Source organism: Carya illinoinensis, chromosome 15, assembly GCF_018687715.1.
Source record: "Carya illinoinensis cultivar Pawnee chromosome 15, C.illinoinensisPawnee_v1, whole genome shotgun sequence".
Taxonomy (NCBI): Eukaryota; Viridiplantae; Streptophyta; class Magnoliopsida; order Fagales; family Juglandaceae; genus Carya; species Carya illinoinensis.
In genome coordinates, this window is record NC_056766.1 from 39223686 (window position 1) to 39340964 (window position 117279).

General features: G+C 35.0%; 5 protein-coding genes, 1 long non-coding RNA gene and 1 pseudogene across 14 annotated transcripts; 3 read left to right on the forward strand and 4 right to left on the reverse strand.

The window, feature by feature from the left end:
- The first annotated feature begins 10146 nt into the window (after nucleotides 1-10146).
- Nucleotides 10147-14403, forward strand: LOC122296108 (N-acetylglucosaminyl-phosphatidylinositol de-N-acetylase). The gene is made up of 10 exons (XM_043105541.1): nucleotides 10147-10387; nucleotides 10504-10564; nucleotides 10753-10823; nucleotides 12180-12244; nucleotides 12682-12726; nucleotides 12826-12906; nucleotides 13084-13151; nucleotides 13469-13517; nucleotides 13651-13811; nucleotides 14056-14403. The coding sequence occupies exons 1-10, from the start codon at nucleotides 10279-10281 to the stop codon at nucleotides 14126-14128; spliced, it is 783 nt and encodes a 260-aa protein (XP_042961475.1). The 5' UTR covers nucleotides 10147-10278; the 3' UTR covers nucleotides 14129-14403.
- Nucleotides 14404-15149: 746 nt separating this feature from the next.
- Nucleotides 15150-22566, reverse strand: LOC122296106 (N-alpha-acetyltransferase 40). 8 transcript variants are annotated; one of them, XR_006238399.1, is made up of 10 exons: nucleotides 22203-22563; nucleotides 20048-20315; nucleotides 18612-18699; nucleotides 18416-18518; nucleotides 17851-17930; nucleotides 17380-17697; nucleotides 17094-17170; nucleotides 16183-16238; nucleotides 16017-16085; nucleotides 15150-15568 (listed from the first exon to the last, which is right to left on the reverse strand). XR_006238399.1 is itself a non-coding variant. In XM_043105538.1 (10 exons), exons 3-10 carry the CDS (start codon nucleotides 18678-18680, stop codon nucleotides 15545-15547), a joined length of 786 nt encoding a protein of 261 aa, XP_042961472.1. In that variant the 5' UTR covers nucleotides 18681-18699; nucleotides 22203-22318; nucleotides 22426-22566; the 3' UTR covers nucleotides 15150-15544. The 8 variants fall into 8 exon arrangements, 7 of the variants coding, with proteins under 7 accessions (XP_042961472.1, XP_042961471.1, XP_042961473.1 ...); XM_043105538.1 differs by lacking the exon at nucleotides 20048-20315 and having other exon boundaries at nucleotides 16183-16228; nucleotides 22203-22318; nucleotides 22426-22566; XM_043105537.1 differs by lacking the exon at nucleotides 20048-20315 and adding an exon at nucleotides 18900-19110 and having other exon boundaries at nucleotides 16183-16228; nucleotides 22203-22562.
- Nucleotides 22567-39368: 16802 nt separating this feature from the next.
- Nucleotides 39369-49972, forward strand: LOC122296005. The gene is made up of 8 exons (XM_043105361.1): nucleotides 39369-39527; nucleotides 40196-41444; nucleotides 42698-44084; nucleotides 45521-45800; nucleotides 47555-47662; nucleotides 47762-48040; nucleotides 48411-48554; nucleotides 49388-49972. The coding sequence occupies exons 2-8, from the start codon at nucleotides 40247-40249 to the stop codon at nucleotides 49574-49576; spliced, it is 3585 nt and encodes a 1194-aa protein (XP_042961295.1). The 5' UTR covers nucleotides 39369-39527; nucleotides 40196-40246; the 3' UTR covers nucleotides 49577-49972.
- A 1462-nt stretch (nucleotides 49973-51434) lies between these two features.
- LOC122296230 (nuclear exosome regulator NRDE2) lies at nucleotides 51435-66367 on the forward strand. Its single transcript, XM_043105772.1, has 10 exons — nucleotides 51435-52043; nucleotides 52406-53156; nucleotides 56431-57052; nucleotides 57217-57382; nucleotides 60380-60737; nucleotides 62076-62186; nucleotides 63159-63498; nucleotides 64242-64467; nucleotides 65183-65404; nucleotides 66002-66367. Exons 1-10 carry the CDS (start codon nucleotides 51523-51525, stop codon nucleotides 66153-66155), a joined length of 3471 nt encoding a protein of 1156 aa, XP_042961706.1. The 5' UTR covers nucleotides 51435-51522; the 3' UTR covers nucleotides 66156-66367.
- A 69-nt stretch (nucleotides 66368-66436) lies between these two features.
- Nucleotides 66437-76590, reverse strand: LOC122296231 (annotated as a pseudogene).
- Nucleotides 73816-76157, reverse strand: LOC122296232. The gene is made up of 3 exons (XR_006238430.1): nucleotides 75631-76157; nucleotides 75187-75304; nucleotides 73816-74224 (listed from the first exon to the last, which is right to left on the reverse strand). It is a non-coding gene; the product is annotated as an uncharacterized LOC122296232 (long non-coding RNA).
- An 8169-nt stretch (nucleotides 76591-84759) lies between the features above and the next one.
- On the reverse strand, nucleotides 84760-101667 carry LOC122295775 (transcription factor MYB54). 2 transcript variants are annotated; one of them, XM_043105011.1, is made up of 4 exons: nucleotides 101042-101667; nucleotides 100382-100825; nucleotides 99996-100192; nucleotides 84760-84865 (listed from the first exon to the last, which is right to left on the reverse strand). In XM_043105011.1, the coding sequence occupies exons 1-3, from the start codon at nucleotides 101154-101156 to the stop codon at nucleotides 99996-99998; spliced, it is 756 nt and encodes a 251-aa protein (XP_042960945.1). In that variant the 5' UTR covers nucleotides 101157-101667; the 3' UTR covers nucleotides 84760-84865. The 2 variants fall into 2 exon arrangements, with proteins under 2 accessions (XP_042960945.1, XP_042960944.1); XM_043105010.1 differs by lacking the exon at nucleotides 84760-84865 and adding an exon at nucleotides 99525-99835.
- Nucleotides 101668-117279: the final 15612 nt, after the last annotated feature.

The window sequence follows — 117279 nt, forward strand, 5'->3', positions numbered from 1 at the left end:
AACTCCCTAATGACTGGTCCGATCGGTCTACCCTATATCTTTTTTATTTATTTATTCATGGGCATTTTATTTAATACTTATATAATTATATTGTGATATATTTAATATATATAATATATTATTATATATATTAGTAATACACTAATACTATTAGTTTATTAGTATATAGTAAATTAGTAATAATTATTAACTTATTTACTATAACTAATAATACACCATTACTAATACTATAACTAATAACTATATGTAATAATAGTAATACTATATATAATATACTATTATTACTCTATCTAATCAGAGTGGATTAGGTAAATAGTTGAAAAAAATGATTCTTCTGCTAATTTGAATTGATGGACTATTCCACTGATTCAGCCAAACACTATTTACCAAACAAATTGGTTTAAGTCTAAATTTAGTTTTGAATTCGAAGTTAAAACTGTTGAACAAACTTATACTATTTCAAATTTCCAAGAAAAATGTTATCCTTTTAACAGAAAATCCATACAAGATTTCTTGTCAAAAGGATATAAGTTTTTACATATTGGATCTGTTCAAGTTGCTGTCAAACTTTTAATAAGGAAATGCATCAATGCTTCGATTTTACTATGTTTAAGAGATGCTAGGCACAACTAGTTTGAGACTAGCATTCTTGGAATGATTCAATTTTCTTTGTTCAATGGTCCTGTTTACTTTGATTATGTTCCTAATTATCTCTTACTTTAAGTGATCCTAATATTTTAAAAGTTTTAACTTTAAATATTGTTACATCTGGTTATGATATAATTAAAGGAAGCAAACACCTTGCTGTTATTTAGCGTATTTACTACAAGGTTTTAAAAACGACTTTAAATCCAAAAGCTATTTTAAAATCTATAGGAGATAAAACTTTGTTGATTCAGAGTTCAACTCCTAATGCGAACATTCAGGTTCCAAAAATAATTTTCTAGAAAGATATTACCCTTCCTAGATAATGAATTTTAGAACGTGAAGTTTCTCCTACTCCTGTTTTAACCGATGAACTTGATCTCGATTATATTAAACAATATTTAGATGGTACTGTTAAAATTAGTTTTGATCAAACTCCGACACCAAGTTTCAGAAGAAATTCTTTTGCTGGATCTAGATCTTCTTTTGTTTCTGATTTAGAAAATCCAGAAAAAATAGATCAAAATCTCAAAATCTTTTTGGTAGATTCTGCAAAAGTAGCTCAACCTGTTTTAAACAATCCTGATTTAAAACTGAAAGGACTTTCTACATCTTCTCAGATTACTTCTGCTTTTTATTCAGCCAAAAATATTAAAACATCCAAAGGCAAATCCGTAAAGGAAGAAGCCAAGGATGATGAAAATACTTCATCTTTGTCTCCTACAGTTTCATATATGGTTGCACCTATTACTCCTACTTTACCGAATCAACTTTGTGTTATTTCCAAAGATTGTTTTGAAATTGATTTAATTTCTTTATTTAAAGAATATAGTTCCAAAGAAAACCGTGATAAGAGAAAAACTTATCATGCGACTTTTTCTGATTCTGAAAAATTACGTGTTAAACACAAATAGAAAGAAAAGATGTATGAACTCCAAAACAGTTGTTGTAAGAGGCTACTAAAGATGCTTCTGAATCTGAATCTGAGTTATCTTCTTTCATCGATTGTTGAAGTAAATAAATCAAATCCTTTTTTGTAAGTCCTTTCAGAACATTCTTCTTTTTATACTTGGAGGATTTAGCAGATTTATCAAAAGAGGAAGTGGTTGCTTTCTCTTTTGTTGAAGCAGTTGGTGCCTAGATTTGGGGATATTCAGGCGTTAATGATCGGTCAATAGTAGGGAAATCCTCAGGTTCTTTAGGTCTGGAGCAGCCTGTGCGAACTCTTTAGAAATAGCATTAATAATATTCTTCATATGAGGGAATCTATCCCACGACTTGACGAAAGCATATCTCATTAATAAATCACTATTTTTCTCATAGGACCATTTTAAGATCCATGGAGGTTTGAACCATTTATTGAAATGAAGGAAATATGGGAATTTTGCCTCATATCTATTCAATTTTAGAGGAATTGCAGCTTGTAAACATTTGGAGGTCCGTTGAAGCTCTTTCGGGAAAATTTCATGAATGAATCCAAATTGATGCCACCATTTGTTGAACTAAAGTGGAATTTTGCCTTTAAAATTTTTGTCAAAGTTAAAAAACCACAAATGAGACATATCAGGTGTTTGAAATAGCATGAATTTGAACCAGGTGTCAACATAGTCATAATAATTGTAGATTATGTCTTAACAGAGAGTAATACTATATATAATATACTAGTATTACTATATCTTTTCAAACCACACACATTTATTAATACCATATGACACTATGTAATACGATATTAAATAATAGTAATACTCTTATTACTAATACTATATGTTGTTATACTAATACTCTATATATTTATAGTGATTTAATACTAACATATTAAGTTAACTATACTAATACTATTATAGATTTATATTTATATTATAATTTATACTATAACTCTTATAATATGTTAATATATTAATAAATTAATATATACTAATACTATATATTATAGTTATACATTAAAGAATATAATAATTATGTAATATTGTGATATATATAATTAATTTATACAATTATTTATACAAATAATATATATAAACTTTTTTTAAAACAATTTTCATTCGGTCCGATCCGAAATGAAAAATCCCTGGACTGCAGACTCGACCGAATGAATTCGGTTAAAAAATGGTTGGTTTGGTCGGTTTATCCGGTCCGAACCGGCCAATGCTCTCCCCTACATATGGTGCTCGGATGCTCATATATGAAATAAATAAAAAAGTAGAGACAAATATTTACACGATTCGGCATAAAAGGCTATGTCCTTTAGTTGTTTTAGGTGAAATCTATTATGTTTGATGATTTTACAATCTTTCATGGCATTGGCCTCCCATACTCTCAAAAAAATAGAGAAAATATGGTTGATAAGAGGTTGAAAAAATGCCATCCCTGTAGAAATTTGGAGAGAGAGAGAGAGAGAGAGAGAGAGAGAGAGAGAGAGAGAATCTCAAAAGAGTCTAGAGAAGTGCCTAGATTTGTAGAGACCCCCCTTTTATAGAGGTGTCTTTCATTTTTTTGAGTAGATAAATCCTACTTACGTTATGTCATTTTCACATTTCTGTATGTCGGTCAACCTTTCTTGGCTATATTTATTCATTATCTTATCCTTTTATTTTATTTATGGCAATAGGCTTCCAATGAGTTGGACTCTGATACATTTTATATCCAACATGAAATTTTGAAGATCAACTTGTCCAACAAGAAAATCTTGAAAATCTTTAGTATAAAAATCAACCATGATAGAAAAATTCTATGAGAACAATAGAAAAATAAATTATGAGGACTTGCCCTTGATCTTTTGTTGTTGTGCAATGCAACTTAGATCTCCAATTGTGGACCTCAAGGTGAATCGAATTCCTTGTAAGGGCCTCTGAAAATCGGCACCTAGGAAGTTTGTTTGTGTGAGTATATATCTGATAGCCAAGTATATGTCTAATAGTCAAGGTGTATGACTGATGATTGTGTGTGATTGTTTATTAATAGCGAAGAGAGCGTATTTCATATTTGGTGATCGTTTATGTTTTTGTTGGGTCAAGTAGATTTCTTGACCTCTGAGGTGATTTTAAGGTTGTGTTATTGTTTTGGCGTTAATGTTAGAGTTTATTTGTTATGACTTGCACTAAGTGGTTAGGGAGTCTTCCGACCCTTTAGGCCCATATCAAGTAATTGCTAAGCTCGTTGACTCATTTTCTATCACAACCTGCATAAAGCGGTTATGGAGCTTAGAGGCCCATTCCTAGAGGTGATTATGGCAAGAGAGTTAGCCATGGTCACATATGCGTGCACTAACATTTCTCGGTAAGGCAAAGGGAGGATTGCTCGGCTACTTTGTCGAGGTAGCAGAAGGAATGCTTAACCACTTTACTGAAGTACAAGTGTTAACTGCGATCTGTTAACCTTAGTCAACTGTTTTGTAGAGGGCTTGAGGTGAGCTCAATGCTAAACCTTGTACGTTGTGTGCATGGACATGCAATGCTTGTGTGTGCGGTGCATGTCATATTGCTTGTCACTTGAAATTTTAAATTATAAAATATACAAAAAATGATAAGGGACTTATCTTCATAAATGTATTAGCATGGTTTTGTTGGACGAATCCCTTTTGATTTAGAACTCTATTTATTTGCTCCTAATGTAATCCTCTATTGAGTGCATTGCCTCTTTTGTGAGTAACTAGCATTTGTTAGATCATGCAACCTTTTATTTGGAGAGTGAAAAGTTGACACCACATATGACACCAATTGTTGATGCAAATTTTCAGAGTGGCCGAAGTCCAAAAATATGGTCGAATGACTCAAATGGCCCACGATGATGACTTGGGCATTGATACAATTCTCAGATGCTCATCCATGAAAGAAATAATAAATAAAGCATATAAAATATATACAGAGAAAAATAGAAATTTACGCAGTTCAGCATAAAAGACTATCTCCACGGGTAGTTGAGTGTGAAATCTACTATATTTGATGATTTTACAATTTTTTATGAATTTCTATATCTCCCAATACAATGGAAAAAGTAGAATTAAGAAGATATTAAAGAATATGTCGTCCTCTTAGAAATGTGGATAGAGAATCTCAAAAAAGTGTCGTCCTCTTAGAATATGTCGCCCTCTTTGTAGAGATCCTCTCCTTTTATAGAGGTTTCTTTCCTACTTTAGAGTAGCTGAGTCTTACTTACTTTATGTCACTTTCACTTTTTTTATATGTCAGTCAACCTCTTTTAACTTTATCTCTTACTTGTCTTATCTTTTCCTTTTACTTTTGGCAGACTGGCAATGAGTTTTCAATAAGTTGAACTCTAGTTGATTTTATTATATATTTTTCTCATGGTTATATTTAATTTCGGAGTGGATATTTAAGTTAAATTACAAGAATTTATCAAAATTCATTCTATACATTTAAAAATAACACTAACCACTAGATTTAAAATATGTATTAATTGAGCAAAAACTCTCAATTCTCTCTAAAACTCTCCCAAACAGAAATTGGCCCTTGGGGGGCGGGAAGGGATGGAGCTTTGGCTCCTCCCTCCCTCCCTCCCTCCCTCCTTCCATTTGGTTAGACTAGATGGGTGTGGCTTTTTTTTTTTTTTTTTTTTCCCATTTTTTCCATTCAAAGGGTGACGAATAGTCGATCTGTTACTTTTTGAAGCCTCAAAACCAACATAAGCCCCACCGTAGGATGCCCAAGCTGCTGATCGTTCAAACGAATAAAGAATTTTGCTGAAAGGAGTGGCATTTGTGCCTCACGAGCTGGTCAAATTTGAGCGTATGATCCACGCGCCACCTTAAGGGGGGCCTCCTGCAGCACCATGCATGGCAGACCTGGATTCAGGGCATTCGGTTCCCTCAGACTAACCTGTCCATTGCTCTGATATGGTGGCACATGTCCCTCACTCGCCCCCACAGTGTTTTTTCATTTAGTTTTGTTGTTGTTTTATTGTAGTTTGTTATTTTTGTTTTCCTCCAAGGAAAGGTGCGGATCTTTAGCTTTATATGCTGTAAATCGTTTATTTTTCCATCTTTATGTATGATTTTGTGTTGTTTTTGTTTAGGTAGTGATTAAACACTCTCCTCCTTTGGAGGGTGGGGGATGGAAACCCTCTCCTCCTTTAGAGGATAGGAGTGGAAAACCTTCTCATCCTCTAGATAGGGGATGAAAGCCCTCTCTTCCTCTAGAGAGAGGGGAATGAAAGCTATTTTTGTTTTTGATAGAGTGTTTGTCTCTACAAGTTGTTTGTAAAGAGTTATAGAAGTTAAGATAATATCAGTCTCAAAAGAATTTGAGTGCTAGTAGGAGCCCCAACAAAAACTAGTTGGCTTGTATGATGTATCAAATCATAGTTGTAATTTCGCTTTCATTAGTGAAGGTATTCTATTTATAAAAAAAAAAAAAAATGTTACAATTGATTTTGCTTAAACTTTATTTGGTAAAAAAGATCTTATAATGGAAACGCTATTCATTTTCGTACTAATCAAATATTGGAATTTCTTTTTTTATTTTTATAGGAAATTGACTTTATTTATTCGTAAAAAGAAAAGTTACATAAAATGATATGATATATATAGGAAAATTTCCAAATCACAAGCTAACTACTACATTTGAAGTTTTACCAGTATACAAATTTCTTTATGACCGGTATGATCTTAACTAATGTTGTAACTCTCTACAAACAAACCGTCTAAGAGATAGCACTCTGCCTAAAATAGAAACTCATACCCCACCTTCCATAAGAGGAGAGGACTTAACCTCTACGAACAAAATGTTCAAGAGACGATCTTTTTTTCTTTTTCTTTTTTAAAACTAAACAAAAGGAAACAAAAACGAAAGCATAAAGATAGATGTGAAAATGACGAATTACAGTTTAAATCTACTCTGATAGACATCGAAATCAGTAATAAAAGTCAGATCTGAACAATTTGATCTGATGTTCCACCACTATCTTCCTAACGATCGGCCTAAGAAGTATCTTGTGTTGCTCGTACCTCATAAGAGGTGTCAGAGAAATATAGATCTGTTTTTTCAGCTTTGAAGGAAATAAAATAAATTAAGAAAGTGAGAGAAATGAGGAAAGGAGGGGGGGAAGATGAGGGGATGAGGGATAGAAAGATGAGGGAATGAGAGGGGGAAGGAGAAAGAAGAAGGAGAAGGAAGCCCCTCCAACGATTTGGAGGATTTCTGTGAGAGAGTTTGAGAGTGGGAGTGTCGGCATTAGGATTTATGAGTTAGGAAAAAACTTTTACTCTTATTTTAATGAAATATTGGAATTGACAATGAGATAATCTGTATGATTCCCTTAAATTACAGATTTTATTCAATCAACATAATAATTCATAATTAATTTTATGATGTTTAGGATCTAATTTGATAATCATCTAGGGTCGGGCTACTATGCCGCCCAGGCCTTTTTTTTCATTTTCTTTTCACATTTTTTTAATATATTTAAATATTTTTAAAAAATAAAAAAAATATACCAATACACTTAAAATCACTTTAGCTTTTTCCAATCATCTACCATTTTTGAAGCAAATGTGTCATTGATGCATCCTAGACTAGAATTAAATGAGAAAGAAAAACATAAAGATTTGTTGATTGGTTGATGAAGTTCATCGAAGGAAAAACAATGGAAAGTATTTATGATTTGTATAAATTTAAGGTATGCAAACCATGCCCATATCATTTGAAAAAATGGGACTCAATTGAAAATATCTGCTTTTACATGATGTGTCTCACTTTTATTCATAGGGCATACATGAGGTCTACATATCCTATGTCTATATCTAACATTATTATTAATACTAAAACCTACATTCACAACTAACTTGACAATGGAGATCACCATATCGCATCTACACAGTGGGTTTGTCAACTCAAATGCACCTTGAAAAATTGACTTGGATCAAATCTCTTGCAAGAAATCATTGGGAAACCCTTGCAGAGAAAATCTCCTGTTTTGTCTCTCTTTATCTTTCTACTAAACAATACACTACCTCTTAGCTTGTATACCCCACAAAGTGAAACACATCTCTAATGAACCACTCTAATGGTCTATATCTTTCAGTGACACATTCTCGAAAACATCCATTCATAAAGAAAAAGATATCCAATCCAAGAGTAGAGAAGTAATAAACATGTGAATTTATATGACATATTTCCCTCATTCGTCTTGAAAGAATAAATTCAGAACATTCTCCTCTTTTAGCATCTATTATTTTCACATTCAAAATAAAATGGCTGGTATGAAGGCTACATTTGAGTACTGAGATGATCTTAGACGATTTGAATTAATCTGTGAATAGTAGTGTTTTGCAGATCTTATTGTGATGTATTTGAATGTATGAAATAAATTAAGATACGTGTTTGAATGTATGAAGTAGGTCGAGATATGTTTAACTTTTTATGAAAAGTTGAAAAAGTAGTGGATTGGGGATAAATTTCAATTGGTTTGCAAATTTGTATTTATCTTATTTTTCTAAAACTTTTGGAACTGGCTTTGCATTCTCATGCAAGACTTTCAAGTTTGAAGAATGACTTGCATTTATTCTAAATTTTGGGCACTTTAGACTCGGAGGTGGAATCAGACTCTATGTTGGGGATGAATTAGTTTTTGCATTGTTCTCAACCTTCTTGGAGGTATGATAACATATGGAATAAAAATATTGCTTTTGCAGAGCTTCTAAATTTCGATTATCTTATGTATTTTGTGAAGAATATTATTTGGTTGATTGTTTAGCTACCTTGGATACTACTGGTTGTTTTGAGCTTTTCTTATACATCTTCCTCCTTGGTGACAAATCTACCTCAGACTGCATTTTAAATAGGAAAAATGCTACAAGAAGGTCGAGCATTGGTAATGGCTTATGTATCTTTATATTCATCTTCATATTTACATAATTTCTCTTTAAATTGCTCTACATTAGATTATGCATATTCAAAATTTTGCATAGCTATGACTGTATTTCTTCCAGTTTGAAGAAGCACCATTTACTCTCCAAATATTATTTTAATGTTTTTTCTCTCTCCTAGCCATTAAAATCAACTTTGTAAAATTTGTACTAAAATGATTTTGATATATGAAATTTATATTAAGTTGATGATACAAAGTATTTTTTAGTATGTATTAATATTTATTGATAAAATTGATCATTTCGATATATGAAATTGGTAATATTTAGATATATGGAATTGGTATTTTTGAGCACATTGTGATAATTGTAATATATATAAACATAATAATTTTAATAAAAAGATAAAAAATAATAATATTTCAAGTAAAATAATTGGCAGTAATAATTTTATTATTATTTGGTTTAAATATGCATAATCCAATGTGGGAGTTTTCTTTATATGTAAAATCAATCTATAAAAGATGTAATTTTGAAGATGCATATAAAGAAACTAATGCTAGTGTATACCATATATCTCTACTTAATCAATATGTGATTTGTTATTTTTATCCTTCTATTTAAACACACATATTTAATATATAAGATAGAATGACAAAAATGGCAAATCATATTGATGCTGCTTGAGTCTTGTTTGATGACACGAGGCGGAGGAATGAGATGAGGAGAGCAGGGTGGGTGCTTGATGGTGCGACCTAGATTGTTGCTTTTTAGGCTTGCAGCCATACTGGAATGGTTGAGAAGGGTATCTAATACTTCAATGACATGAGAGGTTGTTCCTGGAGTGGAACATTATGCTTGCATGGTTGAGCTCTTGGGTGGTGCCGATCGCTTGGATGAGGCCTTGAGACTCTGTGGGCGGCATTGCTTAGTGCTTGCAGGACTCGTTCAAATGTTGAACTTGGGGAACATGCTGCAAAGCGATTGTCAGAATTGGAATATGATCATATGAATTATTAATCCAAAAGCATTAAGATTAAGGTTGTTGGATGATAATTTGAATAAACATTTAACCTTAATGATCATAACATTTCTTCACACTTTCGAATCCGATGGGCACGGTTGTCTACTCTATCTATACTGATCCGATAGTATCTCTTTTCTTTTTTATCATTTCACTCGTCTGTTAATCTTCAATAACTTAATATTATGTCTGTATAAAATATCAAGATATTTTAATCCAATATATAGGTCGTCTCTTCCGTGATTTGAATCCGTAACGTAATTTTTATTTTGATACTAATTATTAAAGATCTAATTATTGATCCCAAATTCCTAAAACGGTTGGATTCTAATTTAGTTAAACTTTAAGCTTCATTATCGTAACACATATGACATACATGCATCGATCATGATGGCTATGCGTATATACATATATGTATCGACTCCATCCGACGAGCAAGTTGCGCGCCCGCCTGGAATCAATTACATTCCATCGATTTTGGTACGCTCCTTCATCATCAAGATGTATCCTATTCAGTATTCAGTATTAACCACATAATGGCGATTTTCATTTTGTTTTTGATTTTCCGAGTAGTAATGAAGGAAAACTCGTTTCCTAGTGGCATGAATGAACCGACGTCGTTTCGAAACAAGATGGTCTCTCAAAAGTCAAAACGGCATGGTTGTCATTCAGAATTTTTGTCGCTAAAATGCCGATGCGAGTTATGGATCGTCGTGAACTGCAAATTATTGTTGGTTAACTGCTGTTGTTTGGTTGCAGCAGTTGTGAATTCCATCTATTATGCTAGATGGCATGGATGTTGATTGTTGGTTCGCTGGTTCTGGCCTGGATAGCATCTCTGTGCAAAATTTTCCATGGATCAAGTTCCTCTTTCAGGAACTCCTTCTTGAATACAGGTGGGGCATTTATAGAAGCGTTAATTCTTTCTTGTTGGAATCTTTGGACGAGTTCAATTCGATAGTATTAGTAAGTCTTATGCGTTGAAGAATGCTTTTCTGTAATTGAAATTTAGGTGGAACTCTTCGCAAGAGAAATGTCTTGCTGATTGTCGCCCACCCAGATGATGAGTCTATGTAAGCTTTAATGAAGTTTTAATTATTTGATAATTTTTTTATGATTATATATAACTAGTTTCAGCTTTGAAGTACCCTTTTTGCCTTGCTATGTTGCTGTATGAAGGTGTGATTTCAAGTAAGAAGCCATCAATTGAACTGATGGTTCGAATTGGTTATGTGATTTTATCTTTCGTTGAACTATGCAGGTTCTTTTCTCCGACAATAACCTTTCTGACTTCAAGAGGGCATAATCTGCACGTATTGTGCTTGTCAATGGGTAACACACATTAACCTACAAGTGACTCTTTCATGTCATTCTTTCACATTGAGACACGTGTACTTGTGTATCAACTATGTGGTTTTAGAATTCACCTGCCATATCTGTAGAAAAGAAAGCGATCAACGTTCTAGCTATTTAAAAATTGTCTTGAAATTATATTGCTCCATCCATCCCATAATCATGTACGTACAGATTTTTAGACTGTCCTAAAATTGATGATAGTTTCCAAAAATGAAAGTCTCATCCATTTTACTACCTATATCACTGTCAAATCTGAAACTACCTTATTTCAAAATTAAAATCACCCTTGTTTCAAACTCACGTCCGACTTTTCTTCACCCATCCAAGGGAATTTTAGGAAGATTATTTGTTTCATCAAAATGTTTACTGTTGTTACTTTCATCTTTTACGGAGAGAGAGATTAAGAAATCGCCCCTTGATATAGTTGTCATACCACATCCAACTAGTTTGTCAATAAGTTTGGCATTTACATGCTGGAAGTAGGGAAAGGTCGAGCTCTCACAAAATGTATGGGTCTCTTATACTTCATATGATTCTTTATTGTTCATTAGATTAGTTTGATCAGTTGCAAATAGTAGTGAACTTGGTTTTAGTTGCTATTAAAGTATCCTTCTTTGTAACTGATGACTCTCCTTTCTTGTTTCACCGTCTTCTGTTTTAATGTACAAGAGGTTCTTCATAAAAGGGGACTGTTTTGGGGCTTGGTGACTGTCTCCTAATTACAAGAAGTTTTTGGGGTAGCCCATGGATCTTAATTGCAAATTCTGCTCAGAATGTTGTTTGAATTCCAATTTATAGATGGTTGTGGCCCATGAACTCTGCCTCAATTAACACTTCTCTCCCCAGAAACCTAGGGTAGAGATGGTTATGGATTCATGGGCCATCACCTGTGTTTGTAACTTGTTAATATGTCCTACGCCTACCTGAACTTTCCGATCAATCAATTTCCTATTTCAGGGGCATCTCTTTGTTAGGTAGGACCAGGGATCACTAATCAGTCGAATGATTCCATCCCTAAATAAATTAAGTTAAAGCATCTATGTTCCAAGCTGCTTTCTCATGATATCTAAATTAATGTAGGATAATCTATTCCTTGATGGATAAGAATCCATCTATGGCATTTTCCTTTTTCTAGTTCTTTTTTTGTTCGTCTTGTTTACTTGTGGAAATTTTAATTGTGAATGTTTGTACTACACAGTGTGTGTGTGTATTGTTTTGTAAATTATCTGTAGACTTTTAGTGTGGGGAGCATGGGATCTTGTCCAATGATAATTATCCTTTAACATACTTTCCTGGTTATATCTCTTTTGCTTAGTTTAATTTATTTTGTAGGTGATGCTGATGGCAAGGGCAATATCAGAAAGGACGAGCTCTATCAGGCTTGTGCAATTCTCAAGGTGATGTGCTGTGTATCACAAAAGCGATGCTATTTTCAAATTCACTTAGAATTTAATATAAAATTCCAGTTGCAGACCAGACTGGAGTGTTAATATAAGGTTTAGAGCTAAACCCCAATCTCCCATCACATGCATGTCAAGCCAATATTTAATTTACTTTGATGGTGCCAACTTTTTTTGATAAATACTTTGATGGTGCCAACTTACTGTGGTATTCCTATAAGTCAGTCATATCAAGGATTATTAAGCAGAAAAAGTGAGGATTATTTTCTTCTATATCTAGCAAAAATATTCTCTCATTTCCTCTTCAATAACCTTTTATCTAGAGGATGGCAAAAAAAGCAACTAATCATCAAAACAAAAGAGAATGTTGCTAGTCAAAGAATTTCATCTGGGCATTGGTTTCGATTGCATATCCTCTAAAACTTCATATGCAGGTTCCACTTCAACAAGTGAAGATTATGGACCATCCAGATTTGCAGGTTATATTTCAATAACATTTTGGAAGAACCTATAAGTCTCTGTCATGTTTGAAATATTGTTTGAGGCACAGCTATAATCTGACATGGTGTCATTTTTAGGATGGTTTTGGCAGGGTTTGGAACCATACTTTACTGGCTAAGATTATTGAAGGGGAAATTATGAGTTATGGCATTGACTTGGTGAGATTGTTATCCCTATTACTGGTTAACTTTCTCCTTTCTTCATTTCTTATTCATTTATGGATGAGTTCCTTTCTTCATTTAATTTGTGATCTCAAAGATTTTTTTTTTAAATTTTTGTCACAAATTATTGTTTATGTACACTAAGATCCCATTTTTCATGTGGGCTTTTCTCAGATTATTACTTTCGATAACTATGGTGTGTCAGGTCATTGTAATCATCGTGATGTGCATTATGGGGTATGGTAAGTTGAATTCTGATTGCCATATTTACATTATATCAACTTTTCCATAACCGCAAGAAATTTCCAAATTGTAGCCTTTATATCTTAGAAAAAATTATCATAGTTTACTCGTGAGTCCTATTAGGTACCAGTTCCTAAATACATTTTCTGTATGTCCGTTTGTCTACCTATTTTAATGAGTCATTGTGTGCCCACCCTAGATTTATTCAGCTAGTTACTGAGTATCAAAGTACCATTCACAGTAGTGTTGATGCTTATGTTACTGTCGCGTTTATACAAATATGTTTTGAGATTTCTTTTTTTCTTCATCATGTCAGCAAGTTCTTGCATAATGGTCCAGGAAATAATATCGAGGCCTGGGAACTTGTAAGTTTTCTGCCTTCAGTAGCTTTATTCTCAGATATAATGTTTCATATCATTTTAAAAAACAACTTACTTTTTTCAGGCATCTTGTACAGAACATCACAATTCTTGTGGTTTTTTAATTCATTGTCCTCAGGTCAGTACCAATATTTTGCGCAAGTATAGTGGACCACTTGATATCTGGTTGTCGATTATACATGCCATGCAACACTCGGGTGAAGTGATGCATTGCTTGCTAAATGAACAACCCCAGAAGAGCTTCCTCGCAATGGCACAACACTCAAGCCAATGGGTTTGGTATTTATTCCCTCCCTTTTCTTCCTTTGAAAGTAAGAGAAGACCTTTCTTGTTAGGAGATGCACTTGTGTGCCATTTCAAATATACTGCCTTGCCTTTGATGTGAAACCGATGCCATTTTTATCAATCATGAGAAAATCCATATCTTGAATTTCTGTCTACTTTAACGGAACATATTTTAAGTGAAATTTGCCAATGACCATTTTTTCTCTCTCTCAAAAGATTATCTTCTTCTACTCTGCAGGTTTCGCAAGCTTTTTGTAGCGTTTTCCAGTTACACTTATGTGAACACACTCAGAAAGATCAAATATATGTGACGTAATTGCTCCCACCGGAAAGAGTTTGATACCAGGTTACAAACAATTCACCTTCAAGATACAATAAAGTCACTAACTGCAGACAACAATTCTAAAGATTTCCCTTCAAAGTTTATCTACAAAATTTTGTATGCGACTGAAAATGATGGGAGAATAGAATGTTTAAATTCATGGATTACATCCTCTATTTCTAGAAAATTAAGGGACACATTGTAAAAAGTCACAACCATGCCTTGTGACTTTTCATTTAAAGACTAAGGGATATGCTTGATCAAGTGGATATGTGCCTATTTTCCCCAAGGGAGGTCACCGGTCCAACGGCCCTTTCAGTTGAATTAATTTTTGAAACATTGCACCTAATCAAGTGACTCTTCGGACGGGTCGTGTAGGCTGATCTTGGGCCTAAGCCCACTGGCAGGATCTGTTCATGCTCTCAAAGTCAACATACCTCAATCATTGAGCCATCCATATGACTAGGCATAATAGAGCCACAAGAATGTATAATAATCACAATCTAGCATAATCAATATAACAATTTATGGAAGGTGTGGTATGTTGGATGAGGCGTGCCAGAAAGGGATAGATGTTGTGGTTTTGTGGAATTTGATTGTGGCTGCTTATGATCAAGGCGACAAAGCCAAAGAATGCACTAAAAATGTAAAATTGAATGATTGCAGATACTAGAATCTGTCCGGATGCAGTTAGCATTGTAAATACTCTTCCAGCGTGTGCTTCGGTGGGTGCGTGGTCTCGGGGTAAGGCAGTTCAGAGTGGTTTCAGTGGAGGATGCTTTGATTATGTTTGAGAAGATGCGGGAGGGGAAGAGCAAGTTGAATGTCGTAACATGGAGTGCGGTGATTGCCGGGTATGCTCAGAGGTATATGACCATATTGCTGAGACGAGCTATGCTCTTCATGATGTTGACGATGAGGAGAAGGGTGACCTTTTTTAACACAGCGAGAAGCTGGTGCTTGCCTATGAGGCTATGATAGGCATACTAAAATTTCGAGCACCTATTTGCTGGTCTCTGGTGATTGCCACACTGCCATTACACATATATGTCAATTCTCACTGACTTCTTATTACAAAAATTCTTAACTAAACTCTGACGAAGTGGAATTTAGAATGAAATAGCACGCGCTGATAATTAGCTTTTGGGTGAGGTATCTATTCAGGCTATTTAAATGCAGCAAAATGTCGTTTAATGGAAAACTGCCTCCTCTAGTGATGATGTCCAACAGCCTAAATTAATGACTAAACCAACATTGAACTGCAAAAGCCACCATCAGTGGACCATAGCTGCTGCCACCAAGATCGGTCTCTGAGTCGTTCCGTTGTCTTGGTTTCAAAATCACAATGTTGATCTGCTGATACATTGTGGTTGGCTCATTTATCAGCCACAATCTGTTGCATGCTTTACTTCTGAGCAATGTCACCGATCTGCCCATACAGAATAAAAGGAAAGCATGAAAATGTAAACAAAAGAATAATCACTCCAACAAAGAAATTAATGAATAAAAGGTTTTGGTATGCAGCAAGGAAAAGGAGAGGCAAATTCAGAAAAATATGAAATAAAGAGGAATATAAAAGAGAAAGCTTGTCAAAAAGTATAAAGCCACATGACTTATCAACCCTAATACTGCTATGGCAATGATTGTACAAAGATGCTTGAGGACCATTACAGTTGTATCAACATTAATTTCCCCACCCACAATGCCTTCTTGATTAGAGCATGTAAGGTACACGCCACAAGAACCCGTCATTTTGGTGTAAATTGATTTAAGAGAGCGTTTATTGAAGTTTTTGTTTAAAAATTACAAAGAATAACGCCCAGTTACTTCATGATATCGATCAGTTATGGCATTGGCCAAATAGAATAAAATGTCACCTCCAGGATAGCCTTGGCTTCATGATCAAATGTTTTGCAAAGAATTTCATATCTCTTCTCAACTCCTATCTGCACAAAACAGCAAATGCCTCCTCAAATTTTTTTTTTTAAAATAAACAAATAAATAAGAAAGGTAACATAATGTAATGGAATGAAAATTCCATACCAATGGATCAACTCTTGACGGTGAAACAGCTGCTATTACATATCTGCTGACCAATTCTAGCAAGAAAATGTCAAGCAGAAATAGAAAAAAAAAAAAAAAAATAGATTGTGGATATGGCATTAAGCTAAATAACGAAATCTTAGACTAAACTTGGCATCATGAGAAAAAAATGATTTCCACATTCCACAAACACAAGTTGGTTTCTAATGATTATATTCAAGGTTCTCAATCACCACATTTTGTCTTATAATATCCTATGTTAGTCCACCTCTATGGCCTCTTCTACAGGCTATTTGTCCAAAACGGCAATACATGCACCAGAAATTTGATGACATTGACAGATTGATCTACTAAATGTCTCGTTTCTTTTATTAAGTAATACAAACTTTACCAAAGAAAAAGGAGAAAGTTAAATGTCTCTCACTAGTTCAGAGGCCAGAAACCATTTCTCCAGTTCCTAACTGTGTCTGCATGTTTCTGTATGCGTGCAGATTCATAAAGCATGTACAAAGAGAACATTCAGATGCCACATCCTCACTTATAGATCAAGTGAAAAGCCTGCTCTGAAAGCACTCATGCATTTCTAAGGATAGACCTAGTGATTTGACTCAAACAGCATTAGTTACTCTTTGTCCAAGTCCCAAACATTTACACCACAGATTTTTTTTTTCTTTCCCTCATGGGTAAACTACATCAGAATCCAAAATAAGCAGGTAAGCCTTAGAAAAAGAAGGCCATCAAGTTTCTTCTGTGTTTGTTTCTTGTGGAGTAAAGCATGGAGTGGTGCTAAGTGTCTATCATGTGAAGAAAGAAGTGAGTGGACTTTCATGAGGTACTAATCATCTTCCTTACATTAAGATTCAGCATGTCTCCTGAGAAGTGGATGCTTGTATAATGAAGCTAAGATTTACCTCAGCTTATTTAGATAGAAGTTCATAGCTAATGAGTTTGCTTTTTGAACGGTTAGCATCACAGCACCCATGCGATTCTGCAAAAGGTGAAAATGCTAATTAATGACAATAAGCAAGGCAATGATAAATTCATAAGTTCGTAGAGAGAGAGAGAGAGAGAGAGAGAAAAAAAAAATTAATTTGAGTGTCATATGACAGCTTTCCAATATTACTGCACAGGGTACTGTTTTACTCACAGGATTTTTCAAATCATCAACATAAATAGATTGTAAACATAATTCAGCACCTTGTGAGCAACAAGCTCAATTAGTTGCATTAGAAATTTCCCCAGCCCCTTCGCTTGGACACGGGGCTCAAGCTGTAATTCATATACATAAAGAACAGGTATCTCCTCCTCAAGAGTAAAGCGGTAGTGTACAAACCCAACAATGTGTCCCTTATCTTCTATGCAATTCGTATAAGTTTGTTCCCTTTCTGTCCTATAGGAACATTCATTTGGGGTCTCATGCACAAATATATAGCGTGCTTCTGGGATAACCATTTCCCTGCGCTTGACCTTCTCTTCTGTTGGCCAATCAGATCCATATGGCTCCTCCATATTGTCCTGAAGATTTTGAAAGGTTAGTCAACTGTGCTAATGCAGAAACAAATAATGTAATACTACCATTAACAGATTGATACATAAAAACATATGTATCTTCGTCATTCCACATGGTTAAGTTATATATGAAATAGACTATAGTCAACCTTCTATTACCTTAAGGAGGCTCATAATGTACTGCTTGATAGCCAAGGAGAGCTTATCCCCACACTGCGCTTTCAAGTGTACAGATAGTCCTAGAAAACAATTTAACATGGGCGTTACAAGAAACATTCAATTTCAAACTACAAGACCATAAGCATTAACTTGGACATAAAAACAAGGAAAAGACAATACAAAAATCCTCAAAGATCACAAGCTCATCGCTCTTACAGGAAAAAAAAAAAAAAATTAAGAACGTAGTCTAGATGATCAACCTTTCCAATTTTTTTTAGTCATATATAAAATGATACCAGAGTCCAGAAACATACAAAGATAAGAAAACATGCAGACTGCAAATATAATAAAAGACTGGATGTAACCATTAAAGAAATTTAATTTCCCTATTTTCACTCTTGGGATGCTAGATTATCAAAAAACGTATGGCAAAATCACGCTGGAGAAAACAGAGGAAGTAACCCAATGCCAGTGACCCACAAAAGTACGATGCTTGTATTAAAAAACTAATGAAAAACCCTTTATCATAATATGTGGAATACAAGCTGGAGAATAAGTGCGACACCATTTCTGTTGTAGCTGCGAAAGGGCGGGAAAGAAGCAAGAGGGTCTTTATCAGCGGAGGCTGATTTGATACACTCATCAATTGCCTTCTTCTTCTCGAGAATCTACAAGTATGAGACCCATATCTTAATCGTATAGAAGTGGCTCACAATTATGTAATTCATAGTTTTAACAGAAGCCTGGCAAATTAAGTTTACCTCCTTACGCTTTACTCTCTTTTCTCTGTTGTCATTGGAATGTTTGCTGGGAAGCCTCTTCGACTCCATTGCTACCGAAGAGCACGCTCTATTCATAGAAAGCCAATTGTGATGGATTCAATTCTATGAACAAATTTGACAATATAGTTAAAAAGAAAAAGGATAGATACATGGTATTTATATCCTTTTTTTGGAAAGGTAATTTCATTATTAAATAACAAAATACATGAGGAAGGCGGCAGAAACCCAAACAACCCAATACATTAGATACAATGCAAAATTAAAAACCTCGTGGAGAAATGGCATCAAATAACCAGTCCAGCATCATCGTTGGCATTGTGAAGATGGTTGTTTTTTTTTTTTTTATATCTTTGGATGTCTGGGCCAGCTTGCGCGCACCTCGACTAATCCCACGGGACTCTGAAGTTAACAGCCAGATAAACCTCCAGTGGCCCTGAGGGGACTCGAACTAGTGACCATTGGGGAGCAAACCTAAGGCCTAACCAATTGAGCTACCCCTCAGAGTTTGGTTGTTAGAAGCAATCTATTGATCGAAATACTTGAAACATCTATTGTGATAAAATCCCACAAAGAGAAAGTGTGCTCTTGACTCTAAATGTCTCAGTGGACAATTAAAAACCTCCAATCCCACATTTTGCACTATTGGACAGTGTAGGTAGACAAAAACCACTTCCCAGCAAAAAAGTGATGGGAGGACTGGAAATTCTGAAGATGATAATATCTGAGCTTCCAAACACTCACACCAAAATACAAACAAATAAACAAAAAGTAAAATATAACTACTGCTAACAGTGGATAGAGCGTTTGGGATAGGGTGTGAGGATGTAGGGTTGATTTGAAACAGCAGGTGCGCCCGCACAGGGGGGCCACGAATCAATCAAAGGGACCAGGAAACCAGTGGCTGGGGCAACAACCAGGAGGTGAATAGAGTCAATAGGCGCATGAGTTGAGTTGAGGACTGAAGGGTTGCAGTCTTTGAGAGTTGAGTCAATAGACAAGGTATGATTTCATTATCTGCCTCGATGCCAGATCCACAATTGATTTTTTCCATTTCTGCTCGATATTTTCTAACTAGCATTGGTGAGCAGATACATAATATTAGCTGTTTAACAGTTGAGAGTTGATCCATTGGTATGGAATTATCATTCCATTAAATTATGATTATGTTACCTTTATTATTTATTTGTTTATTTTAAAACATTTTTAGGTTGTTTGTGCTGTTTTGTGCAGATAGGAGTTGAGAAGAGTTATAAAATTCTTTGCAAAACATTTGATCAAGAAGCCAAAGCTATCCTGGAGGTAACATTTGATTCTATTAGTTCCAACATCATAATTGATCGACATCATGAAGCAACTGGGCGTTTCTTTGTAATTTTTAAACAAAACTTCAATAAATGTTCTCTTAATCAACTTACATCAAAATAGTGGGTTCCTGTGGTGTGTACCTTACACACACTCTAATCAAGAAAGCATTGTGGGTGGGGAAATTAATGTTGATGCAACTGTAATGGTCCTCAAGCATCTTTGACACCACTGCCGTCTCATCTTCTAGCATGTATACATTGGAGCTGGTCAGCAGTATTAGGCGTGATAAGTCACGTGGCTTTATTCTTTTTGAAGAGCTTTCTCTTCTATATTCCCTTTTATTTCATATTGTTCTGAATTTGCCTTTCCTTTCCCTTGCTGCATACCAAAACCTTATATTCATTAATTTTATTGTTGGAGTGATTATTCCTTTCTTTAAATTTTCATGCTTTCCTTTTATTCTAGTTCGCTAGGGGTAAAATTTGGGCTTAAAATTTTTAACTTGATCTTACTTATCAAAAAAAAAATTTAACTTGACCTTCTCCTCCCACATCTTCTCAAACAGAGCAAGAGCATCCTCAAATCTACCAATCTGAGAGTGACCAATTACCATAGCATTCCAAGAGACCACATTCTTAACCACCATCCACTCAAAAACCTTGTTTGCTTCATCCATCATCTAACACTTGGCATACATGTCCACAATAGCATTACCCACAAAATCATCCTCCACTAACCCACTCTGAATTGCAAAACCATGAACATCCTTACCCTAAGACCACGCACCCACTGAAGCACATGCTGGAAGAGTATTTATAACGCTAACAACATCCGGACAGATTATAGCATATGCAGTCATTCTACCAAACATTTTTACTGCATTCTTCGCGTCACCACCTTGTACATAACCAGCCACAATCGAATTCCACAAAACCACATCACCTGTTGTAATATCCCATATGATAAAGATAAGGATAGGTGGTGGTGTATGAGATCCCACATTACTTGAAAATGAGAAGTTCTTGCTCTTTAAAAGGTTCTAATGGGGCTCCAATTGTATCGTTGACTAGTCCTTTTGAAGTATAAATTATGTGGATTGGGCCTTCCATTTGGACTTTACACCTATCCCTCTCTGGCATAACCCATCAAACACCAGGCACACCTTATCCAACACACCACATCTTCCATACATTGCCACCACCACATTACAAATAATCACATTGGAGTCAAACCCATTTGTGAACACAACAACATGGACCAAAGTGATTCAACGATACAATGGAGGCTCGCCACAAGCTTTAAGAGAAAAAGGGAAAAGTGTGGTGGTCTGACCTCCACCTGAATCTCTGCATTTTTCCCTACAAAACCCGCACGTCTTCAAGAAACCCGAGACGCACGGTGACGGCATGCCTTATCAAGATGTTCCACCAAAACACGGTGGAGTATTTTGGTACAAGGCATTCGAGCACCGAAATGGCCTGCCCTGGACCTTCGCAGACTATGTAGGTGCCCATGAGGCAGTGGCAATGTCCGTGAGGCCCTGGACCAAGATTTGCTGATGGAGGAGCTTGGCTTGTATCAAGGTCTTGCATTGTTTCAAAAGCAAGGCTGTGATGAGAGGAATTGTGGGTGTTCTAATATTACTACAGAAGAACTTGGACCGCTGTCCGTGAGGCCCTGGACCAAGATTTGCTGATGGAGGAGCTTGGCTTGTATCAAGGTCTTGCATTGTTTCAAAAGCAAGGCTGTGATGAGAGGAATTGTGGGTGTTCTAATATTACTACAGAAGAACCAGATGGTGAAGGGATTGAATGGAAGAAGCAGCTTTGGTTTTACATGAAGGAAGAAAGCAAGGAGCATGCTATGCTAACGGAGCAGGGTAATGGCAGGAGATTTCAGAATGAGAGATGGTAGTTTTCCTCAATTTCTTGCAAATGAGGTTTTATTGTTAGTTTGTAAGGAATTTGGGAGAACAACACCTTCAAGAAAACAAACTACAACCGCTCATACAACACCATATACCGTTTTGAACCTATCAAACAACTACTAAAACCCCCAACGCTTGCTCAACCAAAACATAAACTCCACAATAACCCAGATGTACAAATCCATAAGTGCCACTAAGTATTCAATCATCTGAAATCCCTCCCAACAGTGCCAATTCAACATGCTCAGATTGTCGCCAACCATCAACAATCCATTAAAATCCCCAACATTTGATCAAACCAAACATCAACTCAACACTTTTAAAGTCTAGGAATTTACCTACTGTCAATGGTGACCCATCTCGAGTTTGAGGGAAGGGTTGTGCGGCGTGCGATCGGGCTCGACAGCGTGGAACTTCCGTTCGACTGCGTTACGATGGCAATACGGTGGAGTTTCTGTCATGGTGACATAATGAAAGGTGCGGCTGGTAAGTGAGAGCGACAGACAGATGTGACAGACAGAGAGAGAAACTGACAGGAGAGAGGGAAACCGAGAGAGTTACTGGAAACGGCGTCCTCGTGGTGCAAGGTTTTGGGCGGCGGCATAGAGGTTGCCGACGGATGTGAGCGAGGGACGGAGAGAAAAAGTGAGGAGTCGCCGACCGGGGGCTGGAAATTACTTCCAATTATTTGTAGGTAAGAAGAATTACAATCAATTTTATATACTTTCTACGTATTTTGTTAATATAATTAATTATATTAAATTTTTTAATATATAATTAATCATATTAATAAAATATATAAAAATATATGTAAAAAGATTATATATAAAATTTTTATAAAAGGAATTTGAAGCCCTTACACCACACGTTAACGAATAATTATCATTTTAATGAATGATATTTATGTCACAAGTTACGCATAATTATATTAAAAAATAATAAATATGAAATTTATATTAAAAAAATTAATTTTTTAATAATAAAATTTTATTTTTTTTAAAATAATTACATAATACTTAAATATTTCATGACTATATATAATATTATTCTTTCTATTTTATTATTCTTAAATTAATTGATTTCTTCTAATCATCATCCATATACCATATATTTAGTAAAAATATTTAAAAAAAATTATATATGGTGTATAGTGTGAGAATAATGAATAAAATGTTTATTTAAACACATATATATTGATGTGTAAATATATATATTTAAATAAAAAGACAAAAATAATAAATCACACGTTAATGTAGTATGAGGATGATAAGTAACGTTTCTCTTGTATGTAAACAAAAACAAATATGGTAAATCCACATAATTTAAGAAAAGTTTAGATAGTAAGTTGAGATAAAAGTTAAATAAAATATTATTATAATATTATTTTTTAATAATATTATTGTTTTAAAATTAAAAAAAATGATTATTTATTATATTTTTGTGAGAATTTAAAAAAATTATAATAATTAGTCAAATGAATTGGAATGACTTTTGTATTCAAATCGGGTCATGCAGAACACACAGAGAGAGAGAAAGGCAGGAGGGAAGTCTGTGGGAAAAATCTCAAGAAAAGGGAAGAGCGGCTATTCATACGATCTGATTTACAAAATTATAAACCCTAGCTATTCTATTGATAATTTTTTCTTTTTATAAAATCTGGGTATCGTATTTTAAATTCAAGTTTCGAATTTAAGATCCGATACCCAGTCAAGATTCATCTAGTTTATTAAATTCAGGCTAAAAATTGGAACTGAAAGTTCGGTTACGTAGGTTTCTGGCTGAGGTGATAAAATTCTGCCCAAATGAACAGTTCTAGAGTCATGTTGTTATATATTGTCTTGTCTTTAGCGGCATTCATGCTAGTTTCGGTAAAATAGTAATAATAATAATAATAATTCAAAAACATTTGACAATCCTTTTTTTGTTTTTGACAAATAAATATTTAAGAATCTTGGATATGTGTGTTTAGATTGTAGGGCAATCGAGGGCTAGGAAGTTAGTTCACGTCACCTAAAAGTTATTTCCCAACAATACATATATAAATCTCAAATAATACAAGAAGCAGCTCTATAACATGTAACAGGATGTTTGGAAATAATTTTTATCTCATTTTATTTTATTCTATTTTATATATTTTATTTAATTATATTTAAATTCTTTCTTAACCATCATTCAAATATAAATATTTTCAAACTAATCATTACAACTATTCCAAAATTTCAAACAAAAAATAATTCAATATTTTCAAATCTCAAAATAAAAATAATATTAAAAAAATATCATGATAATATTTTAACTTTATAATATTTTTATTCAATTATTTCTATCTCATTTTCCAAAACCCCATAAAGGATCATAATTTAAACAATTTAACTACTATTTACAAATCATTTTATTACTATTTACATATTTTCTATCTCATCTCATTCTCTAAACATCCCTTAAAACTCTTTTAATTAAAAGTATGTGTTACTCCACAAAAAAGCACATCAATGAACTCCTTCAACATATAGTAATGGAGAACTCCACAAATTCTCAAAAGTCATCAATATCCCAAAATATCAATCAATGAAAAAGACATTTTTTGAATAAGAAATTATCTTTGCAGTCGTAGAGTGCACTAGCACCGCCCAATCTCTTTTAAAAAAGTGAGTCAATACGAGACTCCACGTGAAAAAAATTAATTTTTTAATAATCGATACACTTTTTTTAAAAAAGATTGCGCTACACTTGTACACTATACGACTGTATTTAGCATTATTCTTTCCAAATAAGACTCTTTAATAATTTATTGTACCCTTGATGCTTATTCCACTACGCTTAACTAAATTCGCCTTACTTCCTATTCTTGATCCTCAATTAAACCATCAAAATCATCTGAAAAATATTTAAAATAATTGAGTGAGTTATCAATAACTCAATAAGTAGCTAACATATACTAGTGTATAAACATGAGTTGATTACAAAATGCAAAAATAGACAAGTCTCAAGAAAAATGACATTGGTATTATCATAAACATTTCATTATAATAATAGTATATGCAAAAAAACTTAGGCATAAGCATACTGAACACATCATAAACAAAATATAGAGGTTATATTTACCCTCGTGACAGGGTTGTGCACGTCTGCAGTTAGCAAAACAGAACATAAATGACTATTTTGTCACCAAGGTGATGTACTCAGAACAGAGGTCATGTTTACCCCACTAGTAGAGTTATGCATTTTACAGATAACCAAATTGCATTCTACAAATAACCAGATTGAACATAAATCTATCATCAACATGATTGCACTAAGAATAAAGGCTATTACTATAACCCATGGCATGGCTAGATGCCACTGATATTACCCACGACAGTAGAGGTGGAGAGTGAGAGCCCTGCCCCACATAGAAGACCCCTAGTGAGGGCGAGGGGCGAGCTGACCCCAACGGGCGCTGCTTCGCACCCCTCCCCTATCTAATATAAAAAATTATATTTTAATATCTATATAAATAATTTAAATAAATATATTGTATATAGACATATGCAAATTGTTAAAAACTTGAAATTGAATTCAAGTTAATGGATTTTGTTAAGTCCCACATTGCTTGAGTATGCCTATTATATTGCCTTAGCCTAGAAAGCCAAGGCAATCTAAAATAAACTCTAATGAGTTTATATTCTTTTTAAATGTATAAATTTTAATTTATAATTTAAATTATGTTATAATTTGAGTTTTAAAATAATTTTTAGACCCATGGATCATTGGGTTGAGCAGGAGGGTGAGGTGGGGTGCGGTTTCAACCCACCCCCCACCTAGTGGGACGGGATATCCCACCCCATGCAGTGAGGGGTGCGAGGAGGGGCGACAGGGTCGGAGGCCACTGCTATTACCTATGGCAACTTGTAAGGTCATAACCAAGGCAGAACAAAATATTATATCTCAAGGTTTTTCAGATGCAATATAATATCATAACATAGTTTGAGCAAATAAATATCATATAATCAGATTAAATAATTTATGTGACGCCCCCAAATTCCGTTTGGGATTGGACGGACATTTGAAGCGTCGAGACATGCAACACAAGGTTACCTGCCCCCGTTCATGACATATAAAATGCAATAATCCTAACATGCATCTAACATTATGCAATATTCGCAGCGGATAATTTTTTTTTTTTTTTAGCAATACTATGCACCAAACTGAAAATATCCCAAAGTACTGGAGATGCAACTCCATCGTACAAGTAGTAATTTAACTACTATATTAACATTAACGACGCACCGTCCTTCAGTCGACTGTATCTAGTTGGTCAGCTCCTGATCTTCCTTCAGGTCCTGTAACAAGATCTACCATTCGGGGGGAATGGTAGTTGGGACTACCACAGTGAGATTTGATTACAAATCTCAGCAAGTTAACAAAAAACTTCCATACAGACTAATAATGCATGTATGACAGTAAAAGCATAAATGCATAATCACATTCATAAGTAATTAAAGCATAACTTAGCGTACAACATAGCATAATTGACATAGCTTAAATTGAATCATGAACTGAACTTGACTTAGTATGAACTTGCTCTGAAACTTGAATTAACATGAAAAATACATACTCCACAGTTGTTGTGGCCCCATGTATTCTACGTGTAAATACATACTCCACAGTTGTTGTGGCCCCATGTATTCTTCACAAACTTGACTTAACATTAAAAATACATACTCCACAGTTGTTGTGGCCCCATGTATTCTACACAAACTTGACTTAATATGAAAAATACATACTCCACAGTTGTTGTGGCCCCATGTATTTTACGCATCACATTTGTAGTTAAATACATACTCCACAGTTGTTGTGGCCCCATGTATTCTACACAACTTGACTTATCATTTAAAAATACATACTCCACAATTGTTGTGGCCCCATGTATTCTATACATCACTATGCAGTTAAATACATACTCCACAATTGTTGTGGCCCCATGTATTCTACATAAACTGAATATACTCAAGATGAAACGTGACTGGAATATGAAAGGACTGAAGGCCATAGAACTTCATGGGAAGCTAGGGAAAGGTAGGGGAACATGTGGTGAAGCTGTGGTGGCGAGGTGGTGGCCATACGGTGGCTGACGGCGGCGGATCGGCCATTTGAAGCCATTTTCGGCCTTGGAGAGTGAGGGAGAGTGAGAGCTCTACATAGCTCCGTTGGCTATGAAATTTCTTGGAGAAGTTCGTGGTGATGAGAGGAACAAGGTGGTGGTGGTGAAACACCATGGGTGGCCGTGTACGGTGGTGCACGGTGGTGCAACCGAACGTGTGTGTGTGAAGACCCATCGGAGAAAAAGTGAGAGTTAGGGAAAAAGAAGGACATGGGGAGGAAGCCCTTGACATGGTGGTTCTAATGGTGGTGCTTGGTGGCCGTTTCAACCGTGTATGGTGGTCCAAAGAGGTGAAAAAAGGTTGAGGACCCATTTCTTTGAAGGGAGATAGAGAGAGACTCGGTGGCCGGAAAAACACACCACCGGTGCAGTTCTGGTCGCCGGTGAGAGGGGGTCACGCCGGTGTGGGAGGTGAGGCACGATGGCCGGAGGTGGCGCCGGCTGGAGCTTCAACCGAACGGACATGGAGGTCCATGCACAGTGAAGAGCACGGCTGGACGTGCACGAGGGAGAGAGAAGAGAGAAAAAGAAAGAAAAGAAAAAGAGAAAAGACTGAAGGGAAAGGGTAGGGGCCTGGGTAATTAATCTCAGTCTTACACTTCGGGATCCTCAAAAGGATCTAACTATGAGTTTAAAACACTGATTTGAAAACGCGTAAGTATTTTATTTAAAATAAACACTTTAATAAAACACTAAGAGAAATTAAGATAGAATATTATTTTATAAACTAAGGTTTATAAAATAATATTTTCTTCATCATTATATAAAATGATAAAGTATCATTAATTAATCAAAGTGCATAAAACACTTAAACAAAACACTGAGAGGAATTAAGATAGAATATTATTTTATAAACTTTTAGTTTATAAAATAATATTTCTTCATCATTATCTAAATTGATAATGTATCATTAATCACTCAAAGAGGATAAAACCATTTAATTTAAATAAGAGTTTTCAACGTAAGGTTAAACCTCTTAATATTTTAAAATAACTAAAATATTTAATATAAGATATTATCCACAATTATAATATTTTCAGAGCTCATTAAAATATTATAATTGTGCTACATTAAAACATACTTATCTAATAATAATGAAAATATATTCTATAGATATTTTCATAATATTTAAAATATTCGTAAGCATTAAAATATCTATTTTATTTTGAAATCTGCAAGATAGTTTTTAGAACACGCCATCGAGATACAGTACGTAGAATAAGTTTCAATACGTAGATCGAGGCTCATAAAGAAGAAGAAGAAGGGAGCGGATATTACAATAAGCTAACTTATAGAGTTTTCACAGGGTTTCCAATAAAAATTCCTTAAATTAAATTTTCTAGCGGGTTGTTACAATTTAGACTTCATATTCGCATTTATGCAGTAAAGAAATATAATACAAAAAATGCTTATGTCTACATTAGTTATGATAAAATGTCAGATTTCAAAGTTTAGAATAAATACTAGTGCATAAAATAAACGAGATTATTTTCATAACAAAATATACAAGTTTTCACAAAACCAACATCAGTCAGTTTTTAGCTGTAAACGAAAATGGAGAGAAAAGTGGGGAGAAAAATATTAATCACTTTCTTATATCCACAGTGTACACACAAGCATATATATATACCCTAAAACCAAGAGACACATATACCCCTATACAAACACATTATAGACAATATATTCTAACACTCCCCCTCAAACTGGGGCATATACATCATATAAACCCAGTTTGAAACAAATAGGTTTTAAACGACTCCAACACAAAGATTTAGTAAACACATCTGCGAGTTGATCTGCGGACTTCACAAAAGGCGTAGCAATGTCACCACTTAGTATCTTATCTCGAATGAAGTGACAATCAATCTCTATATGTTTAGTCCTCTCATGAAATACCGGGTTAGAGGCAATATGCAGTGCAGCTTGATTATCACAAAATAGCTGGAGAGGGATAGGAGCTGGAAACCCAATCTCTTGAAGAAAGTGTTGTAACCATGTCAGCTCACTAGTAGTATGTGTCATTGCCCTGTATTCCGCTTCCGCACTAGAACGAGCTACTACTGTTTGTTTCTTACTCTTCCATGTAACCAAGTTACCTCCTACAAAGGTACAATATCCAGTAGTAGATCTTCTATCTGAAGGAGATCCTGCCCAATCAGCATCTGAAAATGCTTCAACTCTAAGATGTCCATTTGGTCGATATAATATTCCAAGACCAGGTGCTCGCTTGAGATAACGAAGAATATGAACCACAGCATCCCAATGTGAGATCCTAGGCGTTTGTAAAAACTGACTCAGTACACTCACTGCATAAGAGATGTCTGGTCTAGTGATGGTAAGATAGTTCAATTTCCCAACAAGTCTTTGATACATACCTGGATCTCTAAACAGCTCTCCTTCTTCTTTCAAGAATTTACGATTGGGATCCATAGGGGTGTCAATAGGTCGTGCACCCAACATGCCGGTTTCTTCTAACAGATCGAGTACATATTTCCTCTGAGATAGGTTGATGCCTTCTTTAGATCTACTGACTTCAATTCCAAGGAAATACCTAAGTTTGCCCAAGTCTTTCGTCTGAAACTGATCATGTAAAAATTGCTTTAGTCTAATAATTCCAGCAGAGTCACTCCCAGTGATTACAATATCATCCACGTATACAACCAACAAAATGTGACCTGCATCACTATGCAAGTGAAATACCGAGTGGTCTGTTTGGCATCTGTGAAGACCAAAGTTCAATACAGCATCAGAGAACCTTCCAAACCATGCTCGAGGAGATTGTTTCAAGCCGTATAATGCCTTTTTCAACCTGCATACAGTACCTCGATACTCCCCCTGAGCAACAAACCCAGGTGGTTGCTCCATATAAACTTCCTCATGCAAGTCGCCATGGAGGAATGCATTTTTTACATCCAGCTGAAATAAGGGCCAGTCTAAATTAGCAGCAAGAGAGATTAGCACTCGGACAGAAGAGATTTTGGCAACTGGAGAGAATGTCTCTTCGTAGTCAATGCCATAGGTTTGAGTATAGCCCTTTGCAACCAGGCGGGCTTTCAGACGTTCCACAGAACCATTAGGATGAAATTTGATAGTGTATACCCATTTACAGCCAACAGGTTGTTTACTAGGTGGTAGTGGAACAAGATCCCATGTGCCATTATGATGAAGAGCATCCATTTCACTTTCCATAGCTGTCCTCCATCCCGGATCAGATAATGCATCCTGAAGTGTCTTAGGAATAGAGAGTTTTGAAACTTGAGATGTAAAACATGAGAATGAAGGAGATAAGGCATGATATGAGACAAATTGACTAATAGGATGTTGAGTAACACAAGAACGACTACCTTTGCGAAGAGCAATAGGTAGAGAGTCTGAAGTACTGGGTAACTCAAGATCTGAAGATGGAGGCATGACTGGTTGGGGCAACTCAAGATCTGAAGATGGAGGCACGATTGGTTGAGACAACTCAAGATCTGAAGATGGAGGCACGACTGGTTGAGGCATGGGAGCCGGCGGCCGCGAGCGACGTGAGTAAACCTGCGGTTGTGAGGGAGATTGTGAGGGAGATAATGTAAGGGTAGGTAATGGTAGAGGGTCACACTCAACACTTGAAGATGTATTTGAAAAAAAAGGTATGGACTCAAAGAAGGTAACATCAGCACTTGTGAAATAGAGTCTAAGAGTAGGACTATAGCAGCGATATCCTTTTTGAGTCCGAGAATAACCAACAAAGAGACACTTGGTAGAACGGGGGTCAAGTTTATCAAAGCCTGGACCAAGGTTATGAACAAAGCAAACACATCCAAAGATTTTTGGTGGAAGAGAAAAAGGTGAAGATGACGGAAACAAGACGGAGAAGGGAGATGAACCATTAAGAATAGATGAAGGCATACGATTAATAAGATGACAAGCAGTAAGAACACCATCACTCCAAAACCGTTTAGGAACATGCATATGTAGCAATAGTGCTCGGGTTACATCTAACAAATGCCGATTTTTGCGTTCTGCCACCCCATTCTGTTGGGGTGTATATGAACATGATGTTTGATGAACAATTCCTTTGTCACTTAGGTAAGTAGCAAAGGCACCAGATAGATATTCCCTACCATTATCAGAACGCAAAATCTGAACTTTTTTATTAAACTGAGTTTTAATTTGTTTCCAAAACATTTGAAATATGGAAAGAAGTTCAGATCTGGCCTTTATCAAAAACAACCATGTCACACGAGAGTAGTCATCAACAAATGTAACAAAATATTGAAACTTGTTTGATTCAATGTTGATTGGTCCCCATATATCAGAGTGAACCAATTCAAAAGGACTCGATGCACGTTTATCAATACGAGGAACAAAAGACACACGATGGTGTTTACTAAGTTGACACGCTTCACAAGAAAAGGGGGACACACTCCCCAAGTTCTTAATTTGACACTTCAAAAGAGAAAGTGAGGGATGACCCAGGCGACAGTGCCATTCAAAAGCAGATGATGAGGGGGTTGTAAGAGCTCGAGTGGGTGACTGTTGAACATCAAGATAATACAGACCACCAGCTTCATGCCCCGTACCAATCTTGTTCCCCGTCTTGAGATCCTGAAAAACACATGAAGAGGGATAAAAGGTCACTGAACATTGTAAACTTTGAGTAATCCTACTAATAGACAACAAACTAAAAGGAAAACTCGGAGCATGTAGGACAGATGACAAGGATATGGAATCAGTGAGTTTAGTGGATCCAATGCTTGTAACTTTAGCAAGAGAACCATTAGCAAGAGTGACACTTTTTACAGATGGTACAGTATTTAATTTAGACAGGACAGAAGACAAACCGGTCAAATGTTCGTTAGCTCCTGAATCAATGATCCATGGACCCTGAGTGGGTGAAACAAGACATGCAGATGCTATACCTGAGTGGGTAAGAGTAGCTGTGGAAGATGAAGCCCCTGTGTGACCCAAAAACCGCTCATACTCCTCCTTTGATATACTGATCATATCTGAAGATCTGTTGGAGCTCGTTGGCTGTGAATCATCTTGAACAGTGGCTTGATTAGCAGACCCAGATGGTCTACCATGCAGATTCCGATTAGCAGACCCAGATGGTCTACCATGTAGATCCCAACAATAATCCACTGAGTGATTAGTGCGACCACAATGGGTGCACTTACGAAATTCACGACCTCGAGTGCGATTATCTCTTCCCCCACGTGCACCCCCACGTGCACCTCTTCCACTCTGACCTCCACGTCCAGCAGGAGCAACATAGGAAGCAGTTAAAGCAGATCTCTCGTTACTCTGATCAGAAGATAATGTAGCTCGTTGAAGTCGAGAGAATACATCAGGAAATGACGGAAGCTGTGGACTTGCCAAAATCTGAGACCGCACTGACTCATATTCCGGTTTTAAGCCAACCAGGAAGCGAACAATATTAAAATCTTCTCGTTGTTTCAGCATACTTGGAACATCAGAAGTGACGGGTTGATACACTTTGAGTTCTTCACATATGCCCATCACTTGAGAATAATATTCTTCCAGGCCCAAAGCATTCTGTTCCAACACGAAGAATTGTTTACACAACTCATAAATACGAGTTATGTTTCCAGCACCTGAATACATCTGTTTAAGATGCCCCCACACCTCTTGAGCAGTGTCAAAATGTATTAAACTCGAGCAGATACTAGGTTCAATACTAGTCAACATCAGAGATAATATTTGAGCATCTTCCTGCTCCCATTGAGCAAATGTAGGACTAGTCGAAGCAGGAATAGGATCAATCAGATGAGTACGGCGAAGACCCTTGCCTTTCAAAAACATTTCAACGGATCTCGACCACAGCATGTAATTCTTTCCATTTAACTTCACTGAAGTCATAGGCATATTGATATTTGGTGCAAGTGACATCGACTCAAATTTATTTGCCATGGGAAATATACCAATATATCACAACAGTCCACTTAGAAACAAAGATTTCACATAAAAATCATGAAACGTGGACCAAAACTGGAAAAAACAATCTGGAAACGTAGAAATCCAGATTAAAAACCCAAATCCCGAGCCTGTATTGAGTGAAATAAGTCTGAACCGGTCAAAAAAGCGTTGTACCGGTTCGGAACCGGACTGTATCGGTCTGAAAGTCGCCAGAATCGGACTGTATCGGCCGAAATCGGCTCTGTTTCGGCCGGTATCGGCCTGTTTCGGCTCTGTATCGGCCGAAATCGGCCTGTTTCGGATCGGATCCGGTTCGAGGCCGGTATGCACTGTCTCGGATTGGGTCGGACTCGGATCGGGTCCGGGTTGGCCTCGGGTCGGGTCTGGCTTGTTTGGGCTGCGCCGGATAAGCCTATCCTAACCGAGGATAGGTTTAATCTATCCGTGTTACCAAACACGTTTTATTCCAACCTGGAATAAAACCCTATACAGGTTCAGGAGTATTCCTACTCCAGAACTAGAATACGAGTTTACCTGCAACCAAACGAAGCTGGATCGACGGACGGCAACCTCTTCCGGCGGCTGGAGACGACGACAACCAAGCTTGGAGACAACAGAATCGGCCGGCGAGCTCACCCCTAGTGTCCAGTACCCGAGATGATGCCGGAACCTGGCCGGAAAACACTTCAACCACCACACGGCGCCGGCAACCACAAAAACCACACGGAAAGCACACGGAAACACTCCGGCGAGCACAAACACCACACGAGCTACACTTGAAAAATATTCTCAACCCACACAGAGCTCGGATTCGTGAGAATCGGCTCTGATACCATGTAAACGAAAATGGAGAGAAAAGTGGGGAGAAAAATATTAATCACTTTCTTATATCCACAGTGTACACACAAGCATATATATATACCCTAAAACCAAGAGACACATATACCCCTATACAAACACATTATAGACAATATATTCTAACATTAGCAAAGTCAAGCATATGAATACTGCTTACTTGACTTTTGTAGAGTACTATTTGAGACTAGACAAACCGTAGTAGAATCACAACCTAATCTAGAAAGGCATCACTAACATATTAATAACTTGTACACGTGCAAAACCAACCAACTTACAAAATTGTATAGCCTGAAACTAAAACTCAAAGTGAGCCCATAAACCAATAGTCCATCATAGTTACTTGGTTTTATAACGGCTCAAGTACAACATTCACATACTAGTCCACCAGTAGATTAACCTAACCTCCCTGGATTCGCTTAAATTCACCCCAACCCACGTCACAATCTACAACCATACTCCCAACACATTAGAACACCAACTCACATTTTTACATTCATTCCCCCTTTGACTGCGAAATTATAAGTAATGAACCCTTCAAATGTCAACCAATCATGAAATCCCCCAACTACAAATCTCAACATATAACATACAAAATAGGTTCAACCCAAACTTCCAATAGGGATAATTACAAGAGCCACACATTTAATTATGTTTACGAGGCTAATGCATAAGAGTACCTTACCAAATATCAGAGTGTCAATCAACCAAATTTGAGGGCGTGGCAGCATTGTCTATTGATGTTCAGAATGCTTTGTGACATTGAAAACAACATCAAAACCGAATTGAGGAAACACACAACGAGAGCATAAAATGATGAGAGAACAAAATTGGACAAAGTGGGAAAAGGGAAGCTGAGACAAACATGAGAGAGAGAGAGAGAGAGAGAGAGAGAGAGAGAGAGAGAGAGAGAGGTGGACTAACTGGTGTGACATTGCAAATCGACGACGGCAAAGACAGAGGTGGTGGGTTCAGCTTGGTGACGACTTGCAAAATTTCGTATTGCATATTTACAAGATCGCTCAAGCGGAGGCTTCAAAAACTTGATCGGTGGAAAACTACAAGTGCATAATATCGTAGTTTTATAATAAAGTGATAAGAAGAGAATCGTTCTCAGGGATTGGTACCTTACTTTCGCCAAATACTAAAATTATACTAATCTCGATTTTATCTAGAGGAATCACTAAGATTTTTGTAGTTGTAAATTAAACTAAGATCAATTCAAAGAGTAATACGCAATTGAAATAAAACTGACGTTCGAAGATCAAATTAATGGGAAAGAAAACTTCTAGGAAATCGATTTCACCTAATTCTTCACTATGCTTTTCTCATCCAGCTAATTTAATTTAATTCTTTTTGTTCATTAGCAAATCTCTAATTCATCCAACAGCCTCTTTCGATAGTCAATTGGAAATTATTCTTTTTCATCAATTCACACAAGAATATGCAAATTAATAAAGCAAGAAAGCAATAAAACCAATGATTTAAATACTACATAGGTTCGTACAAGTCTTTCGATCTCTATATTCACCTATGCTGAAATATTCAAAATCTACCATATGATTCCCTCTTTCAATAGTAAATCACAAGATTAAATATCATCTAATCAATGTCCAGTTAATTAGAAGTAATAAACTCAGAATAAATCAGATAAACAAAGAGAGAATTGCCTTCAATTAGCATAGACAATCAAGCATAGTTCGGAACTAGGTTACATCGTTTTTCTAGAATAATTAAAATTTAGCTCATGATAGAAATAGAATTCAACATAAACGAATTCACCATAATTGTTCTGAGAATATTGGAAGAAAATAAACGCTGAAAAATACTCTTTGCAGCCGCAACTTGTCTTAAAAAACTCAAGGAAATAATTCAATGTTTTTTTCCCGTCTGTGCTCGTGTATGATTCCAACGTACATGCAATATATGGAACTCCCTCTCCAAAACAGATGAATTGAATCATTCTAGCTATGTTTTTCTGTTCCACAAAGTGTTCTCCAGTCAAAAAGTACGACCATCAAGTGAAAAATCACTTTTATATGATGTGACGGCAGAAAACCCTGGATCTGTCAAAATACGATATTCGCTCGAGCCGGGTGTCAAGCCCACATCGAGTGTTCGACTCTGCCTGATTTCGCTCGAGCAACCAATGTTTCTGCTCGAGCGATCTTTGTTTTCCCGCAACCCGCTCGAGCTCACTGTCGAGCGGCAGTCGAGCGTTTGAATCCGTTTGAATTCGTTCGAGCGGCCAAAAACTTCCGCTCGAGTGATCTTGTAAATTTACAATACGAAATTTTGCAAGTCATCACTTGGCAACATAGAGGGAGTGAGAGACGAGATGTGTGAGGGTTGTGTGGGAGGTATATGAGGGAGAAAAGGAAAAAAAATTGTAAGAATAGGACTTTAGACGACTCAAACTTGGGCTCAATATTCTCATGAGAGGTAAAATTTTGGATAAAAATATTTTTAAAATAAATATTATATTAGAGTTTGTGAAAGTGAATAGATAAAATAAAAAATTTATTTGAATATAATATTTTAAGAGTATTTTTTGTTTTAAAATTTATAAAAATTATATTAATTTTTATGTTTGACTAAGATGTGCTACTTGCATACCCAACAAATGGACAAGGTGTTGAAAGAGGTGAAAGTGGACAGGACCGAGAGTGAAAACTACCAAACTGCCCAAGCAGGGAGCAACGGGCGAGTGAGGGCACAATCTGTCCATTTAGGGTGGTAGTTGGCCTACTCATTTTGGAGTGTTGATATGATAGATTGTCTATTATTGCATTGTGAGGTGACAAGTGGTAATTGAAATGTTATCGTTAGGTTATTCACTTTGGTTGAGTTGTCATGTGACATGGTGACATCGGCATGAAGGAAGATGGAGGGAATGACACATTGTAGAAAATGATTTCAAATTATTTGTCGTGGGATTTGTGTGAAGAGAAACGAGTAGAGCTTCACATCTTATTTAAAAAGAGAAATGAATGGAGGTTTGAGAATAATGAAAACGAGATGGTAGATGGACCATATGCAAATCTTGTAAACTCACTTCATTTTCTCATTGCCAGCAACACATGCAAAAATTGCAATACATTGACCAAATTTTGATAATCCAAGCCGAGCTATTAAGGCTGTGTTTGGGTGTTAAAGTCTCTTCAACACTTCTCAACACTTCTCACTACTATTCATTACTTTATTATTACTTTTCACCTACTTTTTTTACTATTCATTACTTTTTACCTACTTTTTATTACTATTCATTACTTTATTATTACTTTTCACCTACTTTTTATTACTATTCACAACTCTCCTCAACACTTCTCAACACCCAAACCCACCCTAAGACTCCGTTTGGATGTTGAGCTGATTTGAATTTGTTATGAATAGTAATAAGTTGAGTAGGTAAAGTAAGTTATGTGGGGCCCATCTGAAATTAGTTTATATATGTTTTGATGTTAAAATGAGTTTAATACTATTTATAAAAAATTGAAAAGGTTGTGTCTCACGTATAAACATGTATTGAATTAAAAAAAATTGTAACTCTCACGTGTAAGAAAGTTTTGAGTTAAGATAAATTTAATAATTTAAGAGTTTGATATTTAGATATTAAACTCAACTTAAAATTTCATAACTGAGTCCCCAATTGAAGTAGATCTCAAGAAATCAAAATTAAATAACAATCACCATGTTCTATTAGTTTTGGGATGCAGTGCCTTATTCTAGGACACCTGAAAATATCAAAAGAAGAGAAATCGGGGGTGGCATTCTCGCATGAGTACAAAGCTGGAAAAGAATTATCCTACAATTGAAAAAATTAAAATTTATTTTAATTAAAATTATTTTATTTTCAAATCAGTGTGTAGAACACATTATTTATATTATTTAAATAATAATATTTTATTTATAAGATTTAAATTTTAAAATCTATTATTCAAATTAAATAGTAAACAATAGATGTTGAATAGATTTTAAAATAACAGTACTATTTCAAATAATCAAAATTGACATATTACAATGGTCTTGCTAGTCGAATATATAACATTTTAAATCTTTAAATTATTACATTTTATTTTATTTTCAATTACATAATTAACTTATAAAATCACCAATTTAAATATTAAATTATTTTTCATTGATAATTGATGTCCTCAATTTGATCTGATCATGAATCTCGATGAAAATAAAATTTACGAAAGAGTGTTTAAATAAAAGAACGAATATCTTATTTGGACGAAATTCTATTAATTTACTCTATAAATTTTACAAAAATTAATTTAATATCATAAAAAATAAGCACTAGTTATATATTTTTGAAGATAAATTATATTATTAAGCCAGTATGCAATATATATATGTCATAATTTAATTTGAAAAATAAATTTTAAAATTTAAAGGTCTGTTTGACACCACAACTGCTTTAAAATATTTTAAAATATTTGAAATAAAATATCATTCAATCATAAAATAATTTTTGATTTTAAATTTTTAATTTTTTTAATCTAATCATTAGCTAATAATTGCAACTTCTCAAAACTTCCAAACAAAACATAAAAAATAATACAAGATTTTTAAATTTTAAAATAAAAATAATATTATAAAAATATATTTAAACAATTTTTTTATTTTTATAATATTTTTATTCAAGTTTTTCTTTCTCATTTTCTAAAATTCAATAAAATATCTTAACTCAAACTATTTCACTATTATTCACAAATATACTAAGATATTCTAAGTATCCAAACAGGAGCCAAGTCTTATAAATCAAATATTTCCATTTAAATAATATGATAGCATACTCTACATATTATTTGAAAATATAATAACTCATTTTAGAAACAAGATAAGTTTTTAATTAAATTAGTTAAAGGCATATGCTTATCGCATATCCAATAATCACTTATCAAACTTATAAACTAGATTAAAGTTTCGTTTGTTTTCCTAAGCATTTTTATCTCATTTAATTATTATAATTTTTTAAAATTTTTATATAAAATAAAATAAAAAATTTAATTTTTTTAAATTTTAAAATAAAAATAATATTATAAAAATATATTATAATATAATTTTATTTAATTTTTATTTTAATTTATTTTATCTCATTTCATTTACAAAAAAAAACTAAGTAATAAAATTTCACCCGTGACAATTTAATATTAAGAGAAAAAGGTAAGGAATAGAAAAATTATTCATTAAAAGGGACTCAAGTATCATCTTTCATATAATTAATAATTCTGGCTATATTCTAGACCGGACCTTGTACCTAATCATCAATGATATCAATTATCACCTTCACTCTTTTAAAGATTAAAAGTGAAAAAAATTCATCGATATTTAAATCGGTACACGCATAATCTCGAGCAATGGATAGTGGAGATGCAAACCTTTAATAATATTCCTTTAATCCAAATCTCTCATTTTTTATTGAATTTTCATACCAACTCATTCTATCTGTATAATTATCTTCTCTCAACTTTATAAGTTTTATTTGTCTTTTAATATATTATGTAAATCTTGCTTAAAAAAAAAAAAAAGGAAGAGACAAAACAAAGGGAGGAAAACAAAATAGGGGGGAAAAAAAAAGGAAAGAGACAGAAGGAACTGTTGGTCCACCACCTCAATTCAGGAGCGCAGTTGCCCCCAAAGCCTACACAGGAAGTGTCGAGAGGAAAAGAAAAGGAAAAGAAAATCGAAGCAGAGGTACAGACAATAGCAGCCGGCCGGCCACTACCGTCATCAGGTGCTTCTTCCTCCTCTTTTGTTTTTCCTATATATATATATATATATATATATTTTTTTTGTGTTCTTTCCATTTCTGAACCCAAACATGCTTTTCAACCAAACCCCACGAAAGAACAAGTTACATTACAAAATATCAGATCTTTGTTTCCCTTGGTTTTTTTCGAAGGAAGTGCTTTTAGCCTTAGAAACTGTGGTGGGATTGAATTCCGCACTTTGGGAAGCCCTCAAATGTGTAATGGAATTGGGTTTAGGGTTAAAGGTGTGGGAAAAGGAAATGGGATTCGCCGGGATTTCGGATTCCCAATCTTCGGATCCGCGCTATGAATGCTCGATTATTGGTCGAAGAGCCAGGCCGGTACGGCTTTTTGGCTGATTCTGTAACTTGCGTCTTGTCGTCCTTTAGGTGAAAGAGAGAAAATGAACGTTTTTTTTGCTCTTTTGGGTATCTCGAGAAATGTAGGGTAGGTGGAAAGAAAAATATGGGATTCTGAATGCCGTCACTGGCTTAACCTTTACAAGGTAAGTTTTGCACATCATTTTCAAAATTCTTAATTTGACTATTTTTTTTTCAAGGGCTTTGGAATTTTCTCAGCAATGAATAGTGCAATAAGAAAGTAGCATTTTAATTTTTGTTTATAATCTGGTTTTATTGGTGCGGTTTCTCAGGTATGGTGGATGCTTCTTTCTGAGACCTACTTGTAGGTTTTAGTGGTTAAAATGGCAGAAACAAACTCGGTTGACGTGATTCTTGAATTTTTGCGAAAAAATCAGTTTACAAGAGCCGAGGCAGCTTTGAGGAGTGAGCTAAACAATCGTCCTGATTTGAATGGTTTCTTTCAGAAGCTTCTGATCCGAGACAAGGATAAGGGCTCGGTAAGTGCAATAGGGGAGAATGGGGACAAATTGGTGGTGGAAAATCAAGGTCCTGTGCCTCGGGATAGCCATGAAGTTTCGAAGGAATTAATTGTGAAAGAGATAGAGTGTGGGACTGCTAGGAATGGGTCTGACAGCAAATGGAAGAATGCTGCTCCTCCTGGTGAGTGGAATAAAAATAATGAATTGTTTGGGATGAGCGACAAGAGCTTCACTTTTCTGAAAGGTTCCGAGGACACCGTGCTTGATTTGTATTCGTGGGAGTTCAATCCTGGTAATTGTCCTGCTGGAACTTATGGTGGTAGCAGTACTAACTGTAACTTTCAGGAGCTTCAGATCTCAGGACAACCAAAGTATCGTACGAGTGAAATTGCTGATGCTGGTAAAGCCACTCTCAGGATTGGAGAAGAGATTACTTCATCTGGTGAAATGAGGACATCATGGCTTGGAAGTGCTAGTAAAGCTAATCTGGAACCCAAATGCGAGAGAATCCAAGCAAGTGATCCCAAAAAACTTGATCAGCAATTTAAGACTAGTAGCACATATCTCAAAGAAAACTTTGCAGATAATCCGTGGTCCAGAAGGGAGGAGCCTACAATCTCATCTTCTGATATTTGGAAAGATTGTCCCGTCAAGACTGTGTTTCCTTTTCCAAAGGGGGGTGTGTCAACCAGTTATGGTAATGCTACAGATTCTGACAAAAATGATGGAAATAGAAAATCAGAAATGATTGATATTAGGGCAGCAATAAAAGAAAAGGTGGATGATGTGGGAAGAGCCTTGTACTTTGGTAAGTCACAAGGGGGTTCTGAGCAAAAAACCATTGGCAGTTTGAGTTTTCCTTTGACTTCTGAGAATCAGAAGGAAGAATTTCCCAGGTTGCCACCTGTTAAACTTAAGTCAGAGGATAAGTCATTGAATGTTCATTGGGAAGAAAAGTTTGAGCGGGATGGACCTGGTGCAAAACTTATCAGTGTGGACAACTCTCTCCTTATAGGGTCATATCTGGATGTTCCTATTGGACAAGAAATCAACTCCACAGGTTGGCTCATATGATGGATATGATCAAATGATTTCTTTGCTTACATTATATTGCTTTTTTGTTTGCAATTGTTCTAGTTAGTTTATTATTCTAGTTTGTAACTTTTACTAACCTACATATTTTTTTTTTTGACATTTCCTTCGAATTTCCATTTCTATTTTTTTGTAGTTGTCATGTTCTTTTCTTCATCTCTCTTTGTAGGGTTGATCTATCTGTTTGGTTCCCTCGTGTTTGTGGCTTGTAATTCATGATCAATTGCAGTTCTTGATCTAGTCAAGATGTACTCAACTCATCATAGTCAGCATTATTATTATTATCGTTGAACATATTGCAACCCATTTGTGGCTACTACAAAAAGTTGAGGTGTCATGGAGGTGGTGGCCTTCATTTAATGATCTGTTTACTATGGTTTAAAAAAAGGAGGAATTTATTGATGTATTTACGATCAGAGGTAGGTGAATTGTAAATTTGTTACCATTTGATCTAGTGGTGTTAGTCTGACGTATTATCACTGTGCTCTTAAAAGTGGATGCTTGCTCTACGCCTACCAAAAAAAGGAATGCTTTGTTCTATATCTTACCATTTTCTTCCTCTTCTCTTATTTTTATATTTTCTTGTGTCAATGTATTTATGTTACATTACAGGAGTCCATCCTGTAATGTTGCCTTTGCACATGGTTTTTCATTTTATCTTTATATTTCCTGATCCTTCAACTTTTGAACCTCGTAAAAGGAATTTTTTTAAACTTTATATATATAAAAATATATTTTCTAGATATTATGACTTATCAAAGAAAACATTTCCTAGATGTTATGTCTAAAAATATGTCTTAAGTTGTTCAGACTATGGAAACTTATGTTATCAGTTTGAACGCTGTTTTGCACTTTTGAATTCGACTTATGGTTTATTTCTCTGGTCACTTAGTTGCTGGTAAAATCCTTTGAACTGATTTTTTGGCATGTTTGTTGTTGAAATTCCACAATGTGATGGACGCATTTCTTGTGCCTGGTGAAACCTTGGAATCTAATGTACTGTTTATGGCCACATTTTTTAAGCAAGCATGCTTGATTACTTAGCTCCGAGAGCTGTTGAATTTATCTGGAACGGGCCTCAATTTTTGGGTTCATCAAGTTCTTTTCAATCACTCAGTTGCTAGTTACTGATCCTTTCTATTTTTCCTTTTTTCTGTTCATTTTTCAAATATTCTTTCTGATAAATAAGGAATTTTCAATGCCTGGCTTATGATTGGACAGGTGGAAAAAGGATTCCAGGAGGTAGTTGGCTATCTGTAAGTCAGGGTATTGCAGAGGATGCATCTGATCTGGTTTCTGGTTTTGCCACCGTTGGTGATGGATTGAGTGAATCTGTTGACTATCCAAATGAGTATTGGGACTCTGATGAGTATGATGATGATGATGATGTTGGTTATATGAGACAACCAATTGAGGATGAGGCCTGGTTTCTGGCTCATGAAATTGACTACCCAAGCGATAATGAAAAGGGCACAGGGCATGGCAGTTTCCCAGATCCGCAGGAGAGAGCTCCAACTAAAGATGAGGATGATGATCAATCTTTTGCAGAGGAGGATTCTTACTTCTCTGGTGAGCGGTACTTTCAAGCAAAAAATGTAGAAACGGTTACAGCTACAGATGATCCTATAGGGCTGTCAGCAACTAACATGTATGGAAGGACTGGTGAGAATGATTTAATTGCTCAATATGATGGACAGTTGATGGATGAAGAAGAACTGAATCTGATGCGTGCAGAACCTGTCTGGCAGGGCTTTGTGACTCAAACAAATGAACTCATCATGCTAGGAGATGGGAAAATTCTGAATGAGTGTGGGAGGAGGCCTCAGCTAGATGATAATTGTATGGATGATGAACAGCATGGTTCGGTTAGATCAATTGGTGTAGGTATCAGCAGTGATGCTGCAGATATTGGCAGTGAAGTACGGGCAAGTTTGATTGGAGGCAGTAGTGAAGGGGATCTAGAATATTTCCGTGATCATGACGTTGGGGTTGGAGGGTTTAGATATCCTCATAATGACTCGGAAAAGAAATATATTGACAGATCAAACAGAGAGAAAAAGAAAACTACTAACGAAGAGGCAAACAAATATGTCATTGGGAATGACACCCTTGCAAGTATGCAGACAAAAAATATGCAGACAAAAAATTGTACTGATGGAGGATTTTCGTTTCCCCCAGCACTGAGGGATGGACAGTTGGAGCAGACAGGCTCTAGTAAATCTTTATGGTCAAACAACTGTAATGCCATCATCAGTGATGAAACTGAGGACCATTTTAATGCTTTGGTGGGGTCTGATGGCATGCTTGCTTCATTGAGGCGGAAAAGCAATGATTCTTCACCTGTCAAAAGTTCCCGGGATGAAAATAATGCTCATGCCGCGAGATCCACAGATTCTACTCCCTCAACAGTCTCTAATTATGGTTATGATGAAAGAGAACATGCAAAGCGAGAACAAGACCAAAAAGCAGGTGCTGTAAGGGAAGAAGATCCTGCAGCATCACTTGAAGATGATGAGGCAGCAGCTGTGCAAGAACAAGTAAGGCAGATAAAGGCCCAGGAGGAGGAATTTGAGACCTTTAACCTTAAGATCGTGCACAGAAAAAACAGGCATGTATTTTTCTACATTTCCATCTTTCAGCTGGTACTTTTTCTTCAGTGGGCTTGATATGCTGCCATCCGCATCTAGATGGAATTCTAGAATATTGGTTGTACATTGCAGACTGTGGTGTCAGTTGTTGTTTGTTTTGATTTTATAGATTTATAGTGATACCCCCTTTCTTCTAACTACCACTACTACAATTCCAAACCAATGATCCATTTCTGATTTATGCCAGATAGCTCGAACCTGGATTCCGTTCCTACTTTCTATATTAATTTATCCAAAAAAAGGGTATCTTCTATATCACTAGGAAAAAACTAAAAGCATATATAGCATTTTAATATTATCCATATTTGGACTAGTTATTGTCAATTAACTGAGATAGAGTAAATGGTCATTTGTGTGATATTCCCGTGGTTTTGTAAATGAGCTCTAGTTCAAATTGGCTCTTTTTCTTTATTGAGAATGGAACTGAGGGTATAATCATGGGCTCAAAGCCCCCTGGGTCCATTTTTAACTTACTGATAACAGAACATGATTCTAGGTGATCCTCTTTTCAAGTATTTATTATTATCATGATGGCATCGACTTTTTATTCTTTTCCAGTTTTTGGTAAGCCTTCAACCTGAAAGTAGTTTTGTTTGGTTAATGATATGCAGAATATATTCTTTCATGAAAGGGTTCTTAAAGTATTTCTAAGGTCATTGTTTTTTCTTGTCTCTTATGTATGGAACATATCAAGGAGTAGTTGAGACATTTTACTTGAATTTTTTTTTAAAAATTCAAGGGTGTCTTTGGCAATCTGTTGCAGATTGTGAAAACCTTTGAAAGCATGTGTTTTTTTTTTTTTTTTTTCCTTTCATCTTTCCTTATTCAAGACATGATATAGCAACCGGATCATTGTTCCTATTATCTTTGTATGAAGTAAAAGGAATGATATAAATTTTGAGGATCGTCATTGGATGATTGCAGAGTTTTTTTTTCAATACTCTGTTCCTTTTGGCAGCTTCCAATGGTTTTTAATGGGCTGAGGTTCCATTATTTTATGTCTCCTTTTCTATTTCCAGTTAGGTGTCCCTCTTGAATGCGTACTTGGACTGTGCCTTCTGCATTCTTTAGTAATAAAATTTACAATTACTCATAAAAGAAATTATCTTTGTACCTTCTAAATGATTTGTGTTATGTCCTTGGGGGAAATAATGTATAAAGTTGTTTCTGGTGGCTGTAGTCTTAGTTTGCAAATTGGAACAACGATAAGCTTTATGTTGCCTATCACATTTTCTAGCAATTTTGTCTCTTCTACTTCCCACAGCATTTGCTGAGAACTTATTTTACCACCACTTATACCGACTCATTGTTTTTGCTGCCAAAGTGAGCAGGCCTTCCAGTTTATACTCTCATCTCTTGCCTAACTGATTATCTAACTACGTCTTTTGTTGCTCAGAACTGGCTTTGAAGAGGACAAGAATTTCCATGTTGTTCTTAATTCAGTCATAGCTGGACGTTATCATGTTACTGAGTATCTTGGGTCAGCTGCATTCAGTAAAGCTATACAGGCACATGACCTGCACACCGGTATGGATGTATGTGTAAAAATTATTAAGAACAACAAGGATTTTTTTGATCAGAGCCTTGATGAGATAAAGCTTCTCAAGTATGTGAATAAGCATGATCCTGCTGACAAGTACCATGTTCTCCGATTGTATGATTATTTCTATTATCGAGTAAGTGAAAATATGATTGAACTTGCTATTGATTTTTTACATGCTGTTATGGCTGTGGTTGAATGTCCATGTACTAGGTAAATTAGTGTCAAATTAATTTCTATTTCCTTCATTATGTCTAAAAGAATATTTGCTGAATTCATGTGAGTGGCATGCACTTCTAGAGCTGGTTGTCAGATCCTATCACATCCTACTTTTTCACTAGTCATCCGGTTCCACCAGACTTGTTGCGTAGTAGGTCTTCAATCGCTTGGAGATTTTGGTGGGTTTGTTTAATTTTGTTAGGTAGTTTATAATTGTACACAGGACAGTGAGCTTTAGTCCTCTAAATTTTGCCCAAGGTTGAAGTTGGACCCCTTACTGGTCATTCTAGTTTTTTGGAAGTCTTACTTCTAGTTTTTTAACCAATTGTTAACCGTTTGTTTTGGTATTGTTTTTTATTTTTTAAGTTTTCAATCTGGGATTATCTGTAACCAAATTCTTGTCCCATTCTCTGGGAAACCCGTGCTGATGTCTTGAGGGAATCTAGATGCAAAGCCTAGATATAGAATTCTTTTTTTTTTTTTTTTTTTGATTGGTAAACAAGATTTGATTGATCATAAGAATAGGCAGAAGCCCCAAGCACATGGGACATATACAAGAGCAACGCCTATGCAGGATGTTCTAGTGATACAAGAAATTCATGAATGTTCATGCCACTAAAATCATTACAATGGCCAATGGAAAAAAGTGCTAAAAAAGAAAGTTCTAAGCTCATCCATTGACCACTCACAATCTTCAATACTTCTATCGTTCCTCTCCCCCCGAAGATGCTGCCATAGGCAAATCGGAACCATCTTCCAAATTGCTGCAATATGTGAATTGCCCTAGAGTCCTCTCCATGAAGTGATCATCCTTCTTGGCATCACCCAAGCTAAACTCAGCCTAGCAAAGAATTCATTACACAAGGTCATGGCTATCTCACAATGAATTAGTAGATGATCAACGCACTCCCCACGCAGTACTGTGAAAGCTTATTTTCAAGTGCCACCCTTATAGGAATAGAGTATACTAGGTTATAAAGCTCAGAGAAGGTGCCAACTTCCCAATCTTGGGCTGCTCTAAAAAATGTAACCTTCCATTAGGGAGTGCCATTGGATAGATCTAGGAGGCCTGCAATTGAGGCTTCCTTTATTCTCGCTAAACTATAGAATTCTGGATAAGAATTCTTTTCTTGTTCTTCTTCTCCTTCAAGCATTTTTTTATTTTTTTTTTCATATCAAATCCAGCCCAAATTTTCTTTAGATTTACCTTCAGTAATCATATACCATGCTAGAATCTAGTGTCCTAAATACCCCAGAGTTAGGAACCTGTCAAACAGTGTTAGGGAAAGCGCTAGGTGCACTTGAGTGCAAATGCCGTCTAGAGTCCAGGTGTAAAGTGAAAACACATGCTTGATTGAAGTAAAGCACACATTTAAAGAAAGGTTGGAAAAGCAAGATGGTAATATGTTTATGGAAGGGGTAGATTCAAATGACTATTGCACAGTTTTAATTGATTGAGTAAACTCTTGTCAATTTTTTTATGGAGTGGGTACATTATAATTTTTGTGTGGTTTGGGGGGTGATTGCCAAAATTGATAGTTTGGGTGATTTCAAATCAGTGGCAGTTTTAGGGGCCTTTGTGTATGTTCCCCTTTGTTTATTGATGTCCTACATATGATTTCTCTAATGATGCTATATTGATGGGTAGCTACCATTCCCATTATTTTGCAGGAGCATTTGTTGATAGTATGTGAACTTCTCAAGGCAAACTTATATGAGTTTCACAAGTTTAATAGAGAAGCGGGAGGAGAGGTTTACTTCACTATGCCAAGATTGCAGGTTTGTGGCTTTTCTCTTTTTTCTTGGGTGCTCTTTTTTTCCCTTTTGTTTTTGTTCTGCGATGCTGGCAGATATCCTTATTTTCATTGGGTTTTGCAGTCAATTACCATTCAGTGTCTCGAGGCACTTCAGTTTATGCATGGACTTGGCCTGATACATTGTGACTTGAAGCCCGAGAATATATTAGTGAAAAGTTACAGCAGATGTGAGGTGAAGGTTATTGATCTTGGGAGCAGTTGTTTTGAGACAGATCATCTCTGCTCCTATGTACAATCTAGGTCCTATCGTGCCCCAGAAGTTATCTTGGGACTTCCATACGATAAGAAGATAGATGTATGGTCACTTGGCTGCATCTTGTCAGAACTTTGTACTGGCAATGTAAGTTATGCTCCTAAAATATACACATATACCTATGCACCTGTGTATGTATTTCTATTTCATTGCACTTTTTTTCTCCATTGTAACGAGTCTAAATGATATAGATACGTGGAAAATTGATTTTGGGCTGAAATGGTACCTCTTTATGTTATTGTTGATAATGCATCAAGTTCACTGTCACAGTTGGCTGAGAACAACAGACGCTTTCCTTTGACTTGGATTTTTCTTCCATATCACTTAATGCACTTGATGCATTGATTATTTTCACCATCAATTTAACTGAGATCTTTTTTCGTTTGATTATTTTGCCATTTCTTTCTTTTCCTAGATGCTGATGCAAATGGTTGAAATGAATTTTACCCTGATGCAGGTCCTCTTCCAAAATGATTCACCAGCAACATTATTAGCTCGGGTAATTGGAATTATAGGTCCCATAAATCAAAGCATGCTTGCCAAAGGAAAGGACACGTACAAATATTTTACCAAAAATCACATGCTGTATGAACGGAATCAGGTGAAAATCTCAATTTTGGATGTCATATTTGTTTGATTAATATAAATAATATTGTCTGTTGCTTTTGAGACATGGGCTTTGGATGGGAAAACAAAAGGATCTTTAAACAGTTGGCAGTGGGTTGGCTTTCCACCAGTTAATTGAGTCAGCACAGATATGCGAGATGTGTGACATGGCTGGCTTCATTTTCGTTGTTTCTATATGGGGTGGAACTCTACTGTCCTTTAAAGAGTTATCTGTATGTCTAATTTAGATATTAAGTATTTTTATTCTTGGGTGACAGATGCTATGCTAGTAGAGCTTCCATCACATAGTTTCCGTCCTTTTTTTTTTTTAAAATAAAAAATAAATAGAAGTAAACGGTAATATTAATAAGGATAGTCGTAGCCCCAAGTACACAAGATGGTATACAAGAGATAAGACCTATCTAGGTCGCTATAGATGACGCAAAAAAGTTTCCCTGTCTTCTTTTTGACACTTCATAATATTTGTCTCGAGAATTTGGTACATTGTAGGACTGGTAGATGAGGTGTCCATACTAATTACAAAGAAGTTGAAATACATTTATATCTTATCATTTGATACAGTCAAACTTACTCCTTTATATCTTAAACCTTCAGTGATCAAATTTATCTGACTAGAAGCGCAGTTCTCTCAAGTGATAGTGTTGATTTACCTTTCAACTGTGTTTGTATAAATTTCAATTCATAGCATGTATGTGCTGAAACAAAATTAAAATTCTGGTTCCTACCCTGTTAACATTTTGTGTACAAAATCCTTTGGTCTTTTTGTTTATATGATAAGTAATAGATTGCTATTTTACCATTCCTCAGGAAACGAACAGGTTGGAATACCTGATACCCAAAAAGACATCCTTAAGGCACCGATTACCAATGGGGGACCAAGGCTTCATTGATTTTGTTGCTCATCTACTTGAGATAAACCCAAAAAAGCGCCCTTCTGCTTTCGAGGCTTTGAAGCACCCATGGCTATCATATCCATATGAACCCATATCATCTTGAAGCATTTGAAGATTCTGTTGGGGGAGATGACATGCTGCAGGTGCCCACTTGTTTGGTTTTGGGTGTCTTATTAAAGAGGGGAAGGAGCCACTTTTTGATTTCTGGCTGAAACATGTCATCTATTTAAGGTGATAGTTTTTTGACACATTGCACCTTACATCCATGCACAATGCATTGAAAGGTGTGTTTGGTTTTGTTGGTGATACCAGTCTTTCGTTCCCCCCTACCAAGTTGTACAATTAATCATTATTATCAAGGATGTAATTTTGCACGTAGGTGGTTCTTGTTTTGCTTTTTGTGTTTGAAATGGTGGAAATGGTGGAAGAAGATTTAAAATCCTGTTGTACATGATATGTGATAATTCTTTTAGGTTATTTAGTAGTATTTTTGTGAAAATAGCTTCCTATCCAATTTTGATATGGTTCATCACGCAAAGATTGCTTGCATTTTATGGTTTATGAAGCCAACGGCGTGGCCTGGAACCATTAGTACATTGTTTTTGTGCAGCACAATCTTTCTTTCTTTCTTTGTTCATTTCCCCCATCTTTCTTTTGGGTTCATTTGGAAGCACGCCATGTTTGCAAAATAATGGTGTTTTGAGGAAATTAGGGCTTGTTTTAAATAACACTAGTGTCCCTGTTATGAGGGCTGTGCTTAAAAGATGCCTTGATGCTAACTTGGATATGAGAGCTTAAAAGTCTTTCAGGATGAAACAACTCGTCCTACTCTATATATATACTTGTGCAACAAGTCTTTCAGCTCGGCTTGGATGCCCAAAGCATCTCATCTGGGTTGTACGGTCCAGAGTTTTGCCTATCCAAATGTTGGTTTTTCTATCTAAGTTTTGAAAGCATCCACTTAATACGGTATAAAACTTAAGCAAACAGTACAAAATCTCAAGGATTCAGGTATTCTATAAATACAGTGGGATTTATACATTTTTCAAATTATAAAAAATAAAAATTATCGTATCTCATTTTACTATTCAAACAACTATTTTTTTTTATAAATTATTTCATCTTAATTTAACTCAAAATTTTTATTACTATTCAAAATATCTCATATGAATTGCGTGATCAAACAAGACCGATTCACGATGCTAAATAAAGAACTATTATTGTATGGTTATCTCTTACATTCTGAACAATCACTTTTAGACTATTTTTAAGGACACTCGAGAATATTGAAGAGTAATAATATTTGCATAACTTCGTCATTGCCTGCTTAAATTTGAATGTACACTATTGTACATTCAAATTATCTAAAGTTTTTTTTTTTTTTTTTTTTTACAAGTTCAAAATCAATTGACAAGTAATATTGATCAAATCCCCATGCTTAATATAGATGAAAAGAAAAATTAGAAGTGTTATAATCACAAAAATGTTTATAAAAAGAAATCTACAAACTCCTGTCATTTCATGTAGTATATTAGATAGAGTATTGCTAGAGAGCTGCCTAGCAGTGACCGCTGAACGTGTCCTTAAGCTCAATTTCTTTAATTTTTATCATATTTTCTTTTCATATATTTTGAACATTTTTAAATATTTTTAAAAAATATGAAAATACCAATACATTAATAGTCATTTTTTTAATTAGTAAATAAAAAAAATAAATTGAAAAATATTAAATATATAAACGATTAAAATAAAAGAACAAAATAGAGAGATAAGGTATCATTATTATACGAGATACTTAATGGACCACACGAGTATCAAACCGGATACTAAAAAGAGGAAAGGATGCAAATTGTAGTCTTTTGACCGTTTAAAGTATAATATGTAAATTTTGATTATCTAGGGGTCAATTACGAAATTTGTTATAGTTTGAGGTCAAAATTGTATTTAAATGGATGAATTGATTTGGGGGTGGGTTCTGCAAAATTCGTGTTCGAAGCAATCGTATCAACACCTCAAAGTCACTGGAATACAGTCTCAATTTGAATTACAATGGAGGAGAGACCTGCGTCAACAGCATCACCAGCAGCAGCTGAAGAACCGAAAGCCTCCCTCTTCCCTCTCTTTCCTGCCTCAGACGCCTCTCTCTCCCAGCGAAGCACAGCAACCGTCTCCACCGTTCCTCAATGGCTCTGCAACTCCAGCTTCACCGCAGACCTCTCCATCATCAACCACGCCGTTTCTAACCTGCCAGAAACACACTCAGAGGAGGAAGAAGAAGAATACGACAAACCACAAGAGAAACAACACGAATCTAGGCCCTCGCCTTCCTACGAGTATCTCGAATCTTCCCCCGAGTCTGACCGCGACAGAAGAAAGGGAAGCAAGAACAAGGAGAAGAAGAAGAAGAAGCGGAAGAGGAAGAGGTCCAAAGAGAGAGAAGGACTGGACGATTACCGTGCCAGAAATTCCGATGTTCGAGCCTGGGCGGGATCTGAAACCAATCCTTCCAAAGATTATTACTTCGATTCACGCGGGGATCCCGATAATTTGGCTTTTGGCGGTCTTTATAGGTACTCTTCCCCCATTTTTTTTTTTTTTTTGCAGATTTCAGTAGAATTTGCAGGTTTCAGTGTTTGTGTTTAGCTTCTTGGTATTTGATTTGTTTTTCCTACTTCAAGACATCAGTTTTAATTTATATCCTACCAGAACGCATTGTAACCAGCATCCTATAGCAAATTACAGATTCTGTGGTCCTAGTAAAAAAATCCACAGGTTCATCTCTTAAATTTCTGCAATGTAAATTCAGAAGCGCCAAAAGAAATTTCAGTAATAAAGATTTAGTTTTGTCAAATACTCTGGTGTTTTTGAATGCCCCACTGTGACGTTATTATTTTAGAAGGTAAATTTCACGAACTGGCTGCGTATAATGCAGAATGGATATTGCTCGCTACAAACCTTCGAAGCTATCTGGGCTTGATTTTCAAATTTCGTACCGATGGAAACAGAAGGTTTCAATGCTGGATAGAGATGGTGATGTCGATTCATTGGATAGTAAACTAGTATCTTCTGGTCGTTATTGGTCTGCAAAGTACACAGCTTTGGAGCGCCATAAGAACTTAAAGCGCATTCGTTTTCTTGCACCCCAAAATTCCACAGCGGATGAGTTCATTCCTTTATCAGACATTCAGACGTATGATGAAGGTCTTGATGGTAGTTCTGTCTCAGGAACTTCAATAATTGAAGAATCTTGGGAAGATGAAGTTCTACGCAAAACGCGGGAATTCAATAAACAGACAAGGGAGCACCCACACAATGAAAAGGTCTGGTTGGCTTTCGCTGAGTTCCAGGACAGGGTCGCAGCTATGCAACCCCAGAAGGGTGCTCGCTTGCAGACACTTGAAAAGAAGATTAGCATATTGGAGAAGGCGGCTGAGCTTAACCCAGACAATGAAGATTTGTTACTTTATCTTCTGGAGGCTTATCAGAGTAGAGACAGCACTGATGTCTTGTTTGGTAGATGGGAAAAGATACTCATAGAGCATCCAGGGAGTTACAAGTTGTGGAGGGAGTTCCTGCATGTCGTTCAAGGGGAATTCTCCAGATTCAAGGTTTCAGACATAAGAAAAATGTATGCACATGCAATCCAGGCTCTATCTACTGCGCACAGCAAGCACTTTAGGCAGGTTCTCATTCTGACGTATCCTGGTTTATCTTTTTCCAGTGGTGTTTCAAGTGCAATTATCTTTTATATCTCAAATTCTACTGTTTTGGAGAATTAGAGCCAGGATACATGGTTTCTCTTGATGGTTGTGGATAGTTTACATTTTAGACTTAGGGGATGTTTGGTAATGTTTTTCATCTCATCTCAGCATCTCCTTCCCAAACATCATTTAAACACAAACACTTTTAAACTAATCATTACAAAATTTTCAAATGAATCATTATCACTTTCTCAAACTTCCAAACAAAATAAAAAAAGCAATTCAATTTTTTCAAATCCCAAAACAAATAAAATATTAAAAAATTATATTATAACAATATTTTAATTTTATAATATTTTTATTCAACTTTTGCTCTCTCATTTTCCAAAACCCCATAAAACATTATAACTCAAACTATTTTACTATTATTCACAAACCATTTCACTAATATTCTTTAGATTTTTCATCACATCTCATTTCCCAAGCATACCCTAATCTTTGATCATTCACGTCTTTAGATGCATAGGTGTGACTTATATTCATTGTTGGACATTATATCATAGCTTCTGGAATAATTGGTTCCTAACATGGTATCAGAGCCTTTTTTGAACTACTTGTCTCTTATGAAAGTCTTGTGTCCCTCTTCTCTATGCACATGTAAGGGCCCAGACACTGATTAGGTTCACTCTTCATTTAAGCTCATTAGTTGGCCTAATCTTGAGGGATAGCTCAGTTGGTCATACCTTGGGTTTGCTCTCCAATGGTCATGAGTTCAAGTCCCTTAGGGCCATTGGAGGTTTACCTGGCCGTTAACTTTAGGGCCCAGTGAGATTAGTTGAGGTGCGCGCAAGCTGGCCCGGACACCCACGGATATAAAAAAAAAGTTCATTAGTTGGCCTGTACATGAAGTAAAATGTTGCTGTAAGCTTAATATTCATTATTGGCCCCATTTTCAAAAGCTAGCTACAATGCATCTTTAAAGGTTGTTTTTTTTTTGCATTGGATATCAGTAAGTTATCTAAATTTTCAGGTACCAAACAATTTATAAATAATTTACCCAGACCTGCATGATCCATTCCCTGGTATGCTTCCATTTTGGTCCATCAGAGTTTGGTGCCAGAAAATTCATCTAAATCTATCACGCCTAACCTAGGTGTGATTGCCAATGAAATAATCTTCTTTGGCTTATGCTCTAATTTTTTTTCTGCCTGAGCAATTTTTTTTCAACTTTGTATCAAACAACCTGTTGCAATAAATTTCCTGCAACCTTTATTTCAGATTTGAGTTGCTCAAATGTCATCAAGATCCCATACTGTATACTGTACCATTCTTCTGCCTGAGTATTTTTTTTTCAACTATGTATCAAACAATCTGTTGCTATAAATTTCCGCAACTTTGATTCAGATTTTAGTTGCTCAAACGTCTTCAAGATCCCATACTTTCTCTATATCAAATCCCAACCAAGGACCCATCAAGAAAGTTGACTATAAGACTGAATTTCTAAGGATTCTGCTTCACAACTTCATAACTATCAGGTGCACCGATACATTGGTAATGAAATAACTTAAAACAGACTTTCATGCGATGCTTGATAAATGGCTCCCTATAATTTTGTGTGTTGAAAGACTTTATTTTTTATTTTTTTATTTTTATGGGTAATCAAGAAGTTTTATTCATAGAAATAGGCAAATCCCAAGTACACATGGAGTATACATGAGAAGCACCTAGTTGGAGTTTACAATCGAAAGGAGAAAATCATGGACATTTAGCCCATTACAAACAGTGTTCCCTGCCCATAAGAACAATGATTTAAAAAAGAAAACTTTAAGCTCATCCATTGTTCTCTCGCGATCTTCATAGCTTCTATCATTTCTTTCTCTCCAAATACACCAACACATACATATAGGAACCATTCTCCAAATGGTTGCCACTTGTGAGTTACCTCAAAGGCCTCTCCAGCTTGCAAGGAAGTCAACCATCCTAAGAGGCATGATCCATAACAATCCAATTCTCATGTAAAAATCATCCCACATGGTCTTGGTCATCTTGCAATGTAAAAGGAAATGATCTACTGATTCACGATTAATCTTACACATACAACACTAGTCCAACACTATTACCCTACGTTTCCTTAAATAATCTGTGGTGAGGATCTTGTCCAATGATGTTGTCCATACGAAAAAAACCGTTTTGAAGGAGATTTTGTTTGCCATATACTCTTCCATGGGAACATGGTCATTCTAGGACTCGTTAGAATTTGGTAGAATGATCTGACAATGAATCTACCTTTCTTGGAGGGGCTCCAGTTCATCTTATGGATGGTACCCTCTGTCATGCTTACGGAATACAATGCCGCATAGAACTCTGTGATAGTCTCCAACTCCCAATCTTAGGCTACCTTAATGAAATCAACATTCCATTGAGGAGAGCCTCTGGAAAAGATCAAGAGATCAGCTATCGCTGCATCCTTTTCTAGTGTGAGCTAAAAAATGGTAGGGGAGGTGTCTTGGAGGCTTTGTTCACCATACCATTTGTCATACCAAAATTAGATACAATAGCTGTCACCACCATAATATGTTCATGTCTTTGGAAAATCTCCCAATGTATCCTTATGTATTTCTACAAACCCACCCCCATATGGGCCGCACACCTCATTCGAGCACCATCCTCCCCAAACTGTGAATCTATAATGAACTTCCATAAGGCCTCCTTTTTGTGTTGGTACTTGCACACCCATGTACCCAACAAGGCTTAATTGAATTTCATCAAGTTGCAAATCCCCAATCTAACCCTGGAAATTGGAGTACAAACAGTTGACCAATTAACCAGATGAAATTTGAACTCTTCTCCCAATTCACTCTACAAAAAGTCCTGTTATAGCTTCTCAATACGGTTAGCAACCTTTGTGGGGAGTGCGAGCAAGGACAGAAAATAGGTGGGTAGGTTAGAAAGAGTACTTTGAATCCAAGTGGTAGGCAAGTGAGCCTACCAACTTTCAGCAAATACAACCTCTTCCAAGAAGCCAATTTGCACTCCACCTTTTATTTTACCGATCATTTAATAAAAATATACCTTCTTCAAGTTATAGAGGCATATAGATTGTTTTCTCAACATGCAGGAGGTTTTGAATTAGATTTCTTGAGATTTTAAAGTATCCTTTTTTTTCTTCTCTGTTTTTTCATGTCATCGGTTTTAACTTCCTAGGGGCATGCTTGGGTCTCTTAATTTTTTTTTATGTGTTCTCTTTTTAATGCAGGTTCACCAATCTGCAGAGAAGCTTTCTCCAGATGCTGCAACCGTTCAGCTAGAACTTAGTCTTGTTGATATATTCCTCAGTCTTTGCAGGTTTGAGTGGCAGGCTGGCTACCTGGAGTTGTCTACTGCTTTATTTCAGGCTGAAATCGAGTTTAGTTTGTTTTCTCCTTCTTTACTCCTGACTGAGCAGAGTAAAAGAAGACTGTTTGAGCACTTTTGGAATAGTGATGGTGCCAGAGTTGGAGAAGATGGGGCCCTTGGTTGGTCAACATGGTTAGAAAAAGAGGAGGAGAATAGGCAAAAAATTGTCAAAGAGGTCTCATCTGATGATGAAAAAGGTGGTTGGACAGGTTGGTTGGAGCCTCTATCCAAAGATAAGGATGGTTCTGTAAATTTAGGAGATGCAGCCAATAATGGCTTGGCTGATGAGGAGCTTCAAGAGGAATTCGAGAATGAAGATATTGAGCAGGAGGATGAAACTGAAGCTTTGCTCAAGAAACTAGGCATTGATGTTGAAGCTGAGGCTAGTTGTGAGGTTAAAGACACTTCAACTTGGACTAGATGGTCAGAAGAAGAGTCATCAAGGGACTGTGATCAATGGATGCCTGTTCGTGGAAAATCTGGTCTCTCTCTCTCTCTCTTACACACACACACACACACACATACACATGCACACACACCCCCTTTCTATGTGCGTTTAGTGTTCTGTGGGACTGAACGCAACAGAGCTTCACTATGATTATTATGCCTCATTTTGAAATTGAATATGACCATGAAACATCTGCAGGCTATCATAGTGATGGGACACCTGATAGAGAAGCAGATGAGCAACTTTTGAGAGTTATATTGTATGAAGACGTCAGTGAGTACTTGTTTTCATTAAGCTCAGGAGAGGCTCGCTTATCTCTAGTATACCAATTCATTGATTTCTTTGGTGGAAAGATATCTCAATGGTAAGTTCTTTATGTATACCAGACCTATTTTCTTCATCTATTTTTGTTCCTATTCAGGCTTGATTTGTATTTGTTTATTTCCTTGCCATTATTGTTTTTATGTTCTCCCCAGAAAAATCAAATTATTTTTGCATATGAATTTAGTAACTTGTGAACTTTCTTGTCCCAGTTCTTAGAACTTTTCTAGGTAATATGTTAGACTAGAATGCTTGCTTCTGTTATGGGCCAAAATTTCCCACAAGGGCTCCCTAGTTTTGGTAAACAGCTAGAATAACAAACACTTGGCATAATTAAATGGTTTAAATGGGTTCAGGTTTGATTGTTACATTATTTTGCCGTTTGAAAGTTGGATTTGCTATAAAAGTTTTAAATTATTAGCAAGGTAAAAGAGAAGAAGGTTTAAATTCATATCAAGGGTGATACAAAGGAAGGAGATAAGAAAAAGAATACAGGTAGAACATTTCAAATTCATTCCTTATATCAAGGAAGGAGAAATTTGTATATCTGTGCCCAAAGGCAAGAAATGAAATTAGGGTTAGGGAAAAGATTGGGACTCTAATACCATGTGGCAATCATATCATAAATGCAGAGAGCATATGAAAAGGTCAAGAGAGTCTGAATTTGTTAATTTTGCCTTTTGTATATTGCCTTTGTCTCATATTTTTTGTCCATTATTCTATTTTGGGACACTTAAAAAAAAATTATCCTATTTTGGGATTTTGTAAGATAAGGTCCGCTTTATAACATCAATGGATCAATTTTAATAACTTTTCTTACTAGTTTGAAAAGTCTAAACTCGTTTTTTATTTATCTTTAAATTAATGCGGGTGCTTTTGGAATGTGCTAACTTTTTTTTTTTTTAAGACAACACATTAAATGATGTCCTCTTAAAAAGTTGCATGTTTTAACGTGGATAAGCTATATGAGACATAAATTATTCTACTTTATGGCATACATTGACATTTAATAGCTCTCTTACCCATTTAAAATTTCTTCTAAGAATGAGTTGTTGACCTTCATCAGATATCAATTATTAATTAAGTCTTAATTCTCGTGACTGCATTGCCATGGACAAATGATCTAGATTGGCTATTATTGGAAGAAATATATTCTGAAATAACCCTCCAAGATCTTGGAAACTCTTGGTGAAATTTACAAAGCAAGCAGTCACAAGTTCTACTTCTCAAAACAGGACAAGATAATCAGTTTGGCACGTTGAGCTAATCCTTCTGTTTTGTTTGTCTTTTTGGAGGTGGAGTTGGAAAACTTTTGTCTGGAGTCTTGATAAACATTGTATTCATTTAGGTGGTGTGGTTGGCACACTGGTAGATTGTGGTTGATAGTGACAGAGATTCTATAGTGACATTCCTGCTGGTTGCTATATGTCTTCGATAGGTTGATTAGAAAATGAAGAAGAGAGGAATAGACATATGGTTTTCATTATAATTTGCGGTGCCTGATCTATTTGTAAGCTATGATAATAGGTACCACGGAGATGGAATTTAGACACATCTTTTGAAATTCTGGAAAGGACACATCTAAATACAACACACTTGACTTGCCCACATGCACGTGTGCAAGCACACACTACAGTTATGTTTATATTTGACTAGTGCTTGCTTTGTGTGAAACTTCACAAATGGTAGACAATTAATTAACTTTCAAATTGCATGTCACCCGTATTAACATGCGCTTTTATAATTGGTGGACTAGTCTGTTTGTGTTCAAGAGTTTGTCACACGAATATCTATTTTTTCTTTTGATAAGTTGCACTCTTAAGTATCTATTGCTGCTACGTAGTTAGGACATTTTTTGTACTGAACATGGCTTTGCCTATTCTTTTTTTTGATAAGTAAACGGTAGTATTAATCAATATACTATCTTTACTTATCCCAAAAAAAAAAAAAAAAAAGTTGCACTCCAATTTCTAATAGATGAAGTAGGATATTATAGTTTTTTAATCCTTTTTTATGTCACTTAATCCATTTCCTGCTAAGCTTGACATTAGACCGACTGGGAGTACTTAGCGGAATTTAAGGGAAATGATTTGCGTTCTGTAGTTTGATTGAGAGCTAGAAATTATTTTCTAGTGTTTGGTTGCATCAAAAGCCATAGGCAGTAGTGGTTGTGGTGGGAAAAGCAGTAGAGTGAAGGGAGGAGGTGAATGAGGTCATGGCGGTGGCAGGGAAGCTGGGGATGGGGAAAGAGGTGGTGGTGGCAGCAATGTTCCAGGGGTTGGTGGAGGGGGTCTAGGCTTGGTGCTGAAATTAAAATGTAACCTGTTTTCCGCCTCTTTAGGTATGATTTTCTGTTGAGTATGAGAATTTTTTCCTTGGATTAGCAATTTCACTTGCACCAATAGCTGGAAACTATGTAAACCGTTATCCTGAAAATGTTTAAGGTCAAAACAGAACAAAGCCTTACCAGTATTGCTAATACTCTCCAGAACCACTCAATAATAGCACTTATAGAAGTCCATCTGATGAGCTGTTTCAGATGTGAACTGCACTGAGTTTACAAGAAAATATTCTAGTTGTCTATGAAAACCTCAGTCCTCTAGAACAGCCATTTAGTAGGCACCCCCCAATTTCATTCATAATTTCATATTTCAGCCCATTTGCTCATGATTTTGGTGATTCACATCTGTAATAAAAGCAACAATTGACTCTAAAAATAAGAAGAGAAGGCTCTATGGTCTTAGATAAGTCATATTCGTCTTGAATGATTCCTGTTCTCCTATAAAGTAGCAAACAAAAGTGTTTTGCATTTCACCTTCTCCATGCATAAGAATCGGATGGAGGCTGGGATCATGGGTTGAAACACCACTAACTGTTTGTAAATTGCTTATAAAAAAGGAAATTAGAATTAAATTGAGGACTTCCTAGGTTTCTGTGTTCTTATGCATGCAGCTGAAAAGAAGTTAGTATTCTGTTTCCTATATGCTCTTTATCTTTAGATTAACAAATTAGTGACATTTAATTTTCATTCCCCTGCCAGCATTTGCACAAACAGTTCTAGTTGGACTGACAAAATCCTCAGCTTAGAAGCATTGCCAAATTCGATGTTACAGCCTTTGAGATGGGTTCAGGATGCTTTAACCCAAACAGAGAGCGGTTCGAATAGTTTCAGTTTGGAAGTGCTTTTGGGCAGCTCCAATGAGATCTCTAGGACCGACAAGATGAAATTTCTTCGCAATGCTACTTTACTTTGTTTAAGTATTTTTCCGCGTAATTACATCCTGGTAGAAGCTGCTTTAGTTGCTGAAGAGCTATCTGTTACAAAAATGAATTCTTGTAGCAGTTCAGATACCCCGTGTCGAACCCTGGCGAAGGGTCTGTTAAAAAGTGATCGACAGGTATTCATCATTATATTCCATCCATCTGCAAAAAATAAAATAAAAAAGTAAATAAAAAACAAAAAAATTAGTTTCTTTTCAGTTTTGACAGCCACTATGCTATTATTTCACTGGGATTGCTGTACAACTTGTAGAAATACCAAAGTACTGAAGGGTTGAAGTACGTTGGTCTGTTTGGTGAGATTTCTTCTGAAGAAAGGGGTTTGAAGTTTTGTGTCAATTGTAAAACTGAGACCTTTATGAAATTTGATTATTTGTTCTTACTAGTAAGAAAAATAGACCCAATAGTGATGGGAATGCAAATCTAATTCTTTGCTTTGCAAATATTTCTCTTCTGCTTCATATCTTTGTAGTCTGTCTTGATTTAGTATGGATTTGCCTAGAATATTGATATATAAGTCCAACAGGTGAGTCTCTATACTTGGTTTATGTTTGTAGTCTCGTGTGATATCTTAATTACGTGTCATCAGTCAAATTGCTTTTTAGTTGGCTAGAGTGGTCTCAAAGTGTAATTTTTTTTTTTTAATTATCTGTGCTAATATTAATGTATTTTCTATAGCACTTGGCAGCTTTTATCCAAAATGATTGGTTATCTATTGCATGCTTGCTTATTTGATCATGGTTGTACTAAATCCATCAGGAATCAGAGTAAACTTGATTTTCTATTACGTTTATGACTTCCTGTGCAAGTTAGCTTTTGTTTCTTGCTAAGTACAAAAATTTGAACAGAAGGCATATTAAGCATTTATGAACCAAACAACCTTTCAACTAAAAAAAGAAGTTACTTTCCTAAAATTTAGCCTTTTTGATGTCCTTGGAGCTAAGATTAGTGTGAATGAAGTGGAAGGCACACTTTGTTCAGTATTTAAATGATCTCTCTTAATATTTCGTGAAGTTGTTACATCAGGGACTCAGAATAAGAACCTAGATTTTTTTTTTTTTTTTTTTTTTAATTTTTTTATAAACCAAATAATTCTCATCCCACCCTAGTGTTGTGGTCCAAGCATTGCAATATCAGAGGCATGATTTAATTTGGGTGCTATAATTTTATATCCTAATTTATGTACGGGACAAATTATACAAGTTTGGATCGAGGGATGAATTATCCTTTTTTTCTGTTTGTATTTTGTTAAAAATTCAAACTGAGGTGGCTATGTCTAATTGAAACTGATTGCTGTATGAGTCTCTCAGTTTCAGTATGATTCTCTAAAGAGAGAATCATGTTGCGCTTTAATGCCACGTGGAATTTGGTTTTACTTGGTCTGCTTGAGTATTTTGGTTATCTGTGAGTGTGACAATATTTATTAATTTGTCAATTTTTGGTCTTTTTTGGGTTAGGATGTGTTGCTATGTGGAGTTTATGCACGAAGAGAGGCTGTTTATGGGAATATTGATCATGCGAGACGAGTCTTTGACATGGCACTGGCATTAATTGAAGGGCTTCCAGTGGTATGGTCTCTTTTGTTTGTGGCAGAAAGCAAATTCTAGTCTACTGTGCTACTACAAAAGCTGAATTTTCGTTGTGCCAAAAAATGATTTTTCTTTTTTGGGTTTGTAGAATAATTAGATTATTTTTCTGATCTTTGTAGCACGCGTTTATCGATAGCAAACTAAGTCTGGTTTTGGACAGGTTGTACTTGCCGGTCTTGCCTACTAGTTTTCCCACTAGGCTACATACATCTTGAAATGCAACTTTTATCCTTATGCTTTTCTAGGTTCCTACTAATTTGCATGTTAGCATTCTGAGTAAATAGAGTTGATTCAGACTGAAGCCTATTGTTTATATGCATTTGGCTGATAATTTGCCATGCGACTACAAGCTAGCATGTTGTGCTAGGCCAAAAATTATGTACAATGCTGCCAGTTAGACTTGAAGAAAGTATTATGTTATCTAAGGGGGAGACCATTAGCTATGGTAAAAGTTCTGTCAATGTATATACCTATCTGTTTGTGTGTATTCTATTTTTGCGCCCCAACTCATATTATGTATATTTTACCATGATTACATAGAGGGTTTGGTCCTTATCAAAAAAAAAAAAAAAAAAAAAAAAAAAAAACATAAGAGGGTTTGGTCCCGAGAATTAGCCAGTCAATTTAATGGGTTGCTTAGTGGTCTGTTTCTGAAACATCTCTGCCCTATTTGGTACTTTGGTATTTTTTTTTTCTCCTGAACCAAGTGTATTCATAATTATGACTCAGATATTGCTTTTTCATTTTGTTTCTATCTGGATATTCTTTTCATTTTACGATGTCACATTAAGATAGTGCAAGTTGTTCATTGCAAAATTGGAAATTACACATTAAAGTTGACATCCGAATTTCTTTCATGGATTTTGGTTTTGTAAGTTATGATTCGGTTTTTTGGTGTGTAAGCTATCAGGATAAGATATTGTATTAACTTTATTTTATTTAATGGAACAGGAACTACGGTCTAGTGCTCCTCTTCTTTATCACTGGTATGCCGAGGCAGAGCTTGCCAATAGTGGCGACTCATCATTTCGTGCGCTGCACATTTTGTCGTGCTTAGGAATTGGTGCAACATACAGTCCCTTTAAAGGACAACCATCAAGTTTGCAACTTCTGAAAGCACGCCAAGGGTTTAAAGATAAAATAAGAATGGTAAGATCTGCTTGGGCACGTGGTCTTGTAGATGATCCGTCCATTGCTCTCATATGTTCAGCAGCTTTATTTGAGGAGTTGACCTCTGGATGGGCTGTTGGTATTGAAGTGTTAGACCAAGCTTTTACGATCGTGCTTCCAGGTTATTTTTGTTTGCTTTGCACTTTATTGCCTCCTTTTCTATCTCTTGTCATTTTCTTTCATAGTTAAATATATATGTTTTTCTCTGGTGAGAGTTAAAAAGGTGTGTTGCTTCATTTGCTTCTGTCAGTTTCTTATTCCTCATCATAGTTCTGGCTTCATGTTTAGCAATTAATGCTTTGACACCTCATATTTTGTGGTTAAAAACTTCCCTTCAGGATTTGGCTCAAGTGATTATTGGTAGGGCTAGAAGGAAATCTTTTCCTTTTTTTTTTTTTGCTTAAAATCAAGAGAATGAGAAAGAGGTAACAAGGAAAAGAGAAGGTTTGATTTTTGTTTTGATGATTCAAATGGAAAGAAACTCCTTTTGGGTCGGAGTATGAGGCATGGAAGAATAGTGCAAATCTTAGTAAGTAGGACTGTGAACATAAAGCAAATGCAAAATGAAAAAATGCAAAAGTTATTGTTCTTTTTGTGCTATAAGTTTGAAATATGCATGATTAAAATATTGACTTACACTACTACAGAGCACAAGTAATAATTAGTCTTATGTTTAGTTTTATTACAACTGTTCTCTCAAGTAAAATGAGATTGATTTTGTTGAACGTTTGGTGTCGTATTTAATTGACTGTCATCATCACCCGTGGGATTAATTTTATTCATATAAAGGATCTAGACATTCTGTCCCGCTATAATTCAATTTATCAAGACTTGTTGCTTTATCACGAATATTGCAAATTACAGAAAGAAGAAGCCACAGTTATCAGCTCGAGTATTTGTTCAACTATTATGTGAGGATGCTTCAGAGACATCATGAGCAATCAAGCTTATCAAAAGCCTGGGAGTCGATCTCTCGGGGGCTGCAAATATATCCTTTCAGCCCAGAACTTTTTGGAGCGTTGGTGGAGATTGGCCTTATTTACACAACGTCCAATAAGCTACGGTTGATGTTTGACAACTTCTGTCACAAGTAAGGACTTTCATCCATATGTCTGTATGATTGTTAAGTCATTCTTTACAATTCACAATTAATACTATATGTTAGAAAATTTTATGAAAATACATTTATGTAAAGATTTTAGAGCTCTAAGCCTCCCAACTCCTTAGCTTGAATATGTTATTGGCCAAAAGATTACAACCAGGGGCCCCATATCCCTATTAATATTATATTATTACTTTATCATCATCATTTCCTGCTATGAATGTGAAAAAAAGATATTTCCCATATTTTAGTGAGAAGTCTTATATGTTTCTAAATTATAGTTTATTTGTGAACTTTTTCGTGCTTTTTTAAATGTGAACTATTTTTCAGGAGGAATTAGCCTTTTTAGTGATTTTCTACGTCTAAATCTGTTGTGCAATCCATGGGATTCATACAAGTTAATGGCATCGAAATTCTAATGTTGGTCCAATTATTTTTGACAAATAAAGACTGTAGAAGAGTATATGTCTGTCCCAATTATGGTAATTTTTTCATGAAGTGGCTGCTCTCAAGACTCAAGCTCATGCACTTGTGTACTTCACAAGCCAAGACCTTTACCAATGGATCAGAAAATAAATTATTCATGCATTTAGTTCACAATTTGACCAGTATGCATGTCGCATTGTCGAGATTCAATCTGTTATTGCATGTCATTCCATAATGTTTGTTTAATCTCTCCATTGGCATCATTGAATGTTCTCAGGAAACCATCTGTGATTGTTTGGATTTTTGCTCTGTTGTTTGAGATGAGTAGAGGAAGTTCCCAGCATCGGATCCATGGTTTGTTTGAAAGGGCACTGGCAAATGATAACTTGCGTAACTCAGTTGTACTTTGGCGTTGCTATATTGCATATGAGATTAATATTGCCTGCAACCCTTCTGCTGCCAGGCGAATTTTCTTCCGAGCTATCCATGCCTGCCCATGGTAAGGATTATATGAGTTAATATGGTCCTTTTCAGCAAAATTTATTTTTCTTCACTTTTAAGGCAAAAGAGTAATCTAGAATTTCAAGTCTCATGACACTCTGAAAGACACCAATACTTTGCTCTTGTGGCTTTGGATTTCCCCTTCCCCCCTTTTCCCGCTTCCAGTAATCGTCTTTCTGTATCAAAGGCATCTTGAAAAATGATATTTTCTTGCAGCTTAAATTCTGGGCAAACAAGGGCTTACCCTGCTACATTCTATGATGTAATATGTTTGCCTACAAATGAAAACCATGATCCTAAGCAAACCCTAGGCCCCATCCACATGAATAAACCCTAGTCAACCTGTAGGATTACACGGTCTAGCCTTATATATTAGTTACTTTATAATAATAGTTCACCTGCAAATCTCTGGTATTAGTTGGGATGCTGTTCTTGGACATCCGGTACTAAATAAAAAAATAGTTCACCTACAAATGAATACTTCGAATTGAAAATCTCTCGTCACATAAAAGAGCATATACTCAACTTCAGAGCCAGTTTAGAGATGCATGTTGCTTGCTTTTCTGTTAATTGTTTTATTCTATGTAACTGTCAGGTCTAAAAGGCTATGGCTGGATGGTTTTCTCAAGTTGAACAGCATTTTAACTGCAAAAGAGCTATCAGATCTCCAAGAAGTGATGCGGGATAAGGAATTGAATCTGAGGACTGACATTTATGAGATCCTTTTGCAAGATGAGCCCGTACAATGACATGGATCCATCCTTGTAACCGGAGCAAATGAAATGAAATGGAAAAAGAAAATTGTATGGATTCAAGATGTGCAATTATGGATTTTGCATGCTTACTGGCATGGAAGAAAAAAAAAATGTATCCCGTCCTTTATTTTCAGAATGCCATTGAAAATTATGAGTTTTGTGTATAATCTCTCCATCAATCAAGTCTAAAGAAGAAATTAAGTCCATTCATGTGGTTTCTAGTACCAACGACGGATTACTCCATAAGACTAACAAAAGGAACCACCCCATGTATATCATACTGTCAGCTCTGAAATACCATAACGAATGTGCTTGAGAAGCATCGGAATCAAAACCTCTGGCGAGCCAAGCTGTGGCAGATGACCTTATGTGGATGTTATTTCCACGATGGACTTGGTGCCAAGATTCCGATGCAAGTATTTCGACACGGCGATTGGCACAGACAAGTCCCTGATGCTTTGTATTATGTGGCAAGGCACGGTGACAAGGCCTAGTACATGTCTCGTGTCGCCGAGAAATATGGTGCGGGCCAAGCTCAAGGCTATGTCCGGTCTCATATTGAACAGGGTTCTGCAGAATTCTTGGACAGCCACCAAGTCCATGTCTCCCCCCCTCCCCCCGGGCAAACAACCAGTGGGGCATACCCAGAACACCATGCCTCGTAATTTGAGAGAACCCCTTTGAATATTTGATTAAGATCTTCTCTCTTGAAGCCTCCATGGTAATCGACATCATTCAACATCCTATCACAAGGACAAATAAAAAATTTAAGATGAAGTTCAAAATTACTCTCACTCAAATTGACAGGGTTACAAGTTGCAACAAATTGATCAAACATAAAAAGGAGAAAAAGCACCACCAGCATGAACTATGTAAGCTGGTCGAGTTATGTTGAGAAATAATGTTGATTGGCTTGCCTTTTATCATCGTCTAGCAGGCACATATTTGTGGACTCCACTTGCCACGTCAGCATTTATATTAAAAATAAAAAATAAAAAGCAAACCAGCAGAAATTACATTTCAAGCTCGATGGATAGCAGCGGGAAATACAATTAGAGGCAGAGTATTGCAGATCTCCTCTCTTGTACCTTTCAACCTTCAGTTCTCATAAAAAGTGTTCAAGCTTAGTAGATGAAATCAGATCTCTTCTCGGCTCAAGAGGCAGAAAATTGACAAAATAAAAGCTAACCAAGGAGGTAATCTTCTCAGATCTAATATTTAGAAAATTTTTTTGTATATTTCTGTCTCTAGATTTTTAATACTTACCAATGAAGTATTTCTATGGAGTAAGAAGGCTGGAGAAGTAAATATAGAAGGAAAATGAAGGAGAAGAAGAGCATTGAGGAGGCCTTCATAAGGCTGTTCTCATTTTAGTTCGAGAGGGGGAAAACATAAAGAGGTAGTAGATTCAAGATCAAGAATGGTTTTAATTTTTTCTGATTATTTTAGTCACTAAAATCAAATAAATGAGAAGGTAAATAGGGTTCTGAAAAATTTGTAATGAGAGAGAGAGAGAGAGAGAGAGAGAGAGAGAGAGAGAGAGAGAGAGAGAGAGAGAGAGAGAGAGAGAGAGAGAGAGAGAAATGGGTAATGGAAGAGAAGGCAACACTTTCATACGTATCCATCGTAGATTTTGTGTAGCTTGTAGTGAAAGGAATTGAATTTCCTTCTAAGCTGGTTTGTAACTGTTGTCTGATGATTATTCCTCTCTCATTTTATGATAAAATCAGCCTAAACACCACAATATAAACATGACATATTATATTATTTAAACTATAATTGCAGAAGCAAAATGTATCACTACCAAGAAAATATACACTGTTTTTTTTTTCTAACTTTAATGTTTTTAAAAAAATTAGATGGAGTTAAAAGGAAATTCTAATAAAAAATTTGGCAACACACGGCAAAAGACCTGATGTGTTGTAGTGAGTAAATAAAGGTCCAGTAAGGAGGTAAATAAACAAAGGTACATCAGCCAATGATTTGTCAATTCAATGCAACATAGAACGTAAAGAACAATTCATAAATTTACTAATAGCCCAAGATTATTTAGAGTGACAATGACTTAATACAAGCAAAACAATACTAATTAAAACAATAAAGGCGGATAGATCATAATGACCACATATTTTGCTTTATTTTTTCCAAGCCAAGACATGCATTTGAATCATCATGTCTACTAGCTTTAATTGATCTTCTAAAGTAGAAACAACTCAGCATAAGATGAAGGAGGGACACCTGACATAATAAATGTTGTTTATAACTGGAACATAAATTACCTTTCTATTAAGGCCAGTTGACTCAAATATAGTGCCATCTCCTGCATAAAGAAGCCCCTAAAAACAATGAAAGTGTTGGTAAGACAAATTAGAAGTAAAGTTGTGTGATGCATGATGTACCATTTGGGCGTTTACTCTCGTGTGTGCATGCATCTTGCTTTCATTCTTGACAACCACCCACTTGCTTTCATTGTTGATGTAGTTTTATTTGGAATTGTGTAGATGGAAAAAGAGAAAGAAGACGCATCCCGCATAACACCTCCTACCACTAATCCATCAACCACAGTATTGTACACCTCCTTCAACAGTTGGCGTGTGTTTATTTTATGTGTAGTCATTGGCCACTTGGGTTGATTAACATTATGTTACTACATATTAGGACATATCATGACCACTTTATTCAGGCATTTCAAACTACATGCCAAGTTATTACGGTCCAATGCCTCATGCGAGGATAACTATAACAACAGCCATGGAACTCTACTTCCGCTGCTGCGTCAAGTACTACTGCCTTGAGTATTTTCGCTACTTTGCATAGTTCCACCATACCAATGATGGGACCTCCTTTAACTGCCTACCCATATCTATGGATTAATCATATGATTATTTCTTGGAATATATATTGTAGTTAGTGTGTTTTAATTTTTTTTTTTCTATACAATATTTGGTTTAAGTATTTATGTTAAATTTTTATTTGAAAAACTGCAGCAACAAACATGGAACTCTACGATTGCTCCCATGTCTAGTTCTCCAACCAATGTCAGCTCTAGTGTAGTTGCCAGTTGTAGTGTACAAAGTAGCGTTAGTGTAACCTCTAGCTCTTGTTTGGCTTTACCAATATTTGTTCCTTCGACGAATGCCAACCCATATCCATATGGCAGCGAGATAATGTGTTTGATTTTCTATATGCGTTGTCTTTTACATTATTTAGAACATATATTGTCATATAATACTTTTTTCTCCTAATTTACAGGAAAATAAAGTGCAGCAAAGTAACTCTATTGAAGAGATTAGAGAGACCACTTTAGAATCGATAGACTGTGAAGAGCAGTCTACTGCCTCTTTGGGTAATACTGTCGAGACCAAAGAGGTTGGCAGTTCTGGGTCACTTCATGTCCAGCAAACTGGTGGGGTGATATTGTTGAGGATCCAAAGCCAGGGATGTGCTTTGAATCGGAGAATGCGTTGATGGCTTATTATAAACAGTATGGAAAACAAAAAGGTTTTCCGGTTATGATACAAAGGAGTAAAAGAGAGAAAGATGAGAGTATCAAATATGTTACTCTGGGATGTGCTCGTGGTGGGAAGGCATGGAATAGGGCATCGAATGTCTCGAAACCTGGGCCAACAAGTAAGATAGATTGCAAGGCAAGGATGAATGGGATGTTCAAGAATGAGAAGTTATGTATCATATCAGTTTTTAACACAAACAATCATGTACTCAGTACAAGAAAAGCAAGATTCTTTAGATGCAACAGAGAAGTTAATGAATCAGTTAAGAGGGTGTTGGATACAAATGATCAGGCTGGCATATGGATGAATAAGAGTTTTCAAACTATTGTGACTGAGGCGGGTGGACTTGAGAATGTACCATTTGGAGAAAAAGATTGTCGTAACTATATTGATAAGGCACGACACCTGCGTCTTGGTAAAGGTGGTGCTCAAGCATTGCTGGAATACTTTAGAAGGATGCAATACAAGAATGATGACTTTTTCGATATCATGGAGGTAGATGAGGAGGATAGGATGAGAAATGTATTTTGGGCGGATGCCCGTAGTAGAGGGGCCTATAAATATTTTGGAGATATGGTAACATTCGATACCACATACCTGACAAATAGGTATGGCATGCCATTTGCACCTTTCGTGGGTGTTAACCACCATGTACAATCAATCCTTTTGGGTGCACGCCTTATTTCAAGTGAGGATATAGAATCATTTGTATGGTTATTTAAAAGTTGGTTTGCTTGCATGGATGGAAAAGCGCCAAATACTATTATTACAGATCAAGATCGTGCAATAAAAAATGTGATCGCCATTGTTTTTTCCAACACGCGACATAGATATTGCTTGTGACACATATTGAAAAAGGTCCTTGAGAAGCTTGGTTTCCATAGTCAATACCAATTTGGCTTGAAAAGTAAGTTAGTATCTTGTGTATATGACTCCCTTACTATCGAGGAGTTTGAGAATTCTTGGAACATCCTCAAGGATACATTCAACTTGCATGAAAATGCATGGCTGCAAAGTTTATATGCACAGAGAGAGTTTTGGGTGCCTGTATATTTAAAGAACTCGTTTTGGGTTGGAATGAGTACAATTCAGGGCAGTAAGAGCATGAAAACTTTCTTCGATATCTATGTGCATGCCAAGACAAACCTTAAAGAATTTGTTGATCAGTTCGACAATGCATTGAAGAAAAAAAATTGAGAATGAAAACCAAGCAGACTTTCATTCTTTCAACTTCACCATTCTTTGCATATCACACTTGGCTCTTGAGAAGAAGTTTCAAAATGTGTATACAAATGAAAAATTTAGAGAGGTACAACAAGAAGTAATGGGAATGATTTATTGTCATTGTTGTTTCGAGAAAATGGATGGAGTAATCACAACTTACTCAGTTGATGATGAAGTTAAGGCTTAAGATTTCATTAAGGAGGTTACTTATACTATTTTGTTTAATGAGGTCGAGTGTGAGGCGAAGTGTCTTTGTGGGTTATTTGAGATGCGAGGGATAATATGTAGATATATTCTTGCCATCTTTTCAGCACAGAAAGTTCGTGAGTTGCCAGAAAAGTTCATACTGGACCGATAGAAAAAGGACATAAAACATAGGTATACTATTATTCCGAGCAGTCATGACGTTGCTGATCAGAGGCCAGAAACTGTTAAGTATAAACGTCTATTGAAGATTTGTTATGAGGTAATAACAAATGCTTGCACGCAAGATGGGCACACTGAGGATATGGTATCAAAGTTGTATGCGATGATGAGGTATACTGTATCTCGAAGCCCTACAACATAGATTCCAATGTTGGAGTAAGTACTATGAATGCAGCCACGGAAGGAAGTTCGAAAAAGTTGTCCCCATTTTTTCAGATGTAAGGAAAGACCCCCATGTAAGATAAGAATGTCAATGATGGAGGAACAAATGAGGAAAAAAAAAAAACTAAGGCTATGAGAAAGAAAGGAGATTGGGAAAAGCAGATTGGTGAGAGTAAATAAAAGCAGATTTGAGTATTTAATAATATACTATTATTTGTGAACATGGCTTATTTATATATATTTTTATATTGTCAGAGGCATGGATTGGACAGCGAATTATTGGAAAGCAGTGGAAATCAACTTGGTGGAAATCAAGAAAATGCACAAACTCCTGTAATATTGGTGGATCAAGAAAGTGTACAACAAGAAGTGATGGGGACACAAGAAAGTGTGCTAAAGCTTTACTTCATTTATTTCTTATATTTTTAAGTTTTTTTTATGTGGGTCTTATTTTGTCTGCTATTACATACACAAATACAACTAGGGATGGATGGGACACAGCCAGAGACGGTAGATGGAACGTAGCCAAATAGCATATTATATCAAGACTTTGTCTTTGAGTGTTGTTCTATGTTGTGTGTTAAAGTTGGTTTGTAAACAAATGCTTATTGTTAGTGATTTGTTTGAACTCAGCCAAGTGAACTTGTATTTATTGTTGGGCTGCTATTTATGTAAATGAAGTGCTTTGAGTGCATGTGCGGTTTATGTACCCAGTCCATAGTTTATGTAATGCATATGGAAAAAGTTGCAGAATTTTTCAGTGAACTTGCAAGTTTTTTAGTTAATGCAGTAGTCCATAGTGTTGGAGTAACAAATGTTCAAGTTTGCTACTATCTGCAGATTTTTTTTTTCAGTCTGCAGATTTTTGCATTATGCTCCTATAATGCAGCAGTCCATTGTTTTTGTATCACACGTGTAGAATGAGCAAAATTTTTTAGTTTATATGCAGATTTTTTAGTTAATGCAGTTGCATATTTCTGCACTGTGAATGACACAGATTTTTCCTTAAAATTTGGATTTTGCAGTACATATGCGGATGAATATGCAGCTACCTTCAAAAACCTGTTAATAGTGGCTGTTTATAGAGCAGATTTTCTTGCTAAAAAAACTCAAAAAGGATCAAAACTGTTAGACAATGAATTTACAAATTCAAGCTTTGCATTGAAAGTCTCAATAAATACAAAGAGTTTCCACAAAATACAAAAATATTCCACATACATGAGAATACAACTTTGTTAATACCTACTTTGTTAATAAGCAATGAAACGTTAAAGAACAAAAAAAGTTTACACTTTTTACAAATAAAGTCTCAAGTACATTAATTAAAGTCTAGACTTACAAATGCTAAGTTCCTATCAAATACAAATACAAAGTGTTCATCACTTCGAGCGTATCAAATACAAATAAATAACTATGAACATTAGTCATTGCCCACAAAGTAGTGTTCGTGCATGCCGCATGTCGGCTTCTTGCCTATGAAGCTAGGCTTCATCGTTGTGGAGTGCCAACTCCCTTTAGTCAATCTCTTATTCTCTCTTTCGAAGCTGGGTTTCATCATTGTGGCGTGCCAACTCCCTCTTTCCAATCCCTTCTTCTCTCTTTTTAAGTTTTTCATCTTTCCTTAATATTTTTGCTTCTCTCTTTACAAGAGCTTGCTCTTTGTATTCACTACTATCTGCCCACTTGAAATATTTACAGTGTGGTAACCCTTGTGTGTCACATAAATAATTAAGTATGTTTGATGTCACAATTTTTAAAAAAACATTAATATGTAAATAGAAACATACAAGTACAATTAATTGCATTTACCTTTTTGTTGTACAATGGACACCCAAAGAATGCTCGTCCAAGATTTCTTGGAGTATTTGATATTCTAAGTACAGCTTCTTTCCCACAACTGCACATTGGGACAATACTCAATGTGCTATTAACAAGCGATACTGAAGAAACTGATGATGACATCCTTAATTTTTTTTCCTGATGAATATATAGGACTATAGGTTTGGAACTTGATAGCTGGTTTGCAAGAAGATACAACATGTATTTATTGGTCAAATAATAAGAAACGTAAGCTTTTTACCCTTTATCATTGTAGTGAAAATAAGCCAACTGCACTCATGCATATTGTTACGATTTATGTACAAAATACCTTTTATACAGATTACAAATACAGATTAAAAACTAGAAATATTCACAAATCAAGAACCAAACAGATTCAGACGAAACCCTAATATCCAATTAGAACAAGATAATAACAAGAAACAGAATAATAACAAGATTAATAACCAAGAAATAATAGGAATAATGCAAAGAAAGAACAACACAACCAATTTACGTGGTTCGACCCTAATGGTCTACGTCCACGGCAGGAATGGCCTTAGAGCTTTATTGATAATCAGTGTCCTTCATAGAGAAGCCTCAGAAAACACTCTCATATTACAGAACACTCGTCTCACTACAGAAAATCATAGATTCTCTCTTCTCACAGTGAAACCCTAGCTTTCTTCCCTCTCTGTTCTCACTCTCTCAAAAACCCTCTCTCAATCGGCAGAAACAATACATAATGAATTAGGTTAACAGCAGAGGTCTAAAGCGATGTATATATATGGCATAATAGATGGCTCCACATGTCCAGATCCTGTGGCTCAAGTTTAACCCTTGTTTGATGCAGCTTACGAGTCACGTGCTGGTCACGTGATCACCAGCTCAGCTCATTAAACTTCATTGATCCATAATCTTCTATATATTTATACACCATTCGATTGTCACAAGAGAGAAGGGTCAGATAACATATAACAATAAATAAATTAATTGCCATATCTTTTACACATATGATACTCTCCAGCCCAATAACTTCATGCATGTCATTTGTACATTAGTTGCTCTTCTTTTTAGTAGTGTTATAATTTACTACAGAATGAAGTTACAACCAAAATAAAGGGAAATATTAAAATAAAGGAAAAAGTATATTTCGTACAAAAAAACTACAACAATTAGTGTCTATTGCCAAAAAGTGGTAGTTTGGGATGCAAATTGCGAAAATGATGGTAGTTTGTAGAAGCAAAATGTACTTTCCCCTTATATCAATAATCGTAGTAACATATTCTCCAATACTAAACACACACGGATTGACTATTGTTTCAATATCGCAGTTGGGAACTACATGAATTAATTGCAGACAATAAACATGAAACAATGTGATGGATGCATGGCCAATGAGTATATTGAATTAGAACAGTTGATGAATACAAATGATTATGGATGAGGCAACGCTGTTCATATGTATCATGAAGATAGGAATATCATGGCTTGTTTGGTTGACATGATTAATTACAATTACTACCATTCCTTGGCCATTATACCCTCATGTTAAAGGCATTTTGAGTATTGCCAGAAGATTAATTAAGACATTCTTCTTTTCTGTCAATTACCACTTTTGGGAGGATACAGGTGCTGAAAGGTGTCAATTTATCCCTCCACCATAAAATAAACCACCCAATTCACTTTCAAAGTTCAGATCATATGTTAGTTATCCAACAGAACTCTGTTTCAAAGACTCAACTGTGACACCGCACCGCACCACACCACACCACACCACTCAAAAAGCTCTCTATGTCAAATTCTACTTCAATAATGGCAATATACATACATCCATCTCAAGCCAAAAGAATTAATTCAGGTGGGGTGATAAAATGACTTACCCCAACATGTGTTTCATCTAATTCTCATCATCTTTTTGCCGCTGTTAGTTTTTAATCATCACGAATCTTATAAGGAGCAGTATACCATTTTCCCTCTCATACCAAATTCCAACAAAACCTAGAAACAAAAGGGATACTATTAAAGCCTTCCGTCACATACATGATTTGCTAAAGAAAAGAAAAGAAAATCTCTATGACACAAACTCTCAAGAAAATATCAAAGAAATGAAAAAAAAAAAAGAAAAAAAAGAAAACTAAGCGAGCACATATACTCCACAGATGCATTCTCTATTCTGGCACCATAGCCATTTGCCCCATTCAGTCCATTCCCATGGGAGGGGTACTTCTTTGAGCTCGTATTTTTCTTTTGATAATAATGGACTAAGTAAAAGGTTCCAAAATAGTTGCATTGATGCTAAAAGAAATCAGGATTCCGATATATACCTTCTTCCACTTACCATCGGGGACTCAAGATGTCAAAACCTTCAAAGGAAAATCAGGATTCTGATATACACCTTCTTCCACTTACGTACTTTTTTTTCTTTTGGAGTAGTGAGTTACGCACCTTGTTGCTACCATTTAGGGTTAGGGTTGGGAACATGATCGCACGGAGAGAGGGAAGGGGAAGGAGGGTTAGGATTGGGAATGGGATCGCACAGAGAGAGGGAAGGGGAGGGAGAGCACGAGGAGAGAAATGAAAAATGAAATGCACCATTTCATGTGAGTCATTACATGATATTAACTTTAACCAAATGCACCATTTTATTTACTCCAAGACGGTGCATTTGACTCCACGTTGGACGCTGTTCGCAGGGAGGCCTCCCGTATGCCTGCATTTGGACTTTTCGTTTATCATCTAGACATGGGTACGATTGTGAATTCTCTCATCTCATTACCAGAAACTGTATTTAATGTTGGGATTCATATAAAAAAATGATTGAAAATCTGATCATATTATGGACGTAACCCAATTATATATTGTATCAGTTGAGATGATAGAAAAATATTAGAGGTAAGGATATGTAGATCATCTACCTTGGGTTCGGGGAGAGCATGAGAATCTTAGAGAAGAGATTAGGATGTATGGTGGAGGCAATGGAGCCTATCATGGCAGAGAATGAATGACCAACAAAGATGCAGGAATCAACTTGTACCTCTTCTAAAATAGCAAGCAAATCGTACGCAAAACCCTCTAGAGTTGAATACCGTTCAAAGTCAAAAGTAATCTGGGTTTGTTGTGCTGGCACCCATATTATTGTAGAGGATGACACGATATTCATCAACGAGGTGAGGTACAAGATGCTTCCACACAGACTGACCTGTGCCAAACCCATGTCCTAGAACTACTATTTTCTCACCTCTTCCTAACACCCTTACATTGTGAGCTTCTTCCACTATCCCCATTTTCCTTTTCAATCCCTTGTTTTTTTCTTTCTGAAATTGATCTGCTTGCTCTGTGAATTGTTGAGCTGGTTTTTGCCTTCTGGGTTTTGAGTAAGCTAGCTTGCTGAAAAAGTCCCATTTAACTAGATAAGATTGGCATGCATAGATTTTATCTGTAGAATTTATTCTAATGGAATCTGTTATATTTTCAGCCCTCTCTCAAACAAACACTCAAAGAACTAAATTAATGTAACTGGTTATAATATGTGATTAATTTGAACAAAAGATAACCAAAACTCCAATAAAATATATGATTAACGTGATTGGTTTAGTTTTCTATTTTAAACACGTTAGAAATCCTAAATCACAATATGTACTCATGCAAGATCAAAATAAAAGCAAGAATAATAAAAGAAATGTGAAATCAACACAAGAAATTACGTGGTTTGACCCTATAGTTTACATCTACGACAGGAATAGTCTAAGAGTCTTTATTATTAAAGAATGCATCAAAACTTGAGTTTATAATTACTTACAACTATTGATCATTGCACAAAATATGGATCAACTTCCTCGTATTATCCTCTAATGACACCACATAATAAAACATACTTGATCATCTTCTCAAGCTCTAATGAAAATCCCTTCTGTTTCTCTCCAGATCGCAGCTTCAATATTTGGTAAAGTGAAAATTGTCCTCTACTTGTTCACACATTTGACTTATATATAAAAACTACATATCTACAAGTTTGCCATTAACAGTAAATTACAAAAATGCCATTAATGAAATACAAATACTTAAAAACGACAATGTTGTTGTGAGGTAAAATCTTGGCACATCTTTAACAGAATCTCTTTTTTTCCTGTCGTGTCATTCTCATGAATTGCATTCCTGTCCCCTGATGCTTGTCCACCAGTTGTACTATTGACAGTGGCGGAACCAGAAATTTGTTTTAGGGGGGCCAAGTGAAACTAAAAATATAAAAAGATGTTTTTTATTCTATTTCTCCACATTTTTTTGTGGTATAAAACTATCAGATAGTAAGATCTAAAATAAAATTCAAATAAGTTTAATACAACTTATATATTAAAAAAATATATCATGTGTTAAGGACAATATATTATTAAAATAACAAAAAAATATAAGTAAATAATCTATAAGATCCAAATAATTTTGTAAAAGAGGGCCAAATTAATTTTTTAGAGAGGGGGCCAACACAAGATAAAATTAATATTATCTTATTAAATCATAAAATATTAATATATATTTTTTTTCAAACTTTAGGGGGGGCTATGGGCCTTAATAGGTTCGCCACTGAGTGGACTGATGAGTGGGTTGGAGAAAGTAGTTTTTTCTGACCATAGATGAAAGAGTTTGGCTAGGATTAAGTAACTAAAATAATAAGTTTGGATAGAATTAGGTGATTAAGATGATAAACTCCATCTTACATTAGGTTTTGTATTTTAGATGAATACAAAATACTTTGAGTTTATCTAAAGTTATTTTGATTTTATTTAGAGATTGTTAGGAAGTGTTTTAGATAAGTAAAAAGTGTAGAAGTTGAGTTCTAAGATAAATAAATCTTATCCAGAGAAGAGTTCGAATGTGAAACTGTCGCTATTGAAAAGATAAGTATCAGGTGCCAGCAAACCGTCAGCAGACATTCATTCTATCTGTCACTGTTGAGATCAATCACTCTATCTCAATTCATGTGCAAGGGCTTTTCTCTCAAAATTGTGATCATGCTCCATGTTGGAGATGGAGTGATTATAATTCAGCCACTGGAGTTTCAAGAGAAAAACCAATGATTGAAAATCGTCAAAAGTTTTGGCTGTTACTACGATAGAGACAAATGGGTTGTTTGTTGTGTCAAATAAGAGAGTCAATTGACAAATGTTTTATAATTGAGACTAGTACTTGATTGTCAAATAATAAAATTGACTTTTCTAGATTTCACTGCCTCGTAGGATTTGACTTTTAAAGAGTTTTCTTTTATTACCAAGATTGATGTTATGCAATAAATTTTTTTTTAAGTTATTGTTTGGTTATTAAATAATTGCATGATTGATGATTAATTTTGAGTGAATTGGTAGAACCTTATATTAAAATACATGGATACTTGGGTAATTTAAATTGGCATCAGAGGCTGGTTCACTCAGACTAGTTTTCATCGTTATATGCCCCGCTACACTTTAATGAGGAAAACTATACTTATTGGAAAGTTTGCATGACAACTTTCCTCAAGTCTTTAGATGAACATGTGTGGTATGTAGTTGAACGATGATGGACTAAGCTCGAGACAACTCTTGATGTTTGGACTAGAGATGAGATCAACAACTGCAATTGAAATAGCAGAGGACTTAACGCTATTTTCATGGCTGTATCTCTCGAAGAGTTTAAAAGAATCTCCATGTATGATACTGTCAAAGAAGTTTGGGATATTTTGGAGGTTACATATGAAGGCACAAAAATAGTTAAAAATAAAAATTGAAGAGATTAAAAATGCTGGAATATGAGAGTTTTAATAACTTTTATATTAAACTTAATGATATTATGACTTCCAAGTTTAATCTCGACAAGAAGGTGGAAGATTCAAGAGTCATGAGAAAGATTTTAAGGTCCATGCGTGAAACATTTTGCCCAAAAGTTACAAACACTAAGGAAAGCAAGTATTTGGATGTTATATATTAAGGTTGAAGAACTGGTTGGTTTTTTTCAAACATATGATTCATCACTTCCTCAAATAAGAAAATGTATGTCTATTGCATTAAAGGCTATGAAAGAAGATCAAGATGATTTTTCTAATGAAGAAAAAATCTGAACAAATAAGGATATAGATCTCATTGCAAGGAAATTCAAAAAAAATTTTATTTAATAAGAAAGCTAGTGGAAAACAAAAATGAGGTAATGAATTTCCTGCAAAGAAGAAGAATAAAGAAAAATCAGAGAAAAATGATAAAGTACAGTGTCATGAGTGCTCTGGCTATGGTCATATCAGAGTGGAGTGCCCAAACTTTAAGAAAAATAAAGGAAAAGTATTGAATCTGAAATTTAGTGATAGTTCAAAATCTAAAACTTCTAGTTTATTGTTTGATGATAAAAATTCCTTTATGGCTTTTACCACTGTTGTTGATGATTTTCCTGAAATTCTACCAAAAAAATCTGAAAGCGAATTTCATGATAGTGACTCGATTATAGCTCTTGTTGATGCTAACCATGAGCTAAGCATACAAGAGGCGTATAATGATTTATGTGAAAAAGTAGTCAAGCTGAAAAAACTTCACAAGAAGCTGTACAACAATTTGATAGCAGTAGAGAATGAAAAGAACAATCTTTTGGAGGTGTTGAAGATTTCTGAAGTTGATATCTCGAGATCGAAGGCTCAAAAGGATGCACTAGACAAAGAATTGAAGAGTTCTTAAGAGTGTCAACAAAAATCAACAACTTAGAAATCAGATGAAATGTTAAGTAGTCAAAAGTTCAGCTATGATTATACTAGTTTAGGGTATACAACTTCCCAAGATAAAGATACTCAAGCCTTATCATTCACTGCCACTACCATTAAGAGTATAGTCTTTGTCAAAGGAAGTTAAATTGTAGATGTTCCAAAAGAAGTCGCTTCACGGTTAAATTATTTTGAAAAGTCACATGAAACATCAACATCAAATAAGCTGAACCGAGGTAAGGCTGGAGGTAAGTTTGTGCTTATTTGTCATTATTGTAGTATTTTTGGTTATATAAGGCCATATTGCTTTAATTTGAATAAAGTGAAAAAAATGGAGGTGAAAGAAAATTAAAGAAAAATGTAAAGACACTTGGAAACCAAGTCCAAGAGTTAAGCCAACAAATAAACATCATAAGCGTCAAGGTATGTGAGTTGTCTGAATTTTATCTTCGCAACAAGGATAAGATCACAAAAAGTTGTGATGATGTAAAACAAAATTTAAAACAAAATGGGTGGTCAAAGAAGATGCCAAGTGACATTAATTGATAGGACCACTTGCATGTTCTTGCATTCCTTGCATATCATTATTTTAGGACATGCATTTCACATTCTTTTATTTGTTTGCATCTCTTTTTTGTTTGGTTTGGTTGAGTTTTCTTCTATTTTTCTGTTTTTGTATGGTTTGGTTAAGTTGTCTTCTATTTTTTTTTTCCATTTTTTCTATCGAATAAAAAATTGATAATAAAAATAGAAAATTTATTTATAAGTAAAAAGATGAAAAAGGAATAGATCATTTTTATTGTGCCAAGTCAAGAGTACTCGGACCCTAACATTTGTCCATTCTTGAAGTTGGAACAGTCTCTCTAATTTTTTTTTTTTGTTAACCACAATGTGAGTGTAGACCCCATGGTTCATATTTGTCCAAATTTACATACTAGTGCACTGTTAGGAACTTATTTATAATATTTTAGTCATGAAGTAGTTCAATAAAGATTCATGTATGTTGTCCCAAGAGGGAGACTAAATCTCAAATTGACGAATACTAGTTGAATCTAGTACTAAAAGTCAAGTTGTCTTCTCTTGCTATATACAAAGTTTTGATCTATATAGAAAAAGTCGATGTTTATTCATTACGGAAAAAGACAAACACTTTACACAGATCATGTTCCTTAAGTCCTTATAAAAAAAATCATTACTCTATTTATTGCAAAAAAAGATGAGCAATAAAATAGACATACAAAGATTTGAGCTAACTTGTGTTAGGAGGAGATACTTTTGTCAAGTATTTAAGCCCTATCATAAAGTTTGCCTTTTTTGATGACTCATTTGGGGTATTTATGTGTCAAAAAGGAAAAATATAAATAAGAAAAATTGGAGGTATCTATACATAAGAAAAATTGATCATTGTGGTAAGTTGCCTCACTTACACACACACACATGGATTTTGGTCATGGAAAATTTGTGGTGTGTCATCACTTCTTTTCTTTTTTCTTTTGGCTCTTTATTTCAAATAAGAGAGTATGAACCTATATTAAGGTTGGTTGTGTGTTGGAACATGTTTCTTTGATATTTGGTATACTTAGAGGCAAGTGACTTATTTTAACGCAATTAAGTTGATTGTAAAACTTAATTTGTTTTTAACTGCTCATTGCAAAATAGAGTGCTAGGCCAATTTTTTTTTTTTTTTTGTCATATTGGCATTAAGTTTGTACTAGGTCAGTACTAGTTTATTTTATTTTTGAGTTCGACTAAATATACACCGTTTTTTTGTTTTTTGTATATGGACATTTTTCTGCATGAGGGTATGTTTCATATGGCATCTGGGAGTTAGGTTACTGAATTTTTTTTTTTTTGGTTTGGAAGTCTAAGTCTCAGTGGGACTTTAAGACTTAATATGGTAAATGACTTAATTACTTAAGAGGGACCTCTAGGCATGTTGGTACACTCGTGCCCGATACTTCCAAAGATTCAATCGCCCACGACTTCACATTACCCTCACACCTTACGCCTACACTTCACACCCCTCAAGTCTTTCCGTGCCCTAGTTGAATACTAAGTCTGGCTCCTCTCATGTTCTAAAGTACATTGGTCTTTAGAAATCGAGCAGACATTATCGTTTACACCATTTCCAGACACGGTAAGGTCCCCTTTTTTTTTAATCTCCTCTTCTTTTCTAGTCCTAGGGCTCGACACACACCCATTTGAGGATTGTTGGTATTTGGTTTGATTTGTGATTTGAGACTTGAATTTTTTATGTTTAGGTTGTGAATAAGTGCATATTATGAGTTGGGTCTGCATTATTAATGTATTTAAGAAGGATTTTTGGTCAGTTGGTGCATTATATATTTCGGTTTTTATGATTGGCTACCAAGTGTTTGATTTTTTGTCTCAACCAAATTTTCTCATGCATTTTTCAATTTCTTTACATGCATTCATGTTCATTCATCATTTTACTCCCATTGCATTGTAGAGTTGAGGTTTTTCGTGATTGTAGGAATGTATTTTCAAGAGTTTTAATCTCATATTCTCACACGGTAGTCAACATGGGTCTGATTCTAATGACAATGAGGTTTGAGCCTTGGCAGATTTGTGACAAAAAGTGGAGTTGAATTGGTGAGGGAGAGTTAAATGAATTTGCTTGGTAAGGGGGGAGTTGGAGGTGCATTGCTGAGGGGGAGTAAGTGTTGCTGAGGGGGAGTAAATGTTGCTAAGAGGGAGCTGATTATTTTCTTGTGATAGTTCTGGTTAAGATAGGTTAATATTGAGGGGAGAACTAAATTTTAATTTGGTTTTTAAGTGATATCATTTTTGGTTGCTTTGTTTTATTTTGGGTCTGCTGAACATGTTTTAATGGTGACTATAACATTGTTAGACTTAGATTATTTTTAAACATGTGATGTTGATGAAATTAATCTTAGTCAATGCTCTATGTTAGTATTTTTGTTTCTTGATTATATTCTTTGATTTTCTACTCTGTTTTTTGGTCTGCTGGTTGTGTTTTGACAAGTCTATATTACATTTATCAAAGGTTGATTTTGTCACTAATCCACCAAAGGAGGAGATTGTAAATGCAAGAGTTTGGCTAGGATTAGGTGACTAAGTTGATAAGTTTGGATAGGACTAGGTGACTAAGATGACATATTTAATCTTATGTTAAGTTTTGTATTTTGGATGAATGTAACACTTTGAGTTTATCTAAAGTTATTTTGATTTTATCTAAAGGATGTTAGGAAGTGTTTTAGATAAGTCAAAAGTGTAAAAGTTGAGTTTCAAGATATAAATCTTATCCAGAGAAGTGTTCGAATGTGAAATTGCCACTGTTGAGAAGATAAGTATCAGGTGCAAGCAAACCGTTAGCAGAGTTTTACTGTGACTTGGAAACTATTTCCAAAAATATATCTAAACTGTCCTAATGATTAGGAACTATAGAGATTCAGCACTGGAGATTGCTGAGAGCACTTTCCAATGCTTATTTTGGTGAGAAAATTTTCATATTGTTTCTTTCATAATTTCTCTTAAAAAGTGTAATCGTGCTCCATGTTGGAGATAGAGTGATCATGATTCAGCCACTGAAGTTTCAGGAGAAAAGCCAATGATTGAAGATCGTTAGAGGTTTTGGTTGCTATTATGTTAGAGACAAACAGGTCATTTGTCGTGTCAAGTAAGGAAGTCAATTGACAAAGGTTTCGTAATTAAGACTTACTTGTACTTAATTTTCAAATAATAAAATTGACTTTTCTTGGTTTAGTTGCCTCGTAGGATTTCACCTTTAAAGAATTCTTTAAAGGGTTTCCCTTCGTTACCAAGATTGGTGTTATGTAATTAATTTATTTTATATTATTTTTTGATTATTAAATAATTGCATGATTAAGGACTAATCAATTTGTTGAATGAATTGGTAGAACTTTGTATTAAAATATAGGATACTTGAGACATTTCACTGACTAATATAGATTGATTGACATGATCTGTTAAAATTAAGGAGAGGAGATGGTGGATTGGAGATTTTGGCTTTTTGGGGTAGGCAGGGAAAAGAAATTGGGTTCCTTAGTATGATTTAGTGTTGCAGTTTTTGCAGAATATGACATGAAAAGCATATATCCATGCTAATTTCGACTTCACTTTATCTAATTTTAATTATATGTGTTAAAAGATACTGGAACTTTAAACTTGTATCCTGCATTCCCATGGAGGACTGTAGCAATGGATTGAGTAACTTTAATACTTGATTATAGCCAAACCCTTAAGAAAAATTGGCCCGTCAATCATGGACATAGCATGCACATTAGCCTTGATCACTGTGAAACAGAACTCTTGATAATCAGTTCCACTACATACAGTTGACTTCGCGCACCTCGCAAGCATGGCCAACTCTTGTTTTATTGAAAAAAAATGAAAAACATGAAGACTTGAGTTTAGACTTTTCTGAAAGTGACATCTAAAACAGAGGAGTGTTGCTTAAATCTTAATTTTTGTTTCTGGAAATGCCAACTAAAACATGATATTTGATTTCTACAACACTACTTATTACGGATGTAAGCCAGTTTTAATTTGATCAAACTACAGTGTTTATAACCACGAGGTAAAAGCTATGTACGGTATGAGATAATAATTAACCAAGCTCCATGATGAAACATGGCCTGGGGTTGCAATTACTTTACATAAGAGATTCCGGGGACATACAAAGAACCCAAAAATGACAAGATTACTATTGTATGAGAAATTTCAAGACTTATGCTTCTGGGTGTAGATATAATGATGTGAGCTGCTAGTGTTCTTCTCCCTAAACACTCTTCTTCCCCAACTCCTTCAAAAATTTTCTCCACCATAACTTTCTCTAGTTCAGCATCCTTCAAAACAAATGTTTAAGAAGCATATTAAGCAAAACCCATAAAATTTTTATCTAAAAGCTGCCAAGCTAAAAAGAAAACAAAAATGATTTGTTATTTAAGCAAATTTGGGCACCCTATGCTGAGTTTTCAAGGAATGGATGTTTGAAAATGTGGGCTCTAACGCATAGGTTAGTGTGTAGAAGAGAGAGGAAGGTTGTTGCCACACAAAGGGTGCAAACTTTGGACATTGTTCATTTGGATTTCCTCTCTCGCCCAGAATGTTGTGCACCCCTTCAGCTTTTGCCAAAATGATATGTTTCATTTTCTCTATGGCTGCTAGCTCAATTTGTGCACAAAGGGTGCGCAAAATCAATTGAGTTTAGAATTTTTGCTTGACTATAGACATTCGATTAAGGATAGGATTGGGAAACTATTTATTGTGCTTTTGCCTTGGATAACAGCTACTAAGATTGGTCACTGAGAATTACAAAAGAAGATCAAGGAGGAGAGAACACATCGCTGCCTTTCAAGTTTTATAATATTAATGTCAAGGCAGAACTAGATTAATTAATAATCTTCATCTTCCAAAGATATTGCTACTTTTCAGCTTCCTCAACTTATAACTTAACTAAAAAGAACACATTGCATTAATGCACGTAAGAATATAGATATGCATGAAACTTTCATACAAATGAAAATCTAAACATCAATGCAAAATACAGAAGCAAATGCACAAGTGAAACACCACAAAGAAACCCCGCCGAACTTCCACTTCTTGATCTATTTCCTCTATGTATATGGGTTGGGAAAATAGTTAAAAGTAGCTGAGTAGCAGAGACATAAAGAATATTGGAACTGTGGCTTCTAGTATGAGTAGGGAACTTATGATCAATATTCTTTTTGCTGCCACTGATTGAGGGTGCTTTTTTTTTTTAGAAATGATAATTGTATCCCAATTTTATTAATAACCCTCACTTATAGTAGATGAATACTATATTACAAACAAATATAGGGGTTACAAATGTCCCTAATCAAGGTTTCAAAGAATTTCTATAATAAGCTAGGAGAGCTACCCGCACGTCTCAAGCGGGTAAACCCCGACCCTTCCCTCATGGCACTTGTCTCAGTACAGATGCCGAGGGGTAGATCAGCCCCTAGGGTTGTTGGCCCATTGCCCATAGAGAGAGAGATATATATATATATATATATATATATATAATGACAGACATAGACAAAGAGGGGAAGTTTTAAAACAAAACCTAAGACAAAAAGACATTGTTTTATTATAAAAATTATTTTTTAAACATATATATATTAGGCTAGACAGATAGGTGAAAACTCAAGCGGACTTGGGCCCAACTCGAGCCTCGTCCCCCAACATCTCCTAGCATGTGAGTGGGGCTCAGACCAAGGGGGATAGGGGGCGAGCGGGACAGATGTGTAGGCATGCCTCCCAACCCTATTCTAAGTTTTTGTTATGTGAGCAATGAAAACAATAACTATTAAAAAATTTAAGACTATATAATATCAAAATTAAAATTTCTATTTTCATATAAAGTTTGGCAAACCAGATCTATTGGTTACAAAGATGTTATAAAGTTGTTGTGGCAGTTGCAAAGTAAAAGAAAACGACAAAGTAATACTTGTTGCTCCAACCTCTGTCATTCCATTGCCTTCTCTATACATATGTTGAATATTAAAACTCAAAATTTTCTAAAGTCAAGAATATCTTCCCAAAGACCACGTACATGTAAGGAGGGGCTTTCATACGAACTAACTACCAACAAAGCATCTAATTCAACAATGAGATCATAACAAACTATTGGTAATTACATAAAGAGATGACAATTTTTATCGTAGAAAGTTCTACAAAAACATTTGTACCAGTCCCCAAGTAAATGGAAAAGCCATGTATGAAATAACCCATAGTTATCACAAAGGATTCCACCACAACTAGTAAATCTAAGATTGCAATTTGAGGCTTAGTCAATGCTGAGGTTTATTCTACTAGTAGTTGGATCTAACAATGAACCAATCTAAGGTTTTGTGTTTTAGTCTTCAATAAATGGATTATCAACAAAAATATTGTAGAGATAACACCATGTCTGGAATGCCCTTTGATGGTTTAATCATCAAATTAAGATCTTGCAACCAGATCACAACTTTCCAAATTATGCATAAGGCAAGTTTTATCACAGCTTCATATTTTGCTAATTTTGAGCTAGCCACAATTCTCAAAGAATCAAACAAGGAGTTAATTGAACTAATAAATTATCCTAATTTGAACCACGAAAAATAGATCACCAAACAAGCAACTTATCTTTCAATCTCATAGTTGTAAAGGCCGAGATGCCAAACATTGTAAACATGTGAATTAGATTCCATAGTCCCACATCCACAACTATATTTTGAATCTAAGCTTATGCCACATTTTTAGATGTGAAAGTCCATAGCTTCCCTCACTATTGAGAATAGTTCCAGAGACCCACACAGGTGTTTGACAAAAGGACTTAGAGAATAAAACTTTTCATTAAGACTTCACTATGAATTGTCATTCCACACTTCCATTTCTAAATAGTATGCAGGACATTTATAGACAAATTTCTCAATAGTTGTTACAATGTAATTGGTCCACCTCATTATTCTTGTTATGAAAATATTCCTAGAAATGATGTTGTTAGGTGCTGGAGCACTTGTGCGTGGGTATGTAATGGAGGGATCAGCTGCTGGAGCTGTTATGTGCAGGTATGAATTGGAGCAAATTCGTCTATGGTCAGGTTGTTAGTCCTCCTCTGGATTAGCACATTTTTCTATCTTAACTTCCCCTCGCGATTCAAGGGCACTTGAGTAAGAATGAGGCTTGATCAAAGTTGTGAGAAATGAGAGGATAAAGACTTGGTAAAAATGTCAGCAAGTTGATCTTTGCTAGAAATAAATGAAACTTGAAGTACTTTGGCAGCCACCCTATCTCTAACAAAATGATAATCAAGCTCCATATGTTTAGTGCGAGGATGTAACACATGATTTATCGACAAATAGGTGGCACCCAAGTTATCACACCACAGAGTTGGTGCTTTAGCAAGAAAGATACCAAGCTCTTGTAAAGGAGATTGCAACCACAAAACCTCACAAGCAGCGTTTGCCACAGCCTTATACTCGGCTTTAGTGGAAGACCGAACTATAATGGGCTGCTTCTTAGAACCCTAAGAGATAAGATGAGAACCAAAGTAGATACAATACCCGCCTATAGACTTACGGTTATCAGGGCACCCAGCCCAATCAGCATTAGAAAATGCACACAACTTAGTGGATGAGGATATACCAAAATCAGGGCCAAGATTTTTTGTGAGATTTAGGTATCAAAATATGCGTTTTATAGCTTGCCAGTGAGGCTGTTGTGGGTAATGTCTGAACTGATAGACTCTATTTACAGCAAAGGCAATGTCTGGCCTGGTAAACACTAAATATTTTAAACTGCCTACAATACTTCGATACAAATGAGGATCATTGAAGGAGGGTCCATCAAGAGCAGATAATTTAACAGAGGCCGAAAGGGGAGCGGAGACTGGCTTAGATTTATGCATGTTAGTTCGAATGAGTAGGTCAGAGATATATTTTGACTATGAAAGATACAACCCCGAGGAACTTTGAAATACTTCTATGCCTAGAAAATAATATAGGGTTCCAAGGTCTTTGACAGGAAAATATTTAAACAGAGCATGTATGAACTCAAATATTAACAAAGAATTTGAACCCGTAACAACAATATCATCAACATATATTAACATAAAGAGGAACTCAGAGTTATGATGAGAAATAAATAAAGAACTGTTAGATTTAGAACCAGTAAAACCAAGATGAAGAAGTCGATCGGTGAGCTTGGAAAACCAAGCCCGAGGGGCTTGTTTCAAGCTGTAGATCAATTTCTTTAACTTACAGACATGATGTGGGAGATTCGAATTGACAAACCCCGGAGGCTGCTGAATGTACATGACATCTTCAAGGTCTCCATGTAAGAACTCGTTCTGGATGTCCAACTGGTGTAATGGCCATTTTTGAGTGACAGCAAGGGAGAGGATAAGACGGATGGTGACTGGTTTAACAATCGGACTAAAAGTCTCAGTATAATCGAGCCCAGGCTGTTGGTGAAATCCCTTGGCCACAAGACGTGCCTTGCAGCTTTCAAGAGAGCCATCGGCTTGGTGTTTCGATTTTAAGACCCATTTGGACCCGAGCAGGTTATACGAGGAAGAAAATGGGACTAAATCTCAGGTATTGTTCTGTAAGAGGGCAGCAAACTCAACTGCCATCATTGCCCTCCATTAAGGAAAATGAGAAGCTTTGGTGAAGGACATGGGTTCTTCTAGAATAGATATAGAGGAAGAGGTGAGAGAGAGGGAAGGTTTAGATGGCCGCGGAACAATGTCGTCAGTGCTAACACGGGGATAGTATATCTGTGATTTTGCCCTAGTGATCATAGGATGATGAGGGAGGAGGGTGGAAGATGCAGGGGGAGAGTTAGATGCCGAAGGAGCGACTGTGAGAGGAGGCGATGACTGAAGAGAATTAGGGTTCTGTTGTGCGAAAGGGATGGAGTGAAGTGGGCTTAAGAGATTCTTGAGTGTGGGTTGAAGAGTTACTATATTAGTTGGAGAAGTGGACTACTGTTGTGACGCCCCCAAATTCCGTTTGGGATTGGACGGACATTTGAAGCGTCGAGACATGCAACACCAGGTTACCTGCCCCCGTTCATGACATATAAGATGCAATGTTCCTAACATGCATCTAACATTATGCAATATTCGCAGCGGATAATTTTTTTTTTCTTTAGCAATACTATGCACCAAATTGAAAATATCTCAAATGCTTAAAACATACTTCATACATAAAGATCCATTGAATAACTAAGATCACAGCATTAGTCTAAAATAGTTATGATCCAAAAGTACTGGAGATGCAACTCCATCGTACAAGTAGTAATTTAACTACTATATTAACATTAACGACGCACCGTCGTTTAGTCGACTGTGTCTAGTTGGTCAGCTCCTGATCCTCCTTCAGGTCCTGTAACAAGATCTACTATTCGGGGGGAATGGTAGTTGGGACTACCACAGTGAGATTTGATTACAAATCTCGGCAAGTTAACAAAAAACTTCCATACAAACTAATGATGCATGTATGACAGTAAAAGCATAAATGCATAATCAAATTCATAAGTAATTAAAGCATAAATTAGCGTACAACATAGCATAATTGACATAGCTTAAATTGAATCATGAACTGAACTTGACTTGACATGAACTTGATCTGAAACTTGACTTAGCATGAACTTGCTCTGAAACTTGAATTAACATGAAAAATACATACTCCACAGTTGTTGTGGCCCCATGTATTCTATGTGTAAATACATACTCCACAGTTGTTGTGGCCCCATGTATTCTATACAAACTTGACTTAACATTAAAAATACATACTCCACAGTTGTTGTGGCCCCATGTATTCTATGTGTAAATACATACTCCACAGTTGTTGTGGCCCCATGTATTCTACACATCACTATGCAGTTAAATACATACTCCACAGTTGTTGTGGCCCCATGTATTCTACATAAACTGAATGTACTCAAGATGAAACGTGACTGGAATATGAAAGGACTGAAGCCCTGACGTAACATAACGTGACTTGAACATAATTTGAAATACATAACCAACTTGAAATAGTAACATTTCGTAACATGGCATAACATATAACAGACAACATATTTAACATGACATATTTGTAATGTATAGTAATACATGACAGAATATATTGTGTAACAGATAAAAATTGATGACAGAATAAATTCTATATAATAGACAATTACATGATAACTTGGCATGGCATGACATATATGATAACATACATACATACACTGTAATTCTTTTATTTAGCACACATACATAGTAGACTGCTAGTAAGTTAAAAGCTAACTTACCTCGATCTCCGCGTTTCTTATAAAACTTCAAGTACGATCACGAGGAACTGAAATTAGTGATTCTAAAAGTTAGAACTAAATCACTAATAATTTGAAATATGGAAAATTCTAACTTAAAGAGTAAAATTTCCCTTTTACTCTTTACATGTGGGAAAATGACCGTTTTACCCATAACTTAAGGATTTTGCATACTAACTCCAAAAGTTTCCAAAATTTACATTCTTCATGTAAATTTTGTCCTAAATTTAAATATCAACTCAGAAAAATTTAAAACAAAACACAACTATGAAGAACACACTATGGTCGAAACATCCATAGGCCATTTCCCTTTATTTTTGTTGCAATTCCTTCCAACTTCAAAACTCATGCTTAAACCAAAATTTTGCAACAAACATCATCCGATCCTAAGTTCAAAACCATACTTAAAACATCCATTTAGAAAAAGCTAATAATTAACACCAAAATTTTTTGTAAAAAGATCCAAGCACTTAAATCACAAGTTTTGACCTTAAATCAAAACATCTCCAAGAATTTTAAAAATCAAATCTTACTTCTAACATATTCATAATATCATCCTAACACCAACCATACTTTAAATCATCAAACTAAAGTCACCAAAATCACAAAATAACATTTGGAGTTTTTGATTTTACACTTAGCCCAAAAACAGAAACTTTTTCCTCAACTAGTTTTGATAAATCTCTTGATCTATAACTTATAAATATATGATCTTCAAACCAAACCATCACATGGTTTAAAAAGATGTCCTAAAATATATATAAGCTTCTAATTCAAAATCACATGGTTAGAAATTAACCAAAACATAAATTTAGCTAAGAATATCCACACTTTGACTTATTTGAATATCTCTTTGCATAAAATTTCATATCTTTGAAACTAACATCAAATACCTTCAAAATAATAATATAACATGTATATAAGATATTTAGGATCCTCCAATAAAATTATTAAAGTCATTAGAATGGGTTTAGACCACCAAAGAGTTAAACTTTCTCAAAACAGAAACTGTTTTTCTTCTTCCAGTTTCTAAGTTTCTAAATCTAAGAAAATCTTTCATCAAAACATTTAATCATGCAAAAATCCTCAACCAATAGTCACATATACATGTTAACAATACTCCATAAAAATTTCGGACCAATATCTATCCATTAGCTTGGTCAAAAACTCCAAACTATAACATATTCTCCAGTTTACCTCCCAGAATGACCTTTCTATAGTTTATACAATATTTGACTGACCAAATGATCTTCAAATGGGGTAAATAAGATATACATGTAAACTAGACTAAAAAAGGAACAACTTATATGAAGGAGACTTTATGATAAAACACTTACAACAGCTTCGAAATTGGCGTGCAAAATACCTCCTAAAAGCTGTCCGAGAGAGAGTGTTTGATATTCTTTCAATGGAAAGTGTAAATGAAGATAATTTCGTGGGGAGATGTGGCTGGAGATAATTATGGATGAGATATGGAAGAGATGAGGCTGGAGTTGAGAGTTGAGTGTAGTTTTCTCCTACCCAAAATATCTATAAAAGATTATCTCATAATATTCTATTCAATAGTATCTACAAAAATCAATTTAAGATATTTTTATCTAATAATATCTATAAAAATCAACTCAAAATATTTTTACCCAATAATATTCATGAAAATTACCTTAAGATATTTCTTTTTATCCAATAATATCTACAGTTTTGAACAGACGTTTTGTCCGAAAATATGAAAAAATGTTATTGCGCCATAAGACTTTAAATAACCCTCCGAGTCTAATGGCACAAACCATAATATATTTTGACACTTCTAACTATCTCCAATAATCAAAAACACACTTCTGATACCATTGTAAATAATAACACTAACTATATAGTTAGACAAAAACATATACGATTAATGGATTCGTGAAAACTTATGGGGTTTTCACGAGGTTTCTAAAGTTAATAGAAATTTCACAATTGAATTTCTAGCGGGCTGTTACAACTGTCGTGCGGGAGAGTTACGGTAAGGTGGGCTAGTGTCGTGTGGAAGACTCTCAAGACTAGGTTGAAGAGTGGGTTGGGCCAAGTAAGTTACGGGCTGTGCTGGAGAGTTATGTGTGGATTGGGCAGGGTGAGTTAAGTCTGCATGTGTGGGATTGGAGTGGGCTTGAGTAATGTGTGGATGGGTGAGAGGTGAAGCCGTGTGAGATAAGTCTGTGGGGGCCTGAGTGAGAAAAGGAAAAACTGATTCATCTACGTGGACATCACGATATATGTAGGTACGTCCCATAGGAAGATGAAGGCAACAATAACCTTTGTGATCATGACTGTATCCTATGAAAACGCAGAGATGAGAACGAAAATCCATTTTATGGCAATTAAAGGGGTGAAGATTTGGCCAACAAGCCACACCAAAAACTTGTAGAAATTGATAATCAGGCTTTTATTAAAAAGGATTTCAAAGGGAGATTTATTAGAGAAAACTAGTGTTGGCATTCTATTTATACAAAACATTGACGTCTGAAAGGCTTCATACCAGTATTTTTGAGGGACAGAAGCATGGGCAAGTAATGACAAACCAGTTTCTACTATATGACGATGACGTTGCTCAACCGTACCATTTTGTGCATAAGTATGGGCATGTACCACGATGGGAAATGCCACAAGATTGAAGAATCTGACTAAGGGGATGAAATTCGCCACCCCAATCAAATTGGACAAAAATGACATTAGTGGAAAACATATTACTAACATAACGTAAAAAGGCAACAAAGATAGGAGTAACATTAGATTTAGTTTGAAGAGGAAAAATCTAAATGTATTTGGAGCAGTCATCTACAATCGAAAGATAAAAGAGACAACCATTTGAGGAGAGCACATGCGCTAGTCTCCAAACATCTAAAAAAAGAAGTTGAAAAGGCTGATGTGACCTAGATGGAGATGGAAAGTGTGGTAATGCATGCGTTTTTGCTTGTAAACATGAACAACTATGAATTCTAGATTTATTTCCAACGGGAAGCTAAAAGCGACGAAGAGTGAGGGCAGTTATCCAAGGAGATGGATGACCCAGACGAGCATGCCAGTGCTAGATGGAAGTGTGTTCACCAAGAAAGGCTTGAGGAGATAGTGTTGAGGAAGTGTTGGGCAAGAGAGGAAGAACATAAAGACTGTCCTTAACAAGACCTTGAAGCAGCACCTCCTTGTTCGTAAGTCTTTCATGAGAAAACAAGAGGAATAAAAATCAAAGAATACAGGATTATCAACACAAAATTGACGAACAGAAATTAAATTTTTGGTGTTTAAAGGAACATATAAAAGTTGACAAAGAATGTAATTGCCAGAAGGTGTATGGAGAAGTGCAAAGCCAGAATGCTGTATGGGAAGAGTTGTGCCATCTCCAATGCTGACTTGCTCAAGCCCCTAATAATCAATAGAGTCTAAATTAAGGTTTGCAAAATCTGAAGTGAAATGGTTTGTAGTAGCAGTGTTAGGAAACCAATAATTAGAAGAGGATCCATTCGGTGGAAGAGAGGCGAGATTTGCTGTGAGGGAGGAAGGTGATGGAGATTGATACGACTGATTAAGACAATGATAACACGTAAGGGCCATATGGCCAGGTTTTTGACAAATTTGACACACAGGCCTAAAATCAGGGTGAGGAATGAGAGGTGCAGTAGACTGAATTGAATGAGAGCCTCAGCCAGCCCTTCATCTACGACACCCCTCACGAAAAGACCCATTTCTGCTCCTTTGAAAATTTCCAGCAGCCATGGGAGATAGAGAGGCAATATTGGCAGAGATAGTGCTAGTTGAAAATAGGGACTAATTTTGGTGGGCTATGCGAGACTCGGGATTAAGCAAGTAACTGAAGATTTGGTGAGGGCTGAGGGAAAGGGGCGTGGGGGAGAACAACAGCTCAGTTGGGGCTGAAAATTGAGGGAAGTGGTCACTGGCGTGAGAGGAGTCTGATGAGCCGGGCAGTGATGAAGGGTGGCAGAGCACAACGGGGGTGGGGAAGGCTAAACCAAATGGAAGAGAGAAAGGAAAGGGGGAGCTCGTGCACGGGAAGAGAAAGGCAGGGGAGAAAAAAGAAAAAGAAAGATGAATGAGAAAAAAGAAAGAGAAATAAATAACTTCTAGTCTTTTCAATTTGGATCTCAAAACCGATCCAATGAAAATAATTTCAAAACTGCAAGTTAAATAAATAATTTAAATGCAGTTACTAAATAAAATCCAATAATAAAACAATAAAATAATTTAGAATAAAGAGCAACTAAAAAATGAACAATATTTAATGACAAGAAAACACATTAGAATAAAATTCTCAGTTAAATGTCATAAAATAATGCCACGTAAATATTCAAAAATTTAAAACAAGAAAACCATAATCTTAATTAAGTAAATAATTTACTTAATTAAAATATACATAAATACGGGGTATCACACTGTCTATTTTAGAATATCGACTCTTTTTTTGGCTCCTTTCATTTCGGCTTCAAATCTTTGATCATTAATGTGAATAACCAAATCATAATAATTCTCCTTGTTAGCCAGATATTCCTTTTGGGATAAGGTAGACTTCAAAAACCTTTCCTCATTAGGAGACTTTCCAATTCCAAATCAAATCCTGACTACCTAAAGTTAAGGGGTTAGTAGGAATTGCCCCCGAAACTTCCGTAGCCAAAAAATTCTTTCCATGCTTATCCCTGCTAGCCATCTCCTCCTCAAAGCTTCCTTGAAATGTATCGCCGGAGCTTTGTGCTGGTTTAACACCTTCATGTGATCTATGGTATCTTGTTGTTCTGGACAAAGGACTTGCACGTAACGAAGGACCATACTGACTCTGCAAACTATCTACTTATTTCTTTTTATTTCCTTTTTTTTAACACTCTTGATCTCCATGCATTATTGCTCCACACTGAAAACAAAAGTTTGGAAGTCTTTCATATTTGAAAGAAATCCAACATCTTTTATCTCCAATGCTTAAAAGTCTACCTCTTGCAAGAAGCTTTGAAATATCAACTAGAACTTGCACTTCGAGAAACTTTCCCCAACTAGACCCACCATCATTTGTATCCACCATCAAGACTTTTCCAATTGTGCCTCCCAAATTCTCACGCGCCTGTTCATGCTTACAAAAGGCATATCATGGAACTGGATACATAAAGGTTCAAAAGGAGAATGAATATCTTTAGGAGCAATCACACCATCACACTCAGAAAGGTTGATCAAGAACTTGTCAAAAGTCCACGGATGTCCCATTAAAATATTGTGTTTCTATTCCTCCCCTTTAAATTCAATCAGAAAACGATTCCATCCCACTTCTTTGAAACCCATGCATCCCTCTGCATACCAAAGTTTGTTCATTGTAGATTTGAATGCACCTCTATTCACCTCCTTGTCTGATTACAATGAATACCACTAAACATTTTTTACTCTTCTCAAATGATAACTCTGTCCTCCTCAAGAACATCAACCACCTATTTTTCTTCATCAATCAATCTCAACCCTTTACACAGTTTAGAAATCTCACTCTCCATTCTCACATTCTCTTCAAGCTACTGCCTAAGAGACCAGCCTCTACGCTCCCAAGGAACTAGAGAGAAAACCTCACCCTCAATCACCAAAAGAGTGGACCCATCAGAATTCATGCATAAAACCCAATTCTCACCAAAGACTACGTCCTTAATTTAAAAAAGAAAAAAAAAAAGAAAAAAAAGAAAAGACTTTCCAATTCGAGAGCTGGTGTGATATCATTATTTATCCCAAAAGTTTAAGATGACAAGATTTGATGTTTTTTGAAAGATTGAAGGCCTAAATTGATTTAATAAAAAGCAGCAATATAACTCATGATCATAATATATCATTAAATCATGGGAATTAATTCATGATTGGCTTAATTAATAGATCGACAATGGTACTTCAAAATGTATTTCACCACAAACAACTAAATGTATATATATATATATAAATATATTAATAATTATACTTTTTTTTTCAAAACGAATTAAGTGGGGCTAATATTATATATAATCAATACGTGACGAGCTTTATTAAATACATTAACTCAACTTTACGCAAGTACATGGCTAAGGATATTTTGTAAAGGATAATTAATAGCAATATATATCGAAACATATATGTCTGGTTGGAATATTTTAGTTCAAGATAGTTGGCTTAATTAACTAGTCCGTACGTAGTACTATATAAGCTAAATTAAAGTACAACAATTAAAATTAATGCTGAAAATCAGTACTCTTATGACAGATTAATGATCAGTTGGCAATATGTCCCTATCTTTTTTTAAACAAAGATAGGGACATATTGGGTTGGTCGAGGCTGTAGGACTACTGTTTTGTCTGCAATATTAATGTATTTTCTTCCTTTAATTTTTCCGAAGGATTGGGTTCAAAGTCACACTAATAATTTGTTAATGATATATCTAGCTACCACCCAAAATTGTTTGATCTTGGAGCTAGCTAGGATTACTGATTTTGACGAACACGATTGGAATCATTAATCATAAAATTGTTGATGTATTAATCGAATTAATTTAGGTTTGAATCGATATATATATAGTATATATTTACAAAGAGTTATATATATATAATATATAGATATTATACATACACACATACACCAAGACTCACGCATTTAATTGAAAAAAGTTGTCATTCCAGCTTCTTCGATCTTCTAAAGTTTTATATTTTAATTCTTAATTATTCTAAAGAAATTGGCCCCATCACAATAAAGACGATTATTTATGACGAATTATTTGTAGTTAAAATGTACTCGTTTTGAAAAAATAAATAATAATATATTTGTTTGGGTTTAAAATAACTAATAATTATATACATGTACGTATATTTAATTTTTAAAAACCCAAAAAAAAAACAATTACTTGAATTTTGTAGATGACTGAGAGACTTATTTTGTGTTTTTTTAAAGAATAATATTGAATCTATTATTATTATTATTATTATTATTATTATTATTATCTATTACAATATATATATATAGGATTTTGGAAGTATATAATATATATCTATGAAGCCAGTCTTTAATTCCTTTCCAAATCCCAAATTTTGGGAGCTTAAAGGTTTACATTCTTATTTGTTTTCTTAAATGCATGCTTGTGAGAATAGAGAGGACTTTAGAGCCGATGGTTATCTGTCATTTTTGTACAAGAATAATGGTACTTCTCCGAAGATGGGTCCTGATATGGGACTCGACAATTTTTTTTTTAATTAGTGATTAAGAAAATATATTTTAATAATATTGTGATTTTTTTTTTAAAAAAAAATGTTAAAGGATATAAAAAAAATATGAAAAAAAAAAATAAAAATAAAAATAGACATTTAGCCTTCTCGAGACAATATTTTGTCAGATCACTACACCCTTGGTGGGTACTGTAGCACGACTCTTTTGTACAATTCTCTGTATATGTTAGGTAAATTAACATCATGAATAAAGCTGTGGGATGCAATTAGCTAGGTAGATTTATAATTTTCTCTTATTGGTCACCATCTTAGTTATAGAACTTTATGAGCTAAGATTCTTAAAATTAGAGTTCATATCTCATATAAAATGGATATATATATATCGATCTGCTGATCAAGCAAGCGTGCAGTACTTTTGCCATGATCAGGTTTAATTAATGTTAAGTTATATATACCTGATCGAGCAGCTGATCAATATATAGCTAGGTTGCATATTGGTGATCGGTAGTGTTTGTATAGTACATGAATTAGTACTAGTTAATTAATTAATTAATTATTTCTTAAATATAATCTACAGACTTATACCAATATATTAAAATAGAAAGTGACACGCACTTAAGTTTAGCAGCTTGTGAGGATAGCTAGATCAAATGGATTAATAGATAATTAAAGAATTAGAGTTCTTCTACTCAGCATTCAAGTTACATGATCACACACCGGCTTAGAGAAAAAATAAAAATAAATAATTATCATCTTGTCATGCATGCATCATGCATATGCATTGAGCTAGCTTGCCAACCTACAGTACTTAATTCATAATTCATTGCCAATACTATATATGAAAGAGAAATAATATTTGCAGTCATAGTTATGCAAGCACCGCGTAGTCTCTCTGAAAAAAGTGAATTAATATGGAACCCACATGAAAAAAAAAAACTAACTTTTTAATCGTGCAGGACCCCACTTTTTTTCAAAACGATTGCTTGACGTTTGCATATTCCACGACTATATGTAGCATTATTCTATATGAAACGCTAGCTAGCAATCGTTTGTTGGGCTTTATATATATATATATATATATATGAAATCCTATATATACCATATGTACATACAGCTTGCAGAAATTACTCTCTTTTTTTTTCACACGCATGAAGGGTACGTACTGTAGTCCTGAAGTTTAGTGCTCTAGATCTAGTTTAAGCTGGTTCTTTTCCTGAATTTCTTCTCTAGCTAGCTAGCTGGTTTAATTGTTTATTAAAGCTAGCAGCGCGCACATGAAGATCATGATATCTGCATGCATCAAGCTGCTTAGCATTCAGATCGATGCATGCAGTTCATGTAGTTGTAGTACTAGCTAGCAGTAGTACTGAATTAACTGCAACTTGAAAGATTCTTAATTTGCATGAATAAATGAAAGAAGATTTAAGTAAATTAACTCGTGCGCGCACCTAGCATGCAAAGGTACGTACAAATTAAGAAATATATATAAAAATAACAATATAAGTTATACTATGATCCCCTTTAATATATATTTAGAGTACTCATATCAAATTGATCATCGATATTCAAGAGATAGAATCATCAAATATATATTTATAGAATTATCCGATGCAGGATAGATTTTAAGTACTACCATTTTATATGATTCCTCCAGTTTGTCTTCATGATCTTCAGCCTTATAATTAGCCTGAGTGTGTGAATGTATATATATATATGCCTACATGCTACGTACACGACTCATGATCAGACGGCCTTTAAATATAATCTCTGTGAATGCAGTAGCAACATGCATGCATCCTGCAGGTGAGGTAGTATAATTAGTTAGGCTCGATACGTACATATATGTAAGTGATGATTCCTTTACAGTATGTGTCGTTTCCGATTGATCCGATGATGATGAAAATGATCATGATTCAGACACCATAACCATATATATAGGCATACTAAGATCACCTACCTAGCTTCCATTAACAGCCAAGAAATCTATGAATGGAACACCTGCAGCCTTGCTCTGCTGTTGTTCCTTATCCGCAGCAGCTTCCAGCTGGTTTACCTCCTCATCATCTCTAGATCTTGCGTTGTCTATCACTTCACTTCCATTCGACTCCGTATTTACTTGAAGAAAATCATAAAACTCAATCGTCTGCCTTTTATCTGCATTAATATATAAGAACATGCATCAGTAATAAACATGCATGATTACTACTCATAGTAGCATCCTAAAATATATATATATATATATAGAGAGAGAGAGAGAGAGAGAGAGAGAGAGAGAAGAAGAAGAAGAAGAAGAAGAAGAGTTTTTTACAGTGTTTATGATCATCTCGATGGATTAATTCTTACCTTCAAGCATAGTGATACAAGGACTTCGATCTTGAGAAAACCACTCTTTGGGAAATTGGGGACATGTGTAATTTGTGAAAGGGTACTCATATCTAATTTCACGATATTTCTCAAAATTATAGGGCGAAAGGTTTCTTGTGTCAGAGCTCTTGATCTGGACGGCTGCCTCTTGCTTTAAAGAAGATTTTTGCTCAATCATTAAAGTCTGAGCGGCCCTTTTTGCATAAAGCTTAGATCTTTCTCTGCATCTTCGTGCCATGATAACATGCCAATGGTTCTTCACTGCATTATCTGTGCGACCAGGGAATAGTCTTGCGATTACAGCCCATCTATTTCCATGGATCCTGTGGGAAGCCAAAAGCCGCTCTTCTTCCTCTTCTGTAAAGGGGCTTCTATTGATTCTTGGGTCCAGCTGATTGAACCATCTCAATCTACAGCTCTTCCCTGATTGAATTCATGATTGCTTTATATATGTTAGTTAAATCAGTACAGTACTTATTGGTTATATATAGTACTGATCTTTTTCCTCGAAAACTTACATCAAACCCTAGCTAGATATATATATAGTACTACTTTTGAATAACAAGGATAGATTAATCAAAATATTAGTTCTCTCAGAGATCGAGATTTGTTAATTATTTGGTATGTATAATATCTAACCTGATCTCCCTTGGAGCTTTTCAGCTATGGCGTTCCAGTTGTGGGGTCCATAGCGTTCCACCAACTCCCGGAGTTTCTCATCTTCAGCAGGCCTCCAGTGACCCCTGGTGCACATCTTATGATCTATATCTTCCAATAAAAACGAATAAATACCACCAAAAAGAAACAGCGCGCAGGGCCGATCGATGATCAAAACCCTAGCTAGCAACTAGCTAACTCAAGGATCGATGACGATCGAAATTATTCCTCTTTCAAGTACCCTTTTGCTTATTCGTCTTCTCGAGATCAAAAACAAGATCACAATACGTAATTAAGCATAGATATATCTTAACTAGCTAGAGATCGAGAAGGCTGCAGTACCATGAGTAGTACTGCAGGAAAGGAATTAAGGAAGGAAAGAACTGAAGACAAATTAAGAGGCCAGGGAAAGGGCCCCAAGAGATGAATATAAGGGAGAGATCAGATGAGAAAGTGGTTTCCGTTAGGGAGTTGGAAGGTTTGGACAGACCCAGCACCTGAGATTGATGCAACGTCTCGGCTAACTAACGCCTTATAATTTATAAGTAATCAGATACATATAGATAATATAATACACATGATATATATATATATATACACATACATATATATGATCAGAGAGAGAGAGAGAGAGAGAGAGAGTTTTAGAGAGAGAAAGAGACAAATGGGGGTTGCTTGGTGGTGTGATGAATTTGGTTCTGCTTTCAACGTCTCTCCAAGTTTCTAACCTAAAACTTCTACTACAACCCACCTCGCTTACTATATATATCCTTTTTTTAATACATATTTTATATTATATCAATTTCTTTAATTAGCTGAAAAATAATAATAATTAGGCAAATAACTCCATAAAAATTAGTGGTTTTTATAAATCATTTCTGTGATCATCATCATCTTAAAATATATTAATATAAGCTAGATAGGGTAGTAGCTAGTACTAGTACTACTGTGAGTTTGGTATTCTAGTTAGACTTGTAATGCTGTTAGTACGTATAAATGGCTGTGTTTTTAGGTTTTGGTAACCTTTAAATTCAGACCTAACTAACAAGAATAATTAGCTTAGAAACCCCACAACTGCACTTGGAGAATCGGACATCTATGATCTATCTATCTATGATCTGCAGCTGCTGCTCTTTTGAGTCAAACATCATTGATCTGGTCTCGATCCCCGTAGTTGTGAAGTTGCTAGCAAGCTGTTGGCATGGAATATCATCTAAGATTCACAAAATTACAGATCTATATATGGATCCATGACAAGCTAGCTAACCGGCCTAATATTGTACGTTTTTCAATTTTCTGCAATTAATTCGATCGTTGTCCTAGCTCGATCGATCGACTTTCGTTGATCAGTAAATAGGTAGCTAGCTATAGCTAGGATATATAGATAATTCTTTAATTAATTACAAACTTTTTCATGATAAATCAAGTGATCGATCGAAGACATCGATCGATTGATATGAAATATGGTGCATATTAAGAATGGGAGAGATTTCAGGGTAACCCTAATGATCATGATCATGATGTACCTGGCATGGCGGCCTTCAAAACGTGGTGGATCCGGGTAGGGAAAACGATCGTACTTAATAGCCAATAGGAACGAAAAACCTAAGAATATTTTCAAAACCTGATTCTGATGATTTTAGTCTCCACCAAACAATAGATCAAATTAAAGCTAGCTACTAGCGGCCAAATTAAATCATTTTCAGTCCAGAGATTTCTGATGATCATCAACACCAAAACATTTTGCCTTCTCCCTTAAAAAGATCACCATCTCCTAAAAAATTTATCGAATAATCATGATTAGGCTAAGTAATTTCATGCTTGACCAAAAAATAAAAATAAAAAACATAGGCCAAATCATTTTCACAAAACACAATGATCATAATATCATGTATACATATCGTTGTCGTGTATATATATAGGAAAATTCTATACACTATACTACCATCTCACTTGTATCCCACTAAGTAAGATGTGACACATTTAATACCATTGAATAATCATTTATTGTATGTTTCTTTATCATCAAATGGTGATAAATGCGCCACATCGCATATAGTGAGATCCAAGTAGGATGGTGGTGTGATGTATAGTAATGCTATACACCACACCAACATCCCACTTTTATCTTACTATGTAAGTTATGGCATATTTATCATCATTAAATGATAAAAAATTATCCAATAAATTATCGTATAATGGTAATAAATATATCACATCTTGTATATATAATAAAATTAAAGTGAGATGATAGTGTGGTATATAAAATTTTCCATAAATAAATTATTGATATGAGAGATAACTAAACATATTAATGTTGTGATCAAATGGCCGCCTGTACGTCTTTTATTTTTGGATAATATTTCTAGCAAACATGGCAAAAGATCTAATTATTAATTGGAAAAGACAAGAACAAATGTTAGATTTCAAAAGACCAGTTATCATTATTTCTTTGATTTAGTGAATGTAAGGTTTTGGTCTTGATAATATATATGCTCCCTCTAGGTTAAATATTTGAAGTTCAAATTTTTGAATGCAAACAATTTCTAAGGATTACGTTCCATTGGTGAAAAGCCGACTATTTATCTTATCCATGTAATGAGATGTGTTAAGCAGGTCCAAAGTCCAGGTTCAGTTTGGCAGTTGAAAATTCTCAGCTCAAACTCAAAATTCTCATCTCTTCATTATAACTTTCTCAAATCTCCATATAAAATATAATAAATAATTCAACATTTTCTTAACTTTTTCAAATCTTAAAATAATAATAATATTAAAATATAATATTTTAATATTTCATTTTAAAACTCAAAATTCTCATCACAAAATTCTCTACTACTAAACCGAACCTAACTGGGTTAAACACATGTAGCTCTTGAACGGTTTTCAGGATTTGTCATCATTAAAAAAAATTAATAATTAATAACTCGTGAACAAACTCAAACTCGCTTCAAAAAATAAATTAGCTAGCTATATATATATATATATATATTTATGCAAACATAAAATATAACTTTTATGATAAATTTGTTCTTAACTCAACTCATTACTACTTATTCAAACTCGACTGATCATTTACAGTACCCAAGACACTATATCCAGTGAGGCTGCATGCATGCTAGCTAGTGCACATGACAAAAATGGAATTAGTACGAAAGTTAACTGATGGGGAATTTCGTTACTTGGCTACTTGGTTAGCCCCATTAATTGTTCTTGAGATCATTAATGCAGTATAAGTTGGACATGATGACGACATTACAGAAATTCACATGATGTTCATCTAATTTCTAGTAGTACTTGTTTCTTTCCATGCTCGCATGATGAGTGATTATCTGTATAAATTAGATCCATACCTTTTGTTCTCTTTAGTGATGTCACTCTTCCATAATTAATCAAAATATATAGTAGTATTGGGTACTTCATGATCAGTTTTCCGACCATTAATGATGTCGATATGCACTGCAGATAATTTTATTGATCTGGTCTGAATGTGACCGGGTATATTATAAGATTGTATGAAGGAAATGATTTAGGTAGATCGGGGAGATATATAAAAATTTGTATATAGTTTGAATGTAAAATAAAATATAAAATTATTTAATATGTCAATTGATGTCAATATTGTTTTAACAAATAAATTAAAGTCATTAATTATTAGATTCATTCTTATCAATATAGGCTAGCTATATGGTAAATAATATATAAGATAGTCATCATTTAATTTGTTTCAAAATCTTGTCTAAAGTACAATATTAAAAACTGATAATTAAAAAAGGTCGTTCGTTCAATTTTTTTTAATATCAAAACTTAGTCTTAGTAATGTTTATTATTTAAAAATTTTGGTTTATCCATATTGTTTAACTTAACTTTTCAAAATAAAAGGCAAAGAAAATTATCCATGGAAAGTCGTATTATGATATTCGAAATTAATTTAAACGTATGTACAACATAATAAATCAAATTAAAAGATTTGGGTTTACATGATGAATCGATGAGCATATATATATATATATACACTACAACAAAAAAGAAGATTTTGGGACGAGTTTTTATTTTGGACAAAATGAAAATTGTCTCCAAGATGAGTTGTAGGGACGAAATTTAGTACAAAATGACGGAAGGCATTAATAGTTCAAACAGCCAATTTTTTGTTAGAACGGTATACGTAAGGACGAGAAATTTTGTCCCCAATAAAACTACCGTTCGAACATTTACAAACACGTTCGAACATAATAAAATAAACATTCGAACGGATATTGTATATGATCAAACGAGAATTTAACACATTAAGTGATAATTAACATGAAATTAACTTACCGTTTCGAACAACATACAGCGACGTTTGAACTTTAAGGTTAATCAATGTTCAAGCGGATGTATGAAAGATCAAATAGAAAATTTGCGGATTAAGTCCCTAAATTTAGTGGGAAATTGAGTTACCGTTCGAACCCATTACTGTAATGTTCGAACTAATAGGTTAATCAATATTCGAACGTAAAATAAAGAGTTCGGACGGTAATTTATTGCATAGAGAAACATTTGAATAGTATATATTCCATTCAACCAGTGACATTAATTTTATAAAAACTTTCAATTAAACAATATATATAATAGAAATTAATAATTAATTTAGAAAAAAAAAACGATCATTCATAGTTAAATTAATTTTACAAAACACACAATATTGTCTATACAAAACAAAACAAAATACAAATAAAAGATATAGAGATGGGCGTGTCTCTAATGACCCAACTCTCTAACCACATCCTCGACTGCAGCTAGGCGTGTCTCTAGTTGTGTTAGCCAAGTACTGATCGTGACCTAAGTCACAGATATGCATCAATCTTTATACGTAAGTCAGAGATGCTAGCATTAATCTTTGTACGTAAGTTAGAAATGGCACTACAAATCTTCGTACGCACTGCATCAATCACCTTTGATGTCTGTGTGTGGATCTCTGCACGTACTATATCTGCAATCTCATCACGAGTAGTAGTGCGTAATGCATTGGCTTGCGTGAATGTCTCACCGACCAATACTCCATGATCTTTCGGGTGTGCATCTCCCTTAGTATCGACCGGCTCTAGGATAGGAGCACAAAGACAAAGTCTCGAGTGTCCTATGCTTCATGACAAGGTGGAAAAGTTGATCGGTCTAATTGGCTCCCAGACACACTCAACACACTCAGTAACATCTGGAAAAAGCCTAGCATATAGTAGAAATCGTGTGATCGGGATCCCAAAGGGCAATATATTCATTGTAATGTAGGAAGCCTCTGATTGAGTTCTAGTGAATATATAACCCAATAGGTCGATAGGCACCCCACAAACTACGCATATAATAAAATTCGCATGATCCATGCCAACCTCTATCTTATACTATTGATGATCAATGTTTTTGGTGATGATTAAGTTCATGATCTTGAAGAAACCAGATAAATCAGCATGTTTGATGCTCTTCGCCCCATCATAGGAAGGAGCATTTGGACCAACAACCAACTACTTTACCTCATGATCGTTGAGGTCATCGAGTCCATCTCTATCAAAGCTCTCATCCTCAGCCATCTCCCCATTAGCTGTAGACTCCTTGGGCACCATGTTCGGATATGCAGTGCATAATCATAGGATACCAATGAAATCAACAAGTCTGTCTACTAAAAATGTAACTAAGGCTTCCGGGACGAAGATCGTGTATGCCTCATTGTCATCTCAGTTGGAACCACTAAGCTCTATATAAAACTCAAAAACGATGTTGATAAAGGAAACGAGGTCCCATGCTTTGTCCATGCTCGACAATAACGGCTGTAAAGGAACGACCCTCCCAAAGAAGATCTTGAAAGTCAAAGATCTTCACTTGATGCTCCAACAAAACAGTCATCTCTCGATATGACTCGTTGTAGGGTTATCCTGGTCTGCCACGTTTCCATTCCCTAGAAGACGTTGTCAACTTGAAATTTAAAAAATAAAATTAAGAAAATTAGTTATAAAATATGATACATAAACCTTCACATAATTTTAAGCTGATTAATATAACTTAAATTGTTTTGTGTTATACTGTTCGATCGAATCATTAGGCGTTAGAACGTTATAATACTATTTCAAACGATTACATAACCATTCAAACACTATTGAGAGGACTAAACTATTCGAACGCCTAACATTTGTGTTCAAACGGTTTCTTAACCATTCAATACGAGTCCATAATGTTTGAACGAATTAACCATTGTTCAAATGGTTTCTGGATCAAGCTTAGCAATGACTAAGTCAACTTGGTGGCCATTGAAATGAAAGGAATCATCTTCCACAAATAATGCAAATACAAGGCCAGGATGTGCATAGAGGCATCACGACCTTGTGTACCTCTCGACTAGAAGTGGTATTTGATGGTGGCGGTGACACGGCAGTGAAGACGGTGATCGATGAGGAGCGTTCGACGGTGTCTCGGTTTAGAGAGAGAGAATGCAATCGATTGAGGAAGCCAGTAGTCGTTTATAGGGTTATATCATACGAACGTTCATTTTACATTCAAACGATGTTGTTCGAACGTTAAAATTAAACATTAGAACGTTGTTCTATACGATTTATTGTTCGAATGCTCATAATTAAATTTTGAATGATGTTTATATACTATTTATATATAGCATATAATATAGTATATATTATATACTATTTACATTATATTACAGTATATAATATTAACTGTTATAGTATATAATACTATATATATTATATATTATCATATATAATACTATAGTATACTAGATAATATATATTATAGTAATAATGCTATACCATATTATAGTACACTAAAACTATATAGTATATATTATATATTTATAGTATATACTTATATTAGTATACTATGATATACTATATCATACTGTTGTGATTGACGCCATTTGAAATTGTGGTAGGAATTTTTCCTAACAATCCTTGAGTAGCGGAGCAACGTTCGAATGGTACTTTTCAGAGTTCAAACGATGGGCGGGAAAATTTTGTCAGTGAGAAAAATCACGAACAAAAATTCATTTTCACATTCAAACGTTAATGATGAACATTTGAACGGTAAAAATTTTAAAAGGACATGCAAGTGACTACATTTTTCATCATAATAAGAATATATTAAATGGAAACGACTGCATTTTGTATAAGGGAACTTGTTACAACAACCTTTATCGCCGTAATAAGTTTAAAAAAAATTTCTCTCCTCATATACTCCCAAATACTCAGCATCTTCATTCTTCTTCAATATTTCAAACTACTTCTTCACAACTTCAACCAGATATATTGAGCCCTTCTTTTAAAAAATTAGAGAGAAAGAGAAATAATCACATTTTGTTTTGAGTTTAGAGAGAGAGAGAGAGAGAGAGAGAGAGAGAGAGAGAGAGAGAGAGAGAGAGAGAGAGAGAGTGGGTAAGATTAAAGGAGATTTTGAGAGAGGGCTATACATGATCAATTTTTCCAAGGTATGTTCTTTGTTAAATTTCTATGTTTTAGTTCATGTTCTTTTGTAAAAATTTGTCTTTTACTAATTTTATTGTATTTACTATATGTGGTGTAGGTGTTTTGTAATGTATTGGATTGTTTGGAGTTGCATTTAGGTATGATTTATAATTTCACTCACTATGATATATGTATTTCTATGTTTGTAATTATTAATACTGATTTGTGAGGTAGTGCTTGTGGATATTATTTTGAATGGGTTGTTTGTTCACGTTGTTCTTCGTTCTCATCTATAACTTGGGTTTAAACCATTCTAACTATATATGTTACCATTCGAATGGTTATGATGCGTTCGAACTGTGTATACGTTTAAACGAAAGTTTGCATTACAGATAACTCATATCATTCAATACTTAGAAACACTCAAACTAATTTTTTTAAAAATATATGTAAAAAAAATTATCACCTTATTTAATTGCTATAGTTGATGTACTTTAAAAAATAATTGAAAAAATCATATATTTACAGGAATAAAAATTAATTAAGTTAATAAATATGTAAATTAAATAATTACTAAATTACTAAAAAAATGGTTTAACAAAATGATGTAAAATTCAAAATATTTACAGAAATAATAAAATAACTAAATTAATAAAAAGTGTAGTTTAAAAAATTGATTTCCAATTTAAACTACTTTCAAGAATAATAAAACTCAAAAACACCAAATTAAATTAAAAGAATATGTAAAATAAATAAATAATTATTAAATTACTAAAAAAATGTAGTTTAAAAAATGATGTATAATTCTAAATATTTACAAGAATAACAAAATTTAGAACCAACCCAATTAGAGTTTAGAAAATCATATTTTGAGTTCAACATCATAATTAATTAACTAGAATATATGATTTAATACTATATTCTCGTGTATTGTATTGTTGTTGTGAATTATTCTCATATATTGTATTGTTGTTTTGTATTATTCTCGTGTCTTGTATGTTACATTGAAATAAACTTTAGACTCATTCAATAGTTATCAATCACATTGAACGATTGATTGATAACTCTTGAATTGTATAGAGTACACAGTTTGGGATTGTAACATCATTCTTGCAAACTATCCAACTGTATCTATTTGTGTCCGACATTATAAACTTTGGTAGAGTCATCCCCTATTGTTCTCTGGATATGCAGTTTCACTAATAGTGCATCGACGTGTTACTCTTTGGTGCACATTATCAAACGAGCATATTTTGATAACTATGAGGAGATGTTGTCGAAATTTCATTAAACATGACAGATAATAGTTAATAGGTTGGTGACAATGATCTAACAATCCCTAATGGGATAAAACCAACTACCCAATGAAATGAAGAAATTGAACAATATGTTATATACATGCTTACTTGTTAATATGCACATGACTATTTGTACTAGGGTATTAGGCATGGATAAGAGTTGGATGCGAGTTAGAGATCGCTTGGGTGAGGATTATAATGTATATGTTGAAGATCTTAAGAAATTTTTGGAGTTTGCATCCAGTATAGTTTGATAGTGACAGGCATATTAGATGCCCATGCCGACAATGCCATAAGATAGACTTGGTGAGAGAGCAAATCTATTTGTAAAATATATTGATCAGGGTTATACTAATTAGGTCTTACATAGCAAACCATATCCAACGTCATTCAAGCCTCCGCAAGAAGAAGACATTGATGAAGATATACAACTAGATGTTATTGGTGATGAATGCGATGAGTATATGGAGCAAATGTTAAATGACATTGGTGTGGGAATGTTTATGGATACAACAAATTCAAATGAAGCGCGCCATAACATTTTTGCACTCTTGTGGAATGATTCATGGCGTAAGTTATATCCAAGATGCTAAAAGCATAGTAAGTTGTCATTTACAGTTAAACTGCTTCATATAAAATTCATGTGCCGATTATCAATTAAAGTTGTCAATGTTTACTCGGGCTGTTTAAAGAGGCACTTCTATTAGACAATATTTTACCTCACAACTTCTATAAAGCAAAACAATTAAAGCGATGACTCAGATTTGATTACAACATAATACATGCATGTAAGAATAACTGTGTATTATTTTGTCGACAGAATAAGCAATTGAACGAGTGTTCCATTTACCATGAATCAATATGGACATCTAAGAAGTAGAATGTGCTGTGAAAGGTCGTATGCCACTTTCCATTGATACCTATATTCCAATAGTTTATTTATGTCACATGCAACGATTGTAAATATGACATGGCACTCATCATCTAGAGTCGGGAATAATGATGTCTTCTCACATCCTACTGACTCTTAGGTTTGAAAGAATTTGATTTGGAACACCTATGGTTTGATGAAACATGTCATATTATAGGCAATAAATTATTGTTCCGCTTATGAAAACTTGTCAGGTTGGAGTACTAAAGGAAAAATGGCATGTTCGACTTGTATTAAATATACCCAATCTAAATGGCTTGCATATGAGAGGAAACTATACTTCATGGGTCATCTTCGATTTTTACCTAGTGATTATAGATGGCGTGAAAATTCTAAGATATTTGATGGCACGGTTGAATGGGAGCACCCTCTATGACGCCTCCAATTTCCACGTACGGATACGTGAAAATCGAGGCATCAGGATGATGACAACACGGGTCACACACCCCAACGATAAGTGTTAAGTGTATGCACATGCAACATATGTAAGAGAAAAGACACAGTGGATAAGTTAAGTCGATCAATTAAGTACCAGAATTTGTTTAAATACAAGATCTCTTAAATACAAGAGTTTCAAAAATAATACAATTCTCTAATAAAAATGTAAATAAACCAAGATACAATAACCAATAATGGAACATAAATCTCATCCCATGAGAAAGTGATCCTCGATCACTCTTCCGGCGAAGCCGCATCCTCATTTACATCAAAATCTACGGTACCAAGAAACGATACCGCAGGTAAATAATAATCCAAACAGCCCATAAGATAAAAATAAATTCATGCAACAACAATATGCATGCACATGGTGACAGATGCATGAGACCCAAAAGTCACCCTTTCCCAAAATGAGAAATTTTCTACACACGCCAAAATCTCATTTGGCCTAAAACATTTCCATTAAAACATCTGTCATTTTTCCAGAAAATGACCCAACATAAATTCCATCATTTTCCCATAAAATGGTCGTCATATCCTTTAACCAAATCCCGCCATTTTTTTAGAAAATGGTCTATTAATCATTTTAACCGTATGCACCATGATCTCTCTTAGGGACTATCCGCACACCCTGACTCCCTTCACCACATTATGGGTAATGACCATGCGTGTGATTTCATAACGAGCAATACCCAATTCCGTACCCAGCACATTCGTAGCCAAGCATTCTCTAGTCCCTGCTAACAGAGGGGCCATTGAGTCAACACGAGTGCATTACCATCTTGTCTAATCCCGTTGTAGCCCAACAACAACCCAGGAGACGTCACTCAGTATATTTCACTCCCGAATAACCAAAGGAGTTCCACCGAGATAATGGCTCATCTCGGCTTGGGATCGTGATACACATGCATTCAAAAATCTATTTACCACATGAAAACCCAGTTTTTATTTCCAATACATAAACATGCATGCAATATGCGAAAAAACAATTTTCATTTTACAAACATGAACATACATGCACCATGCAATGCATATGACAAGACATAACCAACAAATCCCAACATCATCCAATCACACAAATAACTTCGTTCTCCATTCCAACCGACCCACGACTCATCGGACTCAGTTCGATACAACCAACCAATTTCATAAAATATTTTTCAATGAAAGATATATTTAAATCTTAAGAATTATTCAAAAATACTTACAGTGCTATAATATAATTTTTGGAGGATCAATGAGTTGCAAAAGGCGTCAGCAAAGTAACGTCAGTGCAAAATCCACTATAGTCGTGGGTCTCAAAATACCTAAATTTGAACAGAGACAAACGAAAACTAGGGAATGCTAGGGAATGGCTTGAGGTGTTGGTGAAAATAATAGTAGTGGTGGTTGGTAGTGGGTGGCGGCGTAAAGGGCGGTTAAAGGCCAAAAAGCCCAAATCAGAAATTGTGATGGTTGAGCTTCACCGGTGGCAGATCAGAGCTAGAGATGGGTGGTTTGGGTTACTGGGAGGCCAGTGAAGAAGTGGTGAAGAGGTAATGGCTGGTGGTGGAGCGACGACGGCGCGGGGAGAATTTTGGACCACGGCTTGGTGGTGTGCGTAAGGCTTAATGGTGGCATTTGGAGGGCTGAAAACGGAGAGGTAAGGTCGCCAGCTGGTGGGGAAGAGAATGGGAGCAGTGGCAATGGCAATGGGTGGCGCACGACCAAGCTGGAAGAAAAATAGGCTGCAAATTAGAGCTGCGTGTGAGAGAGGAGCTGAAAATGGGTGGGGTTGTTCGCCGGCCGGAGGGCAAGAGGATGGGCTAGGCAATGGTGGCCACGCAGGCATGCGTCGACTCACTAGAGAGAGGGAAGAAAATGGACAAGAAGAAGAGGGGAGGGCTCGTGCATGGGCTAGGGGAAAAATAGGGAGAAAAAGAAAAAGAAAGAAGAAAAATGAACAAGAAAGAGAAATGGAAAAGAAAAAGATGGAAAAAAAATTGAATGGAAAGAAATAAGGTCTAGTGTTTTCAATCTGAGTCTCAAAACGGATCTAATGAAATAGATTTCAAAACGGCAAATTTAAATAAAATAATTTAAACATAGTGACCTAGTAAAATAAAATAATAAAATTCAATAATAACTAATTTAAATTAAAGAGCAATTTAAATACAAAACAATAATTAATACCAAGAAAGCACATGAAAATAATTTTCACAACTTAAAAATCATAAAATAAATTTAGCAAAAAATTCGATAAATTTAAAATAAGGAACCAATATTTAAATTAAAGAAAATAATTTTTTAATTAAAATATACTAAAATATGGGGTATCACACTCTTCACCATATTTGTCTGGCCAAGATATACTTACACAATTTGTAGATGTCAGTTGTAATGAATCTAGTAAAAAGCAACGGAAGAAAAAACAAATTGCGAATCAGTTAAGTTGGACAAAGAGTATATTTTTCAAACTCTCGTACTAGTCAATGTTAAAATTGCAACATATATATTCTCAATGTTATGTATATTAAGAAAAATATATACGAGTCCTTTTTGAAAACCATGATGTTAACTAAAGGCAAAACGAATGATTCATTAAACTCACAGAAGGATCTAAAGCGGTTGGAAATAAGATTGAAAATGTACTTGCAACAAAGTGGTTCATCTGTCTACATGCCAATTGGATTGTATACACTGTCAAAGAATGAATGGGTTACAATTTGTGAGTGGCTAATGAAAATTAAATTGCTTGATGGTTATGCCTCAAATCTGACAATGTGTGTGTGAAACGAATGACTGGAAAATTACTAGATTAAAAAATCATGATTGTCATGTATTTTTACAACGTATCTTGCTTGTTGGTATCCATGGGTACTTGATGAAATATGTGTGCGTAACTTTGGCTGAATTGGGCGCATTTTTTAAAGACTTATGTAGAACGTTAAATGTAGAAGTTTTGGATCATATGGAATGAAAAATTACTATAATATTATGCAAGCTGAAGAGTATTTACTCACTGTCATTCTTCAATGTCATGCTTCACTTAGCCGTTCATTTGCCACTTGAGACTCAACTTGCAGGACTAGTCCAATATGGATGGATATATCCCATTAAACGGTTCCTTAGGAAGTTAAAACACACAATAGGTAACAAGGCCTGTCCAAAAAGGTCAATTGTATAAACATAGATTGACGATAAATGGTATACATTCTGTTCCAAATACTTCCATAGAGTTGACACGAGGTTTGATGAGCTGGAAAGAAACTTTTATGTTGACCAAGCATTACAACGAAATGAGTTTTTTGTATTTTTTCAACAAGCATGTCCACTTCATGCAGCACATGGTTATGATTTGTGTAAAAGAGAGTTCAAAAAAGCTTAATGGCACGTACTAAACAATTTCCCTGACGTAGAGAGCCATTTGAAATAAGTTGTCATTATTTATTAATTAATATTGTAATTTACTACAAAAAAATTATAAGATTATAAATTATTTGGTAATCTTCAATTTCAGTGATCATATTAATGTACTTAAAGAACTAGGAATAAATGATATAAACCAAAAACATGAAGAGATGTTCCCAAAATGGTTTGAATAATGTGTAATGACATTACATATGCGAGTTTGAATCACCAAAAAAATAATATGATTGTTTATTTTTGTATGTTTATACTTTATTCAATATGTAGGATGTACAAATGCATACGAGTAATCCAGACGATATACCAGATGGTATATCGGACGAACTATATGCATTGGCATGTGGCCCTTCGTAATGCAATGTTTGATATTTTGCATGTATTTATCGAGGAATCAAGTATCATACAATAGATTGAGAACGCTTTAGGAAAACACAAAATAGTGGTGTTCTAGTTGAAAGAAGTCATGACGAAGAAAACATTGATTTCGATGGGGTTATTGTTGGTATAATTAGAATGAGATATTTTGGGGAGCTTATGGTGTATCTGTTTAAGTTTGATTGATGGGATTTAAGCAATCCTTGAAGAGAAGTGCACCACGATGAATTTATTTGAGTATTAATAAATTAAAAAAATGGTATGAAGATGATCCTTTTATTTTGGCTTCCCATCTCAAGTATTCTACTTAAATGATCTTGAGTTAGGAAATCAATGGTGAGTAATAAAAAAATTTTCTCTAAATAATATATATGATGTTATCCCTGAGGCGAAGGGACAAGATGAAGAAGAAGATGGTCTCTCTACTCAAGAAGCATGTCAAAAGAGTCAACCCATCTATAACTTGTTTGTAAATTTGAGCCAGTATGATATGATTTCATTACATAGGGAAGATATTGAAGTTGAAATTGTTAATGCAACATTTGAGTAAAATATTGAGTATATGAAGTCTCTACAGATAATGAGGGCGAATGATCAACTGAAACTGATACTGATGATTGGCCGGTTTTGTGTTCACATGACACATTATGACAAATATTTTATGTAATGAATGTATCAGTATTTTGAAATTATGTCATTGAAGAGGAAGGAAGTTCGCATCCTATCTCCATATATTTCTAACTCTCCATCTAACTCAATACTAGATATTGACTTTAGAGAACAAAGTAAAAATCTAGTACTCATTTTGTTTCAATTAAAGTAATTCATACATATTACATCGTTTCTACAATGAATATTATATTATGTAGAGTTAATAGTACAATCTTGTCAAAGTGTGGGCACTATTAGAGGTGTGATGATGGAAAAATATTGTAAAATGTGTAAGATTAAGGTTAACATTCCTGACAAACATGACAACCAACAGCTTTGCTTGTATCGCATGTGGATACTCTTACACAAACTGATACAACTTTGGCTATTAGTTCATGGCAAAAAGTACTCCAAGATATGAAAGATCTTATCAAGAAGCGTTGTCTAGTAATGTTTAAATAATTGATTTATAATATTATTTAATATGTATGCAAAATTTAGAATATGCAAGTGATGATATCTTTGTGTATATATTTTTTCAAAAATAACTTCAAACTAGATTTTGATCGGAAAGATGAGCGTAAGATTGTCAATAAGCTTATGTGTAATATATTTCACAAATATAAAGCAATGTGTCATGAGCATTATAATAAATTTGAGAACAAAGAATATGCATGCCAACATTTTTTTTAGCATGTTCGACCTTCTGATTCGAAAAAATTTTGTGATGTATTTGAGGATCTATCATATAAAATAAATTAAATAAATTTTTGTACGTGTTCTATTTATAATTTTCACTTCCTAATATTTACAACTTCTATGCAGAAGAGAAATTGTATAAACAAAATAAATAGTTCGAAGTTGAAGATTCATCATCATGTAGGCTCAAGATCTTTCCATTGCCTCTCTAAGAAATTGGTAATACTATTTTATTTTTCTTATTATATATAGTTTGTTATTTGGAGGTATTCTAATGACTTTATATCTCAACAAATGTCTCTTGTAGTAAGAGCCAGATGCCAATTATGATTTGACAAAATTATATGTTGCATCATATACTGATCATAATATAGAGTAGACTCATCTTGATGTCCGTAAAAATTATGTAAATATTATTATCTATTTTAATTAAACAATTTGAATATTTGTGGTGTTATTAATTCTTTTTCTTGTGTCTAGGAAAAAATGGTTGTGATATGTACTAAATCTATATTAGATCAAAATTCCTCAACAAGTAATATTAAAATTTTTACACAAATTCTGGGTCAAGGTTCAGGATATTTGAGGGGTTTGGGTCGCTATGTAAAGCCTTCTAACTCTTCCTCATTGTCAGGGTATACCTCTAACACCTCTATAGCGTTAGAAAAAGCGAATTCCAAAATCAAGAATTGAGTACAAGGCAACATGAGTTAGAGGCTTAATCAGCAAAACAAATAGTCATAGAGATGTACATAAAACAACAAAAAGAGTTCAGGAGAGAGGTGCAACTCCAAATGCAAATGCTTATGCAATAGTTCAAACCTCCAAGCAACTGATTTACATTATACATATAAATTTTGGGATCTATTTATGTACAAAGCACACTAGTACTAAACAAATTGCAGTGTATTTTTTTAAATATTATATATGTTTATTTGATTTTTCATTATTAGGTAATATAAAATAGTTACTGTTCAAACA

Bases quoted from the DNA above. Each gene is read 5' to 3' on its own strand.
- LOC122296230 (XM_043105772.1), top strand. From the start codon at position 51,523: ATGGAGGAGAGACCTGCGTCAACAGCATCACCAGCAGCAGCTGAAGAA. The intron at 63,499-64,241 runs GTTATTTTTGTT...TGCAAATTACAG, and splicing joins TTTTACGATCGTGCTTCCAG to AAAGAAGAAGCCACAGTTAT. The intron at 65,405-66,001 runs GTAAGGATTATA...TGTAACTGTCAG, and splicing joins GCTATCCATGCCTGCCCATG to GTCTAAAAGGCTATGGCTGG.
- LOC122296005 (XM_043105361.1), top strand. From the start codon at position 40,247: ATGGCAGAAACAAACTCGGTTGACGTGATTCTTGAATTTTTGCGAAAA. The intron at 44,085-45,520 runs GCATGTATTTTT...TTTGTTGCTCAG, and splicing joins ATCGTGCACAGAAAAAACAG to AACTGGCTTTGAAGAGGACA. The intron at 47,663-47,761 runs GTTTGTGGCTTT...TGGGTTTTGCAG, and splicing joins TCACTATGCCAAGATTGCAG to TCAATTACCATTCAGTGTCT.
- LOC122296108 (XM_043105541.1), top strand. From the start codon at position 10,279: ATGGCATGGATGTTGATTGTTGGTTCGCTGGTTCTGGCCTGGATAGCA. The intron at 10,565-10,752 runs GTAAGCTTTAAT...TGAACTATGCAG, and splicing joins CACCCAGATGATGAGTCTAT to GTTCTTTTCTCCGACAATAA. The intron at 13,518-13,650 runs GTAAGTTTTCTG...CATTGTCCTCAG, and splicing joins ATATCGAGGCCTGGGAACTT to GTCAGTACCAATATTTTGCG.
- LOC122296106 (XM_043105533.1), bottom strand. From the start codon at position 20,187: ATGCTAGAAGATGAGACGGCAGTGGTGTCAAAGATGCTTGAGGACCAT. The intron at 17,171-17,379 runs GTGCTGAATTAT...CACCTTTTGCAG, and splicing joins TTGAGCTTGTTGCTCACAAG to AATCGCATGGGTGCTGTGAT. The intron at 16,229-17,093 runs GTAAATCTTAGC...AGAATTGGTCAG, and splicing joins TTCTATCTAAATAAGCTGAG to CAGATATGTAATAGCAGCTG.
- LOC122295775 (XM_043105011.1), bottom strand. From the start codon at position 101,156: ATGTGCACCAGGGGTCACTGGAGGCCTGCTGAAGATGAGAAACTCCGG. The intron at 100,826-101,041 runs GTTAGATATTAT...GAATTCAATCAG, and splicing joins AAAGCTCCAAGGGAGATCAG to GGAAGAGCTGTAGATTGAGA. The intron at 100,193-100,381 runs GTAAGAATTAAT...ATATTAATGCAG, and splicing joins TTGTATCACTATGCTTGAAG to ATAAAAGGCAGACGATTGAG.